General features: G+C 43.4%; 1 protein-coding gene across 1 annotated transcript; it reads right to left on the bottom strand.

The window, feature by feature from the left end:
- Positions 1 to 34,361: 34,361 nt before the first annotated feature.
- On the bottom strand, positions 34,362 to 125,596 carry LOC140190536 (lysophospholipid acyltransferase 2-like). The gene is made up of 13 exons (XM_072247192.1): positions 125,332 to 125,596; positions 118,722 to 118,867; positions 88,507 to 88,584; positions 71,022 to 71,117; positions 66,701 to 66,756; positions 55,737 to 55,791; positions 51,352 to 51,538; positions 45,879 to 46,071; positions 45,677 to 45,780; positions 45,428 to 45,492; positions 43,629 to 43,761; positions 41,726 to 41,877; positions 34,362 to 38,591 (listed from the first exon to the last, which is right to left on the bottom strand). The coding sequence occupies exons 1-13, from the start codon at positions 125,401 to 125,403 to the stop codon at positions 38,396 to 38,398; spliced, it is 1,533 nt and encodes a 510-aa protein (XP_072103293.1). The 5' UTR covers positions 125,404 to 125,596; the 3' UTR covers positions 34,362 to 38,395.
- Positions 125,597 to 144,179: the final 18,583 nt, after the last annotated feature.

Genomic DNA, 144,179 nt, shown 5'->3' with positions numbered 1-144,179 from the left:
TGGCTTCCACTGGAGGATTTCTTTAAACGGGTTCTATGGTGTTTCTTTGTTTTGTCACTGTCTGCAAGAGGGCAAATTTGAAATTTCTATAATGTATACATATTTTGATAATAAATGTACTGTGAACTTTGAACTTTAATGAACTGGGTTCCAACAGTGCTATATTTCATGAGGAGTTTGAGCAGAATTAGTGATTCACCAAAAACACTTTGAAACAAGACACGAAGAAAATTTCTACAGGTGTACCGTGGAGATCGTTCTGACTGGTTACATCACCGTCTGACATAGAAGAGCCCCAGCACAGGATGAGAAAAAGCTGCAGGAAGTCGCAACCTCGGCCAGCTCCATCATGGGCGCCAGCCTCCCCAGCATCCATGACATCTTCAAAGGCCAAGGGTCAGAAAGGCAGCGTCCATCATCAAGCACCCCCATCACCCAGGGCACACCCCCTTCTCATTGATACCATCACAGAGAAGATACAGGAGCCTGAAGACACACAGTCAACATTTCAGGAACTGCTTCTTCCCCTCTGCCATCAGATTTTTGAATAAACATTGAACCCATGAGCTCTACCTCACCATTTTCCCCTCTCTTGTTACACTACTCATTTCATTGAATTTTTTATATATACTTATTATGATTTATGGTCCTTATTATATATTGCCATGTACTGCTGCTGCAAAACAACAAACTTCCCGCCATACTCACTTGCAGACCCCAGTCAGTTCGGATAAAAACTAATCAGTAAACTCCAAGACCTGTTTGGGAACAGAGAACCCATCGAATGATTTGACTTTCCCGACAGCTCCTTCCTGAGGCAAAAAACAAACGGATTTTAGCATCAAAAGAAAATGTGAGATGTTTGTGCGGGAGGAGGGAAGATCAACCTGGAAGTTAGATCAGTTAATACACCAGTAACTGGTTTGAAACTCGCGGTGTGTTCCCAGGAGAAACATCATATTAAAATGGTTCATTGTCACAATCAAGATTCAAGATTGTTTAATGTCATTTCCTATACAGAAGTGAGAAGAGAATGAAATAATTGTTCCTCGGGATCCAGTTCAGCCCAAAAAAACACAAAAGATGAAGATCACAATAATAATATCGAAAAAAAAAACAAAACCACAACACATAAGATAGCTCATATGCATAGATTGATTCCATGAGCATAAGGTGACGCCAGGCTGTACATAAGGTGACTGGTGGGAAATGATGAAGTAGTGGTGGAGTTAGCGGGTGGAGGTGTTGATCAGACTTACTGCTTGGGGAAAGTAACACACATCAAAGTTGCTGGTGAATGCAGCAGGCCAGGCAGCATCTCTAGGAAGAGGTGCAGTCGATGTTTCGGGTCGAGACCCTTCGTCAGGACTAACTGAAGGAAGAGCTAGTAAGAGATTTGAAAGTGAGAGGGGGAGGGGGAGATCCAAAATGATAGGGGAGGTCAGGAGGGGGAGGGACGGAGCCAAGAGCTGGACAGGTGATTGGCAAAAGGGATATGAGACGATCATGGGACAGGAGGCCCAGGGAGAAGGAAAAGGGGGAGGGAGGGAAAACCCAGAGGATGGGCAAGGGGTATAGTCAGAGGGACAGAGGGAGAAAAAGGAGAGAGAGAGAAAGAACGTATGTATATAAATAAATAACGGATGGGGTACGAGGGGAAGGTGGGGCATTAGCGGAAGTTAGAGAAGTCAATGTTCATGCCATCAGGTTGGAGGTTACCCAGACGGAATATAAGGTGTTGTTCCTCGAACCTGAGTGTGGCTTCATCTTGACAGTAGAGGAGGCAGTGGATAGACATATCAGAATGGGAATGGGATGTGGAATTAAAATATGTGGCTACTGGGAGATCTTGCTTTCTTGTGGAATTAAAATGTGTGACCACTGGGAGATCCTGTGGAATGAGTCTGGTGGTCCTGATGTGGATGCTATGTAGCCTCCTCCCTGATGGGAGAGGGACAAACAGTCCAAGAGCAGGGTGGGTGGGATACTTCATTTCCAGCTCCATTCTGTATATTTGTCCTTGATGGCAGGTAGGCAGGTGTTGGTGATGTGCGACGGTGTGTGATGTACGTTGAGGTACGTTAATGAGCAATGTTGCAGTGTAGTACAACTGCTGCTGTCTGTTGTTTCGGGAACCGATGAATGGAAATGTGATGTAAGTCTCTCCCCACTGCTGCTCCCAGCTGTGCTGAGATGCAGAGCGCAAGCCTCTCACCATCATTGCTTATTGCTGCGTTGTGTGCCAGGGTGCAGGGAATCCAGTAATGGACCCGCCACAGGCTGGTGGGTACTGGGAGTATCTCGTCCAGTCCTTCTCCTACAGCCTCCCTCGTCACCACCCGTTGGAAGTGAGCGAAGTTCCAAGTACATTTATTGTCAGAGTATGTGTACCGTACACAGCCTTGAGATTCATCTTCTTGCAGGCAGCCGGAAAACAAAGGAACACGATAGAATTCAAGAACCCCACCCCCCCCACCACCACACACTACAAAGACAATCAAACAGCCATTCGTGAAAAAGCAAGAATAAACTGTGCAAACGATTAAAAAACGTAAACACACAGTTCACAGAACACGAGGTGCAGAGCCCCCAAATGGAAACACACGGCCGCAGAGCCAGTTCAGTGCTGAAGGTGGTCCAGGAGCCCAGTCACTGCAGGCCAGAGCTGTGGAGCCAGCTTAGCACTGAGCCAGTCTCATTCCCTCTCTTGATTGGAATTGTCAGCACAGTGAAATCCCTGGCCTGGGGGGGGTAGAATCTGTGCAGCCAAGCAAAGACAGGCAATGCCAGCCCCCAGCAAGCATCTACACTCACTCGGACAGCAGCCTACAGCACACACACAGCCCTTAATCTCTGTGCTGAAGCGTAGCAGCTCACTCATGCCAGATCCAGCGCCAGTCCTCACGCGCATCCTCCCCAGACGGAGACTGGGGCGCTTCCATCCCACTGTCCTCTCATGCCTGGTGAGTGTCAAACCGGAGGACCGAGTCAGTGCACTCCCACTTGCACAGGCGTACCCAAACTTCTGGCCAGTGATTGCCAAAAAAACAATCAGTTTTCACACTCTCCTTACACAGGAGGCTAAAGAAATTCAGCATGTCCCCATCGAGACCAATTTTTATCGATGTTACACAGAAAGCATTTTATCTGGATGCACAGCAACATGGTGTGTCAACTGCTCTGCTTTCAAGGGCTCCCCATCTTATGTTCTCAATACTTATTGCTTATTTATTTATTTATTGTTATTATTTGTTTTGTAGTTGCACAGTTTGTTGCTTTTTCCACATTGGTTGTTCGTCTGTTTGGCTGCAGCCTTTCATTGATTCTATCATGGTTATCAGATGTATTGGGTATGCCCACAAGAAATTGAATCTCAGTGTTGCTGTAAATGGTTACATACACAGAATATACTTTGATAATAAATTTACTTTGAACTTTAACTGTAAGAAGCTTCTGAGAGATGCGGACACGTCTCAGCACATCACAGAAAGCGGCCTCCCCTCCATGGGCTCTGTCTACACTTCTCACTAACCCAGTAGGGCAGCCAGCATCATCAGGGACCCCACCCATCCCAGACACTCTCCCCTCTCCCGTCAGCCAGAAGATATGAAAGCCTGAAAGCAGGTTCCACCAGGCTGAAGGACAGCTTCCACCCCACTCGGCCAGACCTCTTGTAAAGTAAGAAGGACTCTTGGCCTCGCAATCTACCTCATTGTCATCTTGCACTTTAATCCTTTACCTGCAATGCACTCTTCAGGTAGCTTTTACACTTTATTCTGCATTCTGTTATTGTTTTACTTTATTCTACTTCGGTGCTCTGTGTAATGATCTGTATAAACATTGTGCAATACAAGCTCTTTACTGCGTCCTGGTACAGGTAACTGTAATAAACCAATACCAATTGAAATGGAATGGTGCCTATTGTGAAATTCCATGCTGGCTCACTCGATGTTCTCCCCAGCAGTGCACCTGACATCACCGCTGAAGCGAAGCCCATTTCTCGTTCTCCAGATCTCTCTGGAGATCAAGGTAGCAAACCACAACTATCATGGAAACACACAAGATGCTGGGACCTGGAGCAACAGAGATGTTGCTGGAGAAACAGCAGGTCAGGCAGCATGGTGGAAGGAAATGGGCGATGACATTTCGGGTTGAGATCCTCCGTCAGGACAAAATGAAGGATCTCGGCCTGAAACGTTGACTGCCCATTTGCCTCCACAGATGCTACCTGACCTGCTGAGTTCCTCCGGCATTTCATGTGCCACGACCATATGGGAACCATCTTGCTGAGGCGAGGAAACTCTATTGTCATGATGCTGACAGACACCCTGCTGACATAAGGAGGCTCGATAAGACTTCTGCATGATAACTATAGTTTGTGCTGTGCCTCTCTGTGTCGATGATTCCATAATCTTTCAAAGTTATGGAGCCATTGTCATGGAGAGATACAGCACAGGAAGAGTCCTGTGGCCATTGATCCGCAATCCTACACTAATCAGAATTACAATCAGTTTTATTGTCACTAACATAAGTCATGAAATGCACCATTTTGTGGCAGCAGTACAGCGCTGACATAACCAATCACTGATGATGGCCTCCTCTGGTCAGGATCACCATGGATGTTGTGTTCTGGTTGCCGAGGTTGATATGCAGTCCTGGGCAGTATGATGCAGAGAGAAAGCTGTCACCCATGAAGCAGGATCATGGGAGCTGATAAACCGAAAGGAACGGCAGAGACCAATACAGTCTGGCACCAGTGGTGTCGCAGGAGTTGCTAGTCAGCATTGAACTCAATATGGGACTGCTGTAGGGACCCCAGCTTCAGATTTTCCCTCAGGGTTTACTCCCAAAGCCTTCCTCAAGAGTGGGTACCTGCTGAACCATGTCTACACCCACCTGGACAAGCCAGTGAGCACTGTGAGGGTCATGTTTTTTGACTTCTCCAGTGCGTTCAACACCATCCGCCCTGCTCTGCTGGGGGAGAAGCCGACAGCGATGCAGGTGGATGCTTCCCTGGTGTCATGGATTCTTGACTACTTGACTGGCAGATCACAGTACGCGTGCTTGCAACACTGTGTGTCCGACAGAGTGATCAGCAGCACTGGGGCTCCACAGGGGACTGTCTTGTCTCCCTTTCTCTTCACCATTTACACCTCGGACTTCAACTACTGCACAGAGACTTGTCATCTTCAGAAGTTTTCGGATGACTCTGCCATAGTTGGATGCATCAGCAAGGGAGATGAGGCTGAGTACAGGGCTACGGTAGGAAACATTGTCACATGGTGAGAATTACCTGCAGCTTAATGTGAAAAAGACTAAGGAGCTGGTGGTAGACCTGAGGAGAGCTAAGGTACCGGTGACCCCTGTTCCCATCCAGGGGGTCAGTGTGGACATGGTGAAGGATTACCAATACCTGGGGATACGAATTGAGAATAAACTGGACTGGTCAAAGAACACTGAGGTTGTCTACAAGAAGGGTCAGAGCCATCTCTATTTCCTGAGGAGACTGAGGTCCTTTAACATCTGCCGGATGATGCTGAGGATGTTCTACGAGTCTGTGGTGGCCAGTGCTATCGTGTTTGCTGTTGTGTGCTGGGGCAGCAGGCTGAGGGTAGCAGACACCAACAGAATCAACAAACTCATTCGTAAGGCCAGTGATGTTGTGGGGACGGAACTGGACTCTCTGATGGCGGTGTCTGAAAAGAGGATGCTGTCCAAGTTGCATGCCATCTTGGACTGGCAGCTCCGAACGCTCTGTGGCATTCCTGGCTGAGAACTGAACCTAACATTGATTTTAGCTGACCTGAACTTCCACTTGGAAGAGCTGTGCTTTTCTGTCTTCATTCACTGTCCTGAGGATACCTGGAAATGTTCATCTTTGTAAAATTGCAGTTTCTATGACAAAACTCCTCAGGAAAAAAAGTATAAAATGGCGACATGCTGCCACCTGCTGGTCACTGATGGAAATTATTTGACAAAATGAAATGAGGAATGAAATTTACAGGAAGATATTTCCAGTTTGGCACCTTCAACAGGTCATCAGCCAGGGACCACCATTCATTAATGTCTCACCCCCTTAGCCCTGGTACATCTCCTGGTGGCAGAGCAGTGGCAGGACATCTCCCTGCCAACCCCAGCAGCTTTCAGTAGGGTTAGTTGGTCCTTCCTCGTCAGCCACAGCTAAAAGCCTCCAGAGCCAACTCTTCTGTGGCCCTCCTGAGCCTTGTTCCAGTCACTGCCACATCATGGCGTAACTTTGTCGATGCACTGACGAAGCCCCGGCATCCTCCCTCCACAGGGTAGGTGATGGTCCTTACACTCAGCTGCCAGGAGTATGTCCGCCTCTTCTGCCCATGGGCAGCCTCCACTCTTCTGAGTTGTAAAAAAAATAATCAACACACACAAAATGCTGGAGGAACTCAGCAGGTCAGCAGCATCTACAGAAATGAATAAACAGTTAACGTTTCGGACCAAGACCCTCCCTCAGGCCTGAGAAGGGAGGGGGGAGATGCCAGAATAAAAAGCTGGGGGGGGGGCGCAGGGGAAAGAGGCTAGCGGGAAGGTGACAGGTGAAACCAGGTGGTTGGGAAAGGTCAAGGGGTGGAGATGTAGGAATCTGAGAGGTGGGGAGAGTGGACCACAGGAGACAGGGAAGGGGAGGGGACCCAGGGGGAAGTAATAGACAGGTGAGAAGAAGTGAAATGTCAGAGTGGGGAATAGAGTGGGATGGGGGTGGTGTGGGAATCAATATTCATGCCATCAGGTTAGAGGCTACGCAGGTGGTGCCCTCTGCTCTCCTCTCCAATCAGATTCCTTCCTCTGCAGCCTTTGACCTTTCACATCCACCTGGCTTCATCCTATCACCTTCCAACTAACCTCCTTCCCTCACCCATCTTTTACACTGGCATCTTCCCCCTTCCTTCTCAGTGCTGAGGAAGGGTCTCGGCCCAAAACGTCTTTTCCATAGATGCTGCTTTACCTGCTGAGTTCCTCCAGCATTTTGTATGTGTTGCTTTTTAATTTAATTATGTTCTAGAAGATCTTGTTACTCATCCTTGCCTGAGAGATTGTCTTTTCATCTTTGACACTCTCTCAGGATCATTGACTTTCACTCTAATTTTGTGCTTAATAAGGCCAATATTAAGAGAAGGACAAAAAACACACTCAGTGGATCAAACAATAACTGTTGGGGGAAAGGAATTGACAACATTTCAAAGATCAAAGTAAATTTATTATCAAAGTACATGCACCTTACCATATGCTACCCTGAGAGTCATTTTCTTGCAGGCATTCACAGTAGAAAATAAAACAACAGTGACAATGCAAGTTGACACAGTAGCATAGCGGTTAGTATAACCTTTCTACAATATCAGTGACCTGGGTTCAGCTCCCACCGTTGACTGTAAGGAGTTTGTACATTCTTCGTGTGACTGTTGGTTTCCTCCGGGTGCTCTGGTTTCCTCCCACAGTCCAAAGAGGTTTCGGTTGGAAGGTTAATTGGTCGTTGTAAATTGTCCCGTGGTTAGGCTAGGGTTAAATGGTGGTGCGGGACTCTTCTCACTGCTTTTGTTGGACAGGAGATACAGAGGCCTTAGGTCCCACACCACCAGGTTCTGCAACATCTATTACTCTACAACCGTCAGGCTCCTGAACCAGTGTGGATAACTTCACTCACCCAACACTGAGCTGTCCCACAACCAATGGACTCACTTTCATTTTTTATTGGCACATTTTATCTTCTTTTGCATATTAGTTGTTTATCAATCTTTGTTTATATCGAGTTTTTATATATTCTAATGTCTTTTCCCCATTTTCCTGTAAATGCCACTACTCGGAACTGATTCCACAACCTACAGACTCAGATACACACCCTCTACAGCTCATGGTCTCAATATTATTTGCACAATTTGTCTTCTTTTGCACATTATTTATTTGTCAGTCTTGGTTCACGTAGAGTTTTTCTTTTGTAAATTCTATTGCATTTCTCTATTTTATTGTAAATGCCTGCAAAAAAATTAATCCCAAGTTAGTATATGTTAACAATTCCATGACCATGATTGTTCTTGGCAGATTTTACTACAGAAGTGGTCTCATTGCCTTCTTCTGGGCAGGGTCTTTATAAGACAGGTGACCCCAGCCAATGTCAATACTCTTCAGAGGTTGCCTGCCTGGCATCAGTGGTTGCAGAACCAGGACTTCCTTGTTTACTCAGGGCATGAAGGTTTACAGGGAGAAGGCAGGAGACTGGGGCCAAGAGAGCCATGATGAAGTAGCAGAGCAGAATTGATGGGCCAAATGGCCTAATTCTGCTCCTATATCTTATGGTCTATGGTCTACATGCACCAGTCACTAATGTAACCATCCACCATCTGCTCCCATGGCTTTACGTGACCATGATCTGGTGGGGGGGGGGGTGGTGCTAAGCAGATTCTACACCTTGCCCAAGGTTGACCTTGAGGCTCGTAGAGGGAAGGAGTGACTTACACCTCCTTTGGTAAAGATGTATCTTCACCCCACTATCCAAAAACATATACCGTACATACTTCAAAAATAAATTTTACGTTGAGTTTGACTTTGAGGAGGTTGAGTTTAAGGACTATTCCCATGCATTCTTGTGGATGGAGTTTGCAATGGTTTAGAGCTGGCGTTTGGAGCATGTTCAAACACGTGTCATCTGAATACTCCAGCTCAATAACTGAGTTTCAGGTGACCTTGATTCTGGAGAATGGTAGGTGTGGGCTGAACACTTCTCCGTTGGTCCTCACCATGATTTCCACTCCTGTGGCAAAGGTTGTTGGTGAGAGGCAACATTGCAAATAGGCTAAAGTATTTCCTCAAGTGTATTTGTAGAAAAAAATTACACACAGACATATAAATTACCAAGTGTGCAATGAATGACTTACATCTCTGAATATTTTATTACATTGCAAAATGTTAATTACATGCAAGAAGAATTTATCCTGTCATTTTTGCCCAACAGACATGTAAAACTGATGAGAAGGAAATACTAACCAAGATCGGTACACACATGAATTCACAGTGGTAATGATATGAACTAAGTGATGATTATCTAAGGCCCTGTCAAGCTGGAAAGCAACATTAGTATCAAGAAGATATCAAAATATCAAGATATAGCTTTGAGAGTACTTCCAGGAGACAGATGCTGACCAGACACCCTAAGGGAGGGAAGGTTTAAGAAGGAGTGAAAGAATAATCAGAAGGAAAGTTCCTCAACTGGGAGGAAGGTATTAAATCAGAGATACAAGAATGACCTGATACATCTAAGGTTGATTTTCAGTAACGTAGCAAGTTAATAACTGACACCAGTTCACAAAACAAACTGTAATGGATTGGGGACTATATCCTGAAGTTGAATGAGCTATGAAAGTCAAGGGAAAGGGAGTTCAAAACTACTTATAATGTGAAATAGTGATGGAGTAGCTAAGATCCACCACAAATACAAATTAACAAAAGAAATCCTTGTACTTTTCATTAACTTCCAAGTCTTAGACCAGGTCTTTTCAAACTCTCCTTATGTGGCTTGGTGTCACATCTTGCCTAGTTGGTAGTTTGAGTTGTTGCATTAAAGGTGTTTTGTTGAAGCAAATTGCTATTGTTGCTCAGTGATGATCATGTTATGACCCATTATCTTTTGCAGTAAGAGGGAGATAGTTCAAGGAACACCAAGAGCTTGCTGAGAGTTAGTGATTACTACGGTTCTTGAACATCTCTGTTCCTGGTGTATTCCTGGATACATGTTTGGAAAAACCCAGTGGTGTTGTACTGTGGTTTAAAGAGAATGATGTAGCACTTGGGGAAGAAATATCCCACGGTGATAGAGTAGGAACTTAAAAGGATGACAGTGGCCTCGATAGCTGAATCGTAATTGCTTGAGCCAGACAGCAAAACCAGAATCAGGAAGATCCAAGAGACGAGAACCAGAGCCATGCTGAAGGTGATACACTTGGCCTCATTGTAGTTTTTGGGAAGATCTTTCCCCAGGTAGGCAAACACAAAGCAAAGCAAGCTGAACAGAATAAGTCCAGCAATGGGTACGATGGAGATAAAGAGATTTACAGAAGAACACATCAGAATAATTTTAGTTTTGGAAATATCGTAGTTCTTTTCGAAAAGAGAAGATCTAAAGTATGTCCAAAAGATGGATGCAGAGAGGAACTCAATGACAGTGCTTATTAAGAGAAAAATATACTGCCCGTTGTATTTAACCCAGTAACTGTAAGCCTTGGGCAATTTGGTGGCCATTTTGAAGATGACCACCAGCTGAAAGGATCTCACCAGTACACAAGCCAGACAGGTCTCATAACTGACCGTGAATACTACCTTCCTGGCGACACAGATCTCAGTGCTTGGCTTCCAAATAAATAAATACACACTGCCGCAGCTAATGCCCAGTGCCAATAAGAGTATAAAACAGAGCTTTCCCCCTGCAGCCTTGACGACAGGAGTGTCGAAGTAAAGGACGAAGACGATGGCGATCGATGCTTTTAGGAGGAGTCCGGTTCCCGACAGCATGGCTAACGCTATTGAAACGCCTTCGTCCCACCTCATATACACCTCAGTCCTGCTCTCACATACAGTGCTCTTTGCGGGTGACCACTGGTCTGGGCTGCAAGGCAGGCATTCTGTAAGAGGAAACAAAAGTACTCGGGGAGCTGAGACTTGTTTTTGATCATTGCCTTAATCACGACAGCTCCCACTTACATAGCACCTGTACATCATCACCCTTTCCCATCCTGCAGGGCACAGCCAGGGCACTGCGTGCAAACCAGAGCAAAGGGAAAACAAATCATAAACACAAAAAGGTCTGTAGCTGCTGGAAATCCAGAGCAACACACACAAATTGCTGGAGAAACTCAGCAAGTCAGGCAGCATCTACGGAAGTCAATCAACAGTCGACGTTTCGGGCTGTGACCCTTCTCCAGGACCGCTTCTCCCTTCCTTTCCTGTCCTGAAGAAGGTCTCAGCCCAAAATGACAACTGTTTACTCACTTCCATAGATGCTGCCTGACTTGCTGAGTTCCTCCAGCACTTTCCATGACCATGATTGTTCTTGGCAAAATTTTCTGCAGAAGTGATTTGCCATTGACGACTTCTGGGCAGTGTCTTTATCAATACTATCAATCCTGTTCAAAGGTTGACTGTCTGGCATCAGTGATCACATAACCAGGATTTGTGATGTGCGCCAACTGCTCACACGACCATCCACCGCCTGTTCACATGGATTCACATGACCCTGATCGGCGTTGGGGGTGGTGGTGGGGAGGTGGCTAAGCAGGTGCTACACCTTGACAAAGGGGACCTGCAGTTTAACGGATGGAAGGAACGCCTCACAACTCCGACTTATCTCTGCCCCACCATTGACATAGAACATCAAGAAGCAAGGCTCAAAATGGCTGTCCCCTCTTACTGCCCCCTCCCATGACCTCATTATGAGTGAAATAACCTCAGTAAAGAACGTTTCATACAAACCACTCTCATTCTGGAACGTTCCCTCGGTGCAATCCTCGCAAATAAAGCAACATGGTTGGAAGACAATGGTTATTTTTATCTGACCAGGTTCACATTCCCTGGAGCAGTTTGAAGTAGGAATCTGCTTGAAATGAGAAAATACGAAAATGAGCATTAAAATTATTTTAAATATAGGGGAAGGTTTGACCTAACTTAAGAAAGGACACACAGCATCGGATACAGTTCAGAGGAAATTATCTCAGACTATTTCTGGAATAAGAGGGTCCTTCTATCTCAAGCAGGAAAAGAACTGGAGTTTTATTTTTTGTACTCTAGACAAATGAGGGTTAACTTAATAAAACAAATAAGTCCTTGAAAGGCAATGGCCAGAGAACCGCACAATACGGCATGTGCCCTACAGCCCACAATATTGTGCATTCCTTTTAGGAGATGTTGAGATGTTTCCATTAGTGGGAGAATCTCGAACCAGGGGACTTGTTTACTAAACTATGTTTGGGCAAGTAGAACTGAGGTATAGGGACGTTTCTCATTGAGGGTAGTGACGCTCTGGAATTCATTACCCCTGACAGACATGGAGATTAGATCTATACTTCAGCAGGAAGTTGATAAATATTTACAAAGTGAAGGAATTGGGGGACTGTGGGGAACAGGCACAGAAGAGGAGATGAGGCCTGGGGCAGATCGGGCTGGAGCACTCAGTTTGTTTTCCTTTGTGTATTAATTATTTGACAGTCTTTCTCTATTTATGAGGTGTTTCGTTTGTAAAATTCTATTGGTTTTTTCCTGTAAATGTCTTCAAGAAAATGAATCTCAGGGTAGTATATGGAAGCATGTACAGAATGTACTTGAATAATACATTTATTTTGAAAATTGAACCTTCTGAGTCACCTGCTCCTGCCTATGTTTCCTTATGTCCATATGTTCATAGAGAATACCCCTCCCAAAGGGTCATTTGGCAAGCCTAGGGCAAGGACCTCTCACATCTCATTCCTGGTCTGCGTTGAATTACAATGACCTCAATTGCGTTGGGTGTTGGGTTGCAACAACATGTCTCAATATGCAACAAAAAGATCTTTGATCAGTGACCAATCGAGATATTGGAAGCTTTGGGAGGAGGGTACTTCAGTCAAGTCCACTACCCAGGTACAAAAGGCAGCAGCAGTCGGTACAGTGCAAAGGAGCCTTGACCAACAACCAACCAGTGTTTGCAATTGATTAGCAAGGGCAAATTAACGGAAGGCGGGCAAGCGCAGCAGCCGTCATCAGAGTGGACAAAGTTAGAGTGGTGACCTTGAGGCTTTAGATCCCTGAGGCTTCAGAAAAGAGGGGAAACGATATTATCTTGGAGTCACATGATTTGCATATTTTGGCCTTTATTTCTCTTATAGCCAGGAGGGCATTGTTGCTGAAGTGGCAGGATGGCCACTCTGCCTGCCCACACTCACTGGTTACATGATGTTATGTCTTGCTTACATTTAGAGAAGATTCGCTGCTCAATTTCTGAACCTAGACAAGGTTTTTTAACATTGTGGGGACCTTTTTTTGAATTATTTTCAAAATCTTTGATTTGCTGTTAAGCATAGATGTTGGCTAATAATATGTTAAGGATTTTTTCCTTTTCTTTTTTTTTAAACCAAGCAGCTGTTTCTTTTCTGGTAGTGGGTTTAGATTTTTGAATAATAAAATTATCTCTTTTCAATATTATGTTTAAATTTAATTTATATGGATATGGGGTAATTACACTTCATCTGTGATTTCAATATATTGTAATCGACATATATATCGTACTGTACTCTATATTCTTTTTTGTAAGAAATTAATAAAAATATTGGAAAAAGAGAAAAGAGAGGCTTCACTCAGTGAAGGCAAAAGTTCAAGGTTATTTTTTTTTTCTACTTCCCTTCTTTATATCTGCTCATCTACGATAGGAGAGATGCCAGGTAGGATAGTGGAATGCTCCTCTTGCGGGATGTGGGAAGGCAGGGAGACCTACAGTGTCCCTGACGACTACAACTGCGAGAAGTGCATCCAGCTGCAGCTTCTAACAAGCCACGTCAAGGAGTTGCAGCTGGAACTAGATGAACTCTGGATCATTCAGGAGGCTGAAGGGGTGATAGATAGGACACAGAGAGATAATTACACCCAGGGTACAGGGCACAGGAAACTGGGTGACAGTCAGGAAGGGGAAGGGGGTTAGGGAGCCAATGCAGAGTACCCCTGTGGCTATCTCCCTCAACAACAGGAATATCACTTTGGATACTATTGGGGAGGATGACTGAACAGAGGAAAGTCACAATGGTCGGGTTTCCGGCACTGAATCCGCCTCTGTGACTCAGAAGGGAAGGGGTGGAGGTGAGAAAAGGCACTCTGTAGTGATAGGGAGATTCATTATTTAGGAGAGCAGACAGGAGGTTCTGTGGATGAGAATGAGATTCCCGGATGGTCTGTTGCCTCCCAGGTGCCAGGGTCTGAGATATTGCGGATCAAGTCCTCAGCATTCTTAAGTTGGAGGGTGAACAGCCAGAAGTCACGGTCCATGTAGGTACCAATGACATTGGTAGGACAAGTGACGAGGTCCTGCATGGGGAGTTCAGGGAATTAGGTGCTAAATTAAAATGTGGGGCCTCCAGAGTTGTAATCTCAGGATTACTACCCATGCCACGTACTGGTGAGGCCAGAGCTAGGAAGATTATACAGTTTAATACACAGCTAAGGAGTTGGTGTAGGAGGGAGGGCATAAGATTTCTGGATCTTTGGGCTCTCCTCTAGAGAAGGTGGGATCTGTACAGAAGGCATGGTTTGCACCTGAACTGGAGGCAAACTAACATCCTAGCAGGGAGGTTTGTTAACGCTTCACAGCGGGGTTTAAACTAGAGTTGCAGGGGGATGAGTGCCAGAACAGTTAGTAGAAAGGTTGTGCAGGCAGGTGTTGGCCAGTCAGTCAGTCAGTGGGTGCCGTCCCGAATCTGGATTTGGCGGCTATGCACCTCCATCTTCTTCAATCTTGCGACAGCACCAAGTACAGCCTCTCCTCCAGTTTATTTTCGCTGGCCACCTTGGCACCACCCGCCGCCGCCCCTGCCGAACTCGAGCCACTTCTTCGAGCTCGGCCCTTCCTTAGGCGGAGGCCTTGGACAGATCCAGGCACCCGGTACAGCGCCCACGTTCACCGTGTCTCTTCTAACTAGGTGCATGGCATACGATTCGTAGATATGTGGTGAGGCTTTAATCTCTTCCACGGAAGATGGCCGTTGGCTCACAAGGAGCTCATCGGCCCCTTGTCAGGTCTTGTTTTTTTTAGTCCTGCTGGGTGTCCTCACATCCTCCTCACCAGACTAAGTCCAGTGGGGGAGCCGGCCCAAGTCGCCAACCACTCGACCACGGCCCCCAGCTGAGCGCTGGGTGCCCGCCCCCTCCTCGCCGAATCGCTCCAAGCGTCCGGCACCCGACTGAAAACCATGGTCGAGGACATAATCGAGATGTTGGTAAGACCTCAGATAAAGTTAGGAATCAAAAGGCTGAGCTTGGTACAACTAGTGTCCTGAGCTGCCTGTATTTCAATGCAAGAAGTATTGTTGGAAAGGCATATAGTACTGCTTAAGAAGAGGTAGATGGTTTAGAAACAGAGGCAATGGCTATTGTGACGAGGCTGTTGATAGGGGAAAATTGCGGTCAACAGGATGAGTTGCAATGTAAAAGGCAAACAAAATCGAGAAGGGTGAATACAGGACTGAAGGTGTTATACTTGGAATGAGGTGGATGAACTTGCAGCACAGTTGCATATTGGCAGGGTATGATGTTGTAATCATCACAGAATCACGGCTGAAAGATTATAGCTGGGAGGTTAATATCCAAGGATACACATTGTATCAAAAGGACAGACAGGAAGGTAGAGAGGTAGCATTGCTCTGTTGGTAAAAGATGAAATCAAATCTTTAGAGAGAAGAGACAAAGGGTCAGAAGGGGTTGAATCATTGTCGATAGAACTAAGGAACTGCAAGGGTAAAAAGATCCCGATGAGAGTTATATACAGACTCCCAAACAGTAATAAGAATGTGGTCCACAAATTACAACAGGAGATAGAAAATGTATGCCAAAAGGGCAATGTTACAAAGTTATGAGGGTCTTCAGTATGTAGGTAGATTGGGAAAATCAGGTTGGTACTAGATTCCAAGAGGGAGAATTTCTAGAGTACCTAAGAGATGGCTTTTTAGAGTAGCTCATGGTTGAGCCCACTGGGGAATCAGCTCTTCTGGACTGGGTGTTGTGCAATGAAACAGAATTAATTGCAGGAGTTAAGGTAAAGGAGCCTTTTTAGGGGAAAGTGATCATAATATGATTGAATTCATTCTGAAATTTCAGAAGGAGAAGCTAACATCAGATCTATCAGTGTTACAGTGGAGAAAAGGGAATTACAGAGACATGAGAGAGGAGCTGGCCAGAATTCGTTGGAAAGGAACACTGGCAGGGATGACAGCAGAGCAGCAATGGGTGGAGTTTCTGGAAGCAATTAGGAAGGCACAGGATATATTCATCCCAAAGAGGAAGAAATATTCCAAAGGAAAGATGACACAACCATGGCTGCCACGAGAAATCAAAGCCAACATAAAAGTGAAAGATAGGGCATTTAATAGAGCAAAATTTGTGGGAAGCTAGAGGTTTGGAAGCTTTTAAAAACCATCAAAAGGCAACTAAAAAAGTCATTAAGAAGGTAAAGATGGAATACGAAAGTAAGCTAGCTAATAATATTAAAGAGGATACCAAAAATTCCTTCAGATACATAAAATGTAAAAGGGAGGTGAGAATGGGTAATTGGACAGCTGGAAAATGATGCTGGAGAGGTAGTAATGGAGGACAACAAAACGGTGGACCAACTAAATAAGTATTTTGCATCAGTCTTCACTGTGGAAGATACTGGCAGCAAGGTAGAATTTCCAGGTGTCAGGGGTCATGAAGTGTGTGAAGTTACCATAACTAGAGAGAAAGTTCTTGGGAAACTGAAAGGTCTGAAGGTAGATAAGTCACCTGGACCAGATGGTGTACACCCTAGGGTTCTGAACAAGGTGGCTGAAGAGATCATATTAGTAATGATCTTTCAAGAATCACTAGATTCTGGAATGGTTCCAGAAGACTGGAAAATTGCAAATGTCACTGCGCTCTTCAAGAAGGGAGAGGGACAGAAGAAAGGAAGCTATAGGTCAGTTAGTCTGACCTCAGTGGTTGGGAAGATGTTGGAGTCGATTGTTAAGGATGAGGTCTCAGGGTACTTGGAGGCACATGGTAAAATAGGCTGTAGTCAGCATATTCTCCTAAGCAGAAAATCTTACCTGACAAATTTTTGGAATTCTTTGAAGAAATAACAAGCAGGATAGATAAAGGAGAATCGGTTGATGTTGTGTACTTAGATTTTCAGGAGGCCTTTGATAAGGTGCCACACATGAGGCTGTTTAACAAGCTATGAGCCCATGGTATTACAGGAAAGTTCTAGCATGGATAAAGCAGTGGCTGATTGGCAGGAGGCAGAGAGTGGTAACAAAGGGAGCCTTTTCTGGTTGGCTGCCAGTGACCAGTGGTGTTCCACAGGGGTCTGTGTTGGGACCGATTCTTTTTATGTCATATATCAATGATTTGGATGATGGAGTGGATGGTTTTGTTGCAAAGTTTGCAGACGATATGAAGATAGGCAGAGGGGCAGGTCGTTTTGAGCAAATAGAGAGTCTACAGAAGGACTTAGACACATTAGAAGAATGGGCAAAGAAATAGCAGATAGAATACAGTGTTGGGCAGTGTATGGTCATGCACTTTGGTAGAACAGATGAAAGGGTTAACTATTTACTAAATGGAGAGAAAATTAAAAAAAAACAAGGCACAAAGGATCTTGGGAGTCCTGTGGTGAGGAAGGCAAATGCAATGTTAGCATTCATTTCAAGAGTACTAGTATACAGAAGCAAGGATGTAATGTTGAGACTTTATAAAGCATTAGTGAGGCCTCACTTGGTATATTGAAAGCAGTTACGACCCCTTATTTTGGAAAGGATGTGCTGAAACTGGTGAGGGTTCAAAGGAGATTCACAAAAACAATTTGAGGATTGAATGGCTTGTCATATGAAGAGTGTTTTACTGACTCTGAGCATTTATTTACTAGAGTTCAGAAAAATGAGAGGTGACCTCATTGAAACCTATTGAATGGTGAAATCCCTTGATAGGGTGGATGTGGAGAGGGTGTTTCCTATGGTGGGAGAGTCTAAGACCAGAGGACACAGCCTCTGAATAGAGGCTGTCTTTTTAGAAGGGAGATGAGGAGCACTTTCTTTAGCCAGAGAGTGGTGAATCTGCAGAATTCTTTGCCACAGGCAACTGCGGAGGCCAAGTCTTTATGTATATTTAAGGCAGAGGTTGATAGATCCTTAAATGGTCAGGACATGAAGGGATATGAGGAGAATGCAGCAGATTGGGGCTGAGAGGAAAATTGGATCAGCCATGATGAAATGGTAGAGCAGACTTGATGGGCCAAATGGTCTAATTCTGCTCCCATATTCTATCGTCTTATAGTCTTATGGTCTCAGTATCGGTGGGCAACATAATCGTCATCTGAAAAACACACAGGAGGTATTTGGATTGGGGAAACTTTAATCTTTTCACAATCAAATGATCATTTTAACTATTTGAAACAATCTTAAATTTGAGAGCTGGAAGATTGAAAGTAAAAGAGAAGAGTAAAGTGTATTCAAGCTGAAAGATGGATCTCAGTATTGACCTCAGGTGAATTACCTGGCCATTTTGTGAATTCCATTTGATCAAGGAGCCATCAAGTTGTAGGTTTCCTGGGTTCGGTGTGTATGAGCCAATCACTTTAAAGGAAACAGCTTCATTTGTCCAAACCCAGTGCACAATGTCATATCCAATGGGAAGGTTTCCACATTCATCAAAGTAAATTTGCGTATCATCAAGAGAAAAATTGACTCTTTTTAATGCTTTAAGAAGCTGAAAAAAATACAAAGCAAAGATAGGAACATCAGAAAGATTTTAGAGCAACAGTGAAAAGTATTCAAATCAATAGAATTCGATAATCAGTTTAAGAACCGCATTAGCAGATATATAACTTGGGTGCTGTAACATTAACTAGGAGCATGCTAACTCAATGCCTGGCCTATTTCTGTTGGTTATTCCTAAACAAGTCTCTGAATTGATCCCAACATCCTATGGCTAAAGGATTCTGTGCTTCAGTTCCTGACTACTAATGCAGCCTATTTTAGTCAGTCCATTTCCGTACAGAGACACAGATCCAGCTGTCAAAGATTTATTTGGTAACCTTCTTATTTTTGTATAACATAGACTGTGGGTTCAATCCCCATTCTAAAGATTTCAGCTACAATTACCTGATCCACCAGTCCAGAATTGTTACTGGTATTGGCTTTTGGATGAATGTGTAATCTGTCCTCTTAGCTATCTATAAAAGATGATAACCTGTTGCCATCTAGAACTGCCAGCATCTCTCAACCAACTTTACTTGAAGAGACATTGATTCAACATTCTCTGGTCCTTGCTGTTGATGGAATGTTGTGGCATACAATGTCGTACATCCTATATTATGGAAGTATATCTGACTGGCTGACAAGTGCTTTGGAGCAGTCTGGGCTTGTGTAATGAGTTTGGTTATCTCTCCACCGTCTATATGCTGCATGCTAGTGCCGAGTGGCTGGGCTGGAGGTTGGGGTGGTGTGATCGGGCAGTAGGGCTGGCATTATTGGGGGTGAGTGCTAAGGAGAAACTTTCCCACGGCCTGAGGCAGTGAGCAGTTCTTTGAATCTGTTTCACTAGTAGCGTTGCAAAGTTATGCTTACATGTCTAATGAGGGGGAGAGTGAAGGATTGAAAAAGCTGGTTCTCATCTCTGGTAGTTTACTAATCTACCTCAATTCTGGGAAGAATGTAATCCAGACGAAAAGTTGAACTTGCTGCTCTCCTCACCTGCCAAGGATAGATTTTCTTCTTCTTACACTCTCCAGAATCACACTGCAGTAACTGATGCAGGCCATGGGCTGCAGCGTACGTGGCTGAATACACGTTGAATTCAATCCGCCATTCAGAGTGTCGCAGTAGTGATTTAACTCCATCAGAAGTACACAGCACACACTCATCACATGTGGCCCAGCAGTTATCATCCATGCTGCCTAGACTTTCCTCCTCAAGATTCAAACATCTTAATGGCTTGTAGTTATCTGTGTTGCATGCAGTGATATCCCTCAGTACAAACTCTTCATAGCCTGGCATTCTGCCCTGCTTGAGGGAAATACCTAAGATGGTGCCAACATTCCTAATGTTGGGGATTTCTGAGAGCTTTCTCAGGACAGATATGGCTTCACTTAAGATCCATACTTTCCCAGTGATATTTAGGGTCACTGCTACCCGGAAGAAGCGTACTGCGTCCTCCCCATGTGCAAACACAACAATGACATTTGCTCCACTTTTTGTGATGTTCCCAAAGATGTCAATGAGTGCGGGCGTTGACCCTGACACGTGTGCTGGAATTGTGTGGTGCGAGGCTACACAGATGCCCTCTGTTGTGGCGATTGAGATCACGTGGTGCTTTCCATTTTCACCATAGTCACTGTCACTTGCGGCAACGGCAATCCAATTCCACCGAAACTTCTGGATCAACAGCACAATTGCTTCAATTTGGTTTGTGTCGCTTGGGACGGTTCTCATAAATGTTGGATTTTGTGTCCTGTCACTCAGTTCGTCACTGGAAGCTCCAAAGCTGATCTGTTTTGGAAGGACATGGACATATATTCCGTAATTAGCATGCCATCTATTAATTTTAACACAAGCAACATTGCTTCAACTCCAGCTGCAAATGGAGCAGGGTGGGGCATAGTGCCGACAACCACATACCATAAAATCCCAGAGCTACAGAAACACCAACAGTAGCTTCAAAGACCTTATCCTTGGGAGAGAAGAATCTTCAACTGAGATGAGCTATACCTGGGGATAAATGGAAAGACTGGCCCAGAACAGAGGACAATGGCGAACTGCTGTCACCAGTCTATACCCCAGTAGGGGTGATTGGCTGATGTAAATAAGTAACTTTGCTGCCTTTGCCCGAAGCAGCACTAAGCCTCTCTCCCTTATTAATATGCTCAGAGAATATGCATTGATTCTTATTCCAGAAATCTATTAATTATAAAATCCCCATCCTTGATCTCCACTATTCTACTTTGGTACCAGAATCCCAAAACTCTGTTACAGCAAAGGATTAGCAGGCTGAGGAAAAAATTGACGGAGCAGCAAGCGGAACGCTAGAGGAACTTAGTGGTTTGAGCAGCATCTGAGGGAGGGAATTGTCGATGTTTCTGAGTAAGAGCTGCTCTGCGCCATAATTGCCCAAGTTGTCAAAGCAGCTTTTGATTGCTATTCGGAAACTGGAGGTAGTGCATCAAGACTGTGCAGATGCCCTGTGTAAGCGAATAAGGAGGACACTAACTCACAACTAGCCCATGCAATCAGACACCTCCTGCCCCTATCTATGGAACAGTCTGTAGTTTTCTTATTGTCCTTATTAGTCACACCAGAACACACAAAACCAGAGCGAAAGCAAGTTGTCCTCAACTTCAGTACACTGGCCTTCATAAATCAATGTATTGATGCAGGAGATGGGATGTTATTTTGAAGTTGTATAAGAAGTTGGTGAGGCTGAATTTGGAGTATTGTGTGCCGTTCTGCTCATCTACCTACAAGAAGGATATAAATAATGCTGAAAATTTACAAGGATGTTGCCAGGTCTGGAGGACCTGAGTTATAAGGTCGTTGAACGTGGAAGGATAAGAGGAAATTTGATAAGAGGTACACAAAATTATGAGGGGTTTATATAGGGTAAATGCAAGCAGGCTTTCTCCACTGAGGTTGGGTGGGACTACAACCAGGGGTCATGAGTTAGGGGTGAAAGGTGAAAAGTTTAAGGGGTACATGAGGGAAAACTTCACTCAGAAGGTTGAGAGAGCGTGGAACAAGCAGCCAGCACAAGTGGTGCATGTGAGCTTGATTTCAACATTTAAGAGAAGTTGGGATAGGTACATGGATGGTAGGGGTAGGGAAGCCTATGGTTGAGGTGCAAGTTGATGGAAGTAGGCAGTTTCAATGTTTTCATCATGGACTAGATGGGCCGAAGGGTCTGCTTCTGTGCTGTACTTCTCTATACCTCTATGACTCTATCCTGAGGAACTGCCTAAGAAGTTCAAGTTCAGTTTTAGTCATCATTCAACCATACATGAACACAGCCAAACGAAAGGGCATTACTCTGGGACCAAAATGCAAAACACAATACCAAAAGTCATACACAGCACAAAGCACATATAGTATGTATCAGATAGCAGGAAAATCCTGTTATATTATTTGTGCTATATGCTGCGACTGCAGTAAAAGAAGATGAAGGTCATAGAACATTACAGCACAGTACAAGTCCTTCCGCCCATGATGTTGTGTTGACCTATTAACCTACTCTATGATCAATCTAACCTTTCCCTTTTTCTATTGTCCGTGTGCCTATAGAAGAGTGTCTTAAATGTTAACAGCTTTACAACATCTCCGACCCTTGGACCTTGTGTGAGCCCTGTCCTCTTTGTGCATTCCTGATTTCCTTTACCCCTGACACCCAGCAGCTTCAGCTAACAAGACCCGAGCTTGGGAATCTCTGCTTCAAAACATGGCACTCCTTAACTCACTTCCTTCCATTAGTTGTCCCCCAAAACTCACTCCCTTGAGCAAGCTTATGATCTCCTCCCCTTTCTCTTTTTACATGAGGTCATAGAACACTTTGGTCCATCTAGTCCATGCCCTTTGGTCCATCTAGTCCATGCTGAACTATTTAAACTGCCGAGTCCAATCAACCTGCACTGGGAACACAGACCTCCATACCCCTACCATCCACGTACCTATCCAAACTTCTCTTAAATATTGAAATCAAACCCACATCCATCGCTTCTGCTGGCAGCTTTTTGCACACTCTCACCATCCTCTGAGTAAAGTAGCAACCCCTCATTTCCCCTTAAACATTTTATCTTTCACTCTTAACCCATGAGTCCCACTCAACCTCAGTGGAAAAAGTCCGATTGCATTTACCCTATCTATATTCCTCATAATTTTGTATACTTTATCAAATATCACCCCCCCCCCAATCTCCTACACTCTTGGAAATGAAGTCCTAAATTATTCAACATTTACCCTATAACTCAGGTCCTCAAGCTTAAGTTTTATTTTATATGATCACTGGGGTCTGTTAAAACATGAGACTTGCATTGTTAACCATTACCTGAGGGACCTCAAACAAGCTGAGAACCTTGTTTGTAATGATGGCAGCGTCCGACTTTAATGGGCCAATCACGGCTGTAACTGTAGGCTGATAGCTGCTCTTTTGCAAGCCCTTTTCAGTAATGTTCTCATGGTGTCCTGACACAAAAGCAAGCGTTCCTTGGATATCAATGGTAAAGTCACAGTCGTCAAATATCAGGTAACCCAAGGTCACATTTGGCAGAAGAGAGCTTGAGTTGTTGATCTCCTCAACTGCAAACTTTAGGGTTTGGAAATGTATATATCCATTGTCTGAAAACCTGGTGAAATATTTAAAACATTCACGTTAATGCTTTTGAGCAGCGGCCAATCGGACATCGGAAGTGCAAGAGGACGTAGCTTACTCAGCTCTGCCGATTGAGTAGAAAAGGCAGCGACTTGAGGCAGATTGGTGTTTTGAACAGCTTCCGATAAGCATTTGGGTTTGGTTGGCAAGAACAATTTATTAAAGTAAGGCGGGGCAAGTGGAGCAGCCATTGTTGGAGTGGTCAGAGTTGGAGTGAGGTTTTAGCTCTTTGAAGCTTCACCGAGGAGATGCGTCAGTCAGAGTAGGCAAAAAAGCTGCAGGAAGAGATCTTCTGTTCTCCACAGTTCATTGTTTTTCTTCCTTTATATTTGCTCTTATAGAACAGTAGAGATAACAAGCAAGATAGTGGAATGCTCCTCTTGCAGGATGTGGGAAGGCAGGGAGACCTCTTGTGTCCCTGAGGACCTTACCTGCAAGAAGTGCATCCAGCTGCAGCTTCTAACGCTCCACGTTGAGGAGTTAAGGTTGGAACCAGATGAGCTCTGGATCATTCAGAAGGTCGAGGGAGTGATAAATGGGACAATCAGAGAGGTACAAGACACAGGAAGCTGGGTGACAGTCAGGAAGGGGCAAGGGGTTAAACAGACAGTGCAGAGTACCCCTGTTGGCCATCACCCTCAGCAACAGGTATAACACTATGGATGCCTTGGGGGAAGTGTTTGACTTAGTAGAGGAAAGTCATAGCAGTCAAGCCTCTGGCACTGAGTCTGGCTCTATGGCTCAGAAGGAATGGGGAGGGGAGAAGAGGCGAGTTGTGGTGATGGGGGATTTATTGGCAAGGGGAATGGAAAGGAGGTTCTGCGGACGAGAACAAGGTTCCCAGATGGTATGTTGCCTCCCGGGTGCCAAGATCTGGGACAACTTGGACCAAGGTCTTGGCATTCTTAAGTGGGAGGGTGAACAGCCAGAAGTCATGGTCCATGTAGGTACCAATGACATGGGTAAAAAGAGTGATGAGATTCTGCAAAGTGAGTTCAGGGAGTTAGGTGCTAAGTTAAGCACAGGACCTCCAGGGTTACGATCTCAGGATCGCTACCCATGTCTCATGCTAATAAGGCCAGAACTAGAAAGATCAACAGCTTAATACGTGGCTAAGGAGTCAGTGTAGGAGAGAGGGCATAAGGTTTTTGGATCTTTGGGCTCTCTTCCATGGAAGGTGGGACCTGTACAGAAGGGATGGTTTTTGCACCTGAAATGGAGGGGGACTAATATCCTAGTGGGAAAGTTTGCTAGTGCTGCATGGGGGGGTGGGTTGTTAATTAGAGTTGCTGGGGTTTGGGAACCAGAGTGCCAAAACAGATAGTGGAGAGGTTGTGGAGACAGATGTTGTTAAGCCTAAACACAAAGTCAGGAATCAAAAGGTTGAGCATGGTGCAACCAGTGTCCTGAGCTGTGTACATCTCAGTGCAAGAAGTATCATAGGAAAGGCGGCTGAGCACAGGGCATGATTCACAACTGGAATTATGATATTGTAGCCATTAGGGAGACTTGGTTGTAGAAGGGGCAGGACTGGCAGCTGAATTTCCAGAGTTCCGTTGCTTTAAATGTGAAAGAATACAGGAGGAGGGGTAGTGCTACTAGTCAGGGAAAATGTCACAGCAGTGCTCAGTCAGGACGGACTGGAGACTCATCTAGTGAGGCACTATGGGTGGAACTGAGGAATAAGAAAGTTATGACCACCCAACAACCCGAGTGGAACAAATTTGTAGAGAGATCACAGACTGTTGCAAGAATCATAAGGTTGTTATAGTTGGTGATTTTAACTTTCCACATCTTGACTGGAAATCCCATACTGTAAAAGGACTGGATGGGATAGAGTTTGTCAAATGTGCTCAGGTATGTTTCCCAAATAGACAATAAGTGCAGGAGTAGGCCATTCAGCCCTTTGAGCCAGCACCACCATTACTGTGATCATGGCTGATCATCCACGATCGGTACCCTTTTCCTGCCTTCTCCCCATATCCCTTCACTCCGTTATCTTTAAGAGCTCTATCTAACTCTTCTCAAAAGAATCCAGAGAATTGGCCTCCACTGCCTTCTGAGGCAAAGCATTCCACAGATCCACAGCCCTCTGTGTGAAAGAGTTTTTCCTCAACTCCGTTCCTCTTATTCTTAAACTGTGGCCTCTGGTTCTGGACTCCCCCAACATCGGGAACATGTTTCCTGCCTCTAGCGTGTCCAATCCCTTAATAATCTTATATGTTTCAATCAGATCCCCTATTATCCTTCTAAATTCCAGAGTATACAAGCCCAGTCGCTCCAATCTTTCAACATATGACAGTCCTGCCATCCCGGTAATCAGTACATAGAAGTCCCAATGACAGAGTGCGTGATTCTTGATCTGCTATTAGGGAGTGAGACCGAGCAGGTGACGGAAGTTTGTGTAGAGGAACACTTTGCATTAAGTGATTACAATGCCATTAGTTTCAAAATAAATATGCAAAAAGATAGGTCTGGTCTGCAAGTTGAGATTCTAAATTGGAGAAAGGCCAATTTTGATGGTATCAGGAAGGATCTGGCATGTGGATTGGGACGAGTTGTTTTCTGGGAAAGTGGGAGGCCTTCTAAAGTGAAATTTTGAGAGTACAAAGCTTGAATGTGCCTGTCAGAATAAAAGGTAAAGACAACAGGTTTGGGGAACCTTGGTTTTCAAGAGATATTGAGGCCCTGGTTAAAAAAAAGGAGGTGCACAGCAGGTATAGGCAGGTAGAAACAAATGAGGTGCTTTCTGGAATTTAGAATCGAAATCGGTGGACCAGACCTATCCTTTTCCATAATTACCTTGAAACTAATGGTATTATGATCACTGAGTACAAAGTGTTCCCCTACACAATATTCTATTACTTCTTCTATCTCATTCCCTAATAGGAGATCACTTATTGCACACTCTGTCATTAGGACTTCTATGCACTGATTAAGGAAGCTTTCCTGAACATATTTGACAAACTCTGTCCCATCTAGTCCTTTTACAGTATGGGAGTCCCAGTCAATACATGGAAGTTAAAATCACTTACTATCACAGCCTTATGTTTCCTGCAAGTCTGTTGTCTCTCTTCAAATTCTTTCCTCTCACGGACTGTTGGATGGTCTATAATATAACCCATTAACAAGGTCATATCTTTTTTATTCCACCTATAAAGCCTCACTAGATGAGATCTCCAGTCTGTCCTGACTGAACACTTTTCCCTAACCAGTACAGCCACCCCTCCCTGCTTTTTCCTTCCCGGTCTATCACATCTAAAACAACAGAACCCCAGAATATTGTTGTTATAGCAGCCAGTCCTGCCCCATCCTGCAACCAAGTGGCTACAAGATCATAATTCCAGATGTCGATCCATGCGCTGAGCTCATTTGGCTTTCCTACGATTTTTTTGCATTGAAATATGTGCAGCTCAGAACATTCGTCCCACCATGATCAATTTTTTGATTCCTGACTTGGTATGTCAGCTTAACAACATCTTTCTCCGCAATCTGTTCTGGCACTCCAGTTCCCAGCCCCCTGCAGCACTAGCAAACCTTACTGCTAGGGTCTAACAAACATGAAGTCAACTCAATGCTCTAGAGTTCTACCACATCTGGTTGCATACGATACTGGATAATTAAACTAATAGCAACCCTCTCCTTAGTGACAGTGAATCTCAGATCCTGATAACTGGATATGCAATGTAGAAGAGTCTTTTACTCTGGAATTTCTACCTTAAAACATTCTGATATCTACATCTCTTCCTCATTCAGTTGAAAACATAACAAGTGCCACAAGGAAATTGCATTTATCCATCTTGGCTCCTTCTGAAGTCCCATTTTCACACAATCTGGCTAGTTTGTTTTACTTTATATGATGTCAAGTAATAGCCAATTGGTAAAATTTTGGACCCCAACAACCCTTGCCTGTAGTGCGATAAGAATAAGCTATCATTCCGGACATTGGACAAATTTCTCTGCTCCATTTCACTGAAATCGTGATATGCTGTGACATACATTTCAGAAGGCGGACATGGACATAGATTATCACCCTAATTCAAAAGGATGCTGTACTTGCCATATTTAATATTGGCAACTTTTAGAGTCATGATTTATAGAAAAGTACGGTGCAGAAACAGACCCTTTGGCCCTTTTAGACAATGTCTTCCATGCCTACTCTCATCGACCTGTACTGGGACCATATCCTCCATACCCCTACCATCCATGAACCTATCCAAACCTCTCTTAAACTTTGAAATGAAGCTTGCAAGCACCACTTGAGCTGGCAGCTTGTTCTACACTCTCATGACCCTCCAAGTGAAGAAGTTTCCCCTCATGTCACCCTTTACTGTTAGGATCAAAACAATATTTATCTGGCTTAAAGTAACATGCACAAAATGTTGGCGGATCTCATTGGGTCAGGCAGCATCTATGGAAGGAAATGAACAGTTGATATTTCAGGCTGGGACCCTTGATCAGGACTGGAAACGCGGGGGCAGGAGCCAGAATAAGAAGATGGGGGTGGGTGGGGGGGAGGGGAAGGAGCACATGCTGAAGGTGATAGATGAAATCAGGTGAGGGGAAGGTTGGTAAGTGGGCAGTGATAGGTGATAGGTGGAAAAGGTAAGGGGGAGAAGAAGGAGGAATCTGATGGGAGACTATTGTAGACCATAGGCAAAAGAAAAGGAAGAGGGGAACCAGATGGAGGTGATGAGCAGGTGAGGAGGACAGAGGGGTAAGAGGGGAGCCATAATGTAGAATGGAATAGAAAGTGAATGGGAGGGAGAAGAAATTACCAGAAGTTAGAAATTGATGTTTGTGCCATCAGGTTGGAGGCTACACAGACAGAAAATAAGGCGCTGCATATCCATCCTGACAGTACAGAATGCTGTGGGCCGGCATGATGGAATGGGGATGAGGTCAGATTGAAATGGGTGGCCACATGGAAATCTTGCCTTTCATGGCCGCCGGAGCGATCGCTTTAGCCTAGCCTAAAGTACCTCTTCACCTTTCTCTACTGCAAACCCAAGCTTGTATTTTGACATATTCTGGCATATATTGACTCAAGGTGCACAGTACAACTTCACTGGAACAGTTCTCCCTTCTAAATGCCTTATTGTTCCTTACCTTTTGCATTTGGTGATCTCCAGTTCTGAGCGACCATGGTACAGCTCATCGTGAATTCCAAAGAGTCCGCCAATGATGTAATCCCCTGGAAGGTTCAGTTGCATTCGGCATTTCTCTGCGTTGCATCCAAATAAAGAGAAATATCTTTGTGCAGAGAAGCAGAGCACAATTAACAGATGGGGGAACATGATTAAGATGGTAAATATACCGAGCTGCCCAAATACACTGCAATAAAATCACATGTTGAATTACATCAATACCAATCAGCAAATTACTATGAAAATACTACCACACAAATGTTTGCCTTGGGGGAATAGATTTGCAAAGGATTTTTTGCATCTCATAATGCTTAACTTTTAATGAAAATGATGTGGCCAGATCTCCTTTGAAATCCAAATACTTGACATGAATTGAACTTCCAATTGTAAGATTACACTTAAGATTCAAGAAACAGAAGGAATTATTCACAATTCTCTATGCAATCTGAGACGTGTTCTTGACCAGGCTAACTCCTCTGTCCATCTTCCTGCTGCGTGTGTCTCAATAACAGAATACCAGAGTCCACCATGTTCTCATTCATCTATTCAATACGGTTTTCTTCCCATTCCATCACTTACACTTCTACTCTCTTCGTTTTCACTCCTTTGCCCCTCAACTCATCGGGCAAGAGGTAGGAGCCTTGAGTTCCACATCATCAGTCTCCGGCACCGGCGTGGGCAACTTCACTCACCACAATTCTGAATTGATTCCACAACATACACTCACTTTCAAGGATTCAACAACTCAGATTCTCAGTATTATTCATTTTTCATTTGCACAGCTTGTCTTCTTTTGCACACTAGCTGGATGTCCATCTTTATTTTCATAATTTCTATTGTATTTCTTCATTTTCCTGTAAATGCCTGTGAGAAAATGAAAGAAATTGCAAGCAGGCTTTTTCCACTGAGGTTGGGTGGGACTACAACCAGAGGTCATGGGTCAAGGGTGAAAGGTGAAAAATTTACTGGGAACATGAGAGGAAACTTCTTCACTCAGAGGGTCATGAGTGTATGGAATGATCTGCCAACAAAAGTGGTGCATACAAGCTTGATTTCAACACTTAAGAGAAGTTTGGATAGGTACATGGATGGTAGAGATATGGAGGGCTATGGTCCTGGTGCAGGTCAATGGCAGTAGGCAATTTAAATGGTTTGGCATGGACTAGATGGGCTGAAGGGCATGTCTATGTGCTGTACTTTTCTATAACTCTATGACTCAAGATAGTGTATGGTAATGTATATGTACCTTGATAATAAATCTAGCTTGACTTTGAATTTACTGAATTTCTCTCTCATTCATTTGTTCCTGCCCAGATCCTTCACTCTTCTTCTTGTCCCTCTTTCTCCTTCATGTTTCATTTAGTTTCTGTTTGTTATACTTGTTCTCCAGATGTAGGTGATTCTGACAAAGTTACCCATTAATCCCCCTCCCCAGTTGCCCTGGGCAGGGGTGTTGCAAGGCCTCTCTTGTGGGCCTTGAAGTAATAGATTGACCAAGTGAAGGATCACAATCAGATGTTGTGTAGCTTGTAGATGATGGTCTTCCCACAAGATTGCTGCTCTTGGTCTTCATGATGACATCTTATATTAAAATATAATCATTAGTGATATTAGCATGGGAACATATCTCCAGTCCACTGAGTCCATGCTGACTATCTTGGGCCTCTCTTGTCAGGATCGACCATGGATATGGCATCCTAGCTGTCTAGATACACAAGCCTGAGCAGTGCACTATGGAGAGCAAGCTGTTGCCCATGTAGCAAGCTCACCCTCTCCACGCAGCTGATGAACCCAAAGGAATGGCGGAGACCGGTATAGTTTGGCACCAGCGGCGTTGCAGGAATTGAACACAACGTAGGAGCGCCTAAAGAAATCCAGCTCCAGATTCTTCCCTGGGGGTTTACTCCGAAGCCTTCCCCGTGAGTGGGTATATCTGCAAGGCAGTAGAGGTTTGAGATCAACCCATGGGGTCATGGGCTGGCTTTAATATATTTCTGAAATGGAAAGAGCTCAATTTCACAGGGACAAATGTTAATGGTGAGAGATTGAAAACTATTGGTGTTCAGATGAAGGTGGACAGGAGACACCCACAAAATGCTGGAGGAACTCAGCAGGCCAAGCAGCATCTACGGAAAAGAGTAAACAGTCGACGTTTCGGGCCAAGACCCTTCATCAGGACCTGGCAATGAAGGGTTAATTCTTATCAATGGAATTTCTATTAACTCTAGTCTGGCCATGACTACTTTTATTTTGCTCTTTTCCTCGTTCTCTTGGTGCTCCTTCCTCTTCTTTGCTCTTGTAACACTTAATAAAATGACCATAAGCAATGAGTTTTGTGCCTCAGTCTTGACTACTGAAGAACCTTTGTGTCACAAAAGTAATGGGATTCAATAGGCACAAGAGGCAAAATGGCCAATTTCTGGGATCCTGTATTTCTCGTTTTCTTGTGCTGGAACCATCGGGAGATTATTAGAGTAAACAGGTGAAATCAGATTTGAATCTGTGTTTGTATAACACTTCCTACCTGACCAGCTTTTACCTATGCAAAGAAGCACACCTGCAGGTCACTGTATTTAGTTGATGACTTTATCCTCCAGGAAATTGGCAAGGTATAACCTTGTAGTTTGTGTCAGTCACAATGTATAATAACTTCACACCTCCAGTGTAACACACACAAAACGCTGGAGGAACTCAGCAGGTCAGGCAGCATCTATGGAGAAGAATAAACAGTTGACATTTCTGGTCAAGACTCTTCTGCAGGACTTTGTGTTATGCCTGCAAGGTTTGCAGTCTTGCCTAGAAATTTGCCCTGGTTGGTAACACCAAGCATGTTAAATAGTCTCATTAACACATTGCATTCTCCCTCTGAAAGTTATTCCATTAACTTGAACAAAACGATTAGAAAGGTGGTATATAAATCACTGGTGTGAATATATTGTGTATTGAGTATTATCAGTGAGGGCACAGATTTCTAGATTTTTCATAGCCGCAAATGATTAGAATGGGAAGACCTGCCAGATTCCATCCTGGCTTTGAGTGTCTAGGTTAGAACATAAGCTTAGAATTGTCTCTTCAAACCTTTTTTTCCAAAGTTCAAAGTAAATTTATTATCAAAGTACATATATATCACCATATACAACCCTGAGATTCATTTTTTTGTGGGAATACTCAATAAATTCATAATAGAATAATACCCATAACAGAACCAGTGAAAGACTGCATCAACTTGGGCATTTAACCAATGTGCAAAATACAACAAACTGTCTAAGTACAAAATGAAAGAAATAATAATAACAAATAAATACACAAGAAATATCAAGTACATGAGATGAAGAGTCCTGGAAAGTGAGTCCATAGGTTGTGGCATTTACTGATCTGGCTAAAATTTTTGAGTATTCTGGGTCTCAATCAAGATGTTCCTATCAACACCCTTCAAGGCTCAAGTCCTCTCTCGAAAGAAACTGCTTCTCACTGAGGTAGAAATTCCATACACATCAATGACCTGCCTCATTCATCCAGGTCTAGAAAATTAGGTTCATTTGCCACCGGAGACACTGATGAAAATTTATCTCCCTACAATGCAGTGTAAGTGAGGATTGGATTGCCATCTTTCTGAAACAGAAAAACACCTCATTTCCACTCCTTGTACTGAAACAAGAAAGCTGTGGTTTAAAAAAAATCTGTGAATGCTGCATTCTTTCACTGGCCAGGCCATTATCCTTTGCATCTTGTTGGCTTGTTGTAAAATGGTTTCTTAGCAACAATGAGTACAGGTGTGATCTATTAATCAAAGTACCTAACCACAGCTCAAATATTCCAGCTGTTGCAGGCTTTCATATTGGTGGCAAGCTGAGGTTTAGCCCAGTTTCTAAAAGGAAAGGAAGAAGTTCTAAAGGCTAGGCGTCAGTGATGCAATGACACTCTGTTTTGAGGTGAGGTACTTTTACAATTCTTTACTGGAAAATCGAGCTCAGGAATTAAGACTGGCAATAATGAGGGGCTGACTGCAGCATTGTCAAATGAAATGAAAGAATAACAAGAAGTTCTCACCAGTGTTGTGGACAATTCATACCCTTCAACCGATGTTTCAAAAAGAAAATATGATAGCAAGACCTTGCTATTAAAGAGGAATAGGAACACAAAGTTCACAGATAACCACGGATGCTGCACGTCACTGAAGCTGAAAATACACAGCAGTCATCCAACACCATGGAAGCAGCATCTTCCTCCGCAAGGTTTAACTTTTATGCTTTACCATGTCAACAAAAAGAGGGATGGGGTGGATTTACCAAGGGTGTTCACTATCATGAGGAACTCACACAAAATGCTGGAGTAACTCAGCAGGTCAGGCAGCATCTATGCAGAGGAATAAATAGTCGATATTTCAGGCTGAGACCATTTATCAGGACTGGAAAGTAAGGTAGAAGTCAGAAAAAGTTTGGAGAAGGGAAAAGGAGTACAAACTGGCAGAAGATGAAAGCCAGGGAGAGATTAAAGTACCGAGGAAGACTAAAACCATGGAGGCAAGTGCAGAAAGTGAGTATTCAGCACCGTCTACCTGCCTCTCAGTCACTGTTGCCAGAGGAAGATGTCTGTGTGATGGTCTGTCTGTCCCTCTCACTCACTGCTCCCAAAAAAGGTCCCTACATTTGAATGGTCTCCCCCTCCCTCAATACTGTCGATGGTGCCAGAGACCTGGGTCTTGGGCAGGGTTTCATTGATGCTCCTTATGGATTGGACTCTGTCATTCACATTAAGATGCATTTCTGGTTTCTGGCCATTCCTTGTTTTTTTGTTGTTTTGGGTGATTTTGAATTGAGGTGGCTGCAGGTAACAAACACTGAGTTGAACTGAATATGCCGGGACTCTTTCAATTTGGTTTTATATTCTGTGTTTTTCCACACTTTGTTTGTTGCCATTTGCATGATTTCTTTTCCTTTTTGTGCATGGGGGGGGGTAGTTGATGTCTTTCTTTGAACAGGTTCCATGGTTTTCATTGTTTCATGGCTCTTGGGGAGGTGGGGGAAAGACAAATCCCACGGTTGTGTACTACACATTTTGATAATAAATATGCTTTGAATCTTGAATATTTGAAGATTAAACAGCAGAGACTTGAACCCACAACCTTTCTCTGAGGCAAGAGTTTTACCCACTGAGGATCCAGAGGCTGGCATGCCCACTGCAGTGAGGCCATTAAAATCATGTTGTGCAGAGAGCTGAAACTGGACGAGTGTGTGCGGATATGTTGGAAGGTTATAGTGCAGGAGGAGGTTGCAAAGGTGGTGTGCCATACGGTTGAAGGCTGATTTGTACTTGTGCGGACTAGCTTATGCCGTAGCCTACGCAAGTGGGCTACGCCTTGTGAGCATTTATTCTTGTGCGTTGGTGTGTCTGCGTTGCTCCGCATTCACCGCCAAAACGCTAGCTGGAGGTGGGGTTTCTACGCCACTGTGTTGTGTTTCTTCTCAACACGAAGAAACTCAAACTTCAAACAGTGGCGACTGAAACCGAAGGAGGGTGAATTTTCTGTGCTTGTCTGGCCACTGAGAGACATGGACGAGGAAATGCATTTCAAATATTTTCAGATATCGGCAGGTAGATTTGACGATTTGGTTCATCGTCTCCAACCATTTATTTTGCATCAGTGTACACACAGTATACTCAGGACTGGCAATCACCATTCGAGTTTTAGCTGCAGGTGGAAGTCAACAGGCTGTAGCAACTAGCTACAAACTGGCGTCCAGCACAGGGTCCTCCATAATTTCGGAGGTCTGTAAAGCTTTATGGGAAGCATTGCAGCCAGAGTTCCTTTCCTGCCCTTCAGTCGCCCAATGGGAAGCTATTGCAGCGTAGGAGGAAATGCGATGCTACCAAGCGGACCAATCACATTTGTTGAGGTCTGCGTCGCCGCAGCGCACAGTTACATTTTGGGAGAGGTGCGCGTTAGGCTATGGCGTAGGGTCCGGTGTAGAGTACAGCGTAGGGTACGCCGCTACAGCATACATTTGACGCACAAGTATAAATCAGCCTTAAAGAGGGACTCGAAAACAAGCTAGTGCAGGAATAGTGAAAGAAAACACACCTGACAAAATAAAATGTCAAAATTAATTTATAAAAGCAAAAACACATTATTTATGTCATTTAAAACATTCAGTTGTATTCCTTTTACAAGGCCACATACACTAAGTTAAGGCAAAATGATTGCATTCGGACTGTCCGTTCACATTCACTTTGCAACACTATAAATAAAGCAGCTACATTCTCAGAACAAAATGGGTTTGCAATCACACATTGTCAAGGTCCTTCACTGACTCATGCATTAACAAAGACGTTGGTGAGCCGTAGAGATGCAGGAAGCTGCCGGCAAGCTTCACCGGCTCTGAGAAAGATGAGATGTAAAGGCTGTAGTGACTGAAGAAGCACAGCTTCAGTTTCTCTTCAGAATCATATCTTTCAACGACAATTTTAGTTGCAGGACAGAGCTTGCACTGAACTGGTCTCAGGCCTTGACAATTTACAGTATTATTGGATCAGTGCATTCCCCAACATATTACTGTGATCGTTCCATTGTGCTGTTTCTGTGTCACATTACAAGGTTCTAATGGGTCTGAAAAATACCATGTACTTCCATGGGAAATGACCCACAGACCTTGGGGGAAAACATGATTGGAGTGCAGTAACTGTTGGTTTTCACCTTTAAACCAAAGCCAGAATAAGGATCAAAAATTAATAACAGCTGCATTGCAAAAGAACATCAGAGTTCAAAATACCCAGTCATTCGTGTCTTTTGGCAATGCCCGGGAGAGCTCCTTCAGCTAAAATGAGTTTTCACACTCATTTGAGCATGGTTATCTAAACCAGGTCACTTCATCTAGCCAACATCCATGAACTGTATTAGACAAGGCCATATTTGGAAAATCCACTCCAGAGATGCACTTTTATATTCATTTGAAAATATATTTTTAAAAATCATGCACATTGCCAACAGCAAAAATTGTGAAAAGAGTGAAACCTGCTCTATACTGCTACATCGGTCTTGGGTGAAGCCATTAGTGGAGGAGCCTATACAGAACAAGCATATAGATTGTTTACTCAGGCTCCTGTGTACATAGTGAAGAGATAACAGGCGAATTTGGTTGAATAGCAGTGTTGGGTAGATTAGTCACATTCACAAGCTTATGGTTACAGGGAGAAAATGGGAGAAAAGGGTAGAAGAAAAAAAAATTCAGTGGGCTCAACACACCGAATGGCCCAATTCAGTTTCTATACCTTAGGGTCTTATTAATAACGTTTTCAAGTGCAGTGTGTTAAGATGACAAGAGGTCCACTCACCATTATGATGGGAGTCCATTAGCGGACTCTGACATTTGTTTAGGTGAAACTGAAACTGGGGCAATGTCCATCCAAAACTAGCAGAAGCCTACCAGCAACTGGCTGCATGTAATGGAATGGATCCAGACCCAGCTAAAGGAGATTGTGCAGCAGCAAGAATCCCACACACCAGTCCAATCCGATCAGGTAGAATGCACAATTATTCCAACCCACAGATCTATGCAAAGGAGGTTGCAACTATAAGCTGAACCATTTTAACTTGAATGGTAGTGTCACAGATCTAACTGACAGAATTAACACCTTTTTTCCTTAAGTATTCTCACATAACACCAACAACAGCTTCAGGAGTTGTTATTGAATTCAATTCTAGCAGATTGTTGGCAATTAAGATTCAAAGTTCAAAAGATGAAACAAAAACAAATGGAAACATTAAATCTCCAGATTGAAAGAAAATTAAGAATTGTCTAAAATACAAAGGCTGTGTAGGCTGGAGCTGCGTCCTTACAGAGGTTCCAAATCTGGGATCCACAGACCCCTCACTTTCATGGCATGAAAAAGATTGGGAACCCCTGCTTTTGAAGATGAGATGTGGCTTCTCAAGTCCTTGAGTGTAGAATGTTTTTTGATGGTGTGGGCAGTGAGAGGAGATTTTAAAAATTGGAACCATAATTATATTTCAGTCACTAATAAATACAATAGGAAGCTCCAGGGAAACATCTTAACTCATGGCTGGAAAGAATGACCACCACCATATAGAATGATGGTTGTCCATCATGTCCTACGATGGCAGGAGACCTGTGCGGGTGGATTTTTAAAAGTAGAAAGGTCAATGCACAGGAGCAGTTCCAATCTCTCAATCTCGGAAGTCCAGGTTCAGTGGTATGAACAAGCGCCTCAAACTGGGGTCTTTCTCAGTTGCAGTGGATAACCGTGACATCGTATTATGCCGTTGGCTCTCCACGGAGCGTTGCCTTCCTGGCTGTTGGATACAGAATAATTGACGGGATCTGTGCATTGAAACACAGCATTGGTAAGTGAAGAAAGTGAGTGGGTGTTTTCAGATGAAAAAACTTGCTCAACTTGATAATCATTTACTTTGAAATTTATGTGTTCTGTATACAAGAAATAGTGAAGCAAAACTAAGTCATTTGGCTCCTCACATCAGCCCTGCCATTTAAAAATTCATGGTGTTCATTTAACTTAATCCCTCAATTCCCTTAATATCCAAGCATCCCATATTTAACCAGGTCCCTAATTTGTTGTTACTCGTTTATTTTTCGGGGGGGGGGAGCTATTCCATTTAGCAGTGAGATTAGTGTTGGGCTATGGTGCGAACTCTACTCTCTTCATGAGCAATTCACATCTCAAAATCAACTTGAAATCACCGACTCCTGGAATCATAAAATTTTACCATGTCGGTTCAGGCTATTCAGCCCATCGTGTCTGTGTAATTCTCTGTCCTTCCTCTGAAAGGGATAAAATTGTGCTGGGCTGCAGTTATCAAATTCCCTTTTTGGACTATCACTCTGCTTCAGATTTTCATAACTTGTCACATTTAAAAGTTTAAGTCAACGTATTCAAGTCTGCACCCCCTCCTATTCATTACCAATGAGCCCAAACACTTGCCACTTGGTTATCACCCGTCTCAGCGGTGGACAGTTCCTTATCCACATCACAGTATCTGAATACTTACAAGAATCTCACAACCCTCAGAACCATGAGAACATTTCCAGCTTTTCTATTCTCTCAAATGCGTGTGACAACTTCCCTGGAGCCTCTCCAAGTCTATGCATCCTTCCTAATGACCGAAGCCAAGTATTGAATGTGACTCTCCAACCGTGTATATGGGGGGAGTGTGATATCTCAGTTTTATAAATACTTTGAGCATATCCATAATTTTGTACCATTTTTCCAAGGACAAATAATACAAACGGGCATGACAGACCTTGCAATCTTAGCCTTATATTGACTTTAAGGGCAGCTTTTGATATGTAACAGATCCAGGAGAGGTGAAGGGGGTTTTCCAATGAAATGGAATATTAAAACTGACCAAGGAGACCCAGAAATCATGCTATTTACAGAGAAATACAGTCAGGAGTGAGGGTAGGAAAGAATAGAAGTAGCAGGGGTGGGGAAACTTTACATAAATCATTGTTGTTTAATCTACTTCCTGCCTAGAAACCAGCTGGATTGCCAACAGCCTGGAAAATGAACAGCAGAAGATGTCAGCCAGTGGGAAACAACCAGGGATTGGTGATGGAGTCAGGAGAGCAGCCAATTATGGCAGAGGATTTGTTTGAGTGACCAGGATGAGGATGTAACCTACTAGTGGTCAACTCCCTGCTGCATCCATCTGATCACTTTAGATTCTGTTTTTTTTTCCCCAAACTGTGGAAAACCTGTGCAGAATGTATTGTTTACAAAATAATACCCCAAACTACAGGAAAGGAATCTTGTTTAAATTCTACAATTTTTGAGCCCACCTTCACATTTTGTGGACATCCTGAAGACCAGTGCAATTAAACCGATGTGTTGAGTGAGTTGTTTTATGAACTTGACAATTTCTCCCCAGCTTCTGATCTCTTTCTACCTATCGTGGGTTAATACTGTCCCCTCTTAAAGGTTTGAGTATTGCACACTTTGTTGTTGGCCCTTGCTGTAAAAGCCACTATTCTTCAGTCCAAGCTGAATCCAACAGTAGCTTTCAATCGTGCTTCAACTGGTATTTAAGTCTCTGTCACAGGGGTTACATGCGCTCTTCCTCCCTCGAGGGTTCACAGATTCCCTCTTCTCCACTAGTCAATCTTCATCCGATGGTTTTGGTGGTTGACCGTGGGGGCTTGTCCATTCATGTGTCCATTGCAGTCATGCATAGTCTCTTTTGGTTTGGTCACTTGAAGCCTTTCCTGTTCCTTCAATGAACACTTGGGTTTCTTTGGCAACACCAGCAGGAGAATGACGGCGAAAACGTGCAAACCAAAGTACCAGGATCTGAAGAGACAAAATACAGAAAGAATCAGAGATTGATACAACACAAAGGAAGCCACTCAGTGAGCAGACTAATGCCATCCCCCGCTCTTTCTTCAAGCCCTTGCAAATATTTACCCAATTCCCTTTCAAAGGATGCTGTTGAAATAGCTTTCCCTCATAATAGCTGACATCCATGTCTTATTCCAGATCCCCAGAAGGAAAAACTAAATGTACTAAGAAATAAGATTGATTTCTTTGGTAACCTGGCTGATTAAGACAGACTGGCCAGATGGCAACCAACAGGCAGAGCAGGGTTGGGTTAGCCTCAGTCATTGTTGCAACAATTCAGTTGTGATTACAATTTCAAAGCGACCATGTGAAATCAAAATGGAGTGCTCACAGTTTATGTTGCAAACATCGTGCACCCCCCCCTTTCAACATAGGAAAGGCTGTAGAAGCCACGAATGCATTTTCTGACTGTATTGTGTTTTGAGTTGTGCGTTTATTATGAGTAGTTAGTCACGTGGGTTACGGCGTGGCGGAAGCACAGAGTTTACTTACATAAACTCCTGTCTTTAGTTCATCAAAGTTGCTGGTGAACGCAGCAGGCCAGGCAGCATCTCTAGGAAGAGGTGCAGTCGACGTTTCAGGCCGAGACCCTTCGTCAGGACTAACTGAAGGAAGTCACCAGCAAAGTTCACCAGCAACTTTGATGTGTGTTGCTTGAATTTCCAGCATCTGCAGAATTCCTGTTGTTTGTCTTTACTTCAGTTTAGTTTAGGCAGAGCAAGGGAGCGGGCTGGGGGAGATATATTTTGTTGAGTCCTTAAATACATTTAAGAACGCTTTGCTAATGTTTAAATATGCCAAAACTGTTTATTTTGTTATATTGCCAGTTTTAGTTTAATTAGTTTTTACCGTTCCAAGATTGTTCATTTTGCTGGTTTATTAGTAAAGGATTGAATGCACTTCCATCAACTTTACAGCTTTGTTATTGTGGGTAGCGCAGTATACAGTGTCAACAACGACCACCCCCGCCCCCTCACCACCCTGTGCTTAGTCTCTGAGCAGCTCTGGTTTGTGTGAAAGTGACTGCTACTAAGGAGACTGGAAGAACCAATGATGCAATATTCTCTGGTACAGTATACCAGTGATCACAGTTGGATGCACTCATTGCTAACTACGTAACTGGCTGCAAGTCACAGGATCTCAATATTGCAATCTGCTTTCCCTAGAGTTAAAGCGTAGTACAGTAGTGATACAGCCCATTCAGCCGATCGAGTCCAGTCCAACCAGAATGCCCGCCCAGCTGGTCTTTCTCAATTTCTTGTTTTAGGCCCATATTCTTCCAAGTGAAACTTAAATACACCTGCCTTGAACATCTGGCAGATCATTCAATATACTCACCACCCTCTGGATGAAAATGTTGCCCCTCGGGTCCCTTTTAAATCATTCCCCTCTCACCCTAAACCTATAACCCTAATTTTGGACTCCCCTGCCATGGGGAAACAACTTACCTGATCTGAGGCTCTCATAATTTTAAAAATCTCTTTACGTTTGTCCTCATTGTCCTACATGCTAAGGAATAAACTCAGGCTCTCTAGTGCTAGCAACATCCACTTAAATCTTTTCTCAACTCGTTCCAGTATAACAACATCTTTCCTCCACTCGGGGATTAAAACTGTTCACAGTACACCAAGTGCTGCCTCAACAGTGACTTACACAACTGCAATATAACATCCCAGCTGCTTCACTCAGTACCCTGATCGATGAAGGGCAGCGTGTTAAATGTCTTTTTCACCATCTACCTGTGTTGGTGCTTTTAATGAACTATGCACTCTGTATTGCTCGGACCCTCTGTTTCATTACACTCCGTACAGTCCTACCATTTGTAGTACAAGTTCTCCACAGGATTCACTTGCCAAAGGGATTCGGCATGACATCTAAAACTTTGACAAACTTATCAATGTGTATTGGAGAGTGTATGGACTGGCTGTATCACGGCCTGATATGGAAACACCAATGCCCTTGAATGGAAAATCCTACCAAAGGTAGTGGATTTGGCTCAGTACGCGACAGGTAAAGTCCATCCAACTACATGAAACGCCGTCATAGGAAAGCAGCATCCATCAGAAATCCTAACCTCCCAGGCCATACTCTTTTCTCACCGCTCTCATCTTGTAGAAGGTACAGGAACCTCAGGACTCGCACCACTAAGTTCAAGAACAGTTACTACCCCTCAACCATCAGGCTCTTGAACAAAAGCAGATACTTGCCCATCCATTGAGATGTTCCCACAACCAACCATCTCACTTCATGGACTCTATCTTGTTACTTATTACTATTTATTTATATTTGCATTTGCGTAGTTGATAGAAAGATCACCCTGGTTGATCTTTCACTGATCTTGTTATAGTTACTATTCTATAGATTTGCTGAGTGTGCCCACAAGAAAATAAATCTCAGGGTTGATAATAAAATTTACTTCGAACTTTGAGCATCACTTCACACTCATCTATATTGAAATCCATTTGTCACCCCTCAGCCCTTTTCCCTAACTTGTCAAGATACCTCCTATAACGTACAGTAACCTTCTTCCCTGTGAATGACATCTCCTAGTTTCATGTCTTCCACCACCCTCCGGATGAAAAGGTTTCCGCTCAGGTCCCATTTAAGCAAAGTGAAAACTACAAGTGTGGAGTTCATTCGTTCATTATAAGATCTTAAGCCCATAAGATTTAGGAGCAGAATTAGGCCATTTGTCCCATCGAGTCTGTTCCACCATTTCACCATGGCTGATCCATTTTCCCTCTCAACCCCAATCTCCTGCCTTCCCCCATATCCCTTTGCACCCTGACTAATCAAGAATCCATCAACCTCTGTGTTAAAAATACCAAATGAATTCCACAGATGCACCACTCTCTGGCTAAAGAAATTCCTCCTCACCTCTGTTCTAAAAGGACACCTCTCTATTCAGAGGCTGAGCCCTCCAGTCTTAGTCTCCCCCCCCCCATTGGAAACATTCTCTCCACATTCCCTCTGTCAAAGCCTTTGAACATTATGTGTAGCGTCGTATGATGAGGGCGATCATGGTTTTTGTCCAAGTCTGGAGTAAATAATCACAAATTGCTTTAACCTGCATGGCATCTCCTTACCTATAAAATTTGAGTGTCAGATCCATAAAAGGAAGGACGAAAGGTGCCACAGTGTAGCTCACCACGATCTGCGTGGTCATCCACGTCACCACGTCATAGAATGCTTTGCGTGCTGGTGAAGCTAAGAAATAAGGCCTCAAGTTGCTTCTGACCTGCATAAAGGCAGACACAACCACAGAACCATTACACCAGAGCAGTGAGTGAGTTACAATACAAATGAGCTGTAAATAGAATTTCAAAGTTCAAAGCAAATTTATGATCAAAGTACCTATCTGTTACCCTGAGATTCATTTTCTTGCACGCATTCACAAGAACCAGGCTACAACCAGAGGTCCTGGGTTAAGGGTGAAAGGTGAAAGGTTTAAGGGGACCATGAGGGGGAACTTCTTCACTCAGAGGGTTGTGGGAGTGTGGAATGAGCTGGCAGCACGAGTGGTGCATGCGAGCTCGACTTCAACCTGTAAGAGACATTTGCATAGGTACATGGACAGTAGGGTATGGAGGGCTATGGTCCCAGTGCAGGTCGATGAGAGTAGGCAGTTTAAATGGTTCAGCATGGACTGAAGGGCCTATTTCTGTGCTGTACTTTTCTATGACTCTATGACCCTGTCCTCCTCTAACCGTGATTACTGGCTTGCCACCATTTCATTGTATGCTCCATCCCCTTTTCAACTACCAGACTCGAATTCCCTTAAGCTTCCCTTCTTCTCATTCTTTAAGCTGTTGCTTGGATACCTTATTGACTGAGATTTTGTCAACCAGACACTCGTCTTTTCTGGCCTGGTGTCAAAGTTTGTTTGATAACATGCCTCTGAAGCAGTGTAGACATTTTGCCAGATTGAAAACACTGTTTAACTGCAAGTTGATGTGACTTTTCTTTTGGACGCTTCTCGCTTGAATTCAAGAAATAATTGTACATTGGTTGTTTGTGTGTCTTTTTTTCAGTCATTCTATTTTATTTCTTTGTTCTCCTGTGAAAGTCCGCAAGAAAATGAATCTCAGGGTGGGATATGATGACATATACACACGGAATTTGATGATAAATTTACGTTGAAAAAAAATTGAGCTGCCTTGAGCTTGTGAAAGATTATATATGTACACACACACCCACACCCAAGGCTTTTGCACAATACTGTATTTGTTAACGTGGAGCAGAGAGTGAGTTTGTTAAATCTGGCGGGAGTAAATAATGTTGAGAATGGCGAGGGCAGAGTGCCATGGGAGGGGTGTGGGACAGGGTGGCAGAGGAGTGTCATGGGAGGGGTGTGGGACAGGGTGGCAGAGGAGTGCCATGGGAGGGATGTGGGACAGGGTAGCAGAGGAGTGCCATGGGAGGGGTGTGGGACAGGGTGGCAGAGGAGTGCCAGGAGCAGCAGGTAGCGGAGGTGCAGGCACACCTAGCTGTGAGACACCAGGCAAGGTCATTTGATTCCAAACAACTGGTTGATTAATCATTTCAGAATGTCTCTCTGGTGCTTCCCGCTGCTTCCCCTTTTCCCCACCATGATTCCCCTCTCCCTGCCCCCTTCCCCCTCTCAGTCCACAAGAGACCCACATCAGAATCAGGTTCATCACCACTGACATATATCATGAAATTTGTTCTTTTTTTGCAGCAGCAGTGCAATGCAATAGATAAGATTACTACAGTACTGTGCAAAAGTCTTAGGCACACTAGCTATGTATGTGTGCTAAGACTTTTGCACAGTACTGTATGTGAATGCAAGTTGGGTGAGTTGGTGTCTTGCAAATGCTGGTGCCCTCCCTGGGCGTAGAAATTACACTATTCCCATGGTGTGAGATGGGGAGAGGGCTTCCAAGTTCGTACATGGGGGCTCACACATCACCAAAGCAGTTGGATCCCCAGAAATTTCAATGCAATTGCCCTCTTTCCAGAATCACTTACTGCTCTTGCCGCGAGTATCATGACCATGCCAGTCATGAAGGTGAAGTAGTAGCCAGGGTAAACTCCGTGCCACACCGCAGACAGAAGAAATGTCATCAATGTGCGATTGAAAGGACATCGGTCATAGCAAACTCTAACGGAAAGCAACAGGAACATTTAATAGCACTTCACCTCCGGTAAATATCAAATAGTCCCATCCATTGGATCACAAAGTCCGACAGCAGCAAGGGAGGCCAATGCACCCATCGTCATAGTACCTACTCTTTGAAAGGCTCTCAAGTCCGCAAGAAGTTGCGGAGAGTATAACCCGGCCCAACATAAAACTCCCACATAGAATTCTCCCCTCTGCTGACTCTGTGTATTTCCAACGGCCTCAGTAAAGTATAATCGAAGAGCCCGATCATTGTGCAGGTGCTGGAAATCCAGAGCAACACACACAGAATGCTGGAGGAGCTCAGCAGGTCAGGCAGCATCCATGGAGATGAATAAACTGTCGACGTTTCAGGCTGAGACCCTTCCTCGAGACTGGAAAGGAAGGGGGAAGATGCCAGAAGGAGACGACGGGGGGAGAGGAAAGAAGACAAGCTAGGTGATAGGTGAAGCCAAATGGGTGGGAAAGGGCTGATAGGAGAGGAGAGTCGACCACAGGAGAAAGGGAACAGAATGAGAAGGCGGGTGGAGAGGAAGGGAGACAAGCTAGGAGGTGATAGGTGAAGCCAAATGGGTGGTAAAGGGCTGGAGAAGGACTCGGATAGGAGGGGATAGTGGACCACAGGAGAAAGGGAAGAAGGAGAGGACCCACGGGGAGATGATAGGCAGGGGAGAAGAGGGGAAGGGGGAAATAGAGGAAGGGGGAAAGAAGGGGAATAGAGGAAGAGGGGAAGAGGGGAACAGGAAGGGGGAAAGAGGGGAATAGAGGAAGAGGAGAAGGGAGGAAGAAGGGAAGGGGAATAGAGGAAGAAGGGAACAGGACAAGGGAAAGAAAGGGAATGGAGGAAGAGGAGAGGGGAGGGGGAGGAGAGGGGAGGGGGAGGAGAGGGGAGGGGGAGGAGAGGGGAGGGGGAGGGGGAGGAGAGGGGAGGGGGAGGAGAGGGGAGGGGGAGGAGAGGGGAGGGGGAGGAGAGGGGAGGGGGAGGGGGAGGAGAAGGGAGGAAGAGGAGAAGGGAGGAAGAGGAGAAGGGAGGAAGAGGAGAAGGGAAGAAGAGGAATAGAGGAAGAGGAGAAGAGGGGAACAGGAAGGGGGAAGAGGGGAATAGAGGAAGAGGAGAAGGGAGGAAGAAGGGAAGGGGAATAGAGGAAGAAGGGAACAGGACGAGGGAAAGAAAAGGAATGGAGGAAGAGGAGAGGGGAGGAAGAGGAGATGGGAGGAAGAGGGGAAGGGAGGAAGAGGGGAAGGGAGGAAGAGAGGAAGGGAGGAAGAGGGGAAGGGAGGAAGAGGGGAAGGGAGGAAGAGGGGAAGGGAGGAAGAGGGGAAGGGAGGAAGAGGGGAAGAGGGGAAGAGGGGAATAGAGGAAGAGGGGAAGAGGGGAATAGAGGAAGAGGAGAAGGGAGGAATTACTATGTGGTGTACCTCCCCTCTTTTCCCAAAACTGTAATATTTATTCTATGTGTTTGTTCAATTCTCTTTGGTGTGTTTCAATGGAATTTGCTTCCACTGACCTTTCGTACAGAGTATTCCGTATCATTCTACTTGTCCTGTTAGGAAAGCTTATTTACCTGATGTCCACACCAATGGACAATATACTCCTCAGACATGAGACAAAGCTGCCCAAGATAAGCTGAAGACCAGAATTACTCACTCTTTTAGCCACAGAGCTGTCTGTATGTTCCAGTTGTCAATAAAGATCTTCATGCTTGTTGCAAACTGGAAAAGAAGTTGTGAGAAATTTCAGTCTACCCAGATTAGCAGTGGAGATTAAGTAGATCAAATGGTCTGTTTCAATGACCCTGTGGCAGAGGAACGTGTGTGTCCAGTCACACTCATAGACGGTCTGTGTGGACATCAGAGTGAGTATGATCAAGTTCACGTATAAAAGTTTAGCTCTTACTTCTACGTTAGCGATGTTGAGGTTGGAAACCCGGTTCCAGCGCGGTTTGCCATGGCTGTCGTATCCGTTGAATCCAAACCCAGCAGCATTATTGACGGCATCAGCTGTACAAAAAACACATCTTTTAAATGATATAATTTGTCCACTTTTGTGATTTCTGTATTCAGAAAATTAAATTTACATATGGCACTACTTCTCTTACCAATGGTCCAGGCAAAATAATACTTGGGTCTGCAGGCCAGGAGGGAAACGTACAGATACAGCAAACGCACGGGCATCGACCTTCTCCTGATAAAGTTGTCGTCATTGTTGTAGGTGACTGGAAATTCTTCCATCAGGGATAGGTGTATAAACACACACACAGTGCAAATCAGCATCTTCCACATCACAGCGTGCTGCAGGAAGAATGAGGTTACTGCCAAGAGCGCCAAACCTCTCGTGCGCCCGCGCATTGATCTTATCCCACTCACAAATCCAACTCTACACACTTATCATACACTACATTACGTACACCAGCTCATTAATGCAAATATCTAATCAGCCAATCATGTGGCAGCAACTCAATGCATTAAAGCATGCAGACATGGTCAAGAGGTTCAGTTGTTGTTCAGACCAAACATCAGAATGGGGAAGAGATATAATCTAAATGACTTTGACTGTGCAATGGTTATTAGCCAGACAGGGTGATTTGACTGCCTCAGAAAATGCTGATCTCCTGAGATTTTCACACAGACATTCTCTAGAGTTTATAGAGAACGGTGCGAAAAGGGAAAAAAACATCTAGTGAGCGGCAGTTCAGGGAGTGTCTGTGGGTAGAGAAACAGTTAATGTTGCCCAGTAGCTTAGTGGTTAGCATAATGCTTTACAGCACCAGAGATCAGGGTTCAAATCCTGCAGCGGTAAGGAGCTTGCCCACTCTCCCTGTGATTGTGTGGGCTTCCTCTCACAATCTGAGGTATAAGGTTAGGGTTAATAAATTGTGGACATGCTCGGTTGGTGACAAAAGCTTGGCAATGCACGTGGACTGCCCCCGCCCCGCACATCCTCAGATTGTGTCGGTCGTTGATGCAAACAACACATGTATGTTTCGAGGTACATGTAACAAATAAAGCTCTTGTTTAACATTTCATGTTGAAGATCCTTCATCACTTCTCAGACCTGAAATATTGATCTCCTCTTTTCCACGAATAGAATCATACAACAAAGAAACAGGCCGTTCTGCCCATGCAATCAATACTAGCCACCAAGCATCCAACTGCTGATTGACCTGCTCTCTATAGTTTCTGTTCTATGGTGTAAAGGTCTACAACTCTCTGGTTGGTTCCTCATTATTGAGTCACGTCCCTAATTCTAGACTCTGTAAGGGGGAACTGATTCCAAGCAGATTCTAACACACCCCAGTGACACTGACTTACGTTCCACTTCATGTCAGTGATTGCAGTCTTCCTTCACTCCCCTTCCTGTCTAATGAGTCATCCTGGAGACCAGGGGCTCCCCCCCCCCCTTATGTAATGTTATTGTTCCACGGCACAGAAAAATTTGAAAATGTCTGCTATAGACAGCACCTCCCTCAATTCCTTACCTCAAAGAAAAAAAGCAACTGGGTGAAAATGATACTGAAGAAGGGACAACCAGCACTCGAAGGGAGTGCAGTTAAATATAAACAATTATAAAGTCGGTGATACAGCTCTTTAAAAGGCCATTCAGCCCAACTAGTCCATGCTAACCAGGATTCCCATTTAACATAGTCCTATTTGCCCACGTTTGGCCCATATCCCTCCAGAACAGAGTTTCCCAAGGTTTTTTATGCCATGGACTCTCACCATAACTGAGGAGTCCATAGGTTGGAAACCCCCGCTTTAAACCTTTCCTATCCTGTACCCATGCAAGTACCTTTTTAAAGTTATTCATGCACCTGCCTCCACCTCTTCGCCTGGCAGCTCACTGCATATGCTGACCACAGTTGGCCCATCTTCACCCTCTCACATTAATTCCAATGCCCTCAAGTTTTTAACTCCCCAGCCCTGAGGAAAATACTGTGAGCACTCAGCCCTGCTAATCCCCCTCAACACTGTTGCCTCTATAGCTGCGCGTGTGCACGGCTGCGCAGTAACTGAAATGCTCCTGCGCACGTAGCCTTTGTTGCCATGTAGCTTGAGTTTTCTTTTTTATTATGTACATATAATTTTGAAATTTATGTTCATACAGCCGTAAAATAGCACGTGATTTTTCAATTTTCATTCTAAATATTCAAAATATGCATATTACAAAAAATACATTTAAAGTGCTGTGCAGATTTCAAACTATGTAAAAATTTCCTGCTCAAAGCAATGGTTGGTCCACACAGCTGAAAAAAATAAATAGAGGGACGTGCCTCTCGATCTTATACAGTACACCTTGGTAAGATCACCCTTCCTTCTCTAATAAAAAGAGCCCCAGCCCATCCCCATAATTCAGTCTCTCAAGTTCATTATAGTCATTAGGAGTTAGTTTAGGAGAATCCTGGAAATGGAAGAAACGCTACCTGTTAAATTCTAAATCTAAACGATTAGGTGTTCCCCATCTCCCAGGACATGCCCTCTTCTCAAGGAGGTGGTACAGGAGCCTGAAGGTACACATTCAACAACTCAGGAACAGCTTCTTCCCCTCTGGCATCCGATTTCTGAATGGACAACAAAGTTCATGATGTATGCCAGTGATATTAAACCTGATCCTGAGTCATGAACACTGCCTCAGTATTTTTCACTTTTCTTTTACACTACTTTTTGTATATACTTATTATTACAAGTTATAGTTGTCATTATATATTGCATTGCTGCCGCAAAACAACAAATTTTATGATGTATGCCAGTACAGTAATATTAAACCTAATTCTGAATCTGTCTGCTGTCATGCTGTGTTACAGGGGTGCAATGAACCAAGGGAGCCACAAGGTGGCGGGCTCTACACAGTAATGGGCTCCAACCTCACTTGAATGTGTCTGAACTACTCTCTGGGCTCGAACACAGTGATTGATGTACCCCACAAGCAATGGAGATACAATTGGAGCAATGGACAACAGAGGTTGAAGGTGAGAGAGAAATGATTTAATAGGAACCTGAGTGGCAACTGTTGCATCCAGTAGGCGGTGAGTATATCAAATGAGCTGTCAGAGGAGATAGCGAAGACAGGTGCATTAACAAAAATCAACTCTGTTGCTTCAGAATCAGGTTTAATATCACCAGCATATGTTGTGAAATTTGCTGTCTTTGCAGCAGCAGTACAATGCAATACATAATAGAGATAATCCGTGAATTACAGTATATAAAGTTAAATTAAATTAGTAGGGCAAAAAAAATTAAAAAGTAGTGAGGTAGTGTTCATGGGTTCAATGTCCGTTCAGAAATCACATGACAGAGGGGAAGAAGCTGTTCCTGAATCACTGAGTGTGTGCCTTCTGGCTCCTGTACCTCCGCTCTGATGGTAGCAATGAGAAAAGGGCATGTCCTGGGTGATGGGGGTCCTTAATGATGGATGCCACCTTTTTGAGGCATCGCTCCTTGAAGATGTCCTGGATATTACGAAGGCTAGTGTCCATGATAGAGCCGACTGAGTTTACAACTCTCTGCATCTTATTTTGATCCTATGCAGTAGTCCTGCCCTCCCCCCACCATACCAGACAGTGATACAGCCAGTTCGAATGCTCTCCACTGTACATCTGTAGAAATTTGCAAGTGTTTTTGGTCACATACCAGATCTGCTCAAACTCCTAATGAAATATAGCCACCGTCATGCTTTCTTTGTCATCCAGGCTAGATCCTCAGAGATGTTGACATCCAGAAACTCAAAACTGCTCACTCTTTACATTTCTAATTCCTCTATCAGGACTGATGTGCGTTCCCTCATCTTACCCCTTTCTAAAGTCCACAATTAGTTCTTTGGTGTTACTGAAGATGAGTACAAGGTTTTGGTGGTCTATTGCTGTAATTAAACTATTTGTGTCGAAATCTTTTCTTTTGATCCACCTCCTCTTGCTACCCCAGCTGTGAGTTAGAGCAGGGTAGGCTGTCTGACTCGGGGTGGGTCGCGGGATGTTAACAAATGGAGCACTGATTGAATGCCAGCCCACTGAGGGGGCAGCTTATAACTGATGAACCACTTGGTTGAAGGGGCTGGCTGAAAGGCGGCTTGAATCACTGAGGAATCCCAAGTCAAACCAGTGTGTGCTCCTACTGTTGGATCAGCAAATCCAGTGATTGAATTAAAATGCACAAGCCCAGATGCTGGAAATCTCAAATTAAAACAGAATGCTGAAAATATTCAGGCCAGGCAACATCTGTTGCTGTTTGTTTGTGAACTCTGTTGCTGCTGGACCTCCCAAGTATTTCTAGTATTTATATAAGCTTTGTTGCCCCAGATCATCCTGTCTACTTAATCACTCCACTATTACTTTAAAACTGACAGTATCAGAGGATTCAGTCATCTCTTTGTTATTTTTGTAGGATCTTGCTGTGCCTGTACCAGCTATCACATTTCCCAGAATAAAATACAAGCTCCACGCGGCCAAGTTACTTCACTGTCAGCACTAACAGTGAAAAACAGGGTCTGTTCTCTCCTTCTAAATGAAGAAGAGTTATTGTGGAAGGATTTGATGACTGAGAAAGAACAGGGGAAAATCAGCAAACTTTGCTGAGAATCTATGTACCAGTTCTCTGTAACAGAGCCCACACATCTTTGAGTGCAAAAGAAAAATACTCAGCTGCCCAGTCAGCATCTGCGGAGGGAAATAGACATTTGACATTTTCAGTCAAGACTCGAAATAAACTAAAATGTGGCATTGAGCCTCACCAGGAGACACTGGTGATAGAAAGAACAGAAAAAGCAGGCTTCTAGTGGAGTGACTTAGAAAAGACAGAGTGGAAGAGGTGAAGTGGTTTAGGGAAGGAACTGCAGATCTTAAGGCCAAGCGAACTGAAGGCAAAGCCATCAGCTGTGCTGGCCGTGATGATTGAGCATACAGAAAAAGACAGAACTCGGTAAAGTCCAAGCAAACGTGAAATTCACACATTTGGGATGGGTATCCTTAGATATAGAGTCATTACAAAGTACAGCACAGGAACAGGCCCTTTGGCCCATCTAGTCCATGTCAAAGCATTTAAAATGTCTATTCCCAGCTGGAAAATTATGACAATTCCAAATAAACACATCTAAGATAAATAGGACTACTGAAGTTAGAAAGTTTCTTATTCCATACATAGTGTGTAATTTAGTCACCTGGAAAACTTTTGACTATACTTTCCAAACCTCAAAGCATCTTCAGCACTAGATCAAAGCATCTTGTTCCTTCACCAAGTTTTTGCTTTTCCCAACCACCAGTGGCTGGACAGAGGTGTGTGTGTGTGTTTGCGCGTGTGTGCGTGTGTGTTAATGAATTTATACTGGACATAATCCTCAAAGTCACATCCTATAATCTACTACAACATCAAACACATCAACATCTCTACACTAGTGAAACAAAAAGTTCCCAAATTAAATACAAAATATAAAACCACATAAATTACTTAGTGTTTTATTTTTTAAAGCTGTGTTATGAAGATTAAATTTTAATTCCAGAGCTTTGATACCTCTGACCAAGAAATCTGTGATTTCCTTTCTTTTAATTTAAACATTAAACAAAAGCGAGTTCATTAGCTTACCAGAGATGAAGGTTCATTACGGGGGCCCATTTTTATCTCCTTCCCATTAGCAAGGTGGGTCTCCCCAACCTCAAAGTTCCTGCCCTCGATGAAGGTGATGTAATCATTGAAAGAGCTCAGAGGTCCTGCCAGGATGCCCATGAAGTTGAGGTTGTAGCTGACGTACTCAAGTAGACTTGGTATCCGCCTGTAAAGCCCAGTAAGAGTGTCTTACTCCAGAGAAAAATTACAGTGAGAGAAATGCTCAGTGAGGCGCAGGAGCATAACAGTTAGCGTAATGCTTCACAGTGCCAGCTGTAAGATCAGGGCTCGATTCTCGCTGCACTCTGCAAGGAGTTTGTACATTCTCCCCGTGACTGCGTGGGTTTCCTTCTGGTACTCCGGTGTCCTCCCACATTTCAAAAACGTGTGAGCTTGGGTTAGTAAGTTGTGGGCATGCTATGTTAGCACTGGAAGTGTGGAGATTCAGCACATCAGCTGCAAACAAAGTATTTCACTGTATGTTTTGAGGTACATGACAATACATCTAATCTTTTAAAATCTTTAGTTAAGTCGTAGCAAAACTGCAGCACAGAAACAGGCCCCTCAGCCCATCTAGTCTGTGCCAAACCATATATCTGCCTACTCCCATTGACCTTGCACCCAGACCATAGCACTCCATACCCCGGCCATCCATGTATCTATCCAGAACCTCTTAGATGCTGAAATCAAAACTTCATGCACCACTTGGCCTGGCAGCTCATTCCACACTCTCATCACCCTCTGAGTGAAGAAGATCCCCCTCATGTTCACCTTAAACCTTTCAGCTTTCACCCATGGCCTCCAGTTGTAGTCCAACACAACCTCAGTGGAAAACGTCGGGTTGCCCTTACCCTAGAGTAAGTGCTGCATCAGTGTGCTTTAAGGGAAGATCTTTACATTTGATTATGAAGACAACCCACATGAAGGCATGCAGCACTAACAAAGATTTCACTTTAAATCAAATCCCCCTCATTATGTCTGCTCTTCCTTTATGGGCTTGAATAACAGGGTTTTACGTACTCACTTTTCTCACATGGGATTCTCACTCAGGTCAACAGTCTGTCTGAACACAGAGAGCTTCACAAGGCAGTTCATAAATACCTCAACTTCCCAAACAAAATCAGCTTCAATATCACTGGCCTAGGTCGTGAAATTTGTTTTGTGGCAGCAGTTCGTTGCAATACAAAATAATTAAAACTAATTAATGTAAAATTTATATATTTACTTTAATAAGTAGTGGAAAAGGAGAGGATTAAGTAAAAGTCTGGTAGTGTTCATGGGTTCATTGCCCATTCAGAGATCTGATGGTGGAGGGAAAGAAACTGTTTCTGACACATTGAGTATGCGTCTCAACACTCAATGTTCCCTGTGACTGAAGTCAATGCCAGCAGTCAGCAGTGACAAACTAATTGTTCATTTTTTATGCAAGGAGTTTGATTATAGAATAACAAAGCACAGGAAGATCTTTTACCCCAGTGTTACTACTAATTCCAATACGAATTTCTGAAGGTTCTGCAAAATGTTTCTCCTCAGGATGCATCTTTTAAAAGTTACGACTGGATCTTTCTGCACCCACCTAGCTAGGAATCTTAACAACCTCATTGTGTTCAACAAACTTTTATCTCATCTCTGGATCTTTAACAAAGTACTCTAAAATCCATGCAATTTGGTTACTAGCCCTCCTGCTGCTGAAAAGTTAGAGTACTGTATGTATTCTCCTCATAATTCCAAGCACATCGGTATCTGGTATCTGGTCCAGGAAAAACAACACGAGCTCCTCCGACCTCAGATGACATCAAAACCCTTCTCTATGATCATTCCATTCTTCAACATCACCCTGGAATTCATCGTGTGACTCCCCAAGTCCACACTGGTGGAGCTACACAAAGGCAGTGCATTTGTCAATGGAGCCATTGTGACCTGCAGTTGCAATGTGTGGCAAGCTTGCTACGTCATCTAAAATACATGATCCACTTGTAGTATGTAGCCTTGTTGATCCACTGCTCCACTTTACTAAATATGTGAACTTTGCAACATTACCACAGTCACTATATAATGTCTGCAAACTATTTTGGAATGTCTTGGTCTTGTGAAAGGCATTCTATGCTTACATTATTTCAAAAGATTTTGAATAAGCTGAAAATGCGGGTATAACAGTAGAGAGGGATTAAACTGAACGGGGTTTTCTGATGCAGTGAGAGATGCACATATCGTCCAATCTGAACTCATACAAAAGAATGCTTACGTAGGCAAAGTTTCAAGAAGTCAAGCAAGGAGTTAAAATCTTCAGGAAATGATGGCGGCAGCAGGATAGGTAAAGGAATAAATAGAAAAAAATTGATCATAAGAATGGAGATTTAACAGGAGAGGAAGTGGAGTATCAGAAAATAACACCATAAGATATAGGAGCAGAATTGGGCCGTTTGGCCCATCGAGTCTGCCCTGCCATTTCATCATGGCTAATCCATTTTCCGTCTCAGCCCCAATCTCCTGTGATTAGGCTGGGATTAAATCGGAGGTTGCTAGGCAGTGTAGCTGAAAGGGCTGGAAGGGTCTGTTCCGTGTTGTATCCCAATAAATAAATAAATTGATGTTTTACAACATATTTTTAAGTTACAGGCTCCATTTCAGTGTTACAATGCAGCTCTGTCAATCTCACAGTTGAATTTCTCTTTATGTGATATTCACAATGAGAATCGAAAGTGATCAGCAATCCTGTTTGAATACAGATCGATTACATGGGTTAATATCTGGGCTGAGATCTCTCTGTTCCCCCAGTCTGCCAATTTAACAATTCCACTTCTCAGTGTTGTACGTCATTATGCCCTCAGTACTAATCAACAAGCTCCAAAACCTGGGCCTCTGTACCTCCCTCTGCAAATGGATCCTCGGTTTCCTTAGCAGGAGACCACAGCAAAAGCAGATCACAACCGACATCTCCTCCTCGCTGACGTACCTCAGGGATGTGTGCTCTTCTCTCTTTACACCCAGACTGTGCGGCTAGGTGCAGTGCACAGCATCTATAAACTTGCCGATGACACAACGAAGTTTGGCAGAATTTCACATGGTGATGAGGCGGCGTGCAGCAGCAAGATAGCTCAGCGGTATCGAAATAACCGTGCACAACATCAGTAAGACCAAGGAATTGATGGAGGAGGGGGAAGTTGAGGGAACACATACCAGTCCTCTTTGAGGGATCAGTGGTGGAAAGAGTGAGCAGTTTTAAGTTCCTGGGTGTCAACATCTCTGAAGGACCTATCCTGGGCCCAACATATTAATAAAATTGGGAAAAAGACATGGTGACAGCTATATTGTGTTGGGAATTTGGGAATAATTAATGTGTCAGCGGGGACTCTCTTGGGTTTCTACAGACGTACCATGGAGAATAACTAACTGGTTGCATCACAGACTGGTTCGGGACGGGCGGTGGCGGTGGGGGGGGTCACTGCGCGGGGTCGAGGGAAGCTGCAAGCTCAGTCAGTTCCATCGTGGGCGCGAGCCTCCCCAGCATCCAGGGCATCTGCAAAAGGTGATGCCTCAGGAGGTGGGGGAAGGGGGCTCCCCATCTCCCAAGACACGGCACCATCCCATCAGAGAGGAGGCACAGGGACCTGAAAACACACCATCAAAAGTTTTAGCAACAACTTCATCAGATTTCTGAATGGACAATGAGCACTACCTCACTATTTTTATTGCTGTTTTTGCACTACTCATTATATATACACTTGTATCTTACTGTAATTTACAGGTTTTCCAATTCTGTATTGCAATCTGCTGCTGTTGCAAAACAACACATCTCATGACACGTCAGTGATATTAAACCTGATCCATTACACTACCGACGGCTGAGTCTTCAACTGCCAACATCCTAAATTGTGGAATTTCCTTCATAAAGTGTCTCGCGTTCCAAACTGCTCCAAAATCCCAACCTTTTAACCAAAGAGAAATTCTTTGGTTGAAATTCTTGCATAGCTGTGTTGGTTTGTGGTAATAATTCTTCAGTAGAATGCTTTGGATGTTTTACTCGGTTAAATCATTTGGGGTATTTAAATTTTTGAAAGACCGGGGAAGTGGTAAATCTGGAAAGCTGACACAGAAGAGCAGACATGGCTGGACAGGCTAAGTAGACAAATGGACTACTGCTGTTTTCTTGCAGGATATTGTGTTAGTAATTTAACTATAGTAACACATTGAAAAACATCAAGAATGAAGTCTACCAGGTCCAATTTGTCTGACATTTATTTTGTTGAAAGGTTTAAACTCTTTGGAGTGACAGCTCATAAAAGGGGTTATACACAAACAGTAATCAATCTTGCGCGCAAAATCTCATGCCGTATTCTCCTGAACGCATGTTCTGAACTCACCTCACTGCTAAGCGTCTCTGAGATACATTCAGTTCTTCCTCATTTCGGGCCAGACCTAAGAGAAATTAAGACAAACTGGTTTTGCAGTGTTTAAACACAATAAATAGTTGCATTGTGTCATCTGGAAGCGATAGTGGAAATGGAAAAACATCGTCAGTTCGAGATCACAGGCCAAAACAAGTCAGACTACTTGGTCTCCAACTCACACACACTAATCCAGTCACAGAGAGTTCCCCCAGCTGTGAAACACCAATTGTTCAGGCAGGATAGCTATAAAACTATCCAGTTTAAGACAAACTGGTTTTGACAAACGTGCAAGTGGTTGTACCAATGTTGTGTGGTAGATTCATGTATTAGTCTTACAAGGTGGGCCCATTTTTGTTCTGTAAATCATGTATTAAATCTCTCTTTAATGTGTGTTTTAATTGCATAGTCATTCCATCCTGTTAAAAACCAACCATCAAGGATCAGTCGACAGCCCGATACCATAGCGGTTAGTGCAACATTTCACAGCGCCGGCTGTAAGATTGGGGTTCAACTCCCACCGCTGCCTGTAAGGAGTCTCTACGTTCCTACCGCGACCGTCCGTGAGGAGTCTGTACGTTCCGACTGCGACCGTCCGTATGGAGTCTGTACGTTCCGACCGCGACCGTCCGTGAGAAGTCTGTACGTTCCAATCGCGACCGTCCGTGAGGAGTCTGTACGTTCCGACCGCGACCGTCCGTACGGAGTCTGTACGTTCCGCCCGTGACCGTCCATGAGAAGTCTGTGCGTTCCACCCGCGACCGTCCCTGAGGAGTTTGTACGTTCCGCCCGCGACCATCCGTGAGGAGTCTGTACGTTCTGACCGCGACCGTCCGTACGGCGTCTGTACGTTCTGCCCGTGACCAACCATAAGGAGTCTGTACGTTCTGCCCGCGACTGTCTGTAAGGAGTTTGTACGTTCTGCCCGTGACCGTGTGGATTTCCTCCGGGTGCTCCAGTTTCCTCCCACAGTCCAAAGCCGCACAGGTTAGGGTTGATGAGTTCTGTGAATGCTGTGTTGGCGTGACCCCGGGCTGGGAACCCAACTTCTTATGGTGTTACTCTGACGTCATTTATATGTGTGATGATACCACAAATCTTACTGGGCCACACTGTGATCTTTATAACTGAGTTTCCACTGCCTATCACATTTCATGCTGTTTTGTCTGGTACATAACAATGGGCAGAGGTACATTGCGGGACTGCAGCAGAGTGATGAATTCAATCCTCATTTGAGATCACCCATGGCAAAGGATTCGATCTACACTTGGGATCCCAAGAGTGCGATGGGAAGGTTGGGGGTAGTCATACCTACAAAGACCGATACATTTGGAGATATAGCACGAAACAGGTCCTTCTGGCCCAGCAACCCACCTATTAAACCCTACCCCAATCACAGGCAGAAGCTGAAACAAGAGGTGGCCACAGTTAAAACCGTCCACTGTTGGTCCAACCAATCGGCCTCCATGCTGCAGGACTGCTTCGATGACGTCGACTGGAACGTGTTCCATGAGGAGGATGTCTCCAAGTTCACGGATGGAGTCACGTGCTTCATCCGGAACTGCATCGACGATGCTGTCCCCCAGAAGTCGGTCAGGGTCTTCCCAAACCAGAAATCCTGGATCAATAGTTCCGTGCGAGCAGCACTTACGGCGCGACATAGAGCTTACATCGCTGGAGATCAACTAGAGCTCAAGAAAAGCAGCAATGATCTGCGCAAAGCTATCAAGGCTGCGAAACAACAATGTAGGGAGAAGATTGAGTAAAGATTCACAACGAATAGCACACGTCACTTGTGGCGACGGCTGCATACCATTACAGACTTCAAAACCAAACATTCTGGTATCACCAACATCGCGGCCCCTCTCCCAGATGAGCTCAAACGTTCGGTTCGATGTCGCTAACTCTGAGCTTCTGAGGAAAGCCACCGCTACAGCCTGCAACCTGGTCATCCCTGAGGCTGAGGGTACACAGGTGTTTCCAACAAATGAACAGTCGCAAGGCTGCGGGACCAGACGGCATCCAGGACGAGTACTCAAGGTGTGCGCAGCACAACTGGCAGGGGTGCTTACAGACATTTATAATCTCTCTCTCTCCCCCAGTGTAGAGTGCCCTCCTGCTTCAAATTATCCACCATTGCCCCTGAAACAAAAAAGATCAAGGTAACATGCCTGAATGACTGGCGTCCTGTCACACTCACCTCAATAATAAGCAAATGCTTTGAGAGGCTGGTCAAGGATTACACCTGCAGCATGCTACCACCCAAACTAGACCCTCTACAATTCACCTACTGACACAACCGATCGACAGACTAGGTAATATCCACTGCTCTACATACCATCCTTACACATCTGGAGAAGAAGAATGCTTATGTGTGAATGCTGTTTTTGGACTACAGTTCAGCAATCAACACCATATTTCCATCCAAGCTCGACAAGAAGCTCAGAGACCTCGGCCTTGACCCTGCCTTATGCAAGCTCGATCCTGGACTTCCTGTCAGATCGCCAGCAGGTTGTAAGAGTGGGCTCCCTCACCTCCACCCCTCTGACTCTCAACACAGCAGCCCCTCAGGGCTGCGTACTGAGTCCCCTCCTTTACTCCCTGTATACCCATGACTGTATCGCCACCCACAGCTCTAATCTGCTAATTAAATTTGCCGACGACACTACATTGATTGGGCTTATCTCAAACAATAACGAGGTAGCCTACAGAGAAGAAGTCATCACCCTGACACAGTGGTGTCAAGAAAACAACCTCTCCCTCAATGTCGCAAAAACAGAGGAGCTGGTTGTGGATAACGGGAGGAATGGAGACGAGCTAACCCCTATTGACATCAATGGATCTGGGGTTGAGAGGGTAAACAGCTTCAAGTTCCTCAGCATCCACATCACCGAGGACCTCACATGGTCTGTACACACCAGCTGTGTGGTGAAAAAAGCACAGCTGCCTCTTTCACCTCAGACGGTTGAGGAAGTTTGGTATGGGCCCCCAGATCCTAAGAACTTTCTACAGGGGCACAATTGAGAGCATCCTGACTGGCTGCATCACTGCCTGGTATGGGAACTGTATCTCCCTTAACTGCAGGACTCTGCAGAGAGTGGTAAACACAAAATAATCTGCAGGTGTTGTTGTCAAAGGAACACTCACAATGTGCTGGAGGAACTCAGCAAGTCAGTCAGCATCAGTTGAAAAGATTAGTCAACGTTTCGGGCGGAAACCCTTCATCAGAACTGAAGGAAGAACTTTGGGGAGGGTTTGAAGAATGCTGGTAGTTGACAAAAACAGTAATTTGAAAGACAAAGGGGTGGGGGAGGGGAAGTAGGGAGGTGATTGGCAGGAGAACAATGCGCAGCAGTAGAAGGAGGCGGAACTATGAGGGAGGTGATGTGAAATAGGGATAGAGGAAGGGAGGGGGAGGGAATTAAATTCCGTATTCCCATTCAGATATGTCCATACATAGCCTCCTCTACTGCCATGATGAGGCTAAACTCAGGTTGGAGGAGCAACACCTCATATACCGTCTAGGTAGTCTCCAGCCCCTTGGCATGAACATAGAATTCTCCAACTTCCGGTAATTCCCTCCCCCTCCCTTCCTCTCTCCCTATTTCACATCACCTCCCTCATAGTTCCGCCTCCTTCTACTGCTGCGCATTGTTCTCCTGCCAATCACCTCCCTGCTTCCCCTCCCCCACCCCTTTGTCTTTCAAATTACTGTTTTTTTTCAACCACCAGCATTCTTCAAACCCTCCCCAAAGTTCTTCCTTCAGTCCTGATGAAGGGTTTCCGCCCGAACCGTCGACTAATCTTTTCAACTAATGCTGACTGACCTGCTGAGTTCCTCCAGCGCATTGTGAGTGTTGCAGAGAGTGGTGCGGACAGCCCAGCGCATCTCCAGTTGGGAATTTCCCATAATTCAGGACATTTATAAGGACAAGTGTGTAAAAAGGGCCCATAGGATGATTGGGGACCCGAGTCATCCCAACCACAATCTATTCCAGCTGCTACCATCCGGGAAGCGATATCACAGCATAAAAGCCAGGACCAACAGGCTCCGGGACAGCTTCTTCCACCAGGCCATCAGGCTGATGAACTCTGAGTGTACTCTATATTACATTAATTGTCCTATTTATTATAAATTACTATGATTGCACATGGCACATTTAAATGAAGATGTAACATAAAGATTTTTTACTCCTTATGTATGTGAAGGATGTAAGAAATAAAGTCAATTCAATTCAAATTCAGTAACTGATTAACATCCCAACTGGTACGTCTTTGGACTGTGAAAGCACGCAGAGGAAACCCACATGGTTCATGGGGAGAACGTACGAACTCCTTACAGGCAGTGCCAGAATTGAACGATGAGCTCCGAACGCCCCAGCTGTATTGGTGCTGCGATAACCATGGGCACATAGCGATTAGCTGGAGGTGTTCTTGGGCTTCCTCTCACAGTCCAAGGACGTACAGGGTGGGTTAATTGGTCATTGTAACTTGTCCTGAGATTAGGCTCGGGTTAAATTCAGGGTTGTCAGGGGTTGTCAGAGGGCCGGAAGGGCCTAATCCACACTGTACCGCTAAATAAATAACCGCTACTCTATCGTGGTGCTCTTCACACCCTCACACCCACAGCCGACAGCTGGGGCAACTTCGCACCCACCCTCACTTCCACCACACTGTTGCCAAGAGGTCTTGCTTAAGCTGTGACCCTTTTTCGGTGCGTCCTTGTAAATACACAGTAGCTGTGCTGAATGCAGGGAGATGGCATTGGGAACCACGTTGTGGTTATCACCACAATCCAGGTGCACACTGTCCGGGCAATTTGGACAGTTCCAGATGATAACCATCAGGCCAAGGCTTCAGAGTTTGCTGGCACAGTTTCTCTGGCTAAACCTCAATCATAATGGAAAGCTCACCATCAGTACAACCCCCACTCACGTTGCCCTGACTCACAGGAGACCCGGACTTGCCGGGGATCACTTCAGTTAAATGGCTACTGACGAAGTATTGTATTGTTGCAGACACACAACTTCCTCTGGACATTGTTCACACTGACTTCTGATCCCTCACTGCACTTTAAAACAACTGGCCCACCCAACTTCACCTTTCAGCCCTGTAAAACAACCTACCCAACTAATCTCACACCTCGACGTCGTGAAACCAACTCCACCCGGTTTCAGAAAGGCAACGTGCTCATCTTTGCACTTCAGAGCAAATTTCCCGGTGACCAAACATTTTAACTCCCATTCCCGTTCCGACATGTTGGTCCACATCTCCAATGCCACGATGAGGCCACCCTCAGGGTGGAGGAGCAACAATTTATATTTTGTGTGGGTAGCCTCCAACCTGATGGCAGGAATATTGATTTCTCCTTCTGGTAATGCAATTTTCCCTCCCCTCTTTTATTCTCCACTCTGTCCTCCTACCCCTCCTCATCTGCTTATCACCTCCCCATGTCCACTTCTTCTCTTCTTCTCCCCTCCTGTCAAATTCCTTCATCTCCAGCCCTTTACCTTTCCCACCCACCTGGCTTCACCTATCACCTTCTAGCTACCCTCCCCCTCCACCCGCCCTTTTTATTCTGGCGTCTTCCCCATTCCTTCTCAGTCCTGATTAAGGGTCTCCGCACAAAACGTTGACTGTTTGTTCATTTCCATAGATACTGCCTGACCTGCTGAGTTCCGCCAGCACTCTGTGGGTGTTGCTCTGGATTTCCAGCATCTGCAGAATTTCTGGTGTCAGCGTAGGTTTTGATTTATGAAGTTGTCCTCCATTTCGTCTGGGAACTCGTGCATTTGTTTATGCTGCTCTTACCACACAAAGTCACTCTCACTTTCCCAGCCACAGTTTCAGTGCTGCCCTTGGGTGCAGATCACACCATGTCACAGTCTGCTGCTCGCTGCTCCAATAGGCAGGTCACTGACACCCTCTACACCACAAGACCAGACAGCCATCTACCTCCTTGCAGCGCACTGTGGCAAGTAGATAGAACAGATTCTGATTTATTTATCACAATTATACAGTGAAATATGTTGTTTGTGCTAGCAGTAAACACATCTCAGGACTGTATACTGCATACATACTTTGATAATATATACACTTTGAATCTCTGAACATTGGGATGTGCCGGGTTAGCCTGCAAGTGTTGTCACACACATTCCAGTGCTAACATTGCACACCCACAATGCTTAGCAGAACAACACAGAACAGCAAAAAATAAAAGCCCCATTCCTCCCTCCCTCCCACCCACCCTCACATGGATTTGCCAGGCATCTGCCATTGGGCATGACCTCTGATTGAACTTTGGGCTCTGATCTTCAGTATCGACCCTCATACTAGCTGATGATGGGACCCCAAACTCCAGCCTCGAAATCTGGGCGCACGGACTGACCGGCTGTCGTGCCTCCTGCTCAGATGGCCTTTGAGGGCGGAAGGGAGCCCTAGACTGTGGATGTCCCTGGACAGGCAGTTGTTGCTGTTGCAAGCTTCCCCAAACTGCAATCACTCCTGCACTTCATCCATGTGGCCACAACAGTTCCAACTCTTAACATACAGGTAGTTCTTCATCAGGATGCATCCACCTTCTCCTCTGCTGAGAAACTCTTCAATCGTTTGGTGGCAGTTCTGAGGAGACACTCACTTCTGGCCAGTCACACATGGCTTCCATCTTTCAGCAGGCACACTGCCCCCGAAGGATGAAGTTAGTCTCAAATGGCCACTCCCTTTGTCCAGACCTGCTGATCACGGCTGCAGTCATCGTCATTTCTTTACTGGGAGCTCAGCAGAGCCCACAAAAGAATGGCTGAACTGAGATTTTGCTGTTTGCACCATTGACAGCATGCTACAGTATTCAGCAGCCAATCTCTGTGCTGCCCTGCTATGCCACGTTTCATTGGACCTGACTGTTTCATTCCTCCATTAAACTAACTGTTATTTTCTTTGCAGTTTAGCAATTATCTGCTTGTTTTTATATAATTACTTATATACAAGTAACTGCTTACTATACATCCTAGAGGCTATAATGTGTATAGAAACATAGAAACATAGAAAATAGGTGCAGGAGTAGGCCATTCGGCCCTTCGAGCCTGCACCGCCATTTATTATGATCATGGCTGATCATCCAACTCAGAACCCCGCCCCAGCCTTCCCTCCATACCCCCTGACCCCCGTAGCCACAAGGGCCATATCTAACTCCCTCTTAAATATAGCCAATGAACTGGCCTCAACTGTTTCCTGTGGCAGAGAATTCCACAGATTCACCACTCTCTGTGTGAAGAAGTTTTTCCTAATCTCGGTTCTAAAAGGCTTCCCCTCTATCCTCAAACTGTGGCCCCTCGTTCTGGACTTCCCCAACATCGGGAACAATCTTCCTGCATCTAGCCTGTCCAATCCCTTTAGGATCTTATACGTTTCAATCAGATCCCCCCTCAATCTTCTAAATTCCAACGAGTACAAGCCCAGTTCATCCAGTCTTTCTTCATATGAAAGTCCTGCCATCCCAGGAATCAATCTGGTGAACCTTCTTTGTACTCCCTCCATGGCAAGGATGTCTTTCCTCAGATTAGGGGACCAAAACTGCACACAATACTCCAGGTATGGTCTCACCAAGGCCTTGTACAACTGCAGTAGTACCTCCCTGCTCCTGTACTCGAATCCTCTTGCTATAAATGCCAGCATACCATTCGCCTTTTTCACCGCCTGCTGTACCTGCATGCCCACTTTCAATGACTGGTGTATAATGACAGCCAGGTCTCGTTGCACCTCCCCTTTTCCTAATCGGTGTATGTACAAGTTTACTACGCCTCTCGTGCTTACACAAAGTACGAGGAATTTCTTTAGCCAGTGAGTGATGAATCTGTGGAATTCTTTTCTTCAGGCAGCTATGGAGGCCAAGTCATTGGGTATATTTAAGGCAGAGCTTAATAGGTTCTTGAGTAGTCAGAACATGAAGGGATACAGGGAGAAGGCAGGAGATTGGGGCTGAGAGGAAAAGTGGATCAGCCATGATGAAATGGCAGAGCAGACTCGATGGGCCAAATGGCCTAATTCTGCTCCTATATCCTATGGTTTTATATTTCTGAAAAGCTCTTTGTACTGCATTATTTGAATCATGACTTTCTAATTGGTTCACTCTTATGTATAAGTTTGAGTGGAGAGTTTCCCTATCTGTGGCTATAAAAATAGCTGCTCTCTGCTGGATGCCATCTTAATTTTATGTTCCTTTGTCTCTCTCTTTGCTTAGTAGACCTCTTTCGCTGTCTGTTCAACTATCAATTCTTAATAAAATGATAATGAAGCAACAAGTTTTGTGCCTCTTTCCTGACTTCCGAAAGAACCTTGGATCAAAAACATCAAATTCCAACGGTATCGTTTGACGATCATGTGAACTCAGCCATTGCCTGCATGGGACAAGGGATCAACCAGCAGCCAAGTTAACAGAATCAGCAGGGAGAAGGTGATGATCAGAGGTTAAAAGGAAATGAGAGCATGTTCCTCAGCCTCAGTAAACACTGGTGCAACCAGGGTAGGAGTAATCATCTTTTTTTCCGTCCCTCGAAGACTGCTGGTGCTGTTGTGCACATCTGCCCAAGTACCAACAGTTGCAGGAAGTTCAATTAGAGCTTTTCCATATGCCTACAGTTTTACATGGTATTGCAATATCACGGTCTTTAAGAAAAATTATGGAGACACACTACATTGTTTGAGAAGATTAGCTTGTTGTTTGATCTTCCTTTGATTGCATTTTAGGCCATCTCCTCACTTCATAACCTTGAACAGAACATACTTAATCCATCAGTTTGACAGTGGCCAGCTAAAGACTGAGCATACTCTGCCATCTATTTAATTGCAACTGGTCTGGAATCTAACTTTGATTAAGCTTTATTCATCACATGAACATCGAAACATACAGTGAAATGAGGCATCTGCATTAACAAGCAATACAATCTGAAGATCGTGCTGGGGGAAGCTCACAAGTGTCGCCATGCTCACGATGCCAACATAGCATGTCCACCCGTTCAGTAGAACAAGCAGCCAATATGCAACAAGATGGACCCAACGAAAGCAAAAGTAACACACACAAAATGCTGGAGGAACTCAGCTGGTCTATGGTAATGAATGCACAGTCGACATTTCAGGCTGACACCCTTCTGAAAAGGGGGAAGATGCCAGAATAAAAAGGTGGTGGGGGGAGAGAGAGGGGAAGGAGGGTAGCTAGAAGGTGATAGGTGAAGCCAGGTGGGTTAAGAAAGGTAAAGGGCTGGAGATGAGATGAAGGAATCTGAAAGGAGAGGAGAGTGGACCATTGGAGAAAGGGGAGGAGGGGGGTCACCGGGGGAGGCGATAGGCAGGTACGAAGAGGTAAGAGGCCAGAATGAGGAATAGAAGAGGGGAGGAGGGGGATTTTTTTTTTAACTAGAAAGAGAAGTTGATATTTTTGCCATCAGGTTACTCGGACAGAATACAAGGTGTTGCACCTCTGCCCTGAAGGTGGCTTCATTGTGGCAATAGGGAAGACCATGACCAACATGTCAGAATGGGATTAAAATGTTTGGCCACTGGGAAGTTCCACTTTCGGCAGATGGAATGGAAGTGCTCGACAGATCTCACCAACGTAGAGGAGGCCACATCAGGATCACCTTCCCACCCTCTCAACCCCACACCACACCCCCAGGTCAGAACACCCTGAATTCTGGACACGTCGATATCAGGCTTCCAACCTCGGGACAAGCCACCATCAGGCCTGTGACCACAAGACCACAGCCTCGAACACACTGACCTTGGGGATCACTGGCACTTGTCGTCAGAGCACGCTGACCACAGTGCTGGCGTTTTAACTATTACTCACCCTTCATCAACTTCTTCAGTTAAACATATTGGTTATAAAGCATTCCAGAATGCCCAAACGTCATGTAAGCAATTCATGGGGTAAAATTCATACCACGGGAGGAGGTCATTCAAACAATTGTAGCCATTAAAGGTGACAGAGAGCAGTCCAGCCAAGTCTATCTTCTCAAATTTATGCCTCACAAGTTATGGTACATCAAATGTTCATTGAAATGTTCATATTTCACCATTCTTTCATCCTTCAAGAGGACCACAACCTCAGTGCTGAGTTTGGAGACTTGTCTGCTTCAATAAGCAGAAGAGCTACGTTAGCTGGAGTTAGGGCTTTATGCTTTGGCATGGGTGACTCTACCAAGAGCCAAAGGGTAGATGCCAGACTAGGAATGGCCCACCAGTCCTCCAGCTTCAGGGGCTCAGCTCAAGGCTAACAACCCTGACTGGTAAAACAAAGTTGTATGGAAACAGCAATGAAGAAACCTTCTACATCTGAGTGTGACAGTCTTCCCCAGTCTCCCGGAACTTGTATGACTAACAATGGTGAAAATCGAGAGGAAGCTCCTGGCACAATGAAGGAAGCCCTGAACACTGTCAGAGATGGAGGACCTTCATCGCTGCCCTAAATAGGAAGGGGCGGGGGAAGGTGGGAGGAGGGAGGGGAGAAGAGGTCCTTTCAAACTGTGAATTCCCAATCTGCACTCATTCTGTTAAAAATTATCTCCAAATCTTTCCGTCAAGCATCTTAAATATATGCCTCCTTATTTCCCTTTCAAAGAGGAGTACGTAGTTTTCCCAGAGCCTGAATGGTTGTTAAACTTGGAATTGACTGGAAAATGGAACTCTCAACGCAGGCAACCCAGTAGCAGAGATTAGCAAAGGGACTTTGAAAAGGTATAGAAGGAAGTGCAGATGGAAAGTGGAAGGAGGAGAGTCACATGGAGTGTAAGCACCAGTATTAATCTACCAGACCAGAAGCCGTTTATGCTTTGAGTGTATCATCATTTTGGGGAAAGGGTAGGTGGTGACTCTGCACCACAATCTTATCCAGACTTCAGACAGATTACAAGTGGAATGCCTGTATTTCATTTTCACTTACTTACCATCATGAAGTTCAAATGCCAGTTTTGTAACTTTCTGTGTGATCACCATTAACGGCCTATGAAGAAAGAAAGAATAGATTAGTAGATACAGTGCAATACACAACAAAAGATACAAGTCCCTTTGAAAGTTGCTATCATTTTATTGAACCAGAAGTAGTGATTAAATCACACCCAATGACAGGGAAACACCCTGGTCTTGCCTCCGGGAGGGTCACATGCAATTGAATCAAATGTCACATTCAGTCAGGTAACTTGTTGAACCTCATACCACGTTGGTATCTACATTGCCATCAATTACTTGTTCTCCAATTACTTCTTGAGTGGAGACTTGACTAGTTACCACCCAATAGCACTTTCATCTTCCCAGAGCTTCCTCTCCCTGTTGTAGTGTAAGTGCCGTTGCTATGGGAACTGATACAGAGCCTAGCTATTCTTATTGTGTGTGACCCAACGACAATTCCAGTTCTTATGTCTCCAGTTCTTATGTCTCCTCTCCCACCCGTTTCTCTGCTCCATTGACTGGGTGTGATGAAATGGGGCAGAGTTAACAAAGAGGGCAAAAGGTGAGCAGGAACTGTTTGTTATCAAAATGCCGAGGAGCACAACTGAACTTTGAAGGGAATTTTACCAATGCTAAAATGATGGGATGAGGAACAATGGGAATTTTATGTGCTACCAATGTTATTGTCTGTAAGAGTGTCATTGCTTGGGGTACAAACCCATTTTTCCTAACGTTGCTAGGTTTTTAAATGAGTTAAAACTGAAGTATACTCAGTTCATGGTCATCTAACTCTTAACATTATTCTGGACAGTGGATAAGATATATTGTTTAATTAACATGGACACGCAGGAGACTGCAGATACAGAAATCTGGAACAATACTCAAAAAGTTGGAAGAGTTCAGCAGGTCATCAGGACCTGAACACCGACGGTCCATTCTCCTCCACAGATGTTGTCTGACCTCCTGAGTCCCCCCACCTTTTTGTGGGCTGCTGATTAATTGACATGCTAAGCAGATCTAATGGGCTAGCAGCAGGAAGTTGTAAACTCAACCAGCTTCATCATGGACATTACCCTCCCCAGCGTTCAGGACACCTTCAAAGGGCGATGCCTGAAAATCTATATTTATATATATTGTAATTTATAATTTTTATTTTTATGTATTGCAATGTACTGCTGTCACAAAACAACAAATTTCACATGATATGCCGGTGACATTAAACCCGATTCTGATTCTGAAGCAATTTTCCCAGGTTCTCACAGCCCACCTGGAATGACAGGAACAGTCAGTGCATGCAAAACCCATCAGAACCAGGTTCCTATGAACAACACACCACATCGCAGGCTTATACCTGCTGGCACTTCATCACAGATTCTGAAACTCCTTCCCAAAGTCACCACACGAGTATGTCCACCAGACACTGTGGTGCTTTGTGGAGAAACCCCTGCTACCACCTATTCAATTATAAAACACAGATTGTCAATAAAAGTTGGGGTGGTCGGCATTGCACTGTGTAGTTTTAAATCAGTATATCACAGCCATTTTTTATGATGTGAAATTAGTTTTTCAGCAGCACAGTGCAAAGACAAAATGACTAATGAGGTCTCTGTAGCTAGGGGTCATGCTAACTAAGCATGTTGCATTCTAGATGTCTACATATATGCAAGCCTGGGCAGCACAATATGGAGAGTGAGCTGTTACCCAGGTAGCAAACTCCCCCTCTCCACAGAGCTGAATTCATCAATCAGCATTGAACTGCCTTAGGGAGTTTACCCTCGGGGTTTAATCCCAATGCCGTCCGCATGAGTGGGTATACTGGCAAGGCAGTGGAGGTTTGAGATCAGAGATTTCCTTCTCCTAGATGAGCTGCCAACCACGGCTGATGAGCCCATCTGCCTGAAGCGACTGGTTTTAAAGTGCCAGTAACCAGCCTTTGCCCCTTCCATCAGTAGAAATGGTTCCACCGGGTTTCCCCTCCCAAACCTGGCTATAACAACTTTAAGAAATCTAAAATAACAAAATTAATAAATATTGGAAAATTAATAATGAGGCAGTGTTCATGGACGGTTCAGAAATCTGACGGCAGAGGAGACCTACACATTTGTTGGGAAGTTACTCCAATGACCATCTTTTCCTGACATCCAGTTAACTTTGTAATGAGGTTGGTTATACGCGACTATTCCCACCAAAACCCCCTTCTTCACCCCCTCCCCACAACAATCCCTCCCAGTGCATGCAGCCCCTTCACTGCAAATCCCAGCTCGTATTCCCGTAGCGAACAGGATCCTTGCAAACGGACACCAGAGCAAGCCAGCGCACAGGTGAGCATCTGACATTCATGTCACAGGTACACTGCCTCTAACTCAGGGAAGGATGGTCTATACCGTAAACAAAGGACAAGTCAACAACAGTGACTACTATAAACAAACATGTGCTGTGAACACGCTTACTGTCAATGAAAACGAATGCACTCGTTGTCATTGGCACAGTAAAGTTACCAATCATTCTATGTGTGAAGCTACTGAAATCAGCTTCTTTCAGAAACCTGATGAAGGGTCTCAGCCTGAAACATCAGCTCTTTACTCGTCTCCACTAACCTGCAGAGTTCCTCCTGCATTGTTTGTGTTACTCCTTTCAGACCTTAAATCACCCACGTTATGGTAACTCTGCCGTGGACAGTCCCAAGACCGGCTGCAAAAGGGGGAGGGATAGGCTTGAGGCTAGCAACCCTATCCCGTAAAAACCCAGAGCTACAGGAAAGCCTACAGAAGTACCAAAGACCTCAGCCCTGGAGAGGAAGGATTTTTGCCTGGAGAGGGGCTTACGTCTAGAACATAAAAGCAGGATGTAATGTTAAGGCTTTATAAAGCACTGGAGAGGCCTCACTGGGAGTATTGTGAGCAATTTTGGGGCCCTTATCTAAGAAAGGATGTGCTGACATTGAAGAGGATCCAGAGGAGGTTCACAAGAATGATTCAGGCAAAGAAAGGGTTATTGTATGAGGACTGACTGATGGCTCTGGACTTGTACTCACTGGAATTCAGAAGAATGAGGGGTGATCTTATTGAAACCTATTGAACGTTGATAGGCCTCGGTAAGGTGGATGTGGAGAGGATGTTTCCTCTAGTGAGGAAGTCGAAGACCAGAGGGGGACATCCATTTAGACCATAAGACCATAAGACAAAGGAACAGAAGTAGGTCATTTGGCCCATCGAGTCTGCTCCACCATTTTATCATGAGCTGATCCATTCTCCCATTTAGTCCCACTCCCCCGCCTTCTCACCATAACCTTTGATGCCCTGGCTACTCAGATACCTATCAATCTCTGCCTTAAATACACCCAATGACTTGGCCTCCACTGCTGCCCGTGGCAATAAATTCCATAGATTCACCATCCTCTGACTAAAAAAATTTCTTCGCATCTCTGTGCTGAATGGGTGCCCTTCAATCCTTAAGTCATGCTCTCTCATACTAGACTCCCCCATCATGGGAAACAACTCTGCCACATCCACTCTGTCCATGCCTTTCAACATTCAAAATGTTTCCGTGAGGTCTCCCCTCATTCTTCTAAACTCCAAGGAATACAGTCCAAGAGCAGACAAACGTTCCTCATATGTTAACCCTCTCATTCCCGGAATCATTCTAGTGAATCTTCTCTGTACCCTCTCCAATGTCAGCACATACTTTCTTAAATAAGGAGACCAAAACTGCCCACAGTACTCCAAGTGAGGTCTCACCGGTGCCTTATAGAGCCTCAACATCACATCCCTGCTCCTATACTCTATTCCTCTAGAAATGAATGCCAACATTGCATTCGCCTTCTTCACCACCGACTCAACCTGGAGGTTAACCTTAAGAGTATCCTGCACGAGGACTCCCAAGTCCCGTTTAGATGGAGATGAGGAATTTTCTTCACCAGAGAGTGGAGAATCTGTGGAATTTGTTGCCACAGGTGGCTGTGGAGGCCAAGTCATTGGGTATATTTAAAGTAGAGGTTGATAGGTTCTTGATTAGTCAGGGCATGGAGGGTTATTAGGAGAAGGCAGGGGATTGCAGCTGAGACAGAAAATGTTATCAGCCATGATGAAGTGGCAGACAGACTCAATGGGCCAAATGGCCTAATTCTGCTCCTTTATCTTATGGGCTACACCTGGAGACAATTTGAAAGACTGGTCAAGGACAGAGGACTCTGGTGAGATGGTGTTGGCGGCCTTTGCCCAAGCCCAAGATGGGCTTAAGAAGGAGAACATGTTATGGTGTAAAGAGCAATCAATAATAGCTTCAAATTATTAGCACTGAGTGTACTTCTCCCCTGCTTACCCAGAAAAGTCAGCAGACCACTCCTTCCCATCCAGGATGTAGACTCGGATGATTTGACAGATGGTTAGGTAGGTCATTGCTACCAGGAAACTGTACCTGAAAGAAAGTAATGAACAGTGGTCAGACAGATCTAACGAGCATTCCATAGGATTACCAGAGATAAAACTATTTGATTATCTTTAATTGATATATACCAAAGTTATTCTCACAAAGAGTATATTCAGTGTTTGCTCTCCAAAGCTGCAGACAGCTTCATCACTGACTCCTTAATTGCTTCAGCTTTAAAGAAGGCAAAATCTCCACAGTTCACAACCAAAAGAGGAACCAGTATGGATAACCTAGATGATAAGAACTTAACTTCACTCACCTCAGTACTGAACTGATTCCACAACCTATGGACTCACTTTCTGGAGACTCTGTGTCAGCACCATCACCATCACCTCCAGATGGCTATGGATCAAGAGGTGTGACCCGTGGACCAGTGCTGCTGGGACATAGGCCGGGACCTGATCAACCCTGGCTGGGTTGCCTGTGTGAGGGTGCCTGATGTTGAAAGATCCAAGACCAACACGTAATTGCATTTGTCACATTATTGGCTAGAAGGGCTATTTTATTAAAATAGAAAGATGCCTCTGCTCCCACTTTGATACAATGGTTCTCTCAGGTGATGTTATGTCTTGGTTTGGAAAAAAATTAGAAGTTGAACTTTTGATCCTAGATTTGACTTTGAGAAAAGGTGGGGGTTTTTTGCCCATTATTATCATTTGATTTGAGTTAATAAAGATGGTCCTTTTCTGATGCTTGGGTATATGAATTTGGTTGGCGGTTTGATGTCTTTTTTTATGGAAGCTTGTATGGCATATAGCTCCGGGTTTATGCTCCAAATGGTTCTTTTTCCCCCCATTTTTTTGTTATTAGGGGATTTTTTGTTTTAGTTAGTAGGGGTTCTTTTTTTCTTTCTTTCTTTTTTCCAAAAAAAAAGTTTTAACATTTTGTTTTTTTTAATTATTATTGATATACTGTTCAGTTTGGTTGATAGTTTAACTCTTGTTCTACATATGGATATGTTGTCTTGATTATTTTGATGTATTTTTCTCTGTTGTTGATTTTCAATAATAACTAATAAAATGATTTAAAAATGAAAATGAAAAACCCAAATCAACCGATGATCCCAGGTTACATCACTGACGATGTGTCCCAGTGCATCCACTGAAGTTTCTCAGCATCAAGGACTCTACAACTCATGTTCTTGGTATTTCTAATTTATTATTATGAGGGGTTTTTTTGTATTTGCAGGGTTTGTTTTCTTTTGCACACTGGGGGCTATTTGTCAGTCTTTGCCTGTAGTTTCTCACTGTTTCCATTGTATTTCTTTCTTCTACTGTGAATGCCCACAAGAAAATGAATCTCAGGGTACTAAATGGTGATATATACATACTTTGATAATAAATTTTCTTTCCTACAGTATAGATCTCAGTGATTATTCCACTCACTGTTAAAGCCCTCACATCTCTCCCTGGCAAACCCTGTTATCCCTTCCCATCGATTACACATCCAATGTGATCCTCCCAGCCCCCAGACACAGCTTAGTTGAATTTGGAAGCTGAGTCAACATCAGGTGATCTGATGGATGTTATTCTAACTGTAGTTGGAGTTTGTCGTGGCAGCTTCACACCACACAGTGGCCTTCTCACCCTTTTCAAAGAGCAGTTAAGAGACAGGTCTTATCCAGCCCAGGTTGGCAGGGCAGATGGTTTATTTATGGCCACTCATGTGCTGTGGGTATTGCTGACATTTACCACCAACCCCTACTTGTCTTTCATCCATTTAATACAAGTGAGCGACTTGCCAGCCTATTTAAGAAATCAGAACTAACAAAAGTGAGAAAGAGAACGAAGTTCTTTTCGGTATTCTGCAGATAGTTTTTAAGATGAATATAAATTCCTTAGCGACGTAAATTTCTGAGCTGACTGCTTTCTCTGCTGTTTTCTGAGAGCACAATATTAATTGGGCAGAGAACTCTAGAACTTCCAAAGTATCCAAAAAGACACCACTTAAAGAGCAATAGACAGGCCTGGCACGATGCAAAGCAAGCAGCCAGGAGAGGTTGTGGATAGGGAAGGGAAAAAGGATTGAACAAGAGCAGTCTCTGGGAGAATAGTGAGTGGTTGCAGGAGGTGAGAGGCAGTGGCGAAAGTTGACAATTGGGTAAGTGGGAATTCAGTGGAAGTTCGAGGTCAGCAGCGAGATCACACAGTCAAGACGTGGGTGTCAAGAAATCAGGGATGGTGGTGGTGGTGAGGAGGGGGTGTGGGGACAGAAAAAATGTTGGGGTACAGATTCATTTAGGTAATTATAGAATCCCAATTCAACAATGTTACAAGGGTGTAACCAACCCCAACAGCCTGTCCTGATCCAATCACAGACACCATGGTCAGGAAAGGGCAGGACAACAACATCTCAACTTCTTTAGGGTGCCAAGGAAACTTGACATGTCCCTGTTGACCCTCATCAATTTTTGATGCACAATAGGAAGCATCCATCAGAAAACAGGTACAGGAACCTCAGGACTCACACCACCAGGTACAGGAACATTACTACCCCTCAACCATCAGGCCCTTGAACCAAAGGGATAACTTCACTTGCTCCGTCATTGAAATGTTCCCACAGCAAATGATCTCACTTTCAAGGACTCTTCATCCCACATTGTCAATATCTAGTTATTTATACTATGGTTTCCTCTTTTCGCGTTTGCACAATTTGTTGTCTTCTGCACTCTGGTTGAACGCCGAGGTTGGGCGGTCTTTCATCGATTCTATTATGGGTATTATTCTATTATTGAGTATTCCCACAATAAAATGAATCTCAGGGTTATATATGATGACATATATGTACTTTGATAACAAAATTTACTTTGAATTTTGATGCATTAGAATATACTAAGGCAACTGCCCTGCCCAAGAATGAAAGAATCTGCAGAGGGTTCTAGACACAGCCCAGCACATCATGAAATCCAATCTTCCCTCCATAGATTCTGCCTACACTTCACTACCCCAGAAAATCAGCAAAGACCCCACTCACCCTGACATTCTCTCCCAACAGCCAGCATGCATCACGAAGCTCAAGGTCAGCTTCTATCCCACTGTTTTAAGACTATTGAATAGGCCCTGAATATGATAAGATGGACAATCTACCTTGTCAGGTCCTTGCACCTTATTCTCTGCCTGCACTGCACTTTCTCTGTAACTGTATCAGAATCAGAACTCCATCAGTATCAAGTTGATCAACACAGACATACATTGTGAAATTTGTTGTTTGGCAGCAGTACAGTACGAAGACAAATATCTGTACACTACAAAATTAAATAAAAAGTGCAAAAGGTGAAGAATGACGCAGGGCTCGTGGACGATTCAGAAATCTGATAGCATGGGGAAGACGCTGATCCTAAATTCTGATGTGAACGTCAGGCACCTGTACCTTCTCCCCAGTGATGGTAACAAGAAGAGGGCACGTCCCAGATGGTGAGGGTCTTCGATGATGAGTACTGCCTGAAGATATCCTCGATGGTGAGAAGGGTTGTGCCCACGTTGGAACCGGCCGCGTCCACAACCCTCGGCAGCCTCTTCCAATCCCGTGCTTGGGAGCCTCCCGAGGAGGCTGTGATGTAATCAGTTAGAATGCTCTAACCATTTATTTTGCATTATACTACCCCGATGTACTAACATGCTGAAATTACTGTATGGGTGGAATATAAAACAAAGTTTTTTCACTGTACCACTGCACACGTGACAATAATAATCTGGTGGTTGTCCGTCATGTCCGACAATGACAGGAAACCCGTGTGTGGGGAGTTCTTAAAGTGGAAAAGCCATTGTACTGGGGCAGTTCCACTCCCTCGACATCAGAGGTCCGGGTCCAGTGGTACGAATGACATCACAAACTGGGGTCTTCCTTGGTTGCAGAGGATGACCATGACATCTTCTGTGAGCTGCCATGCTCTCTGCTCTCTCTGGAGTGTTGCAGTACTGACTTCACGCACCAGAACAGGCACTCCCTATCTCACGGATGAGGCCTACCGGCTACCTCACCAGGCTTAGCCTGCCTGTCAGAGGGGTGTATGGGGGGTATGTGGTCGCTGCTGTCACATGCAAGCAGCTACTTGGAGCCACAGATGAGAGCTGAGCGTCCAGCGGGGCCTGAAGGCGAGTGAGCAGCGTCAGAATAGACAATACAAGCCCCTTCACCAGAGGTGTTACCCCTTCCTGGACACATCATAATAAATAATGACAAGAATAAACTGATCATCAATTACTACTTGGGTGTCCTATGACTGTCCATTAATGGTCACCACCTGGATAGCTGGGTCTAATTTCCAACTCCCCCCCCCCCCCCGCCCCACCACCCCCTAAAACATAGCTCTGGGAGAGGTGTTGTACAGCTATTAACATCATCCTTCATAATGTAGAAATCATACTAGATGCAAGACCGTAGAAAAATACAGAGCAGCAAAATAAACCCAGAATAAAGCAGATTGATTGGTATCTCAGAGAGGGCAGAGAACCCCACCCAGATCCCAATCAAGCTACTGAGTGGTTCTGGAATTTTCCATTTCCAATTCACGTCAAAATACTTTGCAAATGTCATGTAGTTAGAGCAGGGCATGGCAAATCTGATTGCTCAAGACTAAGGTTAAGTCCTGCTGCAGAGGCAAGTCACATCCATGCCATTTCCATGGTGACGTCAATATTTGGAATAATTTCTGCACAGAAAGAGGCAAAATATTCCAGGCACTCTATGTGATGAGTAGGGTTTCTGCCTACTCTCACACAGATGGTGAGAGATTGAGGGAATCCACATTAGCCCTGACTCAGCAGTTAACCCTCGCAATTCTAAGGCAGAGTCACAGAAAAGTACAGCACAGAAACAGGCCCATCAAGTCCATTCTGAACCATTTAATATGCCTAGTCCCATTGACCTGCGCCCAGACCATAGCCCTCCCATCCATGACCCTTAACCTATGACCTCTAGTTCTAGTCTCACCCAACCTCAGTGGAAAAAGCCCGCTTGCATTTACCCTATCTATACTTCTCAAAATTTTGTATACCTCTGTCTAATCTCCCCTTAATCTCATACATTCTAGAGAATAAAGTTTTAACCTATTCAATCTTCCCTTATAACTCAGGTCATCTAGTCCCAGCAACGTCCTTGTAAATTTTTTCTGTAGGCTATGGGATATCAACTGATACCAAAGTTCAAAGTACATTTATTATCAAAGTATAAATACTATATACAACCTTGAGATTCATCTCCTTACAGGCAGCCACACAAAGGACCAATTAAAAATAGACACGCACACTTACAACAGAGCAACACACACAAATGCTGAAGGAACTCAACAGGTCAAGGAAGCATCTACGGAAATGAATAAACAGCCGACACTTTGGGTCAAAACTCTTCTTCACAACAAAGACCATCAAACAGCCAATGTGTGTTAAAAAAATTGTGCAAACAATAAAAAAGTAAACAAATTTCACCCAGAACGTTATCCACAGAGTCCCCAAAAGTGAGTCCACAGCCACAGAGCCAGTTCAGTGCTGAGGGGAGTAAAGCAGGTCCAGGAGACTGACAGATGCAGGCCACAGCCACAGATCCAGGTAAGGCGAGTGAATCAGGTCCAGGAGACTGACAGATGCAGGCCACAGCCACAGAGCCTGTTCAGCGCTGAGGGGAGTGAATCAAGTCCAGGAGACTGACGGATGCAGGCCACAGCCACAGATCCAGGTGAGGCGAGTGAATCAGGTCCAGGAGCCTGATGGATGCAGGCCACAGCCACAGAGCCAGTTCAGCGCTGAGGGGATCAGGTCCAGGAGACTGATGGCTACAGGCCACAGCCACAGATCCAGGTGAGGCGAGTGAATCAGGTCCAGGAGCTTGATGGATGCAGGCCACAGCCACAGAGCCAGTTCAGTGCTGAGGGGAGTGAATCAAGTCCAGGAGACTGATGGCTACAGGCCACAGCTGCAGAATCATACCACAGGCATGACCAAACAGTGTTGATATTCACTGCCTCACAGATATGATGTTAAATCCAATGCTTACCAGTCATCATGGTCAGATACAAATCCTTGAAAGGCAAGGAACTGATGTATCAGCATGCAATCCTTCCAATATCATGAAACCAAGTGACTTGGTCCTTTTCCATCGGGAGCTCGTTGTGGATTCCCATCCTGTGTATGATTCAACATTCCCGCAGTTCAAAAATTACACCAAAGTATTTTTGAACACTTCAAGGCAATGTAACGCTACATGGTCAGAGACTCATTCCACCAAGATGCAACACAGAGTGTCATAGGAAGTCATTCCTGCCTGTGGCCATCAAATTTTACAACTCCTCCCTTGGAGGGTCAGACACCCTGAGCCAATAGGGCTGGTCCTGGACTTCTTTCCTGGCGTAATTTACATATTACTATTTAATTATTTATGGTTTTATTACTATTTAATTATTTATGGTGCAACTGTAACGAAAACCAATTTCCCCCGGGATGAACTACATAATTGAAATTCTTTCTTGTACACAATTTGTAAGCTACACCAAGCACATTTTATTTTTTGCTTCAGGCAACTTTGACTGTGGGTGTGCTGAATGTGGTTGTATTCAGTCCTGGGTAAGTGACACCAACGTAGAATCTAATGCCAACAAATCATATTCTTCATGCATTTGTTGAACCTAATGGGTGGTGGGGTGGAGATGTCTCTGCCAAAGGAGGGACGGGCATCTTCAGCCTTCCTTCCTGATGTTCTCTGTCAATGAGGAGTGGAGGTGCGTCTCTATGAAAGGAAGTACAAGGCTTGCAGGTCACCCTTGGGCAAGGTGTAACACCTGCTTAGCCCCTCCCCCTCCCAGATCAGGGTCATGTGAAGCCATGGGAGCAGCTGGTGCATATCGCAAATCCTGGTTATGAGAGCACTGATGCCAGGCAGACAATCATTGAAGAGTATTGATAATAGCTGGGGGTCACCTGTCTTGTAAAGACACTGCCCAGAAGGCAATGGCAAACGACTTCTGTCAAGAAATTTGCCAAGAACAATCATGGTTATGGAAAGACCATGATGGCCCACATCATGCAACATGGCACATAACAAAGAATGAATGCCAAATGGTGAAATTTTACCATCCTTGCTTTAAGAAATCATTATCATAGTTTACACTCTTTGAGAAGTATTGAAACCCTGTTCATCACCACAGGTGGAAGCTACACCAAGCGCCATTTCATCCACTCACTGCCCATTAGCTGCAGGTCAACACTGTCAAAGAGCTCACTCCGTGGTGGCAATGATAGAAATTACAGGGAGCTGAGGGGAAGGGTTAAGGGAGTAGATTTGAAGTTGAGATGGGGAGGGGTCGAAGGAGAGAGTGATAAACACAACGCGAGGGGGTTAATGAGGGGACAAGGTATAATTGTGGGCCCCTCCTCACCTCCTCACTACCCCACCCTCTCCTATCAGAGTTCATCATCACCAGCCATTTATCACATCCATCAATCACCTCCCAGCTTCTGACATTATTCCTGTCCTCATCTGCCTATCACCTCTTCAAATAGATCCACCCATCAGCTGCAAGCTCTTGTTCCACCTCTTCAAGTCACCTTTTTCTATTGGCAATCTCTTCTCTTTCTTTCGGTCTAAAGGGCCTCGATCCAGAACAATACCTGTCCATATCTCTCCATAGACGCAGCGTGATCCACTGAGTTCCTCCAGTTCTTTGTGTTGCTCTGGATTCCAGTATCTGCAGTCTTGTGGCTCTAAACTGAACCTACACTTTCTCCAGTTTCTGCAAACTATTTCTGTAATAAGGTGACTAAAACAGTGCACAGCACCCCAAGAATGGTCAAATGTACTGGAGCATAATCTCTCTTCTTTTCAGTTCCAAGTCTCTAGAAATGATGGTCACATCACATCTCAGATTTGAGGGGTAGCACCTCAGCTGAAGGGGACTGTCATGTCCATTCCAAGGCAGCTCACTCACCTTTGGTCCCCACGCATCACTCAGCTCCAAGTAGCTGTTTGCATGTGACAGAAACTACACTCCACTACACCGTTTCGACAGGCGGACTAAAGCAGGTGAGGGTCACCAGTATAGACATACCTCAGTGAGGTAGGGATATGCCTGTCCTAGCATGTGAAGTCAGTTCCGGCAGACCGGGTGGATGAAATGTACAGTGAGATCCAATGACCAGGAAGGTGGTACTGCAATGCTCGGTGGAGAGTAAAGGGCACGACAAGACACAGAGATGTCACAGTCATCCACTGCAACCAAGGAAGACTCCAGTTTGTGACATTTGCTTGAACCACTGGACTTGGACTTCTGGGGCCAAAAGAATGGAAATGCCCCACTGCAATGACTTTCCCACTTTAAAACTCTCCTGCACAGGTTTCCTGTCATCATTGGACTTGATGGGCAACCACTATCTCAGAAAGATTGATCATTTCCACAGGCTACAGTTGGTTGCATCAACATCTGGTAAGGAGGGGGCCACTGCACATGCAGAGGTTGAAAACTCAGCCGGTTCAATCATGGGCACTAGCCTCCTCAGCATCAAGGACATCTTCCAAAGGCAATGTCTCAAAAAGGCAGCATCCATCATTAATGATCACCATCACCCAGGACGTGCCCTCTTCTCATTGCTACCATCAGGGAGTAGGTACAGGAGCCTGAGGGCACACACTCAATGATACAGGAACAGCTTCCTCTCCTCTGCCATCAGATTTCTGAACGGACAATCAACCGACCCAACAACACTACCCCACTGTTAAATATATGGGTTATGACAAGAGGAAAAATGGCTGGAGTCACTTCTAACTTTCGAGCAAGGGAGTTTGTTATGTGCAGCAAAAAAATCAAACTTACAAAACTTAGCTAACAGAAAACTGCCAATACTTACAAAAAGAAATCTACCTGAAAATACAATAATAGCTCCACACTTCTTTGTCAGTGTGAACTCGTGGGCAGCCCTAATCTCTCTCTCTCTCTCCCCCCCCTACTGGTTGTGACGAGCCCCATTTTATTAGGCACCAGAACATACCATCTTTAATTACCCACAAAGTTCACTTAGGACTACACATGAATCAGAATATGTTTCAGCCCACAACGTAGTTACAATCGTATCACAAAATAAATTGAAGTGTCTATATTAAATACAGTATACACATCTGCATGACTAAAGAAATGGAATATTCCACTGTGATTGGTGGGAAGACACCGTAAAGACAAATCCTTTAGGACCCATTATTGGGGGTGGGGAGGCTGAAGAAACATTGTAGAGTGTACACTGCGCAGTAACAGCAGATTGGCGACAAGGCTATGTGCATGTGTCTGTATCTAAGGAGTCCATTTAATGAGCTCTCCATCACACCCACTAGCTTTGCTCTTTCAATTATTTTTTATATATGTTTCTTATTGTAATTTATAGCATTTGTTATGTATTGCACTGCAATGCTGCCACAAAACAACAAATCTCATGACATATGCCACTGATATTAAACCTGATGTAGTAACACTGCATTTAATATCAAGTACAAGACTATAAGACAGGAGCAGACTTAGGCCAATTGGTCCATCAATTCTGCTGCCATTGAATTAAAGCTGATCTTTTCTTCCCATCCTCAGTCCACTCTCCATAGCCTTTGCTGTCGTACCTAATCAAGAACCTATCAATCTCTGCCTTAAATATACCCAATGACCTGGCCTCCATAGCTGCCTGTGGTAACAAATTCCGCAAAGTCAGCACCCTCTGGCTTAAAGAGCTTTTCCACATCTGTTTTAAATGGATGCCCCTCTATCCTGAGGCTGTGCCCTCTTGTCCTAGACTCCCCCACCATGGGAAACATCCTTTCCACATCAACTGTATCTAGGCCTTTCAACTTTAATGAGATCGCCCCAGTGTGTACAGACCCAGAGCTATCAAATGTTCCTCATATGATAACCCTTTCATTCCCAGAATCATCCTTGTGAACCTTCTCTGAACCCTGTCCAATGCCAGCACATGTTTTCTTTGATGCGGAGCCCAGAACTGTTCACAGTACTCAAGGTGAATCCTCACCAGTGCCTCATAAAGCCTCAGCATCACATCCCTGCTCTTATATTCCAGACCTCTTGAAATGAATGGTAACATTGCATTTGCCTTCTTCACCACCGACTCTATCTGCAAGTTAACCTTCAGGGTGTTCTGCACAAGGACTCCCAAATCCTTTTGCATCTCAGATTTTTGGATTTTTCTCCCCATTTAGAAAAGAGTCTGCTCATTTATTTCTTCTACTAAAGTACATGGCCATGCATTTTCCAACTTTGTATTTCATTTGCCACGTTCTTGCCCATTCTCCTAATCTGTCTAAGAACTTCTGCAGCCTATCTGTTTCCTCAGCACTACCTGCCCCTCCACCAATCCTCATATCATCTGCAAATCTGGCAACAAAGCCATGTATTCCATCATCTGAATCATTGATATGCAGCATCAGAAGCAGTCTCAACACCAGTCCCCATGGAATGCCACTAGTCACTAGAGGCCACCCAGAAAAGGATCCTTTTATTTCCACTCGCTGCCTCCTACCAATCAGCCAATGTTCTAGCCATGCCAGTAGCTTTCCTGTAATACCATGGGCTCTTAAGTTGGTAAGGAGCCTCATGTGTGGCACCTTGTCAAAGGTCTTCTGAAAAATCCAAATATATAATACCCACTGCATCCCCTTTATCTATCCTACTTGTAATCTCAAAGAATTCCAACAGGTTTGTCAGGCAAGATTTTCCCTTAAGGAAACCATACTGACTTTGTCCTATCTTGCTCTGTGTCACCAAGTTCTCCATAACCTCATCCTTAACAATTGATACCAACATCTTCCCAACCTCTGAGGTCAGGCTAACTGGTCTATAATTTCCTTTCTGCTGCTTTCTTCCTTTCTTAAAGTGTGGAGTGACATTTGCAATTTTCCAGTCCTCTGGCACCAATGATTCTTAAAAGATTATTACTAATGCCTCCGCAATCTCTACCAGAACCCCCTAGGTGCAGTTCATGTGGTCCGGATGATTTATCTCACACACACATCTGGCACACTGCTAGTGTCTTCCACAGTGAAGACTGATGCAAAATACTCATTTAATTCATCTTCTATCTCCTCGTCCCTTATTATTATTTCTCTGATCTCATTTTCTAGAGGCCCTATATCCACTCTCATCACTTTTATTTTTTTTTAAACGTAATTGGAAAAAGCTTTTGCTATCCACTTTCATACTGTTTGCTAGCTTACTTTCATATTTCATCTTTTCCCTCCTAATGATTCTTTTAGTTGCTCTCTGTAGGTTTTTAAAGCTTCCCAACCCTCTATCTTCCTGCTAATTGCATTTATATTAGCTTTGACTTCCCTTATCAGCCACAGTTGTACTATTTTGCCATTTGAGTATTTCTTCATTTTTGGAATATATCTATCCTGCACTTACCTCATTTTTCCCCAGAAACTCGTGCCATTGCTGCTCTGCTGTCATCCCTGCCAGCATCTCCTTCCAATTTACAATGGCCAATTTTTCTCTCATACCACTGTAATTTCCTTTACTCTACTGAATAGTTTGAACATCAATTTAGGCGCCAAGCCAGATTGAAGAGGTCAGAGTCATGGGCCTAAGGCAAGAGATAGACCAGTTCAGATCACTGCTCCACAAGGTATGCTTAGCTCTGCACTGAACTATGGCACTCTCTTGTGGACTTCAGTTCAGAATGCTATTTGCTTGCAGGTTTCTTTCTCTCTGCACACCGGGTGTTCGACAATCCTTTTTTATACGGGTTCTTGAGTTTCTTTGTTTCGTGGCTGCTTGTTAGGAGATGAATCTCAAGATTGTATGAAGTGTGCATACAGTGATAATAAATGTACTTTGAATCTTTTAATTTTGATTTTGAATTACTAAATTCTTAACATGCTGCAACAGCTTTCTGCTTGTTGCAAGTTTAGTCAGATCCGCTAAACTTGCTAAGAAACAGTACTATAATTTGGCGTTTATCCAGCTCTCCCTTCAACCAAAACCAATGTTTGTTCATCTGTATGGTGGTTAAATCACATATTCCAAAAGAAATTCTTTTTTTTTTTGGCTGTTGTCCACTGGAAGGGTGCCAGAATAGCTATAATGCTTTAAAGAAAAATAATTGTTTTTCATCCTCAATGAACTCTTGCATTACGAAAATTGTGGTGGTAATGTAGAAAGCGTGTTCTGACTGTACGGAACACTTGGGGATATGGTGCCAAAGTTACAGAATTGGCAATCATCATCTCAGATCACACTGGACAGACAACAAAATCAGAGGAGTTCAGGATGCTCTGAATGAGATGACTTTTGAACACCAGATCTTTCTCCAGGAATCTGGACATCCTTCTTGAGGGAATGAAATTTTGTACACAACTCCCTATAATCTCAAGCTTCCAAAACAAGATAGGATTGTCAATCCAGTGGGGATTACAACTGCCAATGACCATTTAGTCATAGTGATAGTCATAGTCATACTTCATTGATCCTGGGGGAAATTGGTTTTCGTTACAGTTGCACCAAAAATAATAAATAGTAATAAAACCATAAATAGTTAAATAGTAATATGTAAATTATGCCAGGAAATAAATCCAGGACCAGCCTATTGGCTCAGGGTGTCTGACCCTCCAAGGGAGGAGTTGTAAAGTTTGATGGCCACAGGCAGGAATGACTTCCTATGATGCTCTGTGTTGCATCTTGGTGGAATGAGTCTCTGGCTGAATGTACTCCTGTGCCCAACCAGTACATTATGTAGTGGATGGGAGACATTGTCCAGATGGCATGCAACTTGGACAGAATCCTCTTTTCAGACACCACCATCAGAGAGTCCAGTTCTGTCCCCACAACATCACTGGCCTTACGAATGAGTTTGTTGATTCTGTTGGTGTCTGCTACCCTCAGCCTGCTGCCCCAGCACACAACAGCAAACATGATAGCACTGGCCACCACAGACTCGTAGAACATCCTCAGCGTCGTCCAGCAGATGTTAAAGGACCTCAGTCTCCTTGGGAAATAGAGACGGCTCTGACTCTTCTTGTAGACAGCCTCAGTGTTCTTTGATCAGTCCAGTTTATTGTCAATTCGTATCCCCAGGTATTTGTAATCTTCCACCATGTTCACCCTGACCCCCTGGATGGAAACAGGGGTCAACGGTACCCTAGCTCTCCTCAGGTCTACCACCAGCTCCTTAGTCTTTTTCACATTAAGCTGCAGATAATTCTGCTCACACCATGTGACAAAGTGTCCTACCGTAGCCCTGTACTTGGCCTCATCTCCCTTGCTGATGCATCCAACTATGGCAGAGTCATCCGAAAACTTCTGAAGATGACAAGACTCTGTGCAGCAGTTGAAGTCCGAGGTGTAAATGGTGAAGAGGAAGCCAGGGCAGATTAGAAACCGGTGTCCAGGTTCACAAGGAGCATTGGAAGAAGCTGCTCAGCCCATTATACCACACTGGTTCATTGAAAAACCATTCCATACCCTCATATTCTTCTGTGAACTTGAAATTTAACCATGAAAATATATGAAGCCCAATCAGAGATGAACCATCATTTCTGGAATCGTTCTCCACTACCTTCTTCTCCATGTCCAGATAAAAATTTCTGCTCCTTCCCCTTCTGGACCTTTCACTAACCATTTCAAATCCATGTACAGGAACAAAGAGCCAATGCTTTGGGCCGAGATCCTTCATCAGGTCCTGTTGAAGGGTTTCAGGCTGAAAAGTCAGCTCTTTATTCTTCCTCATTGATGCTGCTGAGTTCCTTTAGCATTTTGTGTGTGTTACTCTGGAATTCCAGCATCTGCAGAATCTCTTGTATTTCAATCTATGGCAGAGGGAATAGCTTGCCTCTGCCTACTCATTAATCTGCTTCAATCAAACAACCACTTGAACTAGATACGAGGAATTCTGCAGACGCTGGAAATTCAAGCAACACACATCAAATTTGCTGGTGAACTAGATAACAGTTTGAACACAGACTATTGAGGCTGTAAAGTCTGATTCAATTGTTCGGTGCTTTTGTGTAAAATGATCAAACTCCTCACTCCAGAATTCAAACACTTAGCGCTAATGTGGAGAGAATGGAGAGCTGGGAATGTCTTCTTTAGGGCAGACTGGGGAAATTGTGAATATTCTCCTTAGGGCAGAATGGAAAAGTTGGGAATGCTCCCCTTAAGGCAGAGGGGAGAAGCTGGAAATGTCCTCGTTAAGGCAGACTGTTGTTGGGAATGTTCTGCTTAAGGCAGACTGTAGTTGGGAATGTTCTCCTTAAGGCAGACTGGAAACACTGGGAATATCCTCCTGAGGGAAGGTTGGAGAAGCTGGGAATGTTCTCCTGAGAGCAGACCAGAGAAGCTGGGAATGTTCTCCATAGGTCAGACTGGAGAAGCTGCCTTCTTAGGGCAGACTGGAGTAAGGAAAATATAATAAAAATATTCCAAAAAATGTAAGATTATCATAGAAAAAATAAAAGAACTCACTTTGATTTGCAAAAGTTTCAGTAACTTCAAGACATTTAAGTTAGCTGCTAAAAGGAAATAGACATGGGAGAATATTTTCTTTCTCATTGATCTGTTAAGACTTCCTCTGTGTATGAAAGAGATTCAACAGTAACTTTCAAGGAAATGGATCATTTCTCAGTAAAAAAAAATTGCAATTAGAGGTCTTATCTGAAAAGCTACCATGTGTTCTCTTTTGTTATTTAGATTCTTTGATGTTAATCTCATAATAATTGATATCAAAATGTTTTTCTTCAGAGGCTACCAAACTGGCTGCATTGTGAATTCCAAAGAAGATAACGGCAAACTACAAGACATTGGCAAGTTTACAGAATTGCTGTGCATATGGCATATTGATGTTGTAAATAAAAATAAACATCTATACAAAGCAGAGAAACAACAGAATCCAAGGACTGAGAGAAATCATAAAAGGTATGTTGACAAGCTCAAAATGGAAGCAAAGCCTGGGTTCAGACCCCGAGGAACGGAATTCAAAAGCAATGATGTTGAGTGAAATCCACGTGGAACCGCAGTTGTGGTCCAATTTACAAAACAGGGTACAGAGACACTGGAGAAAATGCAGGAAAGATTTACAAGGATGAAACTCTTTGTGATGTAAAGATTCCTCTTTAACATACTCGTTGCAGCATCCCAAAGGAAAAAAAAACACTAGTTAATTTACAAACTTTTGTAGTCTGCTGGCGCACATTTTATGGTTTTATAAATTATAAGGGACAGGGCAATGAATTGTCATGCCACCAGCAAACTAAATCATTCCAAGCTCATTCCTGCCTATTTATCCTAAGGTTTATGTACATCATAATCATCCCAAGCTTCCTGCACACCACCATGACAGTAATTCTTCCTTTTATGTTAAAGCAGTTGGATTCTATTTACTGCTATCATATTCACCAACACTCTCCAAGAAGACCACAACCTTACTGTAGGGTTTTAAACTTGCATGCCTCAATGAGCTGGAGAGCTATATTGGCTGGAGTCGGGGCTTCATACTTTGACTGTTGGTAGGATCATCCATGCTAAACAGGTCAAAGGGTAGAGGCCAGACAAGAAGTGGTCCACTAGTCTTCCAGGTTCGGGGTTCATCTCAGGGCTAACAATGCTGACAGTTAAAACAAAATTGTTACAGAAAGAGCAATGAGGATTCCTTCTATATGGCCATGGACGGGCAGAGATGGAGGACCTTCATTACTGTCCTAAACTCCAATGGCATAATGGTCAATTGCTTAATTTATATTTCACCAGCTCATCTCCATGCCTAATATCAATTGGGTCTTCTCCTAGATCATCAAAACTCCAATGCAACAATCATTATCAACAGTAGTCAATGACCTGCATTTATATGGCAGGTCAGTATGAGAACACGGACCAAACTCTCAATTGAAAGCTTTGAGGAGCACCCAAATTTTAAGGGAATTTTAGATTTTATGTATTACGTGAGATAAGAAGGCAAAGTAGTTTTGGGTAGCTCTCCACTGATGACTGGAAAGTGGGGTGGGTGGTTGTGAGTGGAGATGAAACAGCAATATGATCATATTGTGACCTACAAGATTCAGGAAGGAATTCACAACATAGATACTGAAGACTGGAACTGGAGGAATGGGAGCTCATCAAGAGGAGAATAAATCAGCTATCTACAGCCACGATATAAAGAAAATCCTTTACTCAGTTATCTCTCTGTATTAGTTCATACATAAAGTCTGAAATCATTAGATTTTTGAAAAGTTGGGGAATCCTGACATTTTCTTCCCCCCCCCCCCATGGAAAACTGATGTGATAGAGGATTGGATGTGATGTTTTTGAATGGTGGCGCTTGTCCAGTGAGCTCCAGAACAGGCCACAGGGAGGGACACAGGGCAGAGACAGAATAAGGCAAAGCTATGGAGAGAATTTGGTAGTGTAGATTTGAAAGAAAACCCTGAGTGGAAACAAGGCTAGGAAATAAAAGTAAGGATGACCCTTCACAAATAAAGTTAGGATTAAAAAAAAAGAGAAGCTTGAGACTTCAAAGTTAATCACATCATTAATAACTATTTCAGCAGTTTTCCAAGTATACCTGCTGCCTCACTAATCAGAAATCAGATTTAATATCACCAGCAGTATACGATAATAAAAACTGTGTGCGTTTATATTCACATATTAAACAGTTCATTTAAATAAGTAGTGTAATAAAAAAGTAGTGAGGTAATGTTCGTGGGTCCGATGTCCATTCAGAAATCTGATGGCATAGAGGAAGAAGCTGTTCCTGAATCGTCGAGTATGTGTCTTCAGGCCCCTGTACATCCTCCCTGATGGCAGCAATGAGAAGAGGGCATGTCCTGGGAATGGGGTCCCTAATGATGGATGCCACCTTTTTGAGGCACCATTCCTTGAAGAAATCCTGGATTTTGGCGAGACTAATACCCAGGATTGAGCTGACTGACTTCACGACTTTCTGCAGCTTCATTCAATCCTGTGCAGTAGCCACCTCCCTAATACCCAAATAAAGCCAGTACTGCACATTCTCCCATCAGGTTTTCATCTAACAATGTACCACTCTCATGGACCACAGCCATCACTGGAGTTTCCTGCATTCCTGTGGAAGATATTGGTGGATCTCTCAAAACCCTTGCTCTGCTTAAGTGTCTCAAAACAAAAATCTATGCAGTGGTGATTTCAGAGATGTCATGGTTACAGGAAACCTGATCATCTTTCTTACTTAACTAAGGCCACAGCCTCAGAGAACATAACCCTGGGCCATTCAGGAGAAGAGCAAATTGGCACTGAAATTACAATCAAATCAGGATTAGTAACTATGATATTAACACTGATTTTATTTGATATCAAACAGAGAAATTCAATGGTGAATTCATCACTGAATGCTGACACTAGCACTATCTTAGGAAGAATTAAATATTGACTTACTTGTGAATGCTTTGGATGTGTACAGTCACCATAACACCGTACAACAGCAATACCTCTACAAGGAAGTGAATAGCGTATCTGAAATGGAAAAAAATCACGTTTAGTACAGGACATGATTCTCACTGTTAATAGTTTGCAAGTCAGGGCCGGAAATGACCCCTCCCCCTGCCACTGCCTCCCTTAGGTTGGTGAGTCCCCGTGCCTGAAACCGGTGTGTCTGTAGTTTAAGGCCGGAGTTCAAAGTCCCATAATCAGCGAGTCCTGAGGTCAGTAAAGGTCAAACAGCAAAGCTTGAAGTCTGATGTCAGTGAGTCAAGTCGAGGCCCAATGGTCAAAGCCCCTGGTCAGCATGTCCGGAGGCAGACCCTAGTGAATGCGGGTCTGGCCAGGAATTGTTGGACGAAGGCCCGGAGGCAACCTGTGCTGTGGTTGGAGGCCTGATGTGTGGGAGGAGGAAAGTGGCTTGTTCTGCTGTTGTTGTTTGGTGGCTCGTTGTGCTCTGTTTGGTTGTGCTGAGCATTGTGGGCATGCTATATTGGCACCAGAATGTTTGTCAACATTTGCGGGCTGCCCCAGCACATCCTGAGGTTGTGTTGGTTGTTAGTGCAAAATGATGCATTTCACTGTATGTTTTGATGTAGATGTTGATGAAGTATGTAAAAGGTTAACACAGTCAGTTAAACACAGCAGGCTGTTTTTTTCTGCAAGAAATCTTGATGATCAACAGATGCGCTAATTTTGCTATTCAACGCTGAGCAATACTTCTTCTCGAAGTTAGACAGCTGGTGTTTCAGGGTACCTGTATCCTTGTGCAGTCATGAACATAGATAAGACTGCTCCAGTCTGCTCTGTGTATGTAAGCCATTATACCTATTCTGTAATTTGTCTCTCGGTACTGTCATACACATAGATAAGACCGCTGTAGCCTGTTCTCTGTGTGTGAGCCATTATACCTATTCTGTAATTTGTCTCTCGGTACTGTCATGCACATACATAAGTCTGGCTCCAGCCTGTCTTGTGTGGGGGTATCTGAACAACTATATCCATTTTGTAAGGGGAATTGTAAGTTAGTTGGTGGACCGAGCAGGAACAGTCACAGACTGTTCCTGTTTGAGTGACTAACAGAAGCGCCCCAGAGGCTTTGAATAAAGGGTTTATACTTATACAGTCTCTGAGTGACTTTATCCGGATTCAACTTCCACAATGTGATACATAAATGAATCTGGATGTAACAAAAGGTGACAAATTGTACAGACTGTGTAGCACAGAAACAAGCTATTCAGACTATCTAGTCTATACTGGCATAGAAAAATCATGATTCTCCTCTCCACCCTCGTAATTCCAATAGCCAAAGATTATTAGAATTTGCACCATGTATAAACTTACTAGAATGTGCCAAAGAAAATTACAAAATTATGATGTTCTGTATGTGGGCTGCAAAGATTTATATTCTAGGCCAAATTATGTCAAATGGGACTCACTTGGATGAAACATCTTGGTTAGCATGGGCCAGTTGGGCCAAATGGCCCATTTCAGTGCTGAATGAAGCTAAGTTGCTGATTGTTTCATTGTACAGCCAATTTTACACATATACTGCCACAGATGGAGGGTCAGGAAAGCTGTTCTTGTGGAGTTTGCCACACCAGTTTATAGCAGATTAACTGACCCTCCATGTTCTGCAGGGTGTGTGTAAAATAGTACCAGTTTATAATTGGTGTTTAAGCTTCATTCAACACTCCTTTACCTTACTTCATGACTTTAAAACCAGCATAGCCTATATTCCTTTCCCTTTCACACACTTATTAAATTCCCTTTGAATGTATCAGTGATAGTCACAGCTACGCTATTTGCAGGTTGGCAGGGTGGAGATACAGTAATGTCCCTACCAAAGCAGGCATAAGGCATTCCTTCCCTCGACTAGCCCACAGGTCACACTTTGGCAAGGTGTAGCGCACGCTTAGCCCTACCCACCTCCCCCCCCCCCCAACAAATCAGGGTCATGTGAAGCCATGGGTGCAGGTGGTGGATGGTTGTACGAGCAGCTGGTGCAGATCATGTCCTGGTTATGCAACCACTGATGCCAGGTAGACAAACTCTGAAGAGTATTGATACTGGCTGGGGTCGCCCATCGTGTAAAGACACTGCCCAGAAGGCAGCAATGGCAAACAACTTCTGTAGAAAACTCTGCCATGAACTACCATGGTCATGGGAAGACCACAATCGCCCATGTCATACGCCATGGAACATAATGAACGATTGAAACTATTTGCATATTCTCACCACATTCTCCAGTGATGCTTTCTTTGATTTTGTTTTCCCCACCATGAGGTTAATTTATATCTACCGAATTATAAATGAAGCATATCCTAGCCCCCAATATAGAGGTACATTTGTCATTCTTCTCCGTGGATTGTCACCTTGACGTGGTGGAGAAATTTGTGTGGTCCTGTGATCCCGAGAGCAATGCCGTCTGGAGCTATGCTCCTAGTAGAGTCACCCATGGCAGTAAGGTCGAGGGTGAGGTCCCTGACAAAGAACAATCCAACCAAGACCTCAACGGTGGAACAGGCGGATGAAGTTACTTCGAACTCAACGGCTGTGAAGGCGGATGAAGGCTGCAACAAATCCATCAGCTCCATTCGTCGTGGTTTCCATGCCATTGGAATCAGTTGGTTGATTTGTGAAGTATCGTGTGCTTCTTGGAGTGCAACATCAAGTACACGTTAAATAAATACATGCACAGGTGTCTTCACTCTGTGAGCCACTTCAGAATGAAGACCATCATCCTCGACCTCGAGGGATAGCCATGACGACAATGACAACATTTGTCATTACTGTATCTAAACCTTACTTTATCAAGCCTCTATCACATCAACCTTCAGTTTGATTTAAAGGGTCCTGACAAAGGGACTCGGTCCAAATCCCAGACTCTCAATTCCTCTCCTTAGATGCTGCCTGGTCTGCTGAGCTCCCCCAGCACTTTGTGTGTGTTGCTCTGGATTTCCTGCATCGGCAGAATCAGATGTTTTTAATTTAAAAGCTGAAAAGCCAGTTTATTTTAGTTCTAATCTCTCACTTCCAGTGTCACTTTTATAAATTTATATTTTTGCACCTTTATCAGTGCTGCAAATAAAACAAACACCATAATATGGAAGATTACTCCTGCTTGAAGCATGCAAGCCATGACAAGTACGGATTTGGGCAGCACAGCAGTTAGCATTACACTACTACAGCGCCAGTGACCCCGGTTCGATTCCGCCGCTGTCTGTACGAGGTTTGTACATTCTCCCCGTTTCCTCTGGATACTCCAGTTTCCTCCCACATTCATAAGATCATAAGATATAGGAGCAGAATTCGGCCATTTGGCCCATTGAGTCTGCTCCACCACTTCATCATGGCTGATCCATTTCCCTGTCAGCCCCAATCTCCTGCCTTCTCCCCGTATCCCTTCATGCCCTGACTAATCAATAATCTATCAGTCTCTGCCTTAAACTAAACCAAGACATGGCCTCCACAGTCACCGTGGCAACAAATTCCACAGATTCACCACTCTCTGGCTGGAGAAATTCCGCCTCATCTCCATTCTAAAAGAACATCCTTCTATTCCGAGGCTGTGCCCTCTGGTCTTAGGCTCTCCACCATAGGAAGCATTCTCTTTATTGAGCCCTTTCAACATTAGATTATGAGGACACCCAGTCATTTAGAAATGCTTGCATGCATTTGATAGGTTTCAATGGGATCCCCTCCCATTCTTCAGAATTCCTCTGAGTAGATGTATGGGTTAGTAGTCAATTGGTCACATGGATGTAACTAGATGGTGCAGGCTTGTTAAGTCAGAAGGGCCTTGTTATCGTGTTGTACTCTTTAAAAAAAAAACAAGGAAACAAAATCATTTGTTAGCTCTTGGGGAGGTAGAAATTGTATTGCATTGTGGAAATACAGATACGCTGGAGTATTTTCAGGCATCCATTGGCTTCTAAAAGCAGGCTCTATACCTCTCCCAAATGTTAATAAAGAGCCTTGAGTTTATCTTAAAACCAGTTTCAAAAATTGGTTTTGGTCAAGCATCAGAGGTGAGGTAAGAGGGGTAGATGAAGGTGAGGTAAGAGGGGTAGATGAAGGTGAGGTAAGAGGGGTAGATGAAGGTGAGGTAAGAGGGGTAGATGAAGATGAGGACGTAATTTGCTCTTCACTGTTCAGGCAGTCTTACTCGGGTAGGCTGGAATGTGAGACAATTCAACCTCTGCAGCTTATTGCACCGTTAATCTACACACAGTGGGCCACATTATTAGTTACCTCCTGCACTTAAAGTGGCTGCTGACTGTACATTCATGGTCTTCTGCTGCTGTAGCCCATCAGCTTCAAGCTTCAACGTGTTGTGCTTTCAGAGATGCTCTTCTGCACACCACTATTGTAGCACGTGGTTATTTGAGTTACTGTTGCCTTCCTGTCAGCTTGAACCAGTCTGGCCATTCTCCTCTGACCTCTCTCATTAACAAGTTGTTTTCACCCACTGATCTGCTGCTCGGAGGATTCTTTTTCCTCACTAATCTCTATAAAGTCTAGAGACCATTGTGTGTGAAAATCCCAGGAGATCAGCTGTTCCTGAGATACTCAAACCATCCCATCTGGCACCACTCACTCCACAGTCAGTCACTTAGATCACATTTCTTCCCCATTCTGTTGTTTGGTCTGAACAACAACTGAACCTCATGACCAAGTCTGCTTTCATGCATTGAGTTGTTCAGCTGCATGATTGGTTGATTAGATATTTGCATTAATGAGTAAGTGTATGGTCAAAGTCATAGAAAAATACAGTACAGAAACATACCCTTCGGCCCATCAAGTCTGTGCTGACCATTTAAAATGCCTACTCCCATTGAACTGCACCAGGCCATACCCCTCCTTACCCCCTACCATCCATGTACCTATCCAAACTTTTCCTAAATGTCAAAATTAAGCTCACATGCACCACTTCTGCTGGCAGCCCATTTCACACTCTCACGGCCCTCTGACTGAAGTTCAAAGAAAAATTAATTATCATACTCAGCAAATCTACAGAACAGAAGCTGTAAACAGGATCAATGAAAGAGCAAGAGCATAGAAGACAAAGTGAGCATGGTTGTGAGGTAGTAGCCTGGTGGCGCAAATGGTTAGCAACCCAGGTTCAATTCCCTCCACTGCCTGTAAGCCGTTTGTACATTCACCCCATTACCTCGTGGGTCTCCTCCCACAGTACAAAGAGGTACCGGTTGGTAGGTTAATTGGTCATTGTAAATTGCCCCATGATTAGGCTAGGGTTAATTGCTGGGCGGCATGGCTCAAAGGGCCGTAAGGGCCTGTTCTGTGCTATATCTCGATAAAAAGATCAATAAAATTAATAATATACCCCTTAAACCTTTCCCCCATAACCCATGACCTCTGGTTGTAGTGGAAAAAGCCTACTTGCATTTACACTCTCTATACCCCTCAGTTTTGTACACCTCTGTCTAATCTCCTCTAAGATCTGGGCCTTACCCTCCAAATATCCGGACCTGCCTCTCGGTTTATTTACACTACCTTACTTTTCCTTTTCTATTTTCTATTATGATTTATAATTTTAATTTTTAATATTTATTATTGATTTGTACTCCAGGGAGCATGAAGAGCAGAATCAAATATTGCTGTGATGATTGTATGCTCGAGTATCAATTGTTTGGCGACAGTAAAGTATAAAGTATACAAAGTGAATCTTCTACTTTCCAAGGAATAAAGTCCAAACCTATTCAATCGTTCCTTATAACTCAGGTCTTCCAGACCCAGCAACATCCTTGTAAATTTCCTCTACAGGTGGGTGACCAAAATAGCACACAATATATAAATTAGGGCTCACCAAAGTTTTATATAACTTCAACAGAACATCCCATCCCCTGTACTCAATACTTTGATTTATGAAGGTCAATGTTCTAAAAGCTTTCTTTAGCTAATTAGGTGTACCTAATAAAGTGGCCACTGAGTGTAGGTACTGTTGTGTATTTAATATTTCAGTAATGTTTGAGTAATCTTGTAAATTTATATACTGTGTGAAATCGTAAGGGCAAAAGGACCCTAACGGGAGTTATCTACAGGTCCCCAACAGTAGCCTGGATATAGGGTGCAAGTTGAATCAAGAGTTAAAATTGGCATGTCGCAAAGGTAATGCTACAGTTGTTATGGGGGATTTCAACATGCAGGTAGACTGGAGGAATCAGGTTGGTACTGGACCCCAAGAAAGGGAGTTTGTGGAGTCCCTCCAAGATGGATCCTTAGAACAGCTTGTACTGGAGCCTACTAGAGAGAAGGCAATTCTGGATTTAGTGTTGTGTAATGAACCAGATTTGATAAGGGAAAACTTGAGGTAAAGGAGCCATTAGGAGGTAGTGACCATAATATGATAAGTTTTAATCTACAATTTGAGAGGGAGAAGGGAAGATCAGAAGTGTCAGTATTACAGTTGAACAAAGGGGACTATGGAGCCATGAGAGAGGAGCTGGCCAAAGTTGACTGGAAGGATACCCTAGCAGGGATGACAGTGGAACAGCAATAGCAGGTATTTCTGGGAATAATACAGAAGGTGCAGGATCAGTTCATTCCAAAGAGGAAGAAAAAGATTCTAAGGGCAGTAAGGGGCGACCGTGGCTGACAAGGGAAGTCAACGACAGTATAAAAATGAAAGAGAAGTTTAACATAGCAAAGATGAGTGGGAAGCCAGAGGATTGGGAAACTTTTAAAGAGCAACAGAGGATAACTAAAAAGGCAATACAGAGAGAAAAGGTGCGATACTAAGGTAAACTAGCCAAGAATATAACGGAGGATAGTAAAACCTTCTTTAGGTATGTGAAGAGGAAAAAATTAGTTAAGACCATAGCTGGGTCCTTGAAGACAGAAACGGGTGAATTTATTATGGGGAACAAGGAAATAGCAGACAAGTTGAACAGGTACTTTGGATCTGTCTTCACGAGGGAAGACACAAACAATCTCCCAGATGTAATAGTGGCCAGAGGACCTAGGGTAACGGAGGAACTGAAGAAAATTCACATTAGGCAGAAAATGGTGTTGGGTAAACTGATGGGACTGAAGGCTGATAAATCCCCAGGGCCTGATGGTTTGCACCCCAGGGTACTTAAAGGAGGTGGCTGTAGAAATCGTGGACACATTGGTAATCATTTTCCAATGTTATATAGATTCAGCATCAGTTCCTGAGGACTGAAGGGTAGCTAATGTTATCCCACTTTTTAAGAAAGGAAGGAGAAAGAAAACAGGGAATTATAGACCAGTTATCCTGACATCATTGGTGGGGAAGATGCTGGAGTCAATTATAAAAGATTAAATAGCGGCACATTTGGAGAGCAGTAACAGGATCGGTCCAAGTCAGCATGGATTTACAAAGGGGGAATCATGCTTGACTAATCTTCTGGAATTTTTTGAGGATGTAACTATGAAAATGGACAAGGGAGAGCTCGTGGATGTAGTGTACCTGGACTTTCAGAAAGCCTTTGATAAGGTCCCACATAGGAGATTAGTGGGCAAAATTAGAGCACATGCTATAGGGGGTAGGGCACTGTCATGGATAGAAAATTAGTTGGCAGACAGGAAACAAAGAGTAGAGATTAATGGGTCCCTTTCAGAATGGCAGGCAGTGACTAGTGGGGTACCGCAAGGCTCTGTGCTGGGACCGCAGCTATTTATAATATACATTAACAATTTAGATGAAGGGATTAAAAGTAACATTAGCAAATTTGCAGATGACACAAAGCTGGGTGGCAGTGTGAAATGTGCAGAAGATGTAATGATAATGCAGGATGACCTGAACAGGTTGGGTGAGTGGGCAGATGCATGGCAGATGCAGTTTAATGTGGATAAATGTGAGGTTATCCACTTTGGTGGCAAGAACAGGAAGGCTGATTACTATCTGAATGGTGTCAAGTTAGGAAAAGGGGAAGTACAATGAGATCTAGGTGTCCTTGTTCATTAGTCACTGAAAGTAAGCATGCAGGTACAGCAAGCAGTGAAGAAAGCTAATGGCATGTTGGCCTTTGTAACAATGGGAGTTGAGTATAGGAGCAAAGAGGTCCCTCTGCAGTTGTACAGGGCTCTGGTGAGACCACACCTGGAGTATTGTGTACAGTTTTGGTCTCCAAATTTGAGGAAGGACATTCTTGCTACTGAGGGAGTGCAGCGGAGGTTCACAAGGTTAATTCCTGGGATGGCGGGACTGTCATATGTTGAAAGATTGGAGCGACTGGGCTTGTATACACTGGAATTTAGAAGGATGAGAGGAGATCTGATTGAAACATATAAGATTACTAAGGGATTGGACACGCTAGAGGCAGGAAACATATTCCCCATGTTGGGGGAGTCCAGAACCAGAGGCCACAGTTTGAGAATAAGGGGTAGGCTATTTAGAATGGAGTTGAGGAAAAACTTTTTCATCCAGGTGGTTGTGGACCTGTGGAATGCTCTGCCTCAGAAGGCAGTGGAGGCCAATTCTCTGGATGCTTTCAAGAAGGAGTTAGATAGAGCTCTTAATGATAGCGGAGTTAAGGGATATGGGGAGAAGGCAGGAACGGGCTACTGATTGTGGATGATCAGCCATGGTCACAGTGAATGGCGGTGCTGGCTTGAAGGGTTGAATGGCCTACTCCTGCATCTATTGTCTATAAATACACTGCTGATTAAACATTCTTTTGCTTAAGTAATTCATTACAGGTTACACATAAAATAAGCGAATTGCATACGTCATGATGCTATGATGCAAGCTTCTCTTGGCCCTTAAATTAGATTTTATCTGAAGTTACCAAACATAACAGATACCATCTGTAACTCTGTGAATACCCACTTCTTGTCAGTCAGAGGACAGTGGGCTGAAACCCTACTCTGATGCAGGACAGTAACATGAAAGGAATGCTGAGGGCACACTGCTTTAGCAGAGAAACTGGCTTTTGGCTGAGCCGTGAAGTCCTTTCTGCTTATTTGGGAATTTCCCACTGAGGCTACTTTGAAGTGCAGCAGAGATCACTGGAGAGTCCAAGCCAAAGCTAATCGTTGACCCAGAATCATTAAAACAGAGCATTCATTATCCTACAGCTTTTCACAGCACCCTCCTGTGAGCAATTAGTTTCAGAAGCACATCCTTGCCTGTTAAACTATCCCCATCTCTGTAACTTCCTCCTACTTTACAACCCTACACAATTGCTGTATTCCTTTTGATTTGGCCTCTTGTGACTCACCCAGTTTTCATCTCCAGACATTCCACCCTGCAAAAACTCATTTCAGGGAGGTAGCACCCCGCCCCCCCCGCAACCCCATATCCTCCCCCCCTCCCCACCCCCAGTCGACCTCCAACGGTGTACGTAATACTTTGTTTAATGATTTTGTCTAATCTGTAAACCAAGTTGGGTATATGCAGAAAATGTGACATTAAAATATGTACATATACTATATTATATTATATTATCATGTTTATTCTATTACAACTTTAAGCAAGCCTACAGGGAGTTTGGCCTCATCATGTAGGACATCAATAGGGTAGCTCCTTAGCAGCTAGCTAGCTCGTTTAAATAACGTTAGCTATGCTAACCAGGATGCTGCCTGGTTTACAGAGTATGCATTATGATCAGAGATTAAGTGAGCTAGGGCTTTACTCTTTGGAGAGGAGGAGGATGAGAGGAGACATGATAGAGGTGTACAAGATAATAAGAGAAATAGATAGAGTGGACAGCCAGCGCCTCTTCCCCAGGGCACCACTGCTCAATACAAGAGGACATGGCTTTAAGGTAAGGGGTGGGAAGTTCAAGGGGGATATTAGAGGAAGGTTTTTTTTACTCAGAGAGTGGTTGGGGCGTGGAATGCACTGCCTGAGTCAGTGGTGGAGGCAGATACACTAGTGAAGTTTAAGAGACTACTAGACAGGTATACGGAGGAATTTAAGGTGGGGGCTTATATGAGAGGCAGGGTTTGAGGGCCGGCACAACATTGTGGGCCAAAGGGCCTGTAATGTGCCGTACTAGTCTATATTCTATGCTAATGAACGAATGACACCTGTTAAACTCACCTCACATATCTTTTACATTTTAACTCACCATGGGCAATAGAAAAGTCACTGTTGCAAACAGTGCAGCGAGCAACACTGTCATTATTTTTGAGGTCAACTGTAAAGCCCGCCCACAGAGAAAACTGATAGGTCTACTTAGCATGAAGAGAGACTAATCAGGATCCTCGCTCTCCCTCTCAAAAAAATCAATTTCCGGGATATTGTATATAATTTCCGGGCATCAGGGAGCCGCTATAAATATGCGGGAGACTCCTGGAACTTCCAGGACAGGTGGGATGTCTGCATCTCTCTCTTACTGGTGACTCTCCGCCACCTAGGCCCTGAATTCAGAAACTCCCTCTTTAAAGTTTCTCCAATTCTCTTCCTACTCCGTGCCCACTTTATTCATGGTCTTCTGCTGCTGTAGCCCATCCACTTCAAGCTTCAACGTAGTGTGCATTCAGAGATGCTCTTCTGCACGCCACTGTTGTAACACATGGTTATTTGAGTTACTGTCATCCTCCCGCCAGCTTCAACAGAATTCCTCCCCATTCTGATGTTTGGTCTGAACAGCAACTGAACCTCTTGACCACATCTGCATGCTTTTATGCAGTGAGTTGCTGCCACATGATTGGCTGATTAGATATTTGCCTTAAAGAGGTGTATCTAATAAAGTAGCCACTCAGTCAAATTTAATTCTTTCAGCAAGCTGACGAATTAAAACAAACACTGCAGAGAGAAGAAATGTGAAATTTTTATCAAATCAGAAAATGCTGGAAATGCTTAGCAGTCTTGGGTAGCATCAATAGAAGGTAAATTTATTCTCAAAGTACATATATGTCAGCGTATACTACCCCGAGATCCATTTTTCTGTGGGCATACACAGTAAAACAATGTAATGCAGTAGAATCAATGAAAAACTACACACAAAGACTGACAAATAATCAATGTGTAAAAGACGACAAACTCCACAGACAGACATGAGAAACAGTCCAGGTCATGATTTGTTCTGACAATTGTTTTTGCAAGTTTCTGGTCATCTTTCCATTCATCTCCTTATGTGATTTGATAACCAGTTTTGTTCAATAACACAGCTGTGAACTATCTAAGAATATTATACCATGTCAAAGGCACTAAGTAAGGATCCTTATCCTATTTTGCTAGTTGCGATGTTTCTGCCTTCTGTAAGATGTAACACATGATCAGTCTGGGAATGTTCCTTCTGTCTGGGTTTATCCTTTTCTTTTGGTAGTTCCTCAGCATGGCTGCCACACCTTATCTCTGGGGCTTCCACTCAATGGGATAGTTTGCTCAGTCCCCTATTGGCTTTTTGATTCGGCTGAAACCTCAATAAGAGAAGCTGCCAAAAGAGCTGGTCAGAGAAAAAAAACACTCAAAGGGATGTGCCTCTGATTCACATTAACAATGATATCACTCTGTTATCTAAAAATAACCAGATGGTGGCTGACTCTATCAGCGCCAAATCTGCTAATCCACATAGAATCTTCTAACAGAGCTTAAAAAATAGAATTAATATCTCTATGACATCTTTTGTAATTTCTGGAGAGCTCAGGGCTTTTTGTTTAAACAGCCAATGAGGAACCTTTGAAGAGCAGACATTGTTTTAATATTGTTAACCCATCAGTCAATGTGCATTTAGCAAACTCCCACAAACAGCAAGACTACTTCATCTGTTTGAGTGTTGTAGACTGAGTATACACATTGGGCAAGTTACCAGCAACTTCAAAAATCACTTATTTTCATCCATATGATTAATCAGACAAGGTCTCCATTTTATTTTTGATCTGAGATTATAGTATATCCAGCTGTGCAACTCTCCCTCAATATTGTTATGAGACTATTAGCCTCAATCTCTGAAGTAGGACTGTAATGAACTTCTGACTCAGCTGAGAATTCAACCCAATGAGTCATCCCTGACACCTGACAACCAAGTTGACTTCATGTCACATGTTGGATGGCATTGTGAAAATGGCTCATCAAAGTGCCTCATCCTAGTAAAAGAGAACAACATCATGAAGATTATACTAAGCTGTTCTCTTCATCAAGAAAACAACGTATAGGTCAATACACACAAAAAGCTGGAGCAACTGCCAGCATCTGCAGAATCTTTTATAATGTACTGCTTAACTTGTTATTAAATCATAATACATAAGGCAGTGTTCCCAAGGGAAAAACATCTGGCTACAATGCTATTATTGTCTTGGAATAACAGAAAAATTAAGGAGTGGTTCTTGAAATATTAGTCAACTTCCTGTCTTTATTCTTTTAAGAAGACTCTCTGGAGGATTCAATTAGAGGTATTGATTGTTGTTGAGTAAATACACAGCCCATTGAAAAGAGACTGGACAGCAAAAATAACAGTGGATCTTTATTCTCTGCTGGGAGCCAATGCTGCCCAGATATACCTCTGGGAGCTGACGATGTCCAGGTGTATTTCTGGAAGTTTCAGCTAATGATCTGTAGCTGCCAACCAACACTTCCACCAACCACCTCCAAAGAAAATCTTTTCTAATTTTTAGCAGATATTTCATTATAAAGAAGCTGTACAAAAAGATGAGGAGAAAAAGTTTCCTTTAAAAGCCCCAATGAATTTTCCCTCAGATTTTTGCTCTCAGGGGCACCTAGACGTCTTCAGGGGTTCTCAACCATGGACCAATGCCATTAAGCAAGGTGTCTGTGGACCCCAGATTGGGAACCCCTTAATTAGTTTCTTGTTCCTGAAAATGAGGAGAACAAACCTGGAGGCTGGTTTCACAAGAAGGCAAGGGAGGGTTTGATGAAGGGGTAATCCGGAGCAAGTGAATTTCATAAAAGGCGTAACGGCACAGCCTATGACTTTGTCCCTACACTCTGACAATGGGCGTCGATGAACCATATGAAAAAAACAGGTCATACTGCATCCTTCCCATCTCCAGAGCGTCCCAAGGCCAATTATTTTGGAACAAGGAAGTGTGCGGCATCATTTGAAGAGAGAAAAGTTGCGTGTCATGCTGACGTTGATATGGAATGGTAAAGATCAGGAATGAAAGGTCACTAATCATATGAATCTTGTTTCTAGGTTTGTTGGCCGAGCCTGGTGGGTTAGGTCGCAAACGTTTCGTTACCAGTTGAGGTGATATTATTACAGCACAATTGAGCATTGTTTCTGCTGAGTGCTGGTCTAATTCTTGATACGGATCTAATAAATATCTTTCATTGATTCTATTATCGCTATTGTTCTATTATGATGGGTGGCGGGATGGTGATACGTCTCTACCAAAGGAGATGTAAGGTGCTCCTTCCTTCCACTAGCCTGCAGATCACCTTTGGGCAAGGTGTAGCACCTGCTTTGCCCCGCACTCAAGGTCACGTGAATTCATGGGAGCAGGTGATGGATGGTCATATCAGTAGGCGGTGCATATCACAAGTCCTGGTTCTGTAGACTATTGATAATGGCTGGGGTCACCCATCTTGTAAAGACACTGCCCAGAACAAGATAATATCAAACCACTTCTGTAGAAATTTTTGCCAAGAACAATCATGTCATACTACACAACACATAATGATCATGATGATGTTGATTCTATTCTGGATGTACGGAGTTTGTCCACAAGAAAACTAATCTCAGGGTTGTATGTGGTGATATACATGTACTTTAATAATAAATTTACTTAGAACTTTGAATAACTGCTTGAGCTTACTTTCAAAAAATATGAAGCTGTCAGTAATTATAGTTCACTCATAAATAATGTCAGCTAATTGTTTTTAAATAAGCACTACAGTTATGCTACAAGGCTGTATTTAGAAATATGTCTCAGCAATGATATTTTTAACCAAAGTGGTATAAACAAGCGTATGTATGTCATAGCAACAGACACAATATGTTGGTGGAATTCAGCAGGTCAGGCAGCATCTATGGAAATGAATAAACAGTCAACATTTTGATCTGAGACCCTTATTCAGTACTGGAAAGGAGGGGAAGACAGATTAAAGAGGTATATGTCAGAATACTCTCACATAATTTTATTCAAATGGAATTTGACAGTCATGATAAAGCAATAGTAATTATTTTGCACCTAACAGTTTAAGCTTGTCAAATTGCTTTCTTGCATGGATTATCAAGTCAGATGAACAGAAATGACAGCAGAGCAGTGCACTAGATGCACTGTTGCCTCCCTGCTTCAGCAGCTAGAGGTCGATCCTGACGATCAGCGTTTGAAATTAGTGCATTTTCCCCCGTGACCGCAGGTTTCCCTCGGGGGCGTCCAAAGTCGTACAGGTGAGTAAGGTAATTCGCTACTGTCAATTGCTCCTATTGTGCAGGTTAATGGAGGACTGAAATGGATGTGAGGAGAACAAACAGAATTAAGTATTGGACTAACGCAAATGGCTGCTCAATAATCTACATAGACTCAAGGGGGCTAATTTGATGTGGTATAATTGCATCTAAATATACCAAAGAAACGTTAATGAGAGATTTTCAGAAAAGACCATACAGGACATCAAAGATTCACAATACAAATCACTGCCCTTTGGTCGCAAATTTCGTGACTTCAAACTAAATTTTCATTTTCGTTTTTCTTCCATTCAACATTAAAGTCAGTAATGTTGCCAGGGGCAGGCAGGCTTTGCTTGACGTTGACATCTGGATAAAGCACACACTTACATTTTCCAGATTTGTTGCTGATTTGCTGGCAAGTCCTCATCTATTGCTAAATGGCAAGGCCCAGTGTCACAGCAGGGTCTTACCTCGTGTCACTGGTTCAGATGGGCCAGGCTGAATAAACCCATCCACATAGAGACAGAGAGAGCTTTGACAGCTGGCAAAAGCTTTAAAAGTCTCAGAATGTCCCCAGCATTTAGAAGCCTTCCAAGATTATTTAAAAAAAATCAAACAATTAAATTTTTTCTTTAAAATAGAAGGATACGAAGTACCTTTGTACTTGGGTAAATAAATCCAGTAGCACAAAGTGAAGCAATTCAAAAAAAAAAGTGAATTACCATGTAATTCCGCTTCTGCCTTGTAGAAATTCTTTTCAAATGAATGGGTTTGTTATGCCAGTTCAAGCCTGGCACAAGTTCAACAGGAACATTCCCTAGCTCAAGTTTTTGGTCTTCCTGACCCATTTGAGCATAAGTACCAGCAGTTCAGTGTGAAACCGCTAGCATTTTGCAACAAGCTCCAATGAGATGTTAACCCCAACCTCTACTGCAGTTATTTTCAAATCAAAGTCTTTAACTTTATGGCTTGAGCACAGCTGTGTAGGGAGACAGGAGAGACTTGCACAATAGAAAGCAAACAAGCACTTGATTGCACTTTCTATAACCTTGAGATGAGTTATATGAGCAGAATTTGGCCACTTGGCCCATCAGTCTGCTCTGCCATTTCATCTCCATTCTAAGTGGACGACCCTCCATTCTGAGGCTGTGTCCTCTGGGTTAGACTCTCCCACCATAAGAAACATCCTCTCCACATCCACTCTATCAAGGCCTTTCACCATTCGATAGATTTCATGGAGGTCACCCCTCATTCTTCTGATTTCTAATGAAAACAGTGCCATTAAACACTCTTTACATGACAAGCCATTCAATCCTGGAATCATTTTTGTGAACCTCCTTTGAACCCTCTGCAGTGTCAGCACATCCCTTCTAAGATAAGGAGCCCAAAACTGCTCCCAATACTCCACATGAGGCCTCACCAGTGCTTTATAAAGTTTCAACATTGCATCCTTGCTCTTATATTCTAATCCTCTTGAAAAGAATACTAATATTGCAGTTGCCTTCCTCACCACAGACCTTAACAATTTACATCCGATGAAGTACCTTTGAAATTCTTTCACTGTTATACACCACGGCATTTTGCATACAGCAAGCCCCAATGGCTTGTAATATAAAATCTCAGATTTAGCAATATTATTTGAGAAACAAGTTTTAACTAGGATAACAAGGAATCATGAAATTCATTTTCTTGCGGGCATTCACCATAAATACAAAAGCACTGTAGGCTCAATGAAAGACTGCCTCCCAACAGAACAAACAATTAATGTGTACAGGACAACAAACTGTGCAAAGAGAAAAATAATATATATATATATAGAAACAACCACAGTGATCAAAGTAAATTGAGGCATTTTCCAAGGCGACTCACTAAGTTCACTATAGTTTTGTCTAGCTTTAAACCTGCTCTCTAATTTACTGATTTGGACAAAAATAGGACATCAAATCAGAGACTACCAAACAAATTATACATTGACACACCTTCTATACTTGGATGATTTGAAATTATATGCTCTTTCGTCAATAAAGCTAAAGCAATTAAATTAAATAGTAGAACTATTTTCAAAAGATAAGGACATGAACTTTGGACTGGATAAATGCAGAACATTACACATAAAGAAAGGTGAAATAGAGCTAATTGAACACAAAACCAAACAATACAACTGACAGATGAATATGAATCATATAAGTGCCTGGGATATCAACAAGCAAAGAAGATAGTTCATAATGCAATAAAGGAAAAACCTTTGACAGAATTTATTTCACGGTTTTAAAAAAACTCTGCCAAACAGAGCTCAACAGTAAAATAACAAAGAGAATAAACATTGTCATTATTCCCATATTGACGTACTCTTTTGGCATTATATCTTGGTCCGAAACAGATCTAGAGAACTTACAATGAAAAATAAGAACGGAAATGATAAATTTTAGAAAACACTATGTACCCTTGAAGACATTTTTACAGAAGAAAAGGTCAACCAATGGAAGAGCATGACCTTCCATGGAAGATATCCCCACAATCTGAGCAGACTAGATGATGACAAGGAAGCTTTGAATGCCTGGCTCAGAGTTGGAGACCTCTTCCCAGAAACTGAGGATTTCCTTGTGGCAATACATCACCATGTGGTTTACACAAAAAATATCAAAAGTACATCATAAAAGACAACAAACTCAGGATAACAAATGCAGAAAATGCCAAGAGAAACCAGAAACAATTCAGCACAGTAGAGGATCCTGCAGCAGTTCAACTCAATCTAATTACTTACACAGGCAAAATCTAGTCACAACCGTCATTCACCAAAATCTTGCTTTAAAGTACCAATTCATAAAAGAGTCCATACCTTATTCTAAATACAAGCCTGATCCAATTTTAGAGTCAGAGTCCTACAAATTATATTACAACTGATCCATTATTACAGATAGTGAAATCCATATTAACCATCCGGATATAAAATTACAGGATAAACAAGGGAGAACAACTTAATAGATATAGCCATTCCAAAAGCATATAACATGCAGAAATCAATAAGTAAAAACACCAGAATTACATTGAATTAAAAAAGGAAATTGAAAGACTATGGAACATGAACATGTCCTAACAGTAATATCCACAACTGGTATCAACCCAAAGTTACTACGCAATAGCATTAGACCATTAGGGCTATACAGCAATATTTATGTAAATCTCCAGAAAGCCACAATACTAAACACCTCTAGAATAGTCCAAGGGTTCCTTTCAATTGAGAAATGAGTGTGCTTGTCTGTGCGCGTAGCTCAGGTTTTACCAGCCTATGCTGAGAAAAAATAAAAACAATAATAAAGAAACAACAAGTTTCGAGAACATGAGATGAAGAGTCCTTGAAAGTGAGTCCATAGGTTGTGGGAACAAGTCAGTGATGGGGTGTGTGAGGTTGAGTGAAGTTGTCCCCTCTGCTTCAAGAGCCTAATGTGGCGAGGGGTAATAACTTGTTTTAATTTCTCATCAAAATGACAAGCAACTCTGAATGTCTGCGTTGTTAGCCTGGTCTGTGCTCAAGTCCCTGCAATGGAGTTTTGATCCATAACCACCTAACAATATGGAATTCTTTGCCATAGGCAGCTGTGGAGGACAAGTCTTCATGTATATTTAAGGCAAAGGTTGATAGATTCTTGATTAGTCGGGGCATGAAGGATTATGGGGAGAAGGCAGGAGACTGGGGTGAGAGAAAAATCGGCTCAGCCATGATGAAATGGCGGAGCAGACTCGATGGACCAAATGGCCTTACCCTGCTCCTGTATCTCATGGTTTAACATTGAAGCTCCTAAACCACAGTTTAGTAACTGTTAGTCTTCACTGAGCAGATTGGGTATTAACACAAACCAAGTATATTTGGATTGAGGGAATCCCCAAAACATGTTGGAGTCAAAAACATTGGGCTGTTATTCATACATGATTCAAGATTCAAGATTGTTTAGTGTCATTTCCCGTACACAAGTGCAAGAAGAATTAAATAATTGCTACTCCGGATCTGATGCTGCACAAAAATAAACAAAAGGTGAAGAACACAATAATAAAAAAAACACAGTAAATATAAATACACAAGATAGCTTATACCCATAGTTTGATTCTATGAGAATAAAGTGATGCTAGGCTTTACATAAAGTGACTGATGGGAAGTAACAAAGTAGTGGTGGGGTTAGTGGGTGGAGGTGTTGATCAGCCTTACACTTGGGGAAAGTAACTGATTTTGAGTCTGGTGGTCCTGTTGTGGATGCTGTGTAGCCTCCTCCCTGATGGGAGAGGGACAAACAGTCCACGAGCAGGGTGGGTGGAATCCTTCATGATGTTACTGGTGTGTACCGAGATACAGTGAAGAGTATTTCCAAGCCATTCAGTCAGATCATGACATACATACACTCAGTGACCATTTTATTAGGTACACCTGTACAGCTGCTAGTTAATGCAAATATCTAATCAATTATACGGCAACAACTCAACGCATAAAAGCGTGCAGACATAGTCAAGAGGTTCAGTTATTGTTTAGACCAAACATCAGAAAGGGGAAGAAATGTGATCTTAGTGACTTTGATCACAGAATGATTGTTGGTGCCAGACAGGGAGCATCTCAGAAACTTCTGATCTCAGGATTTTCACGCACAACAGTCTCTAGAATTTACAGACATGTGCAAAAAAACAAACAAAAAAATTCCTGTGAGTGATGGGAGAGATCAGAAGAGAATGTCCATACTGGTTCAAGCTAACAGGAAGGTGACAGTAACTTAAACAACCACTCGTTATAACAGTGATGTGTAGAAGAGCATCTCTGAATGCACAACACATCGAACTTTGAAGTGGATGGGCGAAAGTAACAAAAGACTACATACAGTCAGTGGCCATTCAGTTAGAAGTTACCTAATATAGTGGTCATTACATTGAGAGAGCTATAATAAAAGCAGATGTGGAATAGAATGTTGCAGTTGCTGAAAAAGTGTAGAACAGATAAACAAATGAAGTGCATCGAAAACACAAAATAATCTGCTGGGGTCAATCTGATTCACGGATGCTGCCCAACCTGCTGAGTTCCTCCAGCGTGTTGTAAAGTGCATTGAGTCTGGTGTTATACACTTCATGGAACAGAAAATTAGGATCAGGAAATCCCCAAGAGTTACTTGTGGGACCAACAATGCCATCCGATGAGATTATGTCGGTGGATTGGGAACAAAGTTCCCAGCCAAGGTTTCTTTCAACGTAACAATAGTTCTTAAGAATTTGGAAATGATGCACTGATGCCTCCCTTGAGTTATGATGTGAGCAAGCACTCTAAATTACATCAGGCATCTCTAAACTTCAGGATTAGGCCTGAGCTGGAGCTTTGCATCAGATTCTAGTACCAAAGATTGTTCTCTAAAGATACAAAAGGCAAACAGTAGTCAAGATAAAGAGTGGGACTAATTGTTGAGCAAAAGAATGGAATCATTTGGATCAGAATAGAGTGCAGCTACTCAATGAGTCTTTTTGCAAAAGAGTGAACAGGAGGAGAGAATGCTGTAAAGAGGATGTAGCAAAGGAAGGGGTACATAAACATTGTCAGCTCGCAGAGGGAAGGCCCAATGTATTGATACAAATGCAAAGAAGTTACCACAGCAGCTGTATTTCATTAGGAGTTTGAGGAGGCTTGGTATGTCATCAAAGACACGCGCAAATTTCTACAGTTGTACTGTGGAGAGCATTCTGACAGGGTGCATCACTGTCTGGGATGGAGGGGCTACTGCTGAAGATCAGAAAAAGCCGCAGAAAGTTGTAAACACAGCCTGCTCCATCACGGTCAATAGCCTCCGCTACATCAAAGACACCTTCAAATAGTGGTGTTGCAAAAAGGCGGCATCCATCATTAAGGGCCCCCCCATCACACAGGACATGCCCTTTTCTCATTGTTACTGTCAAGGAGGAAGTACAAGAACCCAAAGGCACACACTCAATGTTTCAGGAACAGCTCCTTCCTGTCCACCATCAGATTCTGAATGAACAATGGACCCATGAACACAACCTCACTATTTTCTATTTTCCCCTCTCTTTTTGCACTACTTGTTTTTTTAATATATACGACTTATTGTAACTTATAATTTTATTATGTATTGCAATGTACTGCTGCCACAAAACAACAAATTTCATCACACGTGCCAGTGGTATTAAACCAGAGTCTGATTCTGATTCTACAGTCAAGAGGCATGGGGACAAAGGGAAACTTTCAGAAGTGCATTCAGAATTGGCTTGCCCACAGAAGGCACAGCTTGGTAGTTAGATGGAGGGTATTTTACCTGGATGTCTGTGACTAGTAGTGTTCTGCAAGAATCTGTTCTGGACATCCTACCTGCATAACACGGTAAAGAATCCCTTATACCATATTACACAGGTAAGATATCCAAAGAAAAAAGAAAGATTTGCTAAGCCTATGTCAAATGCTGGTTAGGTCCCAACTAGAGTAAGGTGGCCATTTCTGGGCACCACTCTGTAAGAAGGGGTGTTAAGGTACAGAACAAGAAATGGAGAAGTTTTACTAGAATAACTTGAACTAGATAAATTGGTGTTTTTCTTTCTGAAACCAAAGAACATAATAAACAATTATCAGTTGGAGTTCAACCCAGATAAGAGTGAATTGATTCACTTTGGAAGGTCAAAGTTGAAGGGGGAAATACAGGGTTAATGGCAGGATTCTTAGCATTTTGGAGGTACAGAGGGATCTTGGGGTCCATGACCATATCTGATAGGGTTGCTGAGAAGGCAAATGGTGTGTTGGCTTTCATTAGTCAGGAGATTAATTTCAAGAGCAGTGAGATAATGTTGCAACTCTATAAAACCCTGGTTAGACCACTCTTGAAGTATTGTGTTCAGTTCCGGTCACCTCATTACAGGAAGGATGTGGAAGCTTTAGAGAGGGTATAGAGGAGTTTTATTGGAATGCTGCCTGGATTAACAAGCATGTCTTACAAAGATAAGCTGAGCAAGCTAGGGCTTTTGTCTTTGGAGCGAGGGAGGATGACATGTGATGTTATAGAATTGTACAAGATGATAAGAGGTATAGATCAAATGGGCAGCCAGAGACTTTTTCCGTGGATGAAAATGGCTAATACAAGGGGGCATAATTTTTCGGTGATTAGAGGAATGTCAGGATTTTTTTGAAACTCAGAGTGGTGGGTGCTTGGAATGCAGGTAGATACAGTCACATTAGGGACATTTAAGAAACTCTTAGATAGACACATGGATGATGGAAAAATGGAGGGCTATGTGGAAGAGAAGGTTTAGATTGATTGGCACAACATCATGGACTGAATGGCCTGCACTGTCATGTTCTATGTTGTGTGTTCCAATGAAAAATATATTTACCTGCTGCCTGTATTCTGCTGGCATTTCGGGCAGCAATGAAGGTCCTCCATCTCTGTCTATCCATACCATCACACAAAGATATAGAAGGATTCTTCATTGCTGTTTCTGTAACAATTTTGTTTGACCAGTCAGGATTGTTAGTCCTGAGTTGAACCCCCTGAACCTGGAGAACCAGTGGACCACTCTTCATCTGTCCTCTATTTTCTGGCCTGTTTGGCATAGGTGACCTGACCAGGAGCTAAAGTATAGAGCTCTGACTCCAGCCAACATAGCTCTCCGGGTCATTGAAGCATGCAAGACTCCAAAAACTACGACAAGGTTGTGATCCTCTTGGAGGTGTAATCAGAAAGATCTACATATCTAGCAATAACATCAGTTTTCAGTGAATCTTGTGACTGAGTGTGAGGATAAAGGAAACAAAACTTTAGAGGGTGGTGTGTTCTAATCTGGAATGAATCAGCCAAAGAGGTCAGGAGAAAGAATTATGATGATTTTCGAGAGGTAACTGGATAAATTTCGTAGTGGCTAAGACAATTGCAGGAAAATGAGGAAAGAATAGGGAAATGAGGCCAAGGAGGTCGCTCTTTAAAGAAGCTTCAGAGATACAATGTGGTAAGTAGCTACCTTCCAAGGTGCAAACTAAGGATTAGTGTGACAAACAAAGTCAGTAGTTGGAATATTTTTGCATCAGCATAAACAACCAAAATCATTAATTTCATTTTCCCAACCAACATAGGAAGGACTAAAACACAAACTGTAGGCTATTAAAACAAATTACTTTGGAAAAGTAGGCTGGAAAAATATTTGTGGTGATTCAATTGCAAACAATTCCTGTACAAATGTTCAAAGTAAATTTATTATCAAAATACATACATGTCACCATTTACAACCCTTAGATGAATTTTCTGTAGGCATACCTAGTAAATACAAAAAAGACAATAGAATCAATGAAAGACCATATCCAACAGGATGGGCAAACAACCAAAATGCAAAAGACAACAAACAGTGCAAATACAAAAAGAATAATACTAATAATAAATAAACAAGCAATAAATATCTAGAACACAAGATGAAGAGTCCTTGAGAGACCATGGTTTGCGGGAACAGTTCAGGATTGGGGTGAGTGAAGTTATACCCTATAGTTCAAGAGTCTGATGGTTGAGGCGTAATAACCACTCCTGGGCCTGGTGGTATGTGTCTTGAGGCTCCTGTACCTTCTTCATGATGGCCGCAGTGAGCTGAGAGCATGGCCTGGGTGGTGTGGGTCCTTGATAATGGATGCTGCTTTCCTGTGACAGTTCTCTGTGTAAATGTGCTCAGTGTTAGGGAGGGCTTTACCCATGATGGACCAGGCTGTAGGATTTTCCATACAAGGGCATTGGTGTTTCCATATCAGGAAAATGATGCAACCAGTCAATATGCTGTCCACCACACATTCATAGAAGTTTGTCAATGTCTTAGATCTCATGCTGAATCTTCACAAACTTCTAAGTCGAGGCATTGCTGGGCTTTCTTTGTAATTGCGCCCCCATGCAGGGCCCAGGACAGGTCCTCCGAAATGATAACACCGAGGAGTTGACCCTCTCCATCTCTGATCCCCTGATGAGGCCTGGCTCATGGACCTCCAGTTTCCTCCTCCTGAAGTCAATAATCAGCTCCTTGGTCTGCCTGATGTTGAGTGAGAGGTTGTTGTTGTGGTACTTCTCAGCCAGATTTTCAGTATCCCTCCTATGTGCTGATTCGTCACCAACTTCGATCCGGACACGGTGTCTTCATCAAACTTAAATATGACATTGGAGCTGTGCTTAGCCACAGTCGTAAGTATAAAACGGGCAGACCAAGGGGCTAAGCACATGGCCTTGTGGTGAACCTGTCCTCATCTGACTTATTACTGTAAACTCTGAGAATAGCATTGGTATATAAACTCCAACAACACCCCATATCCTCTTCCAGAGTTACAAATTGAGCTCTAAAATGGAAAAACAGACCAAAGTCCCAAATTGTACTCAGTTTTATGTTAATACATTTACGTTCCACTCACTTTCACATCAGACACAAGGGATCAAAGGACACATGGTACATTTGCCATATTTTCAGAGTCTGTAATGGACATTAACTTCAATGAGATGCTTTAATGACTTTATTACACACACGCACGCAGAAAATAACTGTATCTAAACATATTCACTCAGTGGCCAGTTTATTAGGTACACCTGTACACCAGCTCATTAATGTAAATATCTAATCAGCCAATCACGTAGCAGCAACTCAGCCCAGAAAAAACATAACAGGCATGGTCAAGAGGTTCAGTTGTTGTTCAGAACAAACATCGGAATGGGGAAGAAATGTGATCTAAATGACCTTGACTGTAGAATGATTGTTGGTGCCAGACGGGGTTGTTTGAGAATCTCAGAAACTGCTGATCTGCTGGGATTTTCATGCATCTACTGAGTGGTAGTGGTATTGGCAAAAACACCTTGTTAGTGATTGAGGTCAGAGGAGAATGGCCAGACTGGTTTAGGCTGAAAGGAAGGCAACAGCAACTCAAATGGCCATGCATTACAACAGTAATATGCAGAAGAACATTGTTGAATATTGAAGTGGACAGGCTACAGCAGCAGAAGACCACATTGGGTTCCACTCCTGAACCCAAAAAAGTGGCCACTGAATGAATGCATGTATGAATATGCATAATATAAATACACATTTTTTCCCCTCACCCCTTATGTGTATTTTTCCCTCCATATCGGGTCCTCTACCAGAGGCCTGGGAGCTTGACGGTGTCTGCAGTTTCCTTGCTGTTCCTAGTAGTGTGCTCTTCTGGACCAAGATCTCAGGTGTTGTTCCCGGGATTTGTTGGAGCCATTCTTCCACTCCCAGGTGTCACAATCTCAAGTGCTCCTATCACCACCAGGATTACCCTGGCTTTAATCTTCCACATCCTTTCTATCTGCTCTTTCAAGCCCTGGTATTTCTCCAGCTTCTCATATTCTTTCTTCCTGATGTTACTGTCATTCAGGATTGCCACATCTATTACTGTCACTTTCTTCTGTTCCTTGTTCGGTATTACTATGTCTGCTTATCAGTCCGTACTTGGAAGCCCACAGGATCTTAGTTCTGTCATTCTCCAATGCATACTCCGCACAATTCCTGTACACAATTCCTGCAACTTGGTTGTGTATGCTGCCCCTGCCTGCATCTTGCACCCTGCTACTATGTGCTGGATGGTTTTAGCAGATTCCTTGCACAGTCTGCATCTTGGATCTTGTCTGACAGACCCCTGCTTCTATTGCTCTGGTGCTCAGCGCCCATTCTTGTGCAGCCATGAGCAGTGCCTCTGTGCTGTCCCTCAGCCCTGCTAATTCCAGCCATTGGTATGTCAGCCACCTCTGATTTCTGGCGATGGTCCACCCCAGCAGTCGCTTGTCCTCTGGCTCTGCTTCACCCACTTCCATATCCTCTGCCTACATCCAAACATACATGCACGGACAATCACACGAGTACACACACATACTTACATTTACGTGCATGCAAATGCCGATAGGCACACCTACATTGGCTTACATTTTTATCTGGTCTTTATCCATCAGCCTGTGTATCAGGGAGAAGGGTAGAAGGTTACATTGGCAGGGATGCAGTCATGAGTTTTCAGAAAAACCAGCTTGGATTTGCTATTTTTGCAAGAACAATGGGACAAAGAGATGTGACAGATTGTTCAACAATAAATGAATCTATTTGATTCACTACAATTTGTAGTAAGCAGGTAGATGAATTGAACGAGTTGGAATCATGCAGAATGCGGTGGTTTATTTTATCATGTGACTATGCCAGCTTTTTGACAGAACTATATAATTATTCTCTTCCTCTGCATTTTCCTCACTACTCTTCCGTTGCTCCTTAATTTCCATTTGATCATTTCTAACAGATCTGTGTCCAGCAACTTTTTCAACAGTGCATACCAGATCACAACAACTTGCTACATAGAAGAATTCACTGCGTATCTCTTATAGTTCTCTTCCAAACTTTAAATCTCTATCTCTCTCTTTATAGGGAGGACACCCTATCTTCACCAGGGTCTCTCCTGGTCCCAGCACACTGATGCAATCATGAAGAAGGCACACCAACAACTATACTTCATTAGGAGTTTGAGGAGATTTGGTATGTCATCAAAGATTGTTGCAATTTTTTTTAGATGCAGGGTGGAATCATTCTGACTAATTACATCTGGTGTGGAGGCTCCAATGCACAGGATTGTAAGAGTTCACTGAGTATTGTAGACTCAGCCAGTTCCATAATCACAGCCCTCCCCATTATCGAAGACATCTTGAAGAGGCAGTGCATCAAGGCGGCAATATCCATCACTAAGGAACCTCACCATTAGAGGCATGCCCTCTTCTCACAACCACCATCAGGGAGGAGGTACAGAGTGTGAGGACCCACAGTCAATGTTTCAGGAACAGCTTCTTCCCCTCTGCCATTAGATTTCTGAATGGTCCAAGAACACTAGCTCTTTCACACTATTTACTTTTATTATAATTAGTATTTTTTTAATATTTGCTGTCACAATACAATAAGTTCCATGACACATATCAACAATAATAAACCTGACACTGATTCTCATTGCAGGTATTGTGTAGGAGGTACAGGAGCCTGAATATTCACACCCAAGTTTGGAACAGTTTCTTCTCCTCCGCCATCACCCACCAGCTTCTGTCCCATCTCCCCCCACCCCCGCACTGTTCAATACTGGCAATCTTTCCTCTTTCCTTTCAGTCCTGATACAAAAATCTCTACTCAAAACATCAATATATGTATTTTGCCCGCACAGGTGCTGTTCTATGAAAGGATCTGTAAAAAAAAGTAATAAAAATAAACTATCAGAAGCCAACACAGATCAGGGGATGAATGTGCATATATATGGAGGAGGTATCATTCTCCCTTAAAAGCTTGAGTACCAGTCAGACCATGGAGTAGGCTTGGCCTCTGTTCTATTAGTGACTTATTGCCACTGAGGGTGACAAGGTGAAGATACATCTCTACCAAAGGAGGTTTAAGGAACCCCTTCCTACCGCTGGCCTGCGGGTCACCCTTGGGCAAGATGCAACACCTGCTTAGTGCACTTGTCCCCTCCCCCCCACCCCGCCCCCCGGATCAGGGTCACGTAAAGCCATGGGAGCAGGTGGTGGATGGTTGAATGAACAACTGGTGCATATCACAAGTCCTGGTTATACAATCACTGACGCCAAGCAATCTCTGAAAAGTATTCATAATGGCTGGGGTCATCTGTCTTGTAAGGGCACTGCCCAGAAAAAGGCAATGGCAAAGTACTTCTGCAGAAAAATTTGCCAAGAACAATCATGGTCATGAGACCACGATCGTCCACATCATACGACATGGCAGAAGACAAATGATTGCTATTGATCCCTATTACCCTTAGGGAGAAAGCAAGGCAGCACCTCTACTTTCTTATAAGTTTGCAAAGATTCAGCATGACATCAAAAACTGACAAACTTCTATCATTGTGTGGTAGAGAGTATATTGACTGGTTACATCACGACCTGGTATGGAAACACCAATGCCCTTGTACAGAAAAGCCAACAAAAGGTCACCTCTATCGTGGGTACAACCTTCTCCACCACTGAGCACATCTACATTGAGTGCTGTTGTAAGGAAGCAGCATCCAACATCAAAGACTCCATCATCCAGGCCATGTTCTGTTCTCACAACTGCCATCAGGAAGGTGGTACAGGTACCCCAGAACCCAGACCACCAAGTTCAGTAGCAGTTATTAACCTTCAACCATCAGGCTCTTGAACCAAAGGCAATAACTTCACTCACCTCAACAATGAACTGTTCTCAGAACCCACGGACTCACTTTCAGGGATTCTTCATCTTATGTTCTTGATATTAATTGCTTATTTATTTATTTTCTTTTCTCTTTTCTTTTACATTTGCACAGTTTGTTGTCTTCTACACATTGATTGTTTGTCCAACCAGTTGGGTGTGGTATTTCATTGATTCTATTGCGTTTCTTGTACTTACTGTGAATTCCCACAAGAAAACCAGTCTCAGGGCTGTATATGGTGACACATATGAACTTTGATAATAAACTTACTTTGAATTTGGAACTCCCAATGTTCTTCCACTAACGTGCGTGTTTGAATCCCCATTCCAGCATCAGCAGTCTATAATATTTCATAGAAACATAGAAACATAGAAACATAGAAAATAGGTGCAAGAGTAGGCCATTCGGCCCTTCGAGCCTGCACCGCCATTTATTATGATCATGGCTGATCATCCAACTCAGAACCCCTCCCCAGCCTTCCCTCCATACCTCCTAACCCCCATAGCCACAAGGGCCATATCTAACTCCCTCTTAAATATAGCCAATGAACTGGCCTCAACTGTTTCCTGTGGCAGAGAATTCCACAGATTCACCACTCTCTGTGTGAAGAAGTTTTTCCTAATCTCGGTCCTAAAAGGCTTCCCCTCTATCCTCAAACTGTGACCCCTCGTTCTGGACTTCCCCAACATCGGGGACAATCTTCCTGCATCTAGCCTGTCCAATCCCTTTCGGATCTTATACGCTTCAATCAGATCCCCCCTCAATCTTCTAAATTCCAACGAGTACAAGCCCAGTTCATCCAGTCTTTCTTCATATGAAAGTCCTGCCATCCCAGGAATCAATCTGGTGAACCTTCTCTGTACTCCCTCTATGGCAAGGATGTCTTTCCTCAGATTAGGGGACCAAAACTGCACACAATACTCCAGGTGTGGTCTCACCAAGGCCTTGTACAACTGCAGTAGTACCTCCCTGCTCCTGTACTCAAATCCTCTCGCTATAAATGCCAGCATACCATTCGCCTTTTTCACCGCCTGCTGTACCTGCATGCCCACTTTCAATGACTGGTGTATAATGACACCCAGGTCTCATTGCACCTCCCCTTTTCCTAATCGACCACCATTCAGATAATAATCTGTTTTCCTATTTTTGCCACCAAAGTGGATAACTTCACATTTATCCACATTAAATTGCATCTGCCATGAATTTGCCCACTCACCCAACCTATCCAAGTCACCCTGCATCCTCTTAGCATCCTCCTCACAGCTAACACTGCCACCCAGCTTCGTGTCATCTGCAAACTTGGAGATGCTGCATTTAATTCCCTCATCCAAGTCATTAATATATATTGTAAACAACTGGGGTCCCAGCACTGAGCCTTGCGGTACCCCACTAGTCACGGCCTGCCATTCTGAAAAGGTCCCGTTTATTCCCACTCTTTGCTTCCTATCTGCTAACCAACTCTCCACCCACACCAATACCTTACCCCCAATACCGTGTGCTTTAAGTGTGCACACTAATCTCCTGTGTGGGACCTTGTCAAAAGCCTTCTGAAAATCCAAATATACCACATCCACTGGTTCTCCCCTATCCACTCTACTAATTACATCCTCAAAAAATTCTATGAGATTCGTCAGACATGATTTTCCTTTCACAAATCCATGCTGACTTTGTCCGATCATTTCACCGCTTCCCAAATGTGCTGTTATCACATCCTTGATAACTGACTCCAGCAGTTTCCCCACCACCGACGTTAAGCTAACCGGTCTATAATTCCCCGGTTTCTCTCTCCCTCCTTTTTTAAAAAGTGGAGTTACATTAGCCACCCTCCAATCCTCAGGAACTAGTCCAGAATCTAACGAGTTTTGAAAAATTATCACTAATGCATCCACTATTTCTTGGGCTACTTCCTTAAGCACCCTGGGATGCAGACCATCTGGCCCTGGGGATTTATCTGCCTTCAATCCCTTCAATTTACCTAACACCACTTCCCTACTAACATGTATTTCGCTCAGTTCCTCCATCTCACTGGACCCGCTGTCCCCTACTATTTCTGGAAGATTATTTATGTCCTCCTTAGTGAAGACAGAACCAAAGTAATTATTCAATTGGTCTGCCATGTCCTTGCTCCCCATAATCAATTCACCTGTTTCTGTCTGCAGGGGACCTACATTTGCTTTTACCAGTCTTTTCCTATTTACATATCTATAAAAGCTTTTACAGTCCATTTTTATGTTGCCTGCCAGTTTTCTCTCATAATCTTTTTTCCCCTTCCTAATTAAGCCCTTTGTCCTCCTCTGCTGAACTCTGAATTTCTCCCAGTCCTCAGGTGAGCCACTTTCTCTGGCTAATTTGTATGCTTCTTCTTTGGAATTGATACTATCCCTAATTTCACCTCAGGCTCGAGGGAAGTCAAGTTGAACTACTTACAAACACCACTTATTAAACCTGTTTGTGTCTCAGTTACCCAGTTCTGATGAAAGGCTTTTAATCAAACTGTTAAGTCTATTTCTCTCTCCACTAATGCCGCCTGACCTGACAATGATATTATTATCATTTTCCGTTCATGGTAAACCTCCTGCCTTTGTTACGGAAACCCACAATGCCAGGGCCTGGTTTCAATGAACTTGCATCTGAAACAAAAGAGCAGGGTTAGTGACTAAATTAACACGAATACTTACCTGCCGAAGCAGAAGAATGCAAAGTGAAGACCCAAAAGGGTGACGACCACATGCCTAATGACATGGCTGGTCTTGCTTGGGTGGAGGTAGTGGCGAAACAGGAGGGCTGCGAACAATCCAAAAAACTGGCACATGGCAAAATTTACCTACAAAGAAAACAATATTCTGTGTAACTTTGTAATGCTTTGAATTGAAAACAACATCTCCTCCACAATCTCCATCAGTACAGGTGTTCCACAAGGTTGTGTGCCGAGTCCTCTCAGTTCACTTTACGTTTGTGACTGTGTGGCTAAGCACAGCTCCAAAGTCATATTTAAGTTCGCTGCTGATATCACAGTAGCTGGGCAAATCAAAGGTGGCAATGAATCAGCATGTAGGAATGAGACTGAAGATCTGGCTGAATGGTGCCACAACAACAACCTCTTATTGAATGTCAGCAAGTCCAAGAAGCTAATTACTGAGGAGGAAAACCTCCTCTCTGAGTCAGTCCTCATCGAGGAATCAGAGGTGGAGATGATCCGCAACTTTAAATTGCTCAGTGTTGTCATTTCACAGGATCTCTCCTGGGGCTAGCACATAACTGCCATTACAAAGAAGGCATGACTGCACCTCTATTTTCTTAGCAGTTTGCAAAGATTCGGCAGGCATCTCATACTTCGCCAAACTTCTGTAGATGTGTGGTGGAGGGGATATCGACTGGCTGCATCACAGCCTGGAAACACCAATGCCCTTGAACAGAAAATCCTACAGAAAGCAGTGGATATGGCCTCGTTCATCATAGGTAAAGCTCTCTCCATCAGTGAACACATCTACAAGGAGTGCTGTTGCAGGAAGGTAGCATCTATCATCAAAGACCCTCACATTCCAGGCCATGCTCTCTTCTCACTGCTGCCATCAGGAAGGTGGTACACTAACCTGAGGACCCAGACCACCAGGTTCAGGAACAGTTATTCAACCATCAAGCTCCTGAACCAGAGAGGATAATTTCACTCACCCCATCACTCAACTAATTTCCCAACCTATGTACTTTCTTTTAAGGACTCTACAACTTGTGATCTTGATAATTATTGCTTATTATCCATGATCTTTTTTGGTATTTGCACAGTTCATTGTCTTTTGCACACTGTTTGAACATCTTGGTGGTGTGTGCATTTTTTCATTGATTCCATTGTATTTACTGTGAATGCCCACAGGAAAATCGATCTCAGGGTTATACTTTGAAAAAGATTTACATTTACATGGCAGCATTAACACAAGAAAATGTCTCAAGGTGTTTCACTGGAGCAATTACCAAATTAATTAGCACCAAGTCATATTGCACATGAACTACTGGGACCACGTGAGGTCCAGCAGGCAGAATGTAGGACACATCTTAGAGAAGGACAGAAATCAATGATGTTAAGGCTGGGAATTCAAGCAGTCTGTGTCTAGACAAGGTGCAGTCATTTTGCTGGAATGAAATAAACCAGGATGCCCACAGGGGTAGAGAAACATATAACAGGGAGGGGCCAGTCTGAAGAGGGGTTATCAAAAAGGAATACAATTTTTAAAAACAGAATGTGGAGACAATATAGGTCTGAGTTTGTAAAGTGCGGCAACAGAGCGTTGCCCTTTAAGACCTGGTGTTGAAATCCAGATCATGAACTAGGGATTGCGCCTGCTTTTTAACCAGTTTGTGGTCACTTCTGATGAATCATAACATGAAGATATCTATTTTGTCGATAATACTTCTGAGCTTAAGTTACAATATTAGAGGAATATAAATGCAAGCTCTTGTAGCAAGAAGTGATTCTACTATTACATTAAATACATTCAATTCTCAGTTTGTGGGAGAAACAGGGACGAGATTACCAATTCTGTTTTCATGCTGTGTAAGACACAAGTATCAGTGCTCAATAATCTCTCAGTTCACTGGAATGCAACAAAAGTTTCTTGTAACAATGAGATGATTCATTTTTTCCCAGTATTTGTTAAGCATGAGATTAATTCAGAGAACAGGCACAAGTGGAGAGTCAGTCAATGGTTATTACAACTGATCCATCCGATCTTCATAGTGAAGGGTTATTCTTCCAGCCATTTGACAGCTTTCTCCTAAATGCCCGCCATAAGACACAGGAGCAGAATCAGGTCATTCAGTCCATCAAGTCTTCTCCAGCATTCAATTACGGCTGATTTATTTTGCCCTCTCAACCCCATAACCTTTGGGTTCCTTACTAATCTAAAACCTACAGCCTTCATTTTAAATATATCCCATGACCTGACCTCCACAGCCATCTGTGGCAATGAATTCCACACATACATCATCCTCTGGCTAGAAATTCCTCGTCATCTGTCCTAAAGGGACATCCTTCTATCCTGAGGCTGTGCCTAGACTCCCCTGCTATTGGAAACACCTTCTCATATCCACTCTTACTTATAATTTCAATATTCAATAGGGTTCAATGAGCTCCCTCCTCGTTCTCCTAAGTTCCAGCAAGTACAGGCCTAGAGCCATCAAACGCTGCTCATACATTAACCTTTTCATTCCCTAACTTCAGTTTACTGAGTCCCAATACCACACTCATTTCAATGCTGCCCTAACGTCACAGGCAGTCATTCACACTTTACCTCTGGGATACAGCTCTTTAGTTCATGCTTTCTCCTCAACACCAGTCCACAAGACCATAAGGCACAGGAGCAGAACTAGGCTATTTGTCCCACCGAGTCTGCGCTGCCATTCAATCATCTGGTTCAAGGGTGCAATGGGGTTTGGAGCCGAGAGGTCCTGGCAAAACCCAAGCTGGTTATCATTAGCAATTGATGAATAGGTACCATTAGATAGCATCCTCAATGACACCTACTGTCATTGGCTAATAACTGAGAGTAGACTGATATCAACTGGTTGGGTCAGGCTCGTCCTTGGTTTTTTCAATACTTTATATCCCTGGAACACACATAAAAATGCTGGTGAACGCAGCAGGCCAGGCAGCATCTCTAGGAAGAGGTACAGTCAACGTTTCGGGCCGAGACCCTTTGTCAGGACTAACTTTACATCCCTGGGCAATTTTCCACATTGTAGGTGAATTATCAGTATTGTTATGATTGAAACCCACCATTTGTATGATCTGTTTTCTCATTAGCACAGGCACACACTGGCTATCTACAAACTGGAACACGCACTTGGTCCTCAGATGTCACAAGTTCAAGCCCAACTCCAGAGATATGGACACATAATCCCATACACCTCACACAGCACTGCCGAGTACTTCACTGTCAGAGGTGGCGTTCTTCAGACGATATTAAATTGAAACCCACTACGTCATTTCAGACAGGAATTCAGAAACAGATTTAATATCACCAGGATATGTCATGAAAGTTGTTGTTATGCGGCAGCAGTACTTTGCAATACATAATTTTAAAAATGAATTAAATACATTAAACTTAAATAAGTCGTGTAAAAAATGGGGAAAAAGTAGTGAGGTCATGTTCAAGGGTTCAATGTCCATTCAGAACTCAGATGGCAGAGGGGAAGAAGCAGGTCCTGAATTGTTGAGTGTGTGTCTTCAAGCTCCCGTAACTCCTTCCTGATGGTACCAATGAGAAGAGGGCATGACCTGGGTGATGGGTGCCCTTAATGATGGATGCCACCTCCTTGAGTCATTGCTCCTTGAAAATGTCCTGGATACATCGGAGGTTCATGCCCATGATAGAGCGAACTGAGTTTACAACTCTCTGCAGCTTACTTTGATCCCGTGCAGTACACCCTGCCCCCATACCAGACTATGCAGTTAATTGAACAATGGTTTTCTTCCCAGTATCAGAGTCAACATTACTCTGTCTACTAGTATATCTAGTCATATCACACTTATCTGTATGCACGTTGCTTGGCATATCTCTGACAACTGCCACAGGGATTTTACTTCAGGCCTATTTCATTGGCTGTGAAACAAATTACTAGATGTCCTTGGATCATGAAAGATGCTGTATAAATGAGAGCCTGCCTCTATTCATAGATTCAGAATTAGGTTCAACACCACTGGCATATGTCATGAAATGTGTTGTTTTGCAGCAGCAGTACATTGTAACACATAATAATGAAAACTATAAATTACAAGTATATATAGAAGGTATATAGTCTACATGAGTTCATTGTCCATTCAGAAATCTGACAGTGGAGGGGAAGAAGCTGTTCCTGATGCATTGAGTGTGCGCCTTTAGGCTCCTGTACCTCCTTCCTGATGGTAGCAATGAGAAGAGGGCAGGTCTTGGTGACGGGGGTCCTTAATGACGGATGCCACCTTTTTGAGGCATTGCTTTTTGAAGATGTTGAGTCAGTAATCCAGCACCTTACAACTTCAGACTGTGCAGATTATTCTGGAGCATAGAAATCACTGTGGGGGAGTCTACAGTGCACCATGCGAACATAACTACTGCAAGTTGTGATGCTAGTCCATTCACATGCCAGAGAATATGTCAGACCTCAAACTCTGATACAACAACCTCAATACAGTAGCAGTGCACATGGGCTCAAAGATCTACTCCAAGACTTAAAACTTGATTGTCTTGGCTTTCCTGTGCTTACATCATCATAGGCCAGGAGCTAACAGGGAGACATTATGGGTCAGCTCAACAGAAGGATGTAGCTTTTTGAGTAAAATACATGGTTAGTAACAAAAGCTTCTTACAGGCACAGTTCAATTTGAATTCTGTGTTTGGCCACACAAGGTCATCCCGCTAATGAAAATAACATCCTCCAACTTTAGGTATACCAGCTATGCAATTTTAAAAAAGTTTGTTCTGATGAAAAAATACAAGTACTCTTCTCTCCTATCAGATTCCCTCTTCTCTAGCCCTTGAAGTTTCCCACCTTCTTGGCTTCACCTATCACTTTCCAGTTCACCTCTTTCCACTCCCCTGTCTTTTTATTCTGGCATCTTTATCCTCCATTTCAGTCCTGAAGAAGGGCCTTGGACTGAAAGGTTGACTGTTTATATATTTCCAAAGATGTTGCCTGGCCTGCTGAATTCCTCCAATATCTTGTGAGTTTTGGTTTAGATTTACATCCTTATTTTTAAAGAACACAAAACCTTTAAATCAACAGGGCTATCTGCTTATTACTTAATTTTAAAAAATATCTTTAGAAATGTGTGTAAAAATGTAAATTTAGAAGTAATGTAAGACCATAAGACATAGGAGCAGAATTAGGCCATTCAGCCCATCAAGTCTGTTCATCATGGCTGATTTAACATCCCTCTCAACCCCATCCTCCTGCCTTCTCCCTGTAACCTTTGACACCCTTACTAATCAAGAACCTTTCAACCTCTGTTTTTAAAATTACCCAATGGCTTGGTTTCCACAGTCATCTGTGTCAATGAATTCCACAGATTCACCACCCTCTGGTTAAAGAAATTCCTCCTCATCTCTATTCTAAAGAGACACATTTGTACTACGAGTTTGACCTCTGGTCCTGGACTTTTCCACTATTGGAAACATCTTCACAACATCCACTCCATCTAGGCCTTTCAGTATTCCAGGGTATCAGTGAGATCACCCCTCATTCTTCTAAACTCCAGAGTGTACGAGCCCAATGCCATCAAGTGCTCCTTGTATGTTAACCCATTAATTCCCAAAATCATTCTCATGAAACTCCTCTGGACCTTCTCCAATGCCAGAACATCCTTTCTTAGATAAGGAGCCTAAAACTGCTCACTATATCCTCACGCAGTATTCAATAATGAATTAGTACTTCAATCATAGCTAGATAACAAGGATATGCCTCCATTTAAATAGCACCTTTGCTGTCAGAATACTTGCCACCAGGTACTTAAGGAAGTGAATTGCTCATAACCTCAAGTCACTATTTTCCTACAAGTTTCCTAATGCAGAGGAACACCTTGCAGCCAGAATCCATTTAGGGTTTTTTTTGGTAATAGTTAAAAATATTGCCCAAGACACAACAGAATTCTTGGTCAGAAAAAAAGCAACCTCAGTTAAATATTTATTAAAAAGTCCACTCCCTACAAAGACCCTAGTCACTCCAGACCACACTAAATACCAGCTTAGCTTTTGTACCCAAGTGTTCAGAGTCCAGAACTGAACGTTAACCCTCAATTAGTATTGTTTCAGTGAACCACTTGGTCTTTATATTATGCCTCTCTAAAAGTGCCACAGCCAATTAAGCACTCTTGTAATTGTGGTCATGGTTGTAATGCAGGAAATGTAGTCTGCACACAGCAATTTCCAAGACATAGCAACTAAGTTATTACAGATAGCAGTTTTAAAAGATGTCCTTAAAGGATAAGTTCTGGAGAAGTACTCCCAAAAATATCATGGGATCTATAACCCAAGAAAGGGGCTTAATTGTAACAGTTGACTTTAAACGTGATATCTGTAATAGCGTGTTGCCCCTCAGAATCAGTCTGATCTTAATAGCGAATTTTCTTGGCTTGTGCTTAATCCACACAAACTTCTTACACAGAACCGTCGCCTGAATCAAAGCTAACCCCAAACTCTGTCCCTGAGGCTAAATAATAATCATGCTTTACCAAGATGGGAATGGCATATTTGGGAAAACGGAAACAATTTCATTCAGACATAAATGTCTTCAAGAGGAATTTTCTTAAGTTAGTACCTGTTCTATGGGTAAACGGAGCCACTCGCTCAGAGGCAGAAGCAGATCGGACCCACAGCTATTCGACCGCATTCTTGCTCCGGAGTCTGTCCGACGTATGCTCAACTCACTCTCAGTCACCTCACTCTCAGTCACCTGCAAGCCACACACTCCTCACCTGAAACTTCCAAACTCGAACCGCGAACAAACTTGCGGCTCCACCCTAGTTTGACGCCGGCTTCCGGGGCGAACATCATTCGCCCAAAGTTTGTGACTTTCTTCTGTCTTTGACTGGTGAACGTCATAATTTCCAAAGCGGGGGGTGGAGTGAGTGAGCGTAGAAATCTTTTAACGGCAATCTAACCACAAAGGATTCCGCACGGGATATTTCTTAGATCCATATTTTGAGTGCCGGTCTTTGAGACAACTGTTACTACAGCACCCCCTTTTGGTTATTTTTTCATAATATCCCTGCAGGTTCTGAGCAGTACTGTAACTCTATTCTCATTCAGCACACCGATTACAAATAGGACGCTTTATCCCCTTTACAAGAAATGGAAACGCTGTTGAAAATATGAAACAGACTATCCAATCTAAAGGACAAATTTCATACTCAAAGAGCAAAGTGTTCAAAAACGAAGAGAAAACGATCCAGTGGAATCTTCTGATATGAGTGGATGTCAGGTTGAGCCTTGAGCTAACTGAATGGCGGAACAGGTTCGACGGGCCGAATGCTCCTCTTGTTCGAAGACAGATAAACAGTTCACGTTTACATATTATTGTAAGGCTTAGATAAAGTAGATGTGGAGTGGATGTTTCCTATAGTGGGGGGTCTAAGACCAGAGGACACAGCTCAGAATAAGGGGATGTCCCTTTGGAACAGAGATGAGGAGGGAATTCTCTAGCTAGAGGGTTGTGAATCTGTAGAATTCAATTGCACTAATGGCTGTGGAGGCCAGGTCATTGGGTATATTTAAAGTGAAGGTTGATGGGTTCCCCATGACTGTTCTTGGCATTTTTTTTCTACGGAAGTAGTTTGCTATTACCTTCTTCTGGGCAGTGTCTTTACAAGACGGGTGACCCCAGCCATTACCAATACTCTTCAGAGATTGTCTGCCTGGTGTCAGTGGTCGCATAGCCAGGTCTTGTGTCGTGCACCAGCCGCTCATATGACCTCCTGCTCCCAAGGCTTGACATGACCCTGATCATAGAGCTAAGCAGGCTGTCTGAGGGAAGGAGTGCCTTACATCTCCTTTGGTAGAAACGTATCTCCACCCTGCCACTCAAATAGGTAGTTTAAATAGCATGACAGAAAGTCCAGATGATAGTCAGACCGCTGGTGGGACACTGCTTTGTAAAGAACATAATCCCATGAAACATATTATTCACAGTGCATAATCACAAGCAGATATTCAGCTCATTTAATAGTTTACAATAACAACAACCTAGTTCAGAATATTCCACACTGGGTAGAATGTACAACCAGTTGTAAGTGCACATTACAGAGGACCCCTAAGGTAGATTCCCATCGCTCTCCATGATCCAGTGTCCTATCTATCCTCTCAAGTGACTGGAAATATCCCATGACAGAATCCTAAGAAATGAGGGAGAGTTCTTTCAATGGCTGGGATAATATTTAACCATCAATTGACACTACCGAAAACAAACAGGTTATCAAATTACTATTTGTGGATACACTGCACAAATTGCTTGTCATTTTGTCTAAGCAACATTAGTAGCTGCACTTTAAAACCTACGGTTTTGCCTATCGTTTATCCTGGAGTTATGAAAAGATGCTTCTTAAATATGAGTGTTTCAGTTTGCAGAAAGGTGCACAAATAAACTGCCGGAGGAACAGAGCAGGTCAGGCAGTATCTGTGGAAAGGAATAAACTGTTGATGTGTATTTCCACAGAGCTTTCCTCAAAGCACAAGTCGAAGGTGTTTCGGTTTTGATTTATTATTGTCACGTGTACCAAGATACAGTGAAAAGCTTGTCTTGCATACTGTTCACACAGATCAAATCATTACACAAAGCATCCAGCTAGAATAATGTAAAGCAATATCAATGCAGAATAAAGTGAATAAGCGTCCAAAAAAGTGCAATGCATTGAAATGATAAGGGGTAAGATCATAATGAGGTAAACTGTGAGACCAATAGACCATCTTATCATACAAGAGGTCTATTCACGAGTCTGATAACAGTTTCTCTGACCTTGAAGCTGTCCTTGACTGTAGTGGTACATACTTTCAGGCGTTTGTATCTTCTGCCTAACAGAAGAGAGGAGAAGAGAAACTGTCTGCCAGGGGTGGGGGGGGGGTGTTGGGGTCTTTGGGCTGGCGAGCTGAATGCCTTACTAAGTCTGAGAGAAGTATAAACAGAGTGCATAGAGGGGAGGCTGAAGATGGTTTTATGGATGCATAATTTCATAATAACATTTTAAAAATTCAGAGCTATCAGGAACAAAATGGTCCTCTTTATTAGTAACAGCTAAACAACCCTTCTATAAACTGGAACATTGTGCAGAAGATCCTATTTAAAATCTCCTACGGTGTTCACTGTGGAAGTTCACCAAGGTTTCTGATGCAGGTGCTCACCAAACACACACCTACTGTCACTCAGAAGGACAAGAGTAATGGAGCGATGGGAACACAGTTGCTTCCAGGACAATTTCCAACTCACACCCCACCCTGACTCAAACATATTCCAAATAATCCTTCAGTATATTATACTAAAGTGCTGCAGAACTCTGTCCAGCAGAACTGAGAGAGCACCTTCACCCTTTATGTTGCAGTGGTTTAAGCAGATGGTTTGCCTTCACTCTTTTAGCTGCAAATAGGGCTGAAGAATTAATACCAGACTTACCAACATTATTGCATCCTTTATTCTTGGGTGGCAGGGTGGAGATATGTCTCTACCAAAGGAGGTGTAAGGCACACCTCCCCTCTGCTAGTCTGCAGGTAACCCTTGGGCAAGATGTACCACCTGCTTAGCCCCCTGATCAGGATCACGTAATGCCATGGGAGTAGGTGGCAGATAGTTGTATGAGCAGCTAGTGCACATCACAAGTCCTGGTTATGCAAACACTGACAATAGGCAGGCAATCTCTGAAGAGTATTGATAATGGCTGAGGTCACCCATCTTGTAAAGACACTGCCCAGAAGAAGGCAACGGCAAACCACTTCTGTAGAAACATTTGCCAAGAACAATCATGGTCATTGAAAGACTATGATTGCCCATGTCATACAATACAGCTCACAATGAATGAACGAACATAAGAGGACATTAAGATAGTTAAAGTTGGTTTTAGAGAACATCCCAAATGAAGACAAGTAGAGAGGAAGAGAACTGGGGAAAGATTAGCAAAGTTAAGGGTTTTGATAGTGAAAGGTACGGTTGCTACAGGCGGAACAGTAAACACGTGTGATAGGTGAAAACCTTGAAACTCTCAGGGGATCGAGGATCCACAGGAATTTGCAGAAATAGGGAGAGCTGAGGTTAAAGAAGGATTTGAAAACAAGGATTAGAGTTTTGAAATTGAGGTTACTCCAATCTGAGATCAGAGAGGTATTGGGTAAACAGGACATGGTCCAAGTTAGGAAAATAGGAAGAAGAATGTTGGATGATTTCAAGTTCAAGTTGAGTGGATGTCAAGGAAGTGTTATGAAAACTGGAATGAGGAGAGAGCTGATATCATCAATCAGGAAACAGCAGCTAGAATTTCTGAGACACATGCTGAAGAAGGAGAAGCTCGAACGTCTTGCAGTGACGGAAAAATTGATGGAAGAAAATGTTGCAGTCAAATGCACATGACATTCATGAGTTACATCAAAGGAAAAGTTTTGAAGAGCTTATAGAACTTCTCAGATTGAAGACATGTGGAGGACCATGATCACCCACGTCATATGACATGACGCATAGTGATGACGATGATGGATGTTGTGGCCACCAGTCGTGGAGATGAGTTCTTGATAAATACTAAATATTGAACCAAACAGAGATTAAAGAACGGGACATTGCATTCCTTACAGCTCTGTTCCATAATGGATGACATTCTCAGCCTACTAAAGAAATCCGTGGAACAATGAAGAATGGGAAGATAATGTCTTTTATTTAAACTGCCAAGAAAGCAACTACTGTTTGCTAACAACTGGAATGTCATAGCTCAAATGCACTTAATATGATTGTATATTTCAACCCTGACTTTTCCGTTGTGGGCTGTTTATATGTTATGCTATGTGGGTTATGATCGAAGAAAAGATGACTGGAGTCCCTTAGCACTTTCATGCAAGGGTGTTTATGTAGTGCTTCAAAACGCCCAACTTATAGAAAATAGCAAAAAGAAATCTGCCAATATTTATAAAAGATATTTACCAGGAAACACAATAAATAGCTCCACACTATTTTATCCAGTGTGAACTCCTGGCAGCTCAATCTCTCTCTCCCACTGAGTACAATCCACTCTGTTTTCAACATTCAAAGTACATTTATTATCCAAGTACTCTGTGTATGCATTGTACAACCTTGAGACTCCCGTCTTTACAGGCTGCCACAAAATAAAGAAACCCAAAAGAACCCATAAAATGGAAGACTGTGAAGCACCCTATGTGCAGAGAGAGAAAAAAAAGCAAGTAACATTCAGAATGAAAGTGAGTCCTCTTACACAAAGCCCAGAGCAGCTGGAGCATCAGAAGATACCACAAAGTTAATTTAAGATTACACATGAATCAGAATATGTTTCACTCCACAATGGAGTTACAATCATTTTACAAAATAAATGGAAGGAGTGTGGAATAAAATAAAAGTGAAATTTGTACAGCACACACCGTTACCACCAGGGGCTCCCAGAGAGTTTATGCTAATAACCAGAAGTGATATTTACTACAAACCTCAAGCCAATAAAATGACCACGATTAAGATTTGATTACAAAGGATCGGCAAAGAAAATCTTTTTCAAGCAAGATGCCCATTACACTGCTGGCGTTTAGGGCAAGAATGAAGTTCCTCCATCTCTGTCCATCTTTGGTCATCCCCTCCATTGTTCCCCAGTTGTGAATCAGAACCCTCAGTTGGACGTGGATACAGAAGGATTCTACGTTGCTGTTTCCATAACAATTTTATTTTACCGGTCAGAATTTTTAGCCCTGAGCTGAACCCTTGAATCTGCAGGACCCGTGGACCACTCTTAGTCTGGCCTTTACCTTTTCACCTGTTTGGAATAGGTAAAGCTACCAAGAGCCAAAGCATGAAGCCCTGACTCCAGCCAACATAGCTCTCCAGGTCAGTGAGGCACACAAGCCTCCAAACCCTACGCCAAGACTGTGGTCCTTTTGGCAGAAGGAACATCTTTATTGACTACTTAATTGTTCTCCAAACCCCAGTTCTGGTAAAATTGAGATGAATCCACACTACATGTTTTTGACTGTTTTACCTGCTTCTTGTTTTAAAATCAGACAGTACATCAAGAGCACCATCTGCCCCTTGATTTTGGCTTCAACAGCCAAAATCAGCATGAGTGGGAATTTACTAAACTTTTAATTTTGTTAGTAAACTGGTGTGGTGTGCTAAGTGGGACAGGCTAAGTTTGGTCAGTAGGGGCAAGTTGGGTTGTAGGGTCTGTTTCTGTGCTGTATAACTCTATGACTGTCAGTGTCTGTGAATGTTGGATGAGGAGAGTTTCAATGCTTCTCATGCTGAGATTCCTCCAAGAGGACCATGTCGTAGGGTTTGGAGGCTTATGTGCCTCAACAACCCGGAGAGCTATGCTGGCTGGAGTCAGGACTTAATGCTTTCGGCCTTGGTAGAGTCACCTATGCCAAACAGGTCAAAGGGTAGAGGTCAGACTACGAGTGGTTCACTGGTTTTCCAAGTTCAGGGGTTCAGCTCAGGGCTAACAACCCTGACTGGTAAAGAACTGTTTCTGAAACAGCAATAAAGAATCATTCTCTATCTGAGTGTGACAGTATTCCTGAGTCTCCACCTGGGACTTGCATAACTGACAGTGGTGAAAACCGAGAGGAAGCTACTGCCACGATGAAGGAAGCCCTGAACACTGTCAGAGGTGGAAGGCCTTCATTGCTGCCCTAAATACTAGTGGCATTACCCGTAGCAGGTCAGGCCAAGGTTGCCAATGTTTGGGTAGAAGAGTCTAAGCGAAGTAGCTGATCAAAGAGGTCTAAGTGTACAGATGATCACTGATAGTAATGAGTATGTGTCCCTTTTTGCTTTTTCTATGGAGAATATACTAACTGGCTGCATCACAGCCTGGTAAGGAAAAAAAAAATGGCCAGGAATTGAAAAGCTGACAAAATGTGGTGGACACTGCTCAGACCTTCACAGGCAAAGATTGCCCCACCACTGAGCTCACCTACAAGAAGCACTGCCTCAAGAAAGCAGTATCCATCATCAAGGACCCCTACCATCCAGGCCATGTTTCCTTCTCACTGCTGCCTTCAGGAAGCAGGTACAAGAGCCTCAGGTCCCACACCACCAGGCTCAGGAACAGATATTACCTTTAAAACATCAGGTGTGGAGAACTTTCACTCACCTCAACGCTGAACTGAGCGAGTAATCCAGGGACTCACCTTCAAAGACTCATGTTCCCATAGTCCGCAACCTCTGGGCTCACTTCCAGGGTCTCTTCAACTCTGTTCTCAGTGTTAGTTAGTTAACTAGTTAGTTGATTATTATCTTGTGATTTATTTATGTTTGTTTATTGTCTATTTATTTATTTATTAGGAACTAATGCACTGATTTACGGTACTGTTGAGGTAATGTTCTAATTTGTTCTGTACTTCACATAAATACATAAATTGTTACTTCGCTAAATGCTAGTTTTTCTTTTTTTATACCTTTTAAATATTTCCATGAAATTTGGAGCAGCCACTTAATTGGGCCAAAACGTACTGGTCCCAATGTGTCCCAATTAACCAGAATCCACTGTAATTCATCTTCATTCCTTAGATAAGGCTGCAATTTTAGTAAATTTTAGTGGGGTAATCAACTATAATTGGGTGGTGGGGTGGAGATATGTCTCTACTAGAAGAGTTATAAGGTGCTTCTTCCCTCTGCTGGCTGCAGGTCACCCTTTGGCAAGGTGTAGCACCTGCCCCTCCGCCATCCCCAATCAGGGTCACGTGGTCGTACGAGCAGCTGGTGCATATCACAAGTCCTGGTTATGGGACAACTGACGCCAGGCAGACAATCTCTCAAAAGTATTGATAATAGCTGGGGTCACGTGTCTTGTAAAGACACTGCCGGAAGAAGGCAATAATATACCACTTATGCAGAAGAATTTGCCAGGAAAAATCACGGTCATTTTCAATTTTTCCAGTATTCTGGAACCATTCCAGAATCTAGTGACTTCTTGAAAGATCAATACTAATGTCTCCACAGTCTCTTTGGCCACCTCTTTCAGAACTCTGGGGAGCAGACCATCTGGTCCAGGTGACTTATCCACATTCAGATCTTTTAGTTTCTCAAGATCCTTCTCTCTAGTTATGGTAACTTCACACTCTTCATGCCCCCGACATTCGGAACTTCCACCACACAGCTAGTGTCTTCCACTGTGAAGACTGATGCAAAATACTTATTCAGTTCATCCACTATTTCCTTGTCCATCCATTACTACCTCTCCAGCATCATTTTCCAGTGTTCTAATATCCACTCTCACCTCACTTTTACACTTTATGTATCTGAAGAAACTTTTGGTATCCTCTTTAATATTATTGGCTAGCTTATTTCATATTCCATCTTTACCATCTTAGTGACTCTTTAGTTGCCTTCTGTTGTTTTTTAAAAGCTTCGCCATCCTCTAACTTCCAACTAATTTTTGCTCTATTATATGCCCTGTCTTTGGCTTTTATGTTAGCTTTGACTTCTCTTGTTAGCCACGGTTGTGTCATCTTGACTCAATGGGCCAAATGGCCTAAATCTTCTCCTACATCTTATAGTCTTATTGTCAAGTCAATCCAAGTTTATTTACACATACACAAATGGGGTGAGGTACAGGGACAATGAAATATTTGCTTGTAGCAGCATCACAGGCACACAGGTTCAGGCAATGCACGGAACAGGAATTTTTCAACATCAATCATAGAATACAGTGAGGAGAAAAGTAATAATTGGGGAACAAGAGATTCTGCAGATGCTGGAATTCCAGAGCAACACAAACTAGATGCTGGAGGAATCCAGCAGGTCAGCCATCAGCTGTGGAAATGAGTAAACAGTCGACATTTCGGGCCGAGAACCTTCTTCAGTACTGGAAAGGAAGGGGGAAGTTGCCAGAATAAAAAGTTGGGAGGGTGGGGAGGGAAAGGAGGCTAGATAGAAGGTGATGGGTGAAGCTAGGTGGGTGGGAAAGGTAAAGGGCTGGAGAAAAAGGAATCTGATAGGAGAAGAGAGTGGACCATAGGAGAAAGGGAAATAGAAATAATAGGGGAAATGGTTATGAAAAAGTGCTCCACTGTTTGAAGGGTTGCCAAAAAGTATGTTGTACAGCAGGAGGGGCAGAACCAAAGGAATATGCCACTACTGAAATGGATGATATTGAGGGTGGAGTGAATTTAGATGAGCTGTTCTGGAGCATTGTTGGAGGGGTAATCTTCACTGACGTACTGATGAATTATGGCGCTGTTAGGTAAGTGGTACTCGGGGAAACCAATACAATGCAGACTTGATGGGCCAAATGGCCTTATCCTAATGCTATGCTTATGGTCTAAAAGGGACGATACGGAAGATGTGCTGTGTTGTTATGAAGGTCATATTTTACTGGGAGGGTGCTTTACTTTTTAAAAAAGCATTACTGAGGGAATACTGGTGATTAACAGGGTAATACTGAACACGAAATGATGCAGATGTTGGAAATCTTGAGTAAAGTACTTGAGGAACTCAGCAGTTCAGGCAGCACTTACGGAGGAGAATTCACAGCTGACTCGCTTCTTCGGGATTCATTAGTACGGAAGCTGTGTTGTACTGTTAGCGGGAAGTATTGGGAATTTTACATATTTAAGGGGATAACGCTGTGGGATTGCCACACTGAAAAGCGAACAGTACTGTGGGTGTGCTACAATCGTGAAGTTGAGGAAGAGCAGCGCTGTTAACTGGACAGTACTTAAAGAAAACAGTGCTGTTACAGGGTAGTGCTGAAGGAGTGGGGGTGCTGTTGGTGTAACAGAAGCAAATGTGTACAACATTATTAAATAGAAAATACTGACGCTATAATGTAATGTAAATGAGCTGCTTCATTGGAGTGCTAGTACCTGTGGAACGAAGATTTGTTAGGTGGATAGTAGTGAGGGTACGCTGTATTGTTGAGGAAAGAACAAATAATGAGATGTCTTGCACTGTTAGCGGGTTACTACTGTGGGATCATTGCACAGTTATACGACCATAAGACATAGGAGCAGAATTAGGCCATTCGGCCCTTTGAGTCTGTTCCACCATTCCATCGTGGCTGATTTATTATCCCTCTCAACCCCATTCTTCTGCCTTCTCCCCATAACCTGTGACACCCTGACTAATCAAGAAAATACCAATCTCTGTTTTAAACATACCCAATGTCTTGGCTTTCACAGGCGTCTGCGGCATTGAATCCCATGGAATCGCCGTCCTCTTTCACCATACTGAGATTCATCCTCACCAGCTTGACATTCACTTTCTTGCAGGCATTTACAGACAAACAGTATGGGTAAGTACCAGATGACTGAAACAGAAGGTAACCAACGAGGCTTTTCTCACATTTATTTATTGAGGCACAGCGCAGAATAGACCCTTACAGCTTTTCAAGTAACGCCAACAAATAACCCCGGATTCAACCCTAACCTAATCACGGGACGATTCACAATGACCAATTAACCTACCAACCAGTACAGTCTTCGGAGCTCCTGGACAAAGCCTAGGCATTCCACGGGGAGGACGTACAAACTCCTTACAGCTGACGTCAGAATTGAACTCTGAGCTCCAACACCCCGAGTGTAATAGCGGTTCACTAATCATTACTCTATCGTAGTGCCCAACACTCAACGTCAGTGCGACCCCGAGAGTACTGAGGGATCACTGCACGCATAGACAGGCATTTCTGAGAGATTCCTGTGAAGCATTAGTACTATGAGAGGGCTGCACTATTGCTAATGAAGCAACACTGAGGTTGAACGACAAAGTTAGAGGGGTATTACCTGAGGGAATGCTGTATTGTTATAGATGATCAGAGCTGAGGTTGCATTTGGTGAATAGAGATCTTTTCCCACAGGGTGATACTTACCAGATCACACTGCTTTCTCATTGACACAGGTAGGCACCTACACACCTGTGTAAGTGGCAAGTGAATCAAGGCGACTGGAGGCAGGTTAGCCTAACATCTGTTGTTGGCATCTAATCCGAGTCTATAATTTAGTGTGACTGAACACATCACATATTTTCAGCTTTCAGAATGAGCCATCATGAATTCATAATACCCAGTGACTACTGGGTTTATTGATGAGATGACCAAGTTTGTGGACAGATGAATAATATTTGGTTAGGATTCCAGAATGTACTTGTTGATAGCTCTTTAGTGAGACTGTAAAAGCACTCAGCATTATCACCTTGACCAAAAAGGTGGATATTGTTCATTGTCACTGCCACTGTCATCGTGCTGTAGTTGAAGTCAGCATTTGTACACCCTCAATATAGTATACTTCCAGACAATTCTGTGGCATTTAGCCCAGTTGATCTGTGTGATAATTTGTGCTCCATGTAGGTCTTGTACTCTACTTCCTCTCAATGAGCTGGAAGTTCTGTTGTTTGCTTCTGCATGGCTTCCAACAGATAGAGTCCAGGTTTTCCACCTTCACCAGTCCTTTCACTCATTTTTTTGTCATGTGCAGAGAGTGAGGCCTCCGTTGACTATAGATGTTGTGTCCAAGCTGTCTGGATATGCAAGCCAGGGCAGTGCAATGAGGAGAGCAAACTGTTGACCATTCGTCAGGCTCCCTCTCTCTGGACACAACTGATGAATTCAGAGGAACGGCAGAGGCCGACACAGTTTGGTACCAGCAGCATCGCAGGGGTTGCCAGTCAGCATTGAACTCAGTGAAGGACTGCCTTAGGGACTCCAGCTCTGGACTTTTCTCTCGGGGTTTAACTCCCGATGCCTTTCCCTTGAGTGGGTATTGCTGCAAGGCAGCGGACGTTTGCGATCAGAGGTTTCCTTCTCCTAGATGACCCGCCAACCATGGCTAACGAGCCCCGTCGGCCAAAGGTGACAGGTTTTAAGGTGCTAGTAATCCAGCTTTACCCCTTCTCCAGTCAGTAGGGACGATTCTGCCGGGCTTAGTAGCTCAGCCACATGTGAAGGCCAGGAGCTGGACTTGGGTATCAGAGGCTATTTGAGGCACACGCCATTGGGAGCATTTAATAGGTAGTGGGAGTTTGTCCTCACTACCCAGCACCAGCTATGACAACCTTAAGGAACCACATGTACATAGAAACAAACGCACCGTAAAATGCATTGTTTGTGTTAACAGCAAACACAGCCAAGGATGTCCTGGGGACAATCAACAGTTTTCACAATACATACCGGCACCAATGTAGCATGTCCACAATGTCCAATGATAGAAGGTCACACATTCCCCCCACCCCGTGGGTGAAGAAGATTATCTTGTACTCCTTGTTGCCATTATCAATATTTATTGTATGTTTATGGACTCTGGGATTTGAGTTTCCCACAAACAGGAATCTCTTCTCCAAATCTACCATATCAAATCTTAAAGTTGAAACTCCAATGGCCAAAGTTGTGTTTATTGGCATATGCACAGGCACGTGAATGAAAACCTACTTGCAGCAGCATGGACATCTCTTTAGAACAGAGATGAGGAAGAATTTCTTTTGCCAGAGGGTAGTGAACCTGTGGAATTTATTGCCACAGACAGCTGTTGAGGCCAAGTCACTGAGTAAATTTAAAGCAGAGGTTGATACGTTCTTGACTAGTCAGGGCATCAAAGGTTATGGGGAGAAAGCAGGCAAATGGGGTTGAGAGGGATAATAAATCAGCCATGATGGAATGGTGGAACAGACTCAATGGGCCAAATGGCCTAATTCTGCTCCTATGTGTAATGCTCTTATGATATTATAGCATCATATTCCCACTGCTGCCCATACAGAGTTTGTCCATTCTCCCTGTTCTCACATGGTTTCCTCTGGGTGCTCCAGTTTCTTCCCACAGTCCAATGTCATACCGGTTAGTAGGTTAACTGGACATTGTAAATTCTCCTGTGATTAGGCTAGGGTTAAATTTGCAGTTTGCTGGGCAGCACAGCTGGAAGGGCTGAAAGTGCCTGCTCCATGTTGTATCACAATAAGTAACCAAACAAATAAATAAATAAATAAATTGAGTCCTGATGAAGGGTCTCGACCCAAAACGTTGAGTATACTCTTTTCCATTGATGCTGCCTAGCCTGCTGAATTCCTCCAGTATTTTGTTTGTGTTGCTTGGATTTCCAGCATCTGCAGATTTTCTCTTGTTTGTAAATGAATAAATTAGTGACTTTCACAAAAAAATTAATTAAGCATAAATTACACATAATTTTTACTAGAAAGAACACAATTAGAACAATAGAATATCCATTTCAGTGCAAACTAATCCTTTCACAATTTTAATTACCTCTATCCAGTAACTATATATTTCTTTTTAAGAAATAAACTCTCCAGGTTGCTCAGTCTATCCTAATCTGGGTTTTCAATGCTGGTGTCATCTGATTGAGTTTTCAGATGACACCAGGATTGAAAACCTAGTCCCACCTCTCAATCCTGGTGTCATCTGAAAACTCAATCACAACTCTCAATCCTGGTATCATCCAAACACTCAATCCCAACTCTCAATCCTGGTGTTATCTGAACACTCAAACCCAACTCTCAATCCTGGTGTCATTTGAACATTTGGTCCTAACACTCAGTCCCAACTCTCAATCCTGGTGTTATCTGAACACTCAAACCCAACTCTCAATCCTGGTGTTATCTGAACACTCAAACCCAACTCTCAATCCTGGTGTCATTTGAACATTTGGTCCTAACACTCAATCCCAACTCTCAATGCTGGTGTCATCCTTACACCTCAGTTTTGGACTTTGATTCCTTTATATTTTTTTGGAATATGGTGACAAGAAGTGTAGACAGCACTGGAAGAGTGTTTACACCAGGTTTCATACAAGTTAAAATAAATTCCATGCAACTTAATTTTATCCTTTCAGAAATATACTGTGATTCTTGACCTTGTTAATTTGCATTAGTGCCTTTAGCAATGTGGTACCTGTAACCCTGTTTCAGTCCATTCCCTTTAGTCTCTTAATTTATCAAGATCAGGAGGACTTCTAATTTCCCCTTCTGAAACCACCATTCCACACTTGCCAATATTGAAATGAACATACTGTGTGTTAATCTGATGGTCCCACCTGAAGCTGAAGGTAAATAGGATAAATTTAAAGGAGGTTTTGAAAAAGTCCATGACTCCAGGAGACAGCACCACATACAAACCACAGTACTTCACACCTAGTTCCTTTGACTTGAGCTCTCTCTATTTTGGTGAGAGCACAGTCCACCTTTCTGGTCGCAATGTTATTAAGAAGGAACTGCTTGTTTCTCCAATCTTGTTATTTAACAAAAAAAAGTCTTGTAATGTCATTGGGCAAGATGACTCATTTCCTTTGACAGTCATTTCTTAGCATAAAAAGCAATCACATAAATGTGGCATTTTTTGTGTTAGGAGGGGAGTAAAAGGAAAGATTTGGAAGGACTATTAACAAAGTCATCTAGAAGGACCCTTGGAAACTTTCCAGTCAATAGAGTTGGCTGTTTTTGGTCAAACGAATCATTCCTCAGCCTCCAAAGAGTGTCAGTTTGAATGTTATTGTTGCAATCCTATTTGAAAAGGAATGTTCAAGTTCATCGCTCTTTCATTCTGTTTTTCCTTTCTTTCACTCATTTTTAGAGTAGAAGGAATTGGGACAGACAGGAGAAGATCATTTGACCAATTGATCCATACTGGCTCTCTCTCTCTCTCTTTCTCTCTCTCTCTCTCTCTGTTTCACTCTCTCTCTCTTGCTATCTCTCTGTCTCAATCTCTCTCTTGCTATCTCTCTGTCTCTCTCTCTCTCTTCATAGTCAGCATTTTATTCCAATGTGTAAAGGTGCTTTTTCTTCCTCAATAGACCAACAGTCTGCACACACTAAATCTTCTGTTTATTCCTTGTCAACAGCCCTCATTTGCTTGAACGTAGGAAGTCCACGGTTCAGTCTCCCTGTGATGCTGCCAACATTGTCACGATGTGCACTGGCAAAATCAGACAACAAGTATAGAGGAATGACAGACTCTGATATAGCAATGACAAGGAGAGTTTATTCATAATAATTCCAAAAGAAAATTGGCGGCTCAGCTAAGTGACACCTTGAGAAGTAACATTCTCAAAACTAGATGCTGTGATTAGCTCTAATCGGGCATCTGCTTAAATAATTCAAATAATACAGAATCTCTATCAAAATAAACTTAACAAGCTTAAGCAGAAGTCATCAGGAGGCAAAGCGCTTGGGAAAACACAAGCAACTCTAGATGATTAATAACTGTCATTAAACTACAATTAACCAATCCTGGTGCTTTAAAAACCCTTGGAGACCAATGCTCTCCAGCGCCCCACACAGGCCCAAAGGATTCATTACACTATCAGTTCGAGTGATTTTAGGAATGCCAAAATCTCTCAGTTTTTCTGCTTTAAAGTGAAGAGAAATCAGTTTGGAATAGTCCATTGATCACATCTATGTGCTAAGGTTAGGTTAGAAGGAATGGTGTGTAGCAGGGATGTCCCTATCGACAACAGCATGCATTAATATTAAAGCAACATTTCCATTTATATAGCATCTTAAACAACCTCAGGACCTCTCCTTCCCACAAAGCCTTTTACAGAGCATGAGATAGATTTGCAAAAATCCGTAGTGACAGAGAGGACCACTGCAACAAATGTGCACGCAGCAAGAAACTGTCGAGTAATCGTGACTACATAAAACATCTGAATAATGCAGGCTAGGAGATCATTATTGGCCAAGGCATCAGGAAGAAATGACCTCCTTTTCTTTGAAATGGAGCAATGGGCTCTTACATTCACTTGAGAGTACAAACACAACTACACGTTCAAAAGACAGTCGATGTGGTGCAGCATTCCATCAGAAGTGGACTAAGAGCAATTTAATATAACCAGTTTCACTGGAAATGAAATTAAATCAACACCCAGAGACAAGAATGCTGTTTATTGACGTACTGCTGGCACGTGAAACCGTAGGTCCTGCATGTTAGTAGTTCTCTGCTTGCAGGTTGCTATATGGCTCCTCTTCCACAAGTGTCATAGAATTGTCGTGTTACAATGCAGCACATCGATCTACAATAACAGCATTCTTGAGCTGGAAAGGGAAAGGATGATTCCTACACCACTGTACTCCTAAGACTCCCACTGGAACATGAGTCTACAGCTTCTGATGAAGCCAGGTTCAAAGTGATCTACAATACCCTTGAGCAAATGTCAACACTCATACAGTGTCTGAGGTAAGCATTTGTCTGTTTCAACAACATTCTTACTTAGCTCTCTGTCCACCGACTGAACTCTCATTCACTAATTAGTCACTTCCACAGATCATTTTTAAATTCCACACATTCTTCCACTGGACTCTGCCAACTATTTCACTTTGAGGCTGTGTTCCCAAAGCAAAATATTTAAATTGACTATCTTGATATAAATGGTCTTGTGCCAGTGGAACAACTTCGGCTATTGGCTGATTTAATTTGATGTAGTGTTGTTTGAATTGATTTGTGTGGTCTTGAACCCCTGTCCTTGTTGGCCAATCAGCGATACTTGCAGAATCAGAATCAGAATCAGGTTTATCATCACTGATATTTATCTTGAAATTTGATGTCTTGCAGCAGCGGTACAGTGCAAAGAAATACAAATTAGGATAAATTACAACAGATAGATAGTGCAGAGAGGAGTAGTGAGGTAGTGCTTATGGGTTCATGGACTGTCTGTGGGAAGAAAGTGCAGAAAACGAAGGGGCTCTGGCAGAAATATTTAAACATCCTTAGCCGATGGTGAGGTGCCAGAGAAATGGAGGACGGCTACTGCTGTTCCATTGTTCGAGGAAGTCTCTAAGACTAGTGCTGGAAACTATAGGCAGTGAGCCTGACATCAGTAGTGGGTAAGTTATCGGATGATATCCTGAGGGACCAGATATATAAGTATTTGGATAGACAGCTGGTGGTGCAATCGCTTGAGTTGAGTATGATGATCTCCTAAATGGTTGCCTGTTGGTGGGTCCTCAGGTGGCCGTAGAGGTCGATCCAGGATCCAGATATTCTGGTGCAGTGTGGGCAAGAGTAAGCAGAAGCTGTGGTTAGCGTTTAGCTCTTTTGGTTAATCGGTCTCTCCTTCACAGGTGCCGCTTGTTCTCTGCGGCACAACGGAGGTCGTTCCCATATAGCACTGCTCCCACCTGAACAGGCGTATCTATTGAGTGCAATGTCTTCCCAGTTTTTAGGTGTAACGAAGTGTTAGGCTGATCTTGCTGTTATCTTTGAAGTGTTTCCTTTGCCTTCACTGGCCTTGTTTGAACTGGGAGTACAAGATCTGTTTGGGGAGACATGAGTTAGACATCCAGATGACATGACCTATCCACCGGAGTTGGTGTTGCTTTATCACGGTTGACGTGCTGTTCATTTCGGCCTCTTCCAGTACACTGGCGGTAGAGCATCTGTCCTCAAAACCTTTGGTGGTACTGTTCCAGGGTTTTCAGAGTCTGCTGTCGGTAGCTTATAATTCAGCTTCATACAATAATGTAGGATGGATGACGGCTTTATAAACCAGATGGTTTGCTTGGACCATGGGTCATGGTCTTCAAAGACTCCTTTCCTTAATCTTGCTTAGGCTCGACTAGAACTACTTAGGCAGTGGTTGATCTCTGAGTCGATGTCTGCTTTTGAGGGGAGAATGCTGCAAAGGGGGGGAAGTGGTCTATATTTTCAAGGGCGGTATCGTCAGCTTTCACAGAGGGCTGGATAAATTGCTGGCTGGCTGGTGACTGATATAGGTCCTGTGTCTTTTCAATATTCAAGACAAGCCCCAGGGCCCTATATCCTTTGGCAAAGGTAGTCAGGACATACTGGAGGTCTTCTTGATCCAGTTGACAATTTTATAGGAGACTAGATTTCCCTGTGGCAGGTCTTGACCAATGAGGTGAAGGATGTCAGCAAGAAAGATGGCAAATAGGGTGGGCTAAGTGATACAGCCTGTTTGACAGTGAAGGTTCTGATACAGCACCACTATTTCATTGTACTTTGGTTAACGAGCCATCATGCAAATCATAAACACAAAAAAGTCTGCAGATGCTGGAAATCCAAAGCAACACACACAAAATGCTGGAGGAACTCAGCCGGTCAGGCAGCATCTATGAAAATGAATAAACAGTCGACATTTCAGACAGAGACCCTTCTTTAGGACTGGAAAGGAAGGGGGAAGATGCCAGAATAAAAAGGTGAGAGGAGAGGATGGAGGATAGCTAGCAGATGACAGGTGAATCCAGGTGTGGGTTGGAAAGATAAAGAGCTGGAGAAGAAGAAATCTGATAGGAGAGGAGAGTGGACCGCAGGAGGAAAGAAAGCAGGAAGGGATCCGGAGGGGGTAATAAGCAGGCGAGAAGAGCTAAGAGGTCAGAATGGGGAATAGAAGAAGAAGGGAGAGGGAGGAATATTTTACTGGAAGGAGAAATCAATATTCGTGTCATCAGGTTGGAAGCTATCCAGGTGGAATATAAGGTGTTGCTCCTCCACCCTGAGGCTGGCCTCATTGTATTACTAGAGCAGGTCATCGACCTACATGTTGGAACAGGAATGAGAATCAGAATTAAGATGTTGGCCACCAGGAAGTTCTGTTTTTGACAGATGGAGTGGAGGCACTTGACAAAGCAGTCCCTCAATGTACAATGGGTGTCACCAATGTAGAGGAGGCTACATCAGGAGCACTGGGCACAACGGGAGACCCCAGCAGATTCACAGGTGAAGAGCTGCCTCACCAGGAAAGACTGGGGTGTGAGGGAGGAGGTGAATGGGCAGATGTAGCACTTTAGCTGCTTGCAGGGATGAGTGCCAAGAGGGAGATGAATAGGGAGGGTCAAATAGACAAAGGAGTCATGGAGGGATTTCCCTGTGGAAAGTGTAGAGAGAAGGGGAGGTAAAGATATGTTTGGTGATAGGATTCTCTTTAGAGATGACGGAAGTTACAGAGCACTGACGAACTCAGCATGGGTGCATGAAGCAGCACCAATACAGTTGTCAATGTAGCGGAGGAAGAGTTGGGGTGCATTACTGGGGGAGGCTTGGAACATGGACTGTTCTATGTAGCCAGTGAAAAGGCAGACATAGATGGGGCTCATGAGGGGCCACATTGCCACCCTTCAAGTCCGGAGAAAATAGGAGGAGCTGAAGGAAGAATTATTTAGGGTGAGGGCTAGTTCTGCAAGATGGAGGAAGTTGATGGCGGAGGGGAACTGGTTTTATTTTATTGAGAAAGAAGCAGACAGCTTTACGGCCTTCTTGATGGGGGATAGAAGTGTATAAGGCTTGGACTTCGATGGAGAACATGAGGCAATCAGGGACAGGGGAGCCAGCATGCAGCAGTACCTATGTAGTACCTACAAATACATGGACTTTGGTAAGGCCTTCGACAAGGTTCTGCATGTGTGGTTGGTCAAGAAGTTTCAGTCACTTAGCATTCAGGATGAAGTAGTAAACTGGATTTGACATTGGTTTTGTGGAATAAGCTAGAAAGTCATAGTAGATGGTTGCCTCTCTGACTGGAGGC

The sequence above is a fragment of the Mobula birostris genome, chromosome 30, assembly GCF_030028105.1.
Source record: "Mobula birostris isolate sMobBir1 chromosome 30, sMobBir1.hap1, whole genome shotgun sequence".
Lineage (NCBI taxonomy): Eukaryota > Metazoa > Chordata > Chondrichthyes > Myliobatiformes > Myliobatidae > Mobula > Mobula birostris.
Note: the sequence above shows the minus strand (reverse complement) of the source record. Positions and strands in the feature narration are given on the sequence as shown.

Bases quoted from the DNA above. Each gene is read 5' to 3' on its own strand.
- LOC140190536 (XM_072247192.1), bottom strand. From the start codon at position 125,403: ATGCGGTCGAATAGCTGTGGGTCCGATCTGCTTCTGCCTCTGAGCGAG. The intron at 55,792-66,700 runs GTAAGTAAGTGA...AATTTCTCTTAG, and splicing joins GGCATTTGAACTTCATGATG to GTCTGGCCCGAAATGAGGAA. The intron at 38,592-41,725 runs GTAAGGAGATGC...TTGTCTCTTCAG, and splicing joins CTGACACTCAAATTTTATAG to ATCCTGGTACTTTGGTTTGC.